Here is a 120,801-nt window from a genome sequence, read left to right as displayed (position 1 = left end):
GACTTTGTTGGTAATATATAGAAACATTGATGAGTTAGGTGGGTTTACTCATTTGTTAAACTCTGAAGCAATATTTGCTCTTGCAAGGTTTTTAAAGGGTCATTGGTTTTCATCTTGGCTTCTTCCCAAGACAAACCTTTTTTTTTTCCAGATGCTTAACTGAGGTCAAATGCAAATCTCAAGTTATTGAACCTTCTGCTCCTAGTTGCTCTTCAGGCCAATGGCCCTCCTCAGCCTTCCCCTGACCATCATAGCCCAGCCCCACTTTTTCTTTTTTTTTTTTGTTCTATTCCCTCCATCTCTGTGGAGCTCAGCTCATGAGATCTCCACTCCTTCTTTGGTACTGCCATACCCTTTATTCTCTGGGTGCCAAACTTGTTTGCTATTTTATACCAAACCCAGAGGGCATGGGTGGGTCTATCCAGCCAATGAAAACACAACTTCCTGTGTGGTATCATTAATCAAGAACTTTCTGCACTTAGTATGAAGCCTACATTAATTCCACAGGTATATTTATATGTGTTCACATTTAATTCACACCTCTCCATAAGTATGGAAGTAGCAGGGCAAGATGCTCTCATGCACTTTTCAATGACTATTCTCAGCTGTTGATGATGAATGGAGTAAGATGCTAGACTGTGAAAACTTCTGGTAAGGGTTTTCATGCCAGGAGTAACACAGGATGATAGCTAGTGGGGAGAGATACATAAAGTGAGGGTTTTTGGAGGATGAAGGAGACATGGGAATGTTTCTATGTGATAAGGAAGCCACCACTTCCTTAGGGAGCAATTAAAGAAAAGTGAGAAGAAGGGGATTTAAGAGGGGGTGGTAGTCTGCTGGAGATGGGATGAATAGGATCTCTTGTGCATATAGAGGGCTTTGTCTTGGTCAGAAGGGCCTGTGAGAAAGGATGAAGTTAGGGATAGTAGTAGAAGGCTGGAGTATCATAGGATGTGTAATACCGGTGTAATTGACAATATTGGGTTAGGGGCTGTCACTGTACCAGGTGACACAGTGGATACTGTCGAATGAGAGTAAGGAAAACCTAAGTTGAAATAATACCTCAGAAACTTTCTACCTGAGGGACCCTGGGCAAACCATTTAACCTTTCACAGAGTCAATTTCTTCATCTGTGTAATGGGGATAATAATAGCACCCACCTCCCAAGATTGCCATGAGAGTAAAACAAGATCATGTTTGTAAAGTGCTTTTCTCACCTTAAAGTTCCATATACATGTTAGCTAATATTACTAGGGTAACTTCAGGAGATGGAATCAACAGTACACTTGCAATTGTGCAAGGAAAACGAAACAGAGAAGGAAGAGAGGATAAAACATAAGTGAAAACACCAAAAGGCTAAGGATTCCTTTAAAAGCTAGGAATTCCTACAGAAGGCAGGCTTAGATGGCCACCACATCCAGGACCAAGAAAGACCTGCCCATCCAAGAGTAGTGGAGAGAGCAGAGTCTAACCCAAGCACAAATTCCCAATCCAGAACCTGAGGCTAGACCTATGAATGAACAGACAATGCTGATCACAATGAAGAACTATTGTGAACTGAGGGAGGCCTGAAAGGTAAATCCAGAAGAAAATTGTAACTTCATCACATGTCCATATAGATGCTGGAAGAAAAGAGTGATGACCCCAAGAATTGTGAGAGTGCCATTGTGAAAGTGCCTAGAATTAATGACGAAGTACTGCAAATACAATATTAAAATGAGAATTATGGAGAAAAGAATGAGAAAGAGAATTAATAGCTTTGACTAGAAGGCAATAAACTTTATCGACGAATTGAATTGTGTGATACCAAGAAATATTAAAACAAAAAAAAGAAGTTGAAAAAGCAGGAGAAAATTCACAGTGTCATATTTCCCCAATGAGATGTGTTCTCTTCTTAGAATAATTTTGATCTTTGACCTTGTATAAGTAAATCAGGTCTTAAAGGAAAAAAAATACTTACTATTGACATTAAGGCAATTTGTTTAGAAATTGTGAAACAGATTTGATGAAAGTATAATTTGATCAATAATATTCTATACTTGTTTTGAATACAGTAGGTATAGAATGCTAAAAGTTATCAAATGGGAGTCATTTTCTTCGTAAGATCATTTGGAGGTTCATTCAACTGAATTGATGTCATTTCACTGGCAATAAGTTTTGTTTCATGTTTTAAATCCATAATGTTGTATATGTTGTTATTCTGTTTTAAAATTTTCTTCTACCATGAATTTTAGAATTTAAGAAATGTTAAGAGAATAATGCAATTGTATCATTGGAAAATTTAACTTATTTTGATGTGATTTTTTGCATGTTATCCTCAAATAATTCCATGCTGAAAACACATTTCAATATTTTCAGTATCATAGAGAATAACCAAATAAAATTTTTATATCCTACTTATGTGGTGGGTGAAAGATGAAATGACTGAGGAAACAAAGGTTCTAGCTTCCAAGCACATTGATTTGTTAAGAAATACATGCCAATTGCCTAACAAATTGGAACCAGGCACCTCAACTTTGACAGTAGCCCGCAGATACAGGGGAAGATAGATTTTTATGCATTAAAAGCAATTAATTAAATAAGACCAGCTAATTGAGAGAAAACAACTAACCAGGATACAAAATTGGGTAATCTGATTTCTAATTGGAGGAAAGATTAGGGACTTTGCAAGTTAGCTAGAGGAGAGCAAATACATGCAATTCCCTGAAATCAGAAAAAGTGTTGTCCTCCTCCCTCCTCCCCAAGTGTGAAATAATCAAGGTACATAGGAATGATAACTGATTGATCAGTATGGGACCAGTTTTCAGATAAGATATGTATTGATATACTTGAGATGTATGATTGTGAGAAAACTCCATGCATCAATCTTTGGATCTGATTGGGTTGCTGGTCAGCATAACCTAGGTCTTTACTTGAGGATATCTAAGCAGCAGGTACAGATAGTCAACCTTCCTAGCCACACAGCGATAGGTTTGAGCAATGCAACAAAACTTTCTCCCAATTCCCACAATTGAATAAAGTTTGCTCATAAAACAGAAATTGGACTAGACCCATAATTGAATAGAAATGGAACTGAGCTAGCTCCAGAATTGAATCATAAGATGGAGTCAGCATGATTCATTCAATTTCCACTACCACTTGCTATTCTATTCACTCTTTCAGTGCAAACTGATGGCAACTTTAAATTCCCACCCATTCTTCTCTCATCTCTACTTGCTTAAACTTACCTCTTCATTTCTTTTTATATCTGTCTCAGTGGACTTAGATTAAATCCTTTCAAAACTTGTCCTTTATGGTTTTCATATTCCAATCAAATATTTCACTGCCTTTACTTTCTTGGTTTCTCTAGTACCTAATTCCCAATCATATCCCATATTATCTAGAAAATTAATCTTCACTCCACTGAATTTCTCCTTCACAATTTAGCTCATTTTTATTATACAATAACAATTAATTGCAATACTGTTATCTTTTAGAGTTGTTAAAAGTTTGCAAATGCATAGTCTTTTCCAAAATCTTTAAATGACTTTGCTTTTAGTTTACCTAAACGATTAAATTCTGTTATATCATTGCCAGAAGAAAATACAGTGGCAAGGTAAAACATTTTCTCAAATTAATTTTACTTACTTTCAAGTAAATTTAAACAAGCCCCTCTCTCTTCATGGTCAAGAGAAGCTAATAATAGGTGGTTCTTAAGCAGCAGATAAATTTAAACTGCAGACTGCAAACCCATCCATTTAAAAAAATTTTTGGACCTCACTGAGAATACGTTCAAATTCACTTCAGTTCCTTTTTTTTTTTCCTTTGTCAGTGAAATAACCTTCTGATGGAATGATGGTGATGGAGGATAGGCCCTGAAAACCCTCCCAGTCCCAAAATTCCTTGAACTTTCCCATATGGTCAAGTCTGTGGCAAATGCATGTGGGAAAGTTCAAGAAAGTTTGCAGGGAGAGAGGAGGGGGTGTTCCCTGGGTCTATACCCTATCAATGGGACCTGAACCCTGAATTTTCCATACATTTCAGTAGAGCAGATCACTGGTGCCTCTGCCCAAGGCATCTGGTCCACCCCAAACCCACCCGGATTACTTAATAAACTCACTTAATCCCATCTAGATCTTTTCACTGTTGCACATGCACCCCCAGGCTATTTACCATTCCTTTATTCCATCCAAATCTCAGAGTCTTTTTTTGTATGTAAGGACCAATCTTACCCCCATTAAATTACTCAGATTTGCTTAGAATCTAGCCTGCTTCTATTGGCCTCACAAATAAACCTCAATACTTTAACTGAAACAAGGCTTGAGTGGTTAAATTCTTTTGAGGCAGACCCCTGTGCCCTTACATTTTGAGCTTCCCAGCACCCTAAACCGCAACACTTCCTCTCTTTCACTAAAACAATAGTTGTCACTTTCCAGGGAAAGAAAGATAAAAGGCCTAAATACTGTTTTTGTGTAACTTTCACTAATTTTTTTTTCCTTAAACCAATTCTAAAGTGATGCCCCAAAACTTATTAAGATATTTCTTTCAAACCACAATTTAGAAATTCACAGTAGAGAAATTACATTTCAGTCACAGTTTATGATGCCTGCCATAAGTTTTGCAGACTGGGGTAAAACGATTACCTTTTTTCTTATCTGTCTTATCTGCCATCCTAAGTTGGCCAGAGTATAAAGGGAGAGAGAGAGATTCTACCTTTTTGGAAGGTTTCAGAAATTCTCTGGGAAAGGTTTCATTCTTTACATCCTTTTCCTTTTGGTTGATCAGGACACAGGAAAACTCAGCTGGACTTACCCACACAAAACACTGACATGCTAACAACATAGTGGATATTACACAAAAAATATGTACTTCTAGCTTCAGGCTACTAATTTTTTACTCTTTCTAGTCCTGCTTAACATGGAGATCTTAAATGTTTACAATAGATGAATATGTCAGAACTGGAACTCTACCCCCTGCATCCTTGCAACAGTCGAGTCCATTTTCTGCCTTGTAGCCATCATGGTCAAAAGTGAAACTGAGGTTAGGGAGCTTATCTCAGTCCCCCTGTAGCTGGCTTGGCTGAGGTCACAAGTACATTATCTTGTCAAGGGAAGCCACTCCTAGGAACTGCTCCAAACACTCCTAAAGTTCCTCTGTGAAGAAGAAGGCATCCTACTCCATGAGGTCTGAACCATTGGACCCTCTATCTTTGAAAGACATGGGGAAACCATGGTCCTGAAACACACGGGACTCCTCTGGAATTTTTCCCTCAGAGATGACTCTTAAAGTTCATTCTAAGTTATGTGTAAGTTCTACAAGTCCTGAAGCACACAGAACTCGGGAATGTCTGCCCTTGAAGGTGACTCTTAATTGTCACCCAAGTCTGCACACTAGGGTCTACCCTAGAACACCAGGACTTGTAAGCTGGAAAGCAGGCCAAAAATCAGGCAAGTACTATGCCTCTCAAACAAAATGAGTCTTCAAAGGTGATTGCCATAACTTTTCAAGTTTCTCTTGGCCTTCCCATGTAATTTTCCTTAATGACTTTAGGTTACTGAGGATTGTTTGTCCAAATGGACTGCTTGCATTGTCCATATTATTCCAGCACCCTGCTGGCTGTCCCAGTTGTTTTGAACCAGTTCTCAGACAGAAGGGAGTCCCTCCCTGGAGGATGTAGGTTTCCCCTATTCACGCTGGCTTTCTACAACTGCCATATGCCTCCTGTCGGTGTGGCTGTAGGTATGTACAAGTACCCAGTTTATGTCTAAGGAAAGACCAGTGTCCAGCTAGAGATGTAGGGACGAACAGCCCCTTAATTACTTCAGGTGATCACAATAACATGTAATACAATGGGACTCATTCAAGCAAAATTTTATTTCAGGCAATGGGGAAGACAGAAAAGGGGAGAGAGAGGAAAAGGGGACCAGATATACAACTCAGGCATACATCCTAACATGCAGTATGTCCCTTAAAGGCATCACTGAGTTGGGACACACAGAGAAACCAGTCCATTCAGCAGAAGGGGAATATTCCAGCAGGAAGGTGTGCACCTGCTAAAGGGGATTTTCTTCCCTGAAGTACCCTGCTGAGAGTAGGTTTCTTACACTATGACTTTGGATGGCTTCCCCAGAGTTGGCCAAATTGCATATCAGAGGACAGGGCAAAATATTCTTTTGGGGGTTTACATATCAAGGAGAAAAAACAAGCTGGTGGCAAACAAAATATAATTTGGAGGGCATAACTGTATCAACCTCCAAAAATGTTACTTTATTTTGCCATGAATGAGTTCTATAAGCTTATAGCCTCCATTAGGGGGACACTGTCAGAGTGGTCTTAAGACCATTAGGCCTAGTATTAAAACAATGGTTTCCATGCATAGACTACCTTAAGGGGAAACTGGTCCAATCTTAGAACAGCATATAATTTTTAAAAGTCCACCGAACAAAACTGACCTGGAAAACAAGACTCAGGATCATCAGACTACCTGAAAATCATAGCCAAAAATTCTGTTTAAACCTGTTTCAAGAATTGATAGATGAAACCTGTTCAAGTCAATTAAAACCAGAGGGCAAAGGGCCAATTGAAATAATCCATTGGCTGCCTCCTGAGGGAAAAATAAATGAAAACTACCAGCAATACCATAGTCAAAATCCCAAACTTCTAGGTCAAAGAAAAAATATTTCAAATAGCCAGAAAGAAAGAGTTCAGGTAGCAAGGAACCATAGTTAAGATATTATAAGACATGGCAGCTTTCAGAGATATCTTGGAATATGAAATTCCAAATGCAATGGATAAAAGCTTGCAACCAATAACTTATTCTGTGAAACAGTGTAATTTTCCTATGGAGGAAAAATGGGCCTTTAATAATGTGCTTGGCTTTCAAGCATTACTGACAAATAAAAAAGATGAAAAAAAAATCTAAAGATTAAAATTTAGATAATTTAAAATTATTAATATGTAAACAGACATTGAGATAACCACAAAGTCAGGGCTGAGGGGGTGGCCATGGCGGCTCAGTACTCGGGTTTGATGCGATGGACTTTCTCGGAGATTACCCTATTGCTCCGGACCTCTTCTAGACTCCTCTGTACAGCAGCAAAACAGAAAAATAATGGCCAAAACTTAGAAGACGACTCGAATCAAAATGAACAGAAGACAGACAGTACCTCTACAGAAAAGACACTAACTGAAGACAAGGTCAGATTAGAAGAATAGCTGCAAGAAACCTGGGAGAAGTACAAGCGAGCCTTAGCCAATTCGAAGAACTTGCAAGAGTGAAGTCAGAAATTAGTAGAAGAGGCAAATTCTATGGCGTTCAAGGTTTCTGTAAAGATTTGTTAGAAGTTGCTGAAATTTTGGAAAAGGCAACAGCAAGTGTCCCAAAAGAGGAAATAAAGGAAGAAAACCCTCATTTGAAGAACCTGTATAAGGGTCTTGTCATGACTGAAGTCCACATTCAAAAAGTGTTCAAAAGGCATGGTTTGCTCGAACTAGATCCTGTTGGTACCAAATTTGATCCCTATGAACATGAAGCCTTGCTCCATACTCCAGTAGAGGGGAAGGAGGCTGGCACCATTGCACTAGTAACCAAAGTTGGGTATAAGCCACATGGGTGAACCTTGAGACCTGCTTTGGTAGGTGTTCTTAAAGAACTGTAGCAGTCTAACTTTCTAACTCTTTCTTCCCCACACTCAAATGTATACAGCTTATTAGATGGATATTTTCTCCTTCAAACACTTCTAACATTTTCTCACTCTTCATGGAAGTAACCAGTGGCTCAACAGAAAATTCACCCAGTCTTGAAATTGCATTGTTTAATGAATTGGATAATTTGGAAAGTTTGCACAATTGATTTAAGTATTGCATATCTAAAGAACAGAGCCTCTGAGGCAATCTTGTAAACTGTACAGTATGTTCAATGATGTTTTTCTGTTAATAACCCTGGCTATTTGAAAGGTATGTTCAATGAATAATATGTCTCCAGGAATTCTACAGTGTGACTGGCCAGACAGATTTATGGGGTTGTTTTTGTTTTTTATTTTATCATTCTGGAGTTTTTTTTCTTTTGTACTATGAAAAGGTTATGAGAAAAGCTCTTTGAAATTGATAAAATGATTAGATCAAACCAACATATTTTCTCTCCGCAACAAATTTTATAATAATCTTTGAGAGAACTGTACTTCAGTTCCTTGTTTATGTTGCTGTCTTGCTGGCAAAAATTTTGGTGGCTTCTAGCTTTTCCTTGGGGTACACTGATATGTATACAGTGCTGTTTATTCTGAACCATTATGTGAACTCCAAAAAAGAAGCTATTTAAATGATATCTAAGTATTACATATTATTCAACTATCACTAATAATTTCTCCAATATTTGGGTTTTGTTTCAGACCTTTAGGTAAATAAACCATTGTTAGTAGTCCTTTTCATGTTTACAGTTATCATTTTGCCAGTTAAGCAATTTGATTTGGCCCTGAAAATCTGGGGAAATGTTTGCAGCCTTTTTGAGTGTTATATTTAAAAGTAGAAATATGTTGAAATCAGTGTCTGAAATAATCTCAACAAATGGATTTAATTTTACATTCCTTGGTAAGTTTTACTGTCCCAGAGTTTAGGAACCAAGTACTGGGTGAGCTTTTTAAAACATAGTTTAAATTTATTATTTAAAAGGATTAAAGCCCTAATTTGCACTAAAAAAAACCAGAGATAACCACAAAGGTAAATAAATCTGAACTTTGGAAGGGGACACACAATGATCAAGTGTTTATATCCTATTAAAGCTGACAGAAAAATATTCTTCCAGGGTTCCAGTATACTCAATGGTTATTGAAGGATTTAAATGAGACAGAAGATCTGGGTGATTTTGTTCTCTTTTGATGGTCTTAGAAGACAGAAAAAGAGAAAAGAATGTCATGGGGAAGAAAGGAAGAGGAAGAGGAAACTTACTATCTCACATAATACGCTGCCTGAAATGAAAAATATATTGAAAGAGAGGGAAGTTGTGTGGATACAGACGACCCATGAACCTCCCTTTCATCTGAACCAGAAAGAAGGATTTTACACACACACACGCACACACACACACCTTACTTGTATTTGTAGCCCCACTGTTTAACACATTGCCTGGCCTATTGTAGGCACTTAAAGCACTTCATAAATGCTTTCGCTATTCATCTCTGTAAAAAAAGAGGCAGGCCTTTGACAGCACTCGTCCTAACTCCAATCACCTTCTCTATCCAGTTAACCATCAAGCTGCCTCTTGAGAAAATAAAAGGCAGTTAAAAATTAAACCACAAAGTAAAATAAACTTTAATCTGGAAGAGGTAAAGCCAAAGTATCTCTAATGAAACTGAAGTTGTTACATGGTGAAAGTTGTTTTCCACCTATATCCTGTATGATGCTGAGAAAATCTCGGTGAGAAAAGAAGGAGCATTTGGTTCTTCCTCAGGTTTGTCCTTAATATTTTCTGATTAAAATGTCCATTTTGGACTAAGGGGACCTGCCCCCATCCTCTTTATCTAAGCAATACCTAATTTACTGAGCCTCTCTGATAAAAACTTTATTCAAAGGTGAGAGGGGAATATTATGCAGCTGTCACACAGATTCCATATATTTTACCCCCTCAAAGTAGATAAGAGGTAAAATAGGACAGGGAGTGAATCATTATTGTCATGGAGGTCAGGGGTTTATAAACCACAGTGATCTCTGGCTTAGAAACATCTCCAGAACACATCATAAAACTTTAAGGTCACTTTTGGCTATTAAGTTCTACTTTCAAAATGCCAGGGTCTCCTGGGATGAATCCTTTAGACACCTAAATGACCCCTGAAAAAGTGTCTTTTTGATTGCCGAGAGAGATTTGGAAGAATAGTTTGGTGGGGGTGTAGGATACCAGACAGCCAAAGTGTGGTATGCGCACAATGAATGTGCTTGAGGTTGCATAATTAATAAAATTGATAATGATAATGATGATGATGATGATGATGATGATGATGATGATGATAAACTATCTTTTACAAAGCACTTCAAGGTCTCAAAGAACATTACAAATGTAATCTCATCTGAACCCAGGGACCTGAGTTCAAATCCTGCCTCAGATATGTATTAATTGTGTGCCTAAGGGCAATGTAGGGAGGGAGGGAGGGAGGGAGAGAGGGAAGTAAGCATTTAAAAATACCAGGCACTGCCCTAAGTGTGCTTTACAAATATTATCTCATTTGCTCCTCATAATAACCCTTCAAACTAGGTGCTATTGTTATTCTCATTTTGTAGCTGTTCATGTGTTTTCAGTTGTGTCTGACTCTCCAATACCCAATTTGGGATTTTCTTGGCAGAGATACTGGAGTGGTTTACAATTTCCTTCTCCAGCTCATTTTACAGATGAGGAAACTGAGGTTAAGCAATTTGAGGTTAAATGACTCTGGTTAAGTGAGGCAAAGAGGACTAAGTGACTTGCCCAGAGTCACACAGCTAGTAAATGTGTAAGACCAAATTTGATCTGTGATCTTCCTGACTCCACGCCTAGTGCCTGCTCTACTGTGCCATCAGCTGCCTCCAAATAACTTAAATTTCAACTTCCTGGATCTTTTAAAAGGTAGAAGAAGCAACACCCAAAAGAGAGTCTACACCTGATCTCACTTATACTGGCCAGCAGGAACTGACCATTGGTGTGATTAGCTGAGGCTGGTGAGGGGATCTGGATAACAAAAGGGGAGTGGGTGCCTATGCTAGGAGAAAAAGGAGGCCACAGAACATAAAAAGCCTCTACCTGCACAATGGGGTAAGAAATGACAACAGAGCGATAGCAGAGGTTCTCAAAGCTTATTTTATATCTGTTTTGGCAGCTGAAAAGTGAATAACTTTTGTACCGGAAATGATTGTGCAAAATTTGTAATACCTAATGAAGGAATCCATCCTACAGCAGCCCTGGGAAGTTCTAGTCCCTACTGTTGTTCAGGAACTTTCTGTACTCTGTTTTAAAAGTCATGATTCTCTGTTTTAAAGTACAATATTGGTATCCCTGTTTATTAAAAGCTGCCAGAATCATTAGTATAAGGTAGAATCTGGTGGTGATCTGGGCACCTCTTACAGGCCTCACGAGGGAAACCAATAAGTGTTTATATGGAAATCTTGCTATTTTAACAATAGCAATAACACAGGTAGTGATTTTAAAATTCTACTGCACTAGCTGGAAAGGGAATCAGAAAATGGACAACTGAGATTGGAAGAGGAACAATAGCCTTGAAAGAAATGAAGAACCAGCACCATCTGGCCATTATGTCATGAAGAGACCCATGATACCATAAATAAGAGGAAAACCACAGAGAGATGCCATCTGACAGTCATAAACCAAAGTCCAAAAATTAGACTGTCTATGTCATTACCTGGAGCATCTATGTGGTGCAGTAGATAGTGTTGGGCTCCAAGCCAGGAACACTCACCTTCCTTGGTTCAAATTGACCTCGGACACTTACCTGCTGTGTGACCCTGGACAAGTCACTTCACCTTGCTTACCTCAGTTTCCTCATCTGCAAAATGAGCTGAACAAGAAAATAGAAAACCACTCTATTTTGTTTGCCAAGAAAACCCCAAATGGGTCATAAAGAGGCAAACAGAACTGAAACAAATGAATAACAAAAACTAGCCTGATCTAAGCAAGCCATGACAAAGAGAAATCCAAAGTTGAAGGGAACCTCCTACAAGTACTTAGGATGCAAAACTGCCCAAGGCTCTTAGAGCTGCTGGCTGTCAGTCACGTTCAATGTCAGGAATTCTACTTGTCTCTTGATTGCCTGGGGCCAAAGGTTTTAACCCTGGAAGTGTGAGAGGATAATCTCATTCAGTCCTTTCATTTTACCCAGAAGGAAGACTAGGACTAGAGAAGAGTAGTGACTCCCGTAAGGTCACATGGCTAGCAGAGCCAAGCCATGTATTAGTGGTTATATGGGCCCCTTGCTGTGCCTTGAGCACAACACTCTATATTCCAACTCCAGGTATTTGTCCTGGCCATCCCTATGTCTGTAATGCTATCCTTCTTACCTCAGTGCACAGGCTTTCCTGGCTTCCTTCAAGTCTCAAGTAAAATCTGAGCTTCCCCATGAAGCCTTTCCTAACCCCTCTTAATTCTAGTGCTCTGTTATCTCCAATTAATCCTGTATATACTCTGCATATAAACTACTGTCTCTCCCATGACATTATAAGTTCCTTGAAAGCTGGGACTATTTGGGGTTGGTTGGTTTATTTGTTTCTTTAGGGACTGGCCTTTCTTTGTGTGTCCCGTCCCTGGAACACAATAAATAAGCATTTAATTAATGATTGTTGACTAACTGACCATTTGCACATTTAGAAATGGCAATTCAAAGAAACATGCCCAAAATAAAACAGCCTCTGGAATGATATTCATACATATTTAAAGAGGTAGAGGACAGCAAACATCACAGAGTTGATTATAATTTACATGATTATCAAAATGCATCTTAAATGTCACAAATATGAATTTTAAAAGGCCAGCATGTGGGCTTTTGTGATGGTGGACAATGATGATGATTTAGAGAAAAGTACCCAAATACCTGACTGAGCCATGAGAAAGTTATATTTCAGAACTGCAGATGTCTGTGGACATTGTTCTTTCAGGAGGTGAAAGTCAACCCCTGGGAAAAGAGCAGCGTGATGGATTCTTCAGACAATGCCAGCTCCTGTGTGAGGGAGAACACCAATCCGCAGGAAGAGGATGGAAGAAAGCAGCAGCACCCAAAAGTGAAAAGTAAGGTCATAAAGTGCCATCCTCCCCACTCAAGCATGTCTCCCTGAAGAGCTCTTGAATTCCATCCAATTCATTTCAACAAATTTGTTGATTATTTCCTGGATGCAAAAAAACTCTGCTAGGAACTATGGAAGATGCAGAGAGGGATAAGAAACACATCTTGTTCTCATGGACTTTTACAATGGAACGAATGAATAAATGAAATCATATTTGTGAAGTGCTTAGTATGTGCCGAGCACTGAGCTGAGTGCTAGGGATACACATACAATGTCAAAGGCAGGCCTTGTCCTCAAGGAACTTGCATATTATCAGACCAAGACAGCATGTTAAGAGGAGTACTGGTCAAAACAGTATTTTGGTTTGGAAATGATCACCACAATGGCTAGCACTTATATAATGCTATAAGTATTATCTCATTTAATCCTCACAACCTTGCCCAGTTCATTATCCCCATCTTAGAGACAAAGGGCTGAAGGGGTTAAGTGACTTGCACAAGGGTCACATAGTTATCTGAGACAAGATTGGAACTCAGGTCTTCCAAGTCTAGCATTCTATCCACTATGCCACCCAACTGTCAAATTTAAAGGGGATAGTTAAATAAATTCATGAGTGTAGATTGCCCCACACACACTTCATAGAAATAATGGCAGTAAGAATTTGACTATGGTTTCCTGAACTAGAAGGCCAGTGGGTTAGAAGGGTAGCAGAGAGAACACTCAAGATTCTGTTCTCTCAGCCATGGTCTCGGGTCTTGGTGGCGAAATAAATGAAAGGAAGACAGAAAGGAGTAAAGTAGGAAGAAAAACTAAGATAGATAACAAATAACCATAACAGATGAGACAAAGTATGGTAAATGGATAAAGTAATGGATCGATAGAGATAAATGCAAATAGTAATAGATAAAACAAAACATGGTCCACCACACCACTTCCCAAATATCTCTATCCTTTCCAGCATCTGCCTCAATCCAGAACTGAAGGTCCCACCCCTGTGGTTCTGGATTCTGATTGGCAAGGTCCTAGCCTGGCCCAGTCTCAGGTTCATGGCCATCTTCATACCTTTTGGTGGTGGATATACTCCCATCACCTTCTCACGAGCCTTTCCACTCTACCTCTAGAACAGCAATTAAATGCACGCTACCATTTCTGGGAAGGACACATCAATCAACCTTCCCCTTACTCCAATCATCATTGTCTCTTGACTTTAACCTCCAGAACACCCATCTCTGCCTATTTCTATGCCTTGTTTCCCATGTTAGAATATAAGTTCCTTCAAAGCAGGGAATGTCTTGTTCTTCTGTATTTAGCCCCAGTACAGAGGCTGGCACAGCAAGAGCTTGATAAATGCTTTTTTCATCCATTTATTTATTCACTCATAAAAACACAATTTATGGTATAGTAAAAGTGTCTGAAGAAAGGTACAAAGAAAATACTTTGGGGATTTCTTAGATCATCCCCAAGTTCTATTTCTATGTTCAGGAATTCCAAAATTCCATTATGTGAAGACTATTATTGGTCATTCTATCCCTCGTGATGCCTTTTGACCTGTAGCCCTATTTTTCCCCAACATTACCTCTAACACTTCCAACCCCAGTTCTTTCCCAGGACATTGCCCTTACACTGGCTATATTGTTCTCCCTTCCCTATATCCACCTCTTGGTGAATCAATTTCCCTTTACTTCAATATCTACACTCAAATCCGTTTCCCTTTATCTGATGAACAGTCACATTGGCCAAACCCCAACTTGGTTACTGACATCATCATCATCATCATCACCTTCTTCTTCTTCTTCTTCTTCTTCTTCTTCTTCTTCATCAACAACAAACTTATAGCTAACATTTATATCATACCTAGTATGATCTAGGCACTGTGCTAAACACTTTACAAGTATTTTCTTATTTGATGCTTACAATAAACTTGCCGACAATCTGAGGTGCTATAATTATCCCCATTTTACAGATGAAGAAATAAGGCAAAGAGGAGTTAAGTGATTTGTCCAGGTCCACACAGCTAATAAGTGTCAGGAAGATATCTTATTGTCTCTCCTATCTTCTTCAACCCCTCCTCAGCACTTATAAAAGCAGGGGCTTGACAGGCAAATGAAGAAAGAGTTCTTTATTCTATCAATCCCAAAGCTCCATCTAGTGTTGAGCATGTATTATGTGCTCAGAGGAGTGGAGTGACAGAAATTGATCTGATTGATGAAGTAAATTACTGACAGGATTAATTAATGATGAAGTTCATTAACAACCCAAGTTTAGTGTTGTTTTTCATTTATCTCCAAGTTATTAGGAATCATCATATAGGCACTTCTGTCTGCTTAGGATTAGTCCTACAGTTTCCAGAAAGAACAGAAGGAAGGACACTCTGAAATCTAGCTCTTACTTGAAATAGTGTGTAAGGAAGGACACATTCAATTCAATAAGCCCAAAAGGAAATCACAGATCCATACAAAATGTTCATTTGTGAGAAGCCCCTATCCCCAAGATTTAATGTGGCCCCTGTAAACTCAGAACTTTGTTTACAGAGAGAATAATTCAGGAAGAATGTATGAACTGTGCTGTTGATGTGTGTGCTTACACCTTCTATCAACATCTTTCGATAAAAGAATAAAGGCCCTTATTTTTTAACATTGAAAACCTTGACCAGCTACCTCATGGTCATCCGCTCTGTATTAGTATAACAAACCACTCATTCCTCCAAATTCTCCAGCTTTGGTGACAGTGTGTAGTCACAATGTAATGTTATTGAGCATCCTCTAATAGTAAGTGCTTGGTGCCTATTTGAAAAAGGAATGGTCACTTTATTAGCAACTAACCACTGTCAATTTTCCAAACCTTTTCATCCCTCCTCAGCCCTCTTCTAGATCTCCTTTACCACATCTTCTGCTGGGAAGCTTGTCTCATATTTAACTGAAAATATTGGGGCCATTTGCTCAGAACTCGTTCTCCCCCTCCTCTTCCTCTCATATCACTCAGATATATTCCCCCTCTATTTCCCCCTCTATCCCTCTTTCACTTGAAAAGGTCATCCTACTCCTTTTCAAAGTAAGACCCTGTAAATGCAAAAGCAATTTCCTTCCACCCCTTCTTCTCTTCCAGATTGCCCTTTCTATCTTCCCCATCCTCTCACTTATCTTTAATATCTCCCAATCTACTAGGTGCTTTCCCATTGCCTAGAAATCACTTTCTTTCTCTTTACTTATCTTGCCTCTCTAATCCTCAAAAAAAAAAGATCCACCTATCCTGTTAAGTCATTTTATCTCTCCTTCCTTTTATAGCTGAACTCCTTTCCTCTCACTCTCAACTACCTGGAGAAAGTCTTCAAACCTCATCATTCAAATAACACTGTTCTTTCCAGAGTTACCAATGATGTCTTTAATTTCCAACTCTAAAGGCCTTTTCACAATCTTCATGCTTTTGGACCCCTCTGCAGCCTCTGACAAAGGCAATAATCTTCTCCTTGATATTCTCTTCTCTCTAGGTTTTTGTGACACTGATGTCTCCCTGTTCTCCTCCTACGTGTCTGACCACTTCTTCTCAGTGTCCTTTACTGGATCTTCATCCAGGTTATGACTGATAACCATGAGTGTCCTCCAAGGCTCTGTCTTGGGTCCTTTTCTTTTCTCTATATATACTATTTCATTTGACTCCCATTTTGTCAACTCCAATGGATGCAATTACTATCTCTATACAGATGATTCTTTGACCTATTTATCCAGTCCTAACCTCCAGTTCTACATATCTAATTGCCTATTGGATGTCTTGATTTGGACATCTTATATTCAAGATGACCAAAACTAAACTCTTCTTTCCCTTAAAGTTGTTTCCTTTCTCTAGCTTACCTATTGATGAAAAGGATGCCAGCAATCTTACAATCTCCTAAACTCATAACTTAGGTATCTCCTTGACTCCCTGCTCTCTCACCACCACCACCCCTGCATATCTCATCATTTGCCAAGGCCTATGAATTTTACCTTTCTAACATCTCTCACATATGTGCTTTTCTCTCCTCTGACACTGATAGTACCCCCTTAGTGGTCCCATCACCTCATTCTTGGTCTATTTGCATAGACTGCTGCTGATCTCCCTGTCTCAGGTCTCCCCACTCTGGTCCATCCTCCCTTCAGCTGTCAAATTCATCTTTCTAAAGTTGAAGCCTGACTGTCTCTCTCTCTCTCTCTCTCTCTCTCTCTCTCTCTCTCTCTCTCTCTCTCTCTCTCTCTCTCTCTCACACACACACACACACACACACACACACACACGGACACACACACACACACACACACACACAGGATGGTTACTTCCTACCCCACCCCACTTTGTGGTTGCTATCATTACCATTACAACAACCAGTTCCTCCTTCTTAGTGAAAATAAAGTCCAGAATGGAATTTCCCTTTATTGGTTCCTCCACATTTTGAAAGCTGAAATTATTATCAAGCCCAGTAAAAAAAAAAAATAGTAATAATGGAACAGCTCTGTTCAGGCAGAGATTTCCATCAAATGTCCAGATAATCAAAGTCTCCCATGAGTACTTATACCTTGCCTGTGGACCAAGATTATGACTTGTTCCTCAAATTCCTTCTTTCTGTCAAGGCAGTGTCTAGAATCTACTAAGATGAGAATATCAGTTCTAGTTCTACCAAATGCCTATGCTGCTTTCTGATCCTGGCACTAGATTTCTTCCCATACATCTCTTTTGTTAAATCCTCTACTTCTTCCTAACCTCTCAATTTGAATTTTCTGCAAAGTTCTTTCCCTCATCCTTCTTGTTTATCTTTTTATACTTTGTCCATTTGCCCAATTTATTTACTTCTTTGGACTTAACAATATCCAAATGACTCCTGACTCAATATTTTCATCATTGACCTTTATCTTGGGCAACACACAAGCATCTCCAACTGTCTATAGGACAGTTCCACCTATTGGAATGTCTCAATATCTTTCCAACTCGAGACATCGAAAGCCAAGCTTATTTTTCTTTTATCCTGACTTCATTATTTGTATCTGTGATTCTACATTCATCTCACAATCTGTGTTACAAAATCAATGTATCCTCTACATTCCAACTCCATTTCTCTTTTCTATAATACTCTTCTGTCCAGACGGCAACCAAAAACTATGTGAACCTAAATAGAAATAGAACAATCTTATGACAGATTTTGTGACATATTTTTTGTTAAAAAGAAAATTACTCTGTTTATACAATTACTGCATGTTTGTTGTCTTGGTCTCTCTCTTGAAGGTTTCTGTTCAGTAAGATATGGCGTGGCCATCATGATACATTTCTGTAATCTAATAATAACAGCCCAATTTGCCAGTCTGAGCATTGCCATCGTTGCCATGGTGAACCACACAGACCAGTCAAATCAATCCAATGTTTCCACAAAGAGACATCCTGGTGCCGCTGCAGATATAGGGGTAAGTCAATGGCAGCTCCAACTTTTTCCATTCATTTAAACAATAGACATTTCTTGTACCTACTATATATGAAACATACATTGGTGTAGAAACTAGACTAATAGTAAATTAGACAAGATGCTTGCCATTTAAGAGTTTTTGATCTAATTGGTAATATATGTATATGTGTACTGTTAGACTAGATGGACACTGAGATCTCTTTATAATCTAAAGTCCTCTGATTCTGGGAGATTAAAAATACATCAATAAATAAGAAATATCAGAATGTAGATATGTAAGCATTCAAAATTCTCCAACATCTGATAGGGGAAAAAATCACATAAGGGATAAGCTTCATGGATGACATGCCTTTTGAGTTGAACCATGAATGTCTTCAGGACTGATATCAGGATGAGTAAGTATTGGTGTAGGGAATATTGTCAACAAAGGGACAAAAACATGAAACATACTACTTTGAGGAGATGGTAGATAGTTCAATTTGGCTAGAGTAAAGAGTGCATAAGGGAATACTGGAGGCAAGTACATAGAATGTAATGAATAGAGCACTAAACATGGAGTGAGGAAGACCTGAATTTAAATCTGACCTCAGACACTATCTGTGTGCCCATAGGCAAGTCACTTAACCTCTTTCAGCCTCAGTTTCCTCATGTATAAAAGGAAGATAACAATAGCACCTATTTCTCAGAGCTGTTGTGAAGATGCAATGAGATAATATTTGGAAAGTGCTTTTCAAACCTTAATCTAGCAATATAAATACCACCTATTGTATAAGTCAGGAAATGTAGTTTGGAACAAGATGCTGGAAGGTCCTGAAAGGCAGGCATATTAGCTATATTCAAAAGAGAATGGGGAGGCATTAAAATATTATTGAGAAATGGAATGACATAATCAGGGTTATGTATTAAGAAGAATAACCTAGATGGAATATATTGGATGAAATGGAAGGAGAAAGGAGAAAAACTAGGGTCAGAGAGAAAAGTCAAGAGGTTATTGTAAGTCCCTGGGAAGAAGTGAGGGCCTAAAGTGGAATGCTGGCAGTACAAATAGAAAAGAGAGGGTAGAGGCAAGAAATAATGTGAGGAGAGAATTTGAAGAAAATAGTACCCAATGGGAACTATGTCTGAAGGACATCAAAGAGTCACAAATGACTACAAAGCTATGAGAATACCTGAATGTTTGTAACTAGGGAAATGATCATGCTGTTGATAGAAACAGGAAAGATAAAGAGGAGCCAGGAGATTTTAAATAGTAAGTTCCATTTAAGAAAAGTTGATCGAGAGCTGCCCCTTTACCAGGGTCAAAGGACACCCAGAAAGTTTTTGTTGTTTGTCTTTCATTCTCTAAGAGGACCATGGCATCAGGAAGACAATGCCATGACTTGCAAGTGAATGGGGGTTAAGTAAGGGAGGGCCGTGCAAGGTCACCAGCAACACTATCTCCTCTGGTGCCATCTGGGTCCAATGGCAAGATGTAGATACAGACAACGGGAGATGGCTCCCCCCCCCGAAAGTAGATGGAAATATCTAGCAGGAGCTGGGCACAATCATGGAAAGAGATGCAAACCATTGCATCACAGAACACAATGTTAACAGGTTCACAGATGAAAAAGACCTTACAGTTCACTTTGCCCAGGGCTTCTTAGACTGAAGTACATGAATTTAGTTTTTGTACAGTATTTTCATGACTGCGTTTCACGATAATTTTTTTTCTTTGCAATCAAGAGCATTTTATTGTATGCATTTAAAAACACAATTTTGAGGAGTATCTAGGTTGCACAGTAGATAGAGCTCCAGCCTTGGAGGCAGGAAGACCTGAGTCCAAATCTGGCCTCAGACACATCACACTTGCTAGCTGTGTGACCCTGGGCAAGTCACTTAGCCCCGATTGCCTCAGAAAAAAATGAAAGCCAAAATAATATAAAACCCAATTATGACAAGGGGTTCCTAGGCATCACTAGATTGCCAAAGGGGTCCATGAAGCAAGAAAAGGTTACAAATTCTGATATATTTTAATCCCTTCTTTTTGTAAGTGAGGAAACCAAAGTCCATACCAGGTAAGTGATTTGCCTGATGGAACAAAGCCAGGATGTGAACCCAGACCCCTTAAGTTCAAAGATGGCACTTTCTTCACCCCAGTGTAGTGTTATTTATTTAGAAGTCGACTTCATAGAAGTGAGAGTAATAAGCAGAAGGAATGGAATGAGCTCACCAGGGGCAAGGGGGAAGGGAGAGAGCAGAAGAGAGCTAAGTACAGACTCATCAGGAATGCCCATATGAGGTGATTAGGAGGATAAAAGAGGATGCAGAGAAAGAGAGCATGACAAGGTGAAAGGACAAGGAGAATAATACCTCATGCTACAAGAACATATGCATTAGGGGAGGGAGACCCTCAAACTCAGCAGTCTGGTTAAAGTATAACAGGTCCAAGAAAAGGTTACTCCATCCAGAACCACAAAGGTAATGGACCGCTGGATACAGATTCACTCAGACCATATATGAAGTATTGTATATACATCAGGAATCTTCATTTTGGACAAGACAGATAAGGTGGAAAATGTCACCAGGAGGGCAACCAGAATGTTGAAGGAGTCAAGGTCATGCCATGTGAAGACCACCTGAAGGAACTAAAGATTTCTAGCTTGGGGAAAGAGAAAACAAGTGAATCATGATAGCCATCATGAATATATGTGAAATCCTTTCATTTTTTTAGAGAGATTACACTTATTCTCTCTGGATTCAGGAAACAGAATTTGAAGCAATTGGTAGAACTTACAAAAAATGCAGATTTAGGTCCAAGATAAGGAAACTTTCCTACTTTTCTAAAATTGTTTTCTAGGGGCAGCTAGGTGGTGCAGTGGGTAGAGCACTGGCCCTAAAGTCAGCAATACCTGAGTTCAAGTCTGACCTCAGACCAAATACTTGACACTTACTAGCTTTGTGACCCTGGGCAAGTCACTTTACCTCAATTGCCAAAAAAAAATAATTGAAAACAAGATTTTTTCCCGTAAATATTTAAGACAAATAAGCTGCCACAGGAGTCTTAAAGGCATATGTGCATGTATCTAAGTAGCATTATTGCTGTTGTTGAGTTGTTTCAGTCATGTCCAACCCTTCATGACACTTGTGTGGTTTTCTTGGAAAAGGTAATGGAGTGGCTTGCCATTTTCTTCTCCAGCTTATGAGGAAGCTGAAGTAAACAAGCTTAAGTGACTTGCCCAGGGTCACACAGCTAGTAAGTGTCTGAGGTGAGATTTGAACTCAGGTCATCCTGACTCTAGGGCAGGCACTTTGTGCACTGTGGTGCCACCTAGTGGCCCAGTAGGTAGTTTTCCACATTACTATTACTATAATTGCAGAAGATTTTTCTATGACATATCCCAAGGATTTCAACAAGTGTCTAAATGTAGCTCAGTCATCTTCTTCCACCATAATATTCCATTCCCCCTACCTTTGAACATTTGTATTGACTAAAATGCATCCATCTTTACCTCTTTGAGTCCTTAATTACTCTCAAGCCACAACGCTAACACCACTTTCTCCATGAGGTTTTTCTTGATGATCTCCTATGTTCTAGAGTCTCCCCCTCAAATTACCTTGTATGTATTTTGTATATGCTTATATACAATATGTACATATTGATTTCCCACTGCTCCTCCCACTCAACCAGGCTTACATTGTCATCCTCAACATCTCACCCAGATTTCCTCCACATGTCCAACTTGCCCCCAAGTTTAATCATTTCGATCTTCACAACATCTACTATACATTACATTCTCCAGACTCATTTGGCCTTGTGCAGGTTTTCATCCCTTACACTGTGAATATTGCTATAGTGTTCTTGTGGATTTCCCTGCCTGAAGCCTTCTTTCTACTTTTCCAATTTTTCTAGAGTTTGCTCACACCCTGACCCCATGCACTCTAATCTACTTCCAATGGCATTCTTGTTCCTCAAACTGGCTCTCTCTCATACCTTAAAAATTCTTCCTCCTAACCTCTGCCTCCTGGATTTCCTGGCTTCCTGCAAGACTCAGTTCAAAACCCAACTTTTCAAAGAGGCCTTTCGTGGCCTCTCCCCATTTCCTTCCATCTATAAGTGAGTCAATAGTCGGTAAGATAAGAAATATGTACTAAGTGCTTACTAGGTGCCACGCACTTTGCTAAGCACCGGGGATACGAAGAAAAGTAAAAGACACTCTTTGATTCTAAGGAGTTCAGAGTCTCCTAAGTGAGACAACATGCACAACTATATACAAACAAGCTATCTCTCTATCTATCTATCTGACAAATCGTAGATAATCAACTCTGCCAAGATGGCAGAGTGAAAGCAGTGACTTGCCTAACCTCTCCCAAAAACCTGTCCAAATACTCATTAAAAATGGCTGTAAACAAATTATGAAGCAGCAGAACCCAGAAAAAGACAGAGTGAAACAAATTTCCAGCCCAAGACAACCTGGATGATTGATCAGAAAGGTATATCGTGCCGGGTTGGGAGCACATCCTGGATGCATAGGCCACAGTGAACCTGAAGCAGGCCTCAGAGGAGTGAATCATCAGCGGATGTGCAGGTTTCTAGACTCCTCAATCCACTAATGCCAAAGATAATTAAGGTCAGTGGGAAAAGTCTGTTTCTATTGGTGCTGAGAAAGGAAGGCGGGGTCTCAGCTCCATTCCCCAAGAGCGTGGCCCTAGGGGGGCAGGGCAGCTGCTTCCCGAGCTTCTGGCTCACAGACTGAGGGGGAATCCAGTGGCTGATCAGAGAGGGATTGTAGGAATCTCTTTGCCAGTGCTGAGGCGGGAATCTCTTCCTTTGCCCGCATTTGGATCTGGGTCACAGTTCTGGGCGGCAGTGCTGGGGTGGAGGGGAACGATTGTGTGGTGGAGCTTGGAGTGGCTGTGGAGAAGAACCCCTCCTTGCAGTTACAGGACAGAAAGGAATACTTCTGGTCACAGGCCAGGAAAGGAGTAAACACCTCGCCCCTTATCATACCACCTTGCAAGAACTGAAAATTTACATGTCCCTACAAGTATCTCTGAAAACAGCTGTACAAAGCCCTGAAGCTTGGGACAGTGCATTCTCCACATTGGAAGCAGACTCTTACCTTAACAAAGAGTTTAAAACTCAAGTAATTGGCCATGATCATGAGCAAGCAGTGCAAAAAGAGTCAGACTATATTATCTTACTTGGTGAAAAAGAAGATCAAAATATACAACCAGAAGAAGACAACAAAGTCAAAGCTCCTACATCCAAAGCCTCCAAGAAAAATATGAATCAGTCCCAGGCCTTGGAAGAGCTCAAAAGGGATTTTTAGAAGTAAGTAATGGAAGCAGAGGAAAAACTGGAAAGAGAAATGAGAGTGGTGCAAGAAAATCATGAAAAACAAGTCAACAGCTTGCTAAAGGAGACCAAAAAAATACTGAAGAAATTAGCACCTTAAAAAATAGCCTAAGCCAAATGGCAAAAGAGGTCTAAAAAGCCAATGAGGAGAAAAATGCCGTAAAAAGGAAAAATTGGACAAATGGAAAAGGAAGTCCAAAAGGTTACTGAAGAAAATATTTCCTTAGAAATTAGAATACAGCAATTAGAAGCTAGTGACTTTATGAGAAATCAAGACACTGTAAAACAAATCCAAAAGAATGGAAAATTAGAAAACAATGTGAAATATCTCATTGGAAAAACAACTGATCTGGAAAATATATCCAGGGGAGAGAATTTAAAAATTATTGGACTATCTGAAAGCCATGACCAAAAAAAGAGCCTAGACATCATCTTTCAAGAAATTATCAAGGAAAAGTGTCCTGATATAGTAGAACCAGAGGGCAAAATAGAAATTGAAAGAATACACTGATCTCCTCCTGAAAGAGATCCCCAAAGGAGAACTCTTAGAAATATTATAGCCAAATTGCAGAGTTCCCAGGTCAAGGAGAAAATATTACAAGCTTCCAGAAGGAAACAATTCAAGTACTGTGGAAACACAATTAGGATAACACAAGATTTAGCAGCTTGTAAATTAAGGCACCACAGGGCATGGAATATAATATTCCGGAGGGCAAAGGAGATGGGATTATAACCAAGAATCACCTACCCAGCAAAACTGAGTATAATCCTTCAGGGGAAAAAATGGTCATTCAATGAAATAGAGGACTTTCAAGCATTCCTGATGGAAAGACCAGAGCTGAATAGAAAATTTGACTTTCAAATACAGGACTCAAGTGGAACATGAAGAGAAAACAGGAAAGAGAAATTATAAGAGACTTATTAAGATTGAACTGTTTACATTCCTGCATGGAAAGATGATATTTATACCTCATGAGACCTTTGTCAGTATTAGGGTACTTGGAGGAAAGAAATTAGATAGATAGATAGATAGATAGATAGATAGATAGATAGATAGATAGATATATGATAGATAGATAGATAGATAGATAGATAGATAGATAGATAGATATAGATAGAAGACACAGGGTGAGTTGAAGATTAAGGGGTCATATCTGGAGAATAAAATTAAGGGATAATGGAGGATTATACTCAGAGAAGAAGAAAGGGAGAGGTAGAATGGGGTAAATTATCTCACAAAAAAAACAGAAAAGAAAAGTCTCTTACAGTGCAGGGCAAACCGGTGAAGGTGAGAGGGAATGAGTGAATCTTATTCTCATAGGATTTGGCTTAAGGAGGAAATAATATACACATTCAGTTGTGCATGGAAATTTGTCTTACCCTATAAGAAAATAGGGGTAGAATGGGACAAGAGAGCAGGGGGATGGTAGAGAGGAGGGCAGATTGGAAAAGGGTGTAATGAGAAGTAAATACTTCTGAGGAGGAACAGGGTCAAAAGAAAGAATAGAATAAATGGTAGGGCAGAATAGGATTAAGTGAAATAGAGTTAGTTTTTCACAACATGTCTATTATGGAAGTGTTTTGCATAACTGCACATGTACAACCTGTATTGAGTTGCTTGCGTTTTCAATGAGGGTGGGTGAGGAGGGAGGAAGAGAGAAAATTTCAAACCTAAAGTTTTAAAAACATATGTTTAAAAAAAGTGTTTTCACATGCTACTGGGAAATAAGAAACACAGGAAATGGCATACAAAGGTCTATCCTGCCCTACAGGAAAATAGAAGGGGAAGGAGATGAGAGAAGGGGGGGAGAAAGAAAAGAGGACAGAAGAGGGGAAGGGATATTTAGAATGCATGCCATCTTGGGTTGTGGGGAGGGGTGAGATGGGGTAAAAATTTGAAACTCAAAAACTTGTGGAAATGAATGTTGAAAACTACAAATAAATTTATATTTAAAAAAAAGAAAATAGAGTCAACCAACTAGAAGAGGACATCCAGAATCTTAAGGAAGAAAATAATTCCTTGAAAACTAGAACTGGGCAAGGGGAAGCCAGGGAAGTTATGAGACCAAGAATTAATGAAACAAAATATAAAGAATGAAAAAACAGAAGAGAAAGTGAAACATCTCACAAGAAATAACAACTAATCTGGAGAACAGATCAAGAAGAGAAAACAACCACAATCAGACTACTTGAAAGTTGCAATCAGAAAAAGAATCTTGATACAATAATACAAGATATTTCTTAAAGAAATATTAAAGAAAATTGTCCTGAAGTGTTAGAACAAGAGGGGAAAGTAGAAATAGGAAAAATCCATCAATCACCATCTGAGAAATCCTATAAGGAAAACCTACAGGAATATCATAGCTAGATTCTAAGACTCCCAGCTCAAGGAGAACATATTATGAGCAACAAGAAAAGAAAACATTCAAGTATGGCAGAGCCACAATTAGAATCACGTAAGACCCAGCAGTGGCTACATTAAAAGACCACAGATCTTGGAACACTACATGTGGAAGAGCAAAAGAACTGGGGCTGAGGCCAAAAACAGAATATCCAGCAAAGTCAAGCATAATCTTGAATGAAAAAAAAGGGTGTGGGCACTCAATGAATTGCCAGACTTTCAGGATTTTGTGGCAAAAAGAGCTTAACTCAGTAGAAAGTTTGACATACAAGATCCAAGAAAAACATAAAGTAAATATCAAAGACTTATTGTAAGGGACTCAATGAGAACAGACTATTTTTTTTTAAGAGAAAATGTAGGGGCATCTAGGTGGTGCAGTGGATAGAGCACTGGCCCTGAAGTCAGGAGGACCTGAGTTCAAATCCGGCCTCAGACCAAACACTTGACACCTACTAGCTGTGTGACCCTGGGCAAGTCACTTAACCCCAATTGCCTAAAAAAATGTACATTGTAGTCTAAGATTATTATTAGTATTTGGGTAGATTGAGAGAAATGAGTAGAGCTGAGCATGATGTGATACTAAAAAGTAAACCGTCTAGGAGAAGATAAAAAGTGTAATTACTTTATGAAAATGAGGTGTGAGATGAAGAACAGAAACAGAATAATTAGATGGGGGAGGAGGGCTGTGAGTTCTGGAACCCTACTCTCATTGGGAATGGGTTAAACAGGGGACATTACATGTATATCTGGAAGGTCATGAAAGTCTTATAAATTCAGGAAGAAATAAGAGGCTAAGGTAATAGGGAGGGGAGAAGATAAGGGAGGGATTTTAGGGTAGGGGAGAGAATAAGGGAAGGATCTTTGTTTGGGGTAGGTTAAATAATAGGAGGTCAAGCTAGCAGGTAGAGGTAAAGTAGAGGAGTCAGGAAGGATAGGAAATAAGAGATACACATAAACAGGAGTAGAATTTACTAGGGAAAAAATGCAGGGATAGTAATCATGATCTCAGACAAAGTTAAAACTCAAATAGAGTTAATCAAAAGGGAAAAATAGGGAAACTATGCCACACTAATCAATATTGTTTTAGGCTATTTAAAATAGCTAGCTAGCATAAGGTTGGAATGTTGATATGGTATAGGAAACAATGAGTTGATGGACTTAGAAAAAATCTAAAGACTTGGACTTGTGAAGGAAGATGTTATTCACCCTCAGAGAAACAAAGGACAAACAAGTATAACACAGTCTTACATAGGTGTATATGAATGTATGTGTCTACATATGAGTACGATTGTAGATATCTAAGTATATGTATGTGAATGTAAGTGTATATGTACATGGATATGTATATATGCATATATATATATATATATTTCTTTATGGGTGCATATGTGCATGTATGTCTATGGGTGCATACACACTCACACACACAAATACACACACAGACACACATGCATATCTCTGCTTAATTGTAGGCTTCTAGGGAGAGGAAGGGGGAAAAAAGAACAAAGTAAAAAAGTACGCAGCAGAAAACAAAAGAAAACTTACAAGAAAGTGAAGAAAAGATGGACAGCTCTCAGCACAATGCATAGTATTTGTTATATAGGCTTTCTTGATATGGAAATTTATTTCTGTATGTACTGAATCCTTTCTTATGTTCTGCTATGCACATTGAAAAAAAAAGTAGGTAGGTGGCATAGTGCATAGAGACCCTGGGCAAGTCACTTAACGTCTGATTGTTTCAGATTCTTCATCTGGAAAACACACACAAAAAGGCACAAAACCTTGTTCAAGAAACAAATGCCTTGAAAATTACAATGAACTAAACAAGAGCTAATGACTCCATGAGACAACTAAAAATATCAAAACAAAGTCAAAACACGGAAAAATGGGGGGGGAGGGGCATGGTGCATATCAGAACAAGGATAACTGAACTGGAAAAGAAATGTAATTTAAGAATTACTAGACTACCATGAAAACCCCAAAAGAGCCTAGATATATCTATTTCATGGAATCATAAAAGAAAACGGCCCAGATCTCTTAGAACAAGAGTGAAAAGTAGGAAGTGAAAGAATTGACCAGTCACCTCCTAAAAGATTCAAAAAGAAAACCCCACACTATATTAAATCTAAAATCCAGAATTTCCAGGTCAATTCATCAATAAGCATTAATTAAGCACCCATTATGTGCTAAGTCATAGGTGTGGTAAAAAAAGTGGCAAAAGACACTCCCTGTTCTCAGGGGCTTACAATCTAACAGGGAAACAACAACAACCAGACAAGAAATCTACAAAGCAAGCTATATACTGGATAAACAGGAAATAATTAACAGAGGTATGGCACTGCAGTGAAAAGAGGTTAAGGAAGGTTTCCAGGGAAAAATGAAGGCCCTTTCTTGAGCTGAATTGTCAAGCATTCAAACTCTACTGCAGAGAGCACAACTCAGATGGGCTGGCTGCATTTTTGAATGCCAAACATACATTTGTCTAAGAGAACTCACACAACGCAAGTGCTCACATAGAGATAAGAAGAAGCAATAGAAGGATATTTTAAAGGTGTTTGAAGAACTTTGGAATTGATTGGAGACTTGGAAGACACTAGCACCAGTCACCCCAGCAGGGCATCCCTACATTGATGAAAGTGCTATGCTCTATGAGCAAAACAGAATTGCAGTAGCTCAAAAGAAACATGAGGTGCACACATTTAGAAACGTCTCTACTCTGAATTTTCATATGAATTATCTGTGGCCAACCTATGGCAGAGACTTCCGAGCTCATATTGTTTTCATCGGCTATAGTCAGACATACCGTACCTTGACCTTAACATAGTGATGTCAGTTTGATCCTTTTTGAGAATTATTGTTCATTCTCAACCAAAGCAAGCCAAGGAAACCAGTAGCTTGACTTCAGGATGCCATGTATTCTAGGAATGGGAGTAAATGCTCAGAGTCAAGATATTCAGGGTTTGTAGAACAGACAGGAGCCCAGTGTCACTGCATCAAACAGTACTTGTCAAGGAGTAAGGTACAAGCAGGCTGGCAGGGTAGGAGCCAGATAAGTGATGAAGGGCTTTGAATGCCAAACAGAGCATTTTGTATTTGATCCTAGATGCCATAGAGAGCTACTAAAGTTTATTGAGAAGAGGAGTGACATGATTGAACCTGAGATTTAGGGAAATCACTTTGATGGCTGAATGAAGAATGTATTGGAGTGGGGAGAGACTTGTTGTAGGCAGATCCATCAGCAGCTATTGTGTGAGGGAATGAGGGTCTGTGGGCAGCTGGGTGGTACACTGGATAGAGCACTGTGCCCTAGTCAGAAAGACTCATTTTGCTCAATTCAAATCTGGCCTCAGACTCTTAGTAGCTGTGTGACCCTGGGCAGGTCACTTCATCCTGTCTGCCATAGTCTCCCCATCTCTCAAATGAATTGAAGAATGAAATGGCAAACCACTCTAGTATCTTTGCAAAGAAAATCCCAAATGGAGTCACAAAGTCAGACACAATTGAACAATAACAACAATGAGGAGGGTCTGCACCAGTGTGAGGGCAGTATCAGAGGAGAGAAGGGGGACTATATTAGAGATGCTTCAAAAGTGAAATCAACAGGCCTTGGTAATAGCTTGGATATGGGAGTGAGGAGTCCAGAAGCCCAAGGGACTAGGAGGATGATATTGCCTTCTACAGTAATGGAGAAGGTGAGGAGGGGAAGATAGTGTTTGGTTTTGGACAGGTTGAGACTAATATTTCTACTAGACATCTCCAGTAGAAGATGTCTATTTTCATCTACTTTCATCCAGACCTTGCTCCTGGCAAAATAAGGCAAAAGACTCACCTATAAGTGCTATGGGTGTGTTAAGCATTGTGCTTGGGGAAGGATCCAAGCTGTGTGACCTTGGACAAACCAATTAACCTTTCTTAGTTGTCATTTCTTTGTCTGTGAAATGAACGTTGGACTTGATGATCTTTCAGGTTCCTTTGAATTCTCAATGTATGATCCTGGTATATCACACACAAACACACACACACACACACACACACACACCCCAATTCCAGAACTATACTCTCAGATGCTAGCTGAACAGTAGACTGTCTTACAAGGTGACCATTTTAAAAAGCCATTTCCCAGAAAAGGGAGGTGGAGTAGAAGGAGGGAAGAAGTAGTAAGGGTAAAGGGGAAGAAAAGGGAGGGGTCTAAAAGAAGAGAGGTGGGACTGAGGGGGTAGTGGTCAAAAACAAAGCGCTAGTGAGCAGGGAAAAAGATAAAGGTGAAACAAAAGCATAAATGGGGGGAAAAGAATGGAGAGAAAGACATAGATAGCAATCAGTCATAATTGTGAATGTGAATGGGATAAACTCTCCCATAAAATGGAAGTGGAGAGCAGAATTGATTAAAATGCCATCCACATCCAAAGAAAGAACTATGGACTTTGAAAGTAGATCGAAGCATACTATTTGCTATTTTTTTCTCTCTCTGTTGTGTTTTGTTTCCTTTTTCTGATGATTCCTCCAATTGGTTCTAATTCTTACTTACAACATCACTAATGTGAAAATCTATTTAATAGAAATGTATATGTGTCACTTATATTAGATTGTACACTGTCTTGGGGATGGAGGTACAAAGGGATAGGTAGAAAAATTTAAAACTCTGAAGCTTATGGAACTGACTGTTGATAAATCAAAATAAATTAATTTTAAAAAAAAGTCATTTCCCTATCTTGCAGGTACCAGTATATGACTGGAACCCAGAAATCCAGGGTCTCCTCCTTAGTGCTATACTCTACGGTTCAGTTATCACAACAATACCAGGTGGTTATTTCTCTGGAGTTCTTGGAGGAAAGAAAATAGCTGGATTATCATTACTTCTCTGCTCAGTTCTCAGCCTCTTGACACCATTAGCAGCAGACTCCGGACTGCCTTACTTGTTTCTTGTAAGGATAGTACAAGGCCTGTCTCAGGTACCAGCACACCTTCAAAGTAGGTGAGTAAGACAGATCATGTCTCAATTTCATTCACAGTTCAAAATGTCTTCTCATCTTGATTTCAGGGGATGAATTTCAGTGCTCTAGCTGCATTTTGGCCAAAATGGGCTCCACCACTGGAACGTACTCAACTAAGTACCATTGGTTTATCTGGTAAAGACCCAATCATAACAGCTGTATTACATTTCTATCCCTCCTTATCTTTCCCACTTCCATCTTGGTGTAATTGGAAAAAGAGTTCTTGAAGGTAGGAACATAAATAAAATGGAATCACAGAAATTAAGAGCTAGAGAGCACATCAATGGTCATCTGGTCCAATTCATGCACAAAACTGGAATGCTAGAGACACAATACTTTGGTTCCCCTTTCTTACTTAATCTTAAATTTTGTGCAGATTGAAAATGCGAGTTATTCACACCCTCCTTAATTCCAATAGTTTAAAGAAAGCCCCAGAAACTTGAACTTCTAATGCTCTGACCCTGAACTTACTCTGAATCTTCAACTCAGGTACAACAATGGGAAATTTCATTGTGGTCATCGCGGGTGGTTTCCTCTGTGAGTCCCCAGGCTGGCCAAGTATCTTCTACATATTTGGTAAGTGACTTCATCTCAAATCCAACTGTTTCCATGTTTCAGGATTTCATTCCTGAAAATCTGCATCCCTTATGATATCCAGGTAGATCCCACATTAAAAGTTCATAAGTAATTAAGTTTAGAAAAGACAAGAAAGAATTTTACTCAAACTTCTAATCCAATGAGGAAAATTAGAGAAAGTTGAAATAATCTTTTCGAGGTCACACAGTAAGTTAGTGGCTGAATCAATATAACTAGTTTGCCTTCATTCTTTGTCCAGTGCTCTGGTTACTAGAGTCCAGCTGCTTCTAAAAAGGATGTTAAAAAAAAAGTTAAAAACATTCTTGGCCTGCCTATTTTGCAAATGTGTATTCAGTCAGTCAAGGAACTAGTATTTAATATCCCAGGCTCTGTGCTAAATGCTTGGAATATAAAGAAAGGCAAAAAAATACTCCTTGCTGTCAAGGCACTCATGGTCTAATGAGGAGATGTAAACAACTACGTAAAAGCAAACTATTGATAGGATGAATTAGAAATAATCTCAGGGGGAAGGCACTAGAATTAAGAGGGATCTAAAACCTTTCCTGTAGAAGGTGGAATTTTTGCTAGGGGTAAAAGGCAGAAGCAGCTATATGGTACAGTGGCTAGAGTGCTGGGCCTGAGGTAGGGAAGACTCACCTTCCTGAGTTCAAATCTGGTCTCAGACACTTACTAGCTCTGTGACTCTCAGCAACAAACTTCACCTTATATGCCTCATTTTCCTCATCTGTAAATGAGTTGGAGAAGGAAATAGCAAACTGCTTCAGTGTCTTTTCCAAGAAAACCCAAAATGGGGTCACAAACAGTTGGACACAATTGAAAAATGACTGAACAACAACAAAAAGAAGAGATGAGGGAAAGTATTCAAAGCATGTGGGACAACCAATGCAAATGCCCAGGGTGAGGAGATGGAGAGTGCTGTGTGTTAGGAACAGCAAAGGAGCCAGTATCATCAGATTACAGAAGATGTGGGATGGGGTGGGCAGAGAGAAGTGATGAAGTGGTACAAGTTGTAAAAAGAGTAGAAAAGTAGGGGAGGATCAGGTTATGAAGGACATTGAAAACCAAACAGAGGATTTTGTATTTGAGCGTGCAAATATGAAACTACTAGAGTTCATTGAGTTGGGGGATAGCATAGTCAGATTTCCATTTTAGGAAGATCAATTTGACAGCTGAGTGGTAGCTGAGCTGGAGTAGGAAAAGACTTGTGAAGAGATGACCAACCGGTAGCCTATTGCAACTCTAGGTATGAGAGTGTAACGGCTTACATCAGACTTGTGTCTGTGTCAGAAGAGAAGGGGGTGTAGGGAACTATTTTATTATGTTGTTCAGAAAACATTAATTATCATATTGTTTGAGTTTAACTTCAGGGGGCTAGAAATTCTCCAGCCCAAAAGCTTGCTCGACAAGTCAGACTGAACTCAGAGACACTCCAGAAAAGTTGGATGGCTTCAGGAAATGCTTAGACACCACTAAGATCTTATTTTGGGTCAACCCAATTCTTGCCTTTTGGGTTCCCAAATTTAGATGTTTATGTTTATTGATATACATCTCAATGGACGTTGCATGGGAACTGTCCTGTCTGCAAAGTCGCACCACTGAATATTAGCAGTTCCTGTGCTGATATTCTTGTCTGAACCCTATAAAACATAAATCTTACAGAGACCCATAAGGGATCCATACCTTCTTCTCACTCTCTGCATGCCAAGCAACCTATTAAAATTCTTTCCAAAACAATTTCAAGCTTTGGGGTTCATTCTCATGAATAACAGGAGCATCAGGAGAGATGTAATGAAGGTAAAATTGACAGGATGTGGTAACAAATTGCATGTAGAAGGTAAGACAGAGTGAAGGATCAAGGATGACACTAGGTCTTGAGGCTGGGGGACTGGAGAGATGGTGGGACTCTCCACAGTAATAGAGAAATTAGGAAGAATGGAAGGTTTGGGGGAAAATATGATGAGTTCAGTTTTGGGTATGTTGAATTTAAAATGTCTGCAGGACTCCCAGTTCAAGATGTCCAATAAGCAGTTACCAATGCAAGAGTGAAAGAGAGCAGAGGGGTCAAGACTAGATAAGGAGATTTGAGTCATTAGCCTAGAGATGATAATTGCATCCATGGAAGCTAATGAGACCACCAAGTGAAATACTATAAAGGGGAAAAGACTAGGGGTCAGAGTTAAAAGGAGGGACCTGGATGAAGATCTAGCAATGGAAACTGAAAAGGAGTGGTCAGATAGGTAAGAGGAGAAACAGAAGAAAGCAGAAGCAGTGTCACCAAAACCTGTGAAGAAAAGAATATCAAAGAAAAGAGGGTGATCACCATTGTCAAGGTCAAAGGCCAAGAAGGATGAGGATCGTAAGAAGGTCATTGTTGTTGAGTCATTTCAATCATGTCTGACTTTTTCTGACCCTATTTTGGGATTTTCTCAGCACAGATACTGGAGTGGTTTGCCATTTCCTTCTTCAGCTCATTGTGTAGATAAAGAACTGAGTTAGACAGGGTTAAGTGACTTGCCCAGGATCACATAGCTAGTAAGTTTGTGAGGCTGGATTTGAATTCGTGAAGATGAGTCTAATTCCAATCCCAGTGCCTTATCCACTGTGCCATGTAGTTTCCCAAAGGGTTATTAGATTTGTCCATTAAGAGATTATTAGGGCACCCAGGTGGCACAGTGGATAGAGCTCCAGCCTTGGACTCAGGAGGACCTGAGTTCACATCCAGCCTCAGACACTTGACACTAGCTGTGTGACCCTAGGCAAGTCAATTAATCCCAATTGCCTCATCAAAGAAAGGCAAAAAAAAGAGATTATTACTAATTTTAGATATAGCAGTTGCATTTGAATGATGAAGTCAGAAGCCAGATTGTAGAGAGTTAAGAATAGAGTGAGAGGAAAAGCAGCTGACACATGTAATATAGACAGTCTTCTTGAGTGTGGATGGAGAGACATGGGCATGTTTGTGGATAGTAAGGAAGCAGCCAGCAGACAGGGGGAGATGGAAGATAAATGAGAGAGTAGGGATGATAGAGAGACAGTGTGCTGGAAAGGACAGGGTGGAACTGGATCACGATGCATGTAGAATGGTTTGCCTTGGCAAGGAGAAGAGCTACTCACGTGAAAGAGGCAAGAAGAAGGAGATAGTGGCTGCAGAAGGCATCTGGGTTTTATGAGATGAAGTGGAGGGAAGAGAGAGCTCTGAGTGAATGGCCTCAATTTTTATGTAAAATATGAGGCAAGATTCTCAGATGAGAGGATGGGAAGTCAGAGAGTCATGGGTTTGAGGAGGAATGAGAGAGCTACTGTGGTAATTAGGATAGTGAGCTGAGTAAAGAAATGTGAAAGAATTACATTGTCATAGGGAACTCCCAGATGAGGTCACATAACACAAATTTATTGATGCTATGGAATATATACATTTTGAGTGTAACCCATCAACATAGTTCCATGATTTTCCCCCCTACCTTCATTCATCGGCATGTATAAGAGTGTAAGCAGGATATGAGTGAAGTGACCAAAGACTAAGGGTTTGCAGGGCAAGGTCAGCAATATGATAAGGGAGTAAGGGACTCAAGAAAAGTATGTCATTGAAGTGGTTCACAATCATTTCAAGATGGGCAAAGGAGGACAGTGTAGTGTAACAATGATGGGCTGGGAAAGAGCCGGTGAGTCAAGATGGGTCAGGGCACATATGAAGACCAGGGTTTCAGATTGCAAAGCAGAGAGAAAGGTAGTATAAGAATAGATTGCAGTCAGGTAAGCAATGGTAGATTTCATCAACATGGAAATGATGCTGATAGCATTTCAATCAGGTCTAGTTTATCTAACTATGAAGAAATCTCTCAAGGAGAGATCACTGGTGCTCCATGTTGCCTCAACTAAATAGATCTTCTTAACACACACTGTTTAAAAAGGTGTCACTAGTGAAGGGAATTCTGAGCAATAGTCAAGAATCATGTAAAGTGATCAATGTAAATTCCAACATCTGCATCAATGGCTTCTGCTCATCAAAATCACTCCAAGATTATCTGTTCTCAGGGGATGAGCTGCCTTCAACAAACCTCTGCTTGAGATTCTAAAGAAGGGGCCACTGATTTTCTGGATAAGGTTCAAGTCTATGGATTTAACAACAGACATGTTTTAAATTTCTTTTCCTCGTAGATTTAACAATCATCAAGAAACACACATTTCAATGTACGAAGAATAAACTGTGACATCTTATTGTTTTCATGTAAAAAGATAACTTATGGACCTCACTACAGATTAATTATCTTCAATGAGGCTTCAGAGCACCCCAGAGTAATCTGTGCTTTTTCTGAGCATATGTTAATAAAGAGTAAAAATAATAAGCCATTATTTTGTTACTGCCTCTTAGCTTTACCAAGCATTACAAGCTGGGGCTATGTCAGGGGCTCAAAATTTGGGTGAAAAGAAACCTCAGTTCCCTAAGTCTGAAAGCCCAAGATCTGCCCCATGTAACAAATTCAATAAAAAGGAGTGACTCTAAGCAATTAAAAAAAAAACCTTTGACTAATATTTCCTACAGATCATTTCTTAAACATTTCTAAACCTGGCAACAGTTCTCAGAACGATCTATGCTAAGCTTCACTCATAGGAAAGAAGACATTACTCTAATTTCTGTTGCCACCTGTGATACTTAACACGTTGCTTGATAATAAAAGTCTGCCACTTTGGAGGTGCTCCTAGAGTCAAACTTAGAGAATTAGATAAGTGGAGAATAATGATGTGAGTTGGAAAGCTGAGTGAGCTGGGGTAAAATCAAAAACTAAAAGGGCAATATTGGCTCATCAAGAAATGAATAGAATTCTGTGTGTGATGGCTTTTACAAGATGGGAGTGGGAGCATGTCAACTTGGGGCAGAGTCCTATCAAATAAGACACAACTGGAAAAGCATTAACTTGGTCCTCTTTTCCCTAGGAGGCATTGGCTGCATCTTCTCTATTATCTGGTTTTCTCTTGTTTACGATGACCCTAGGGAACACCCATTTGTAAGTGACAGTGAAAGAGAATACATTATTTCTTCATTGGCTGAACAGGTGTGTTAAAAATAACAGCTGGCTTGGGAAAAAGGCATTGTATAAAATTTCTTAGATAATGATTTCGTGTCCAAGACATGTGAACAACTAACAAATATGTAAAATACCAAAAGTCATTTCCCAATAGATAAGTGGTCCAGGGATATAAAGAAATGGTACTCAAAAGACAAATTGCAAATTACTAATAGCCTTGTAAAGAATGCTGTACATTACTAATAATGAGAAAAATACAAAATCAAAATAATGCTGAAGTCTTGCCACACACCCAGAAATTTCCATAAATGACAAAAGATGGGAATAGTTAGTTTTGAACAAGTTGTGAAATGATAAGCACCTTGTGAGAGAACTGTGAATTAGTACAACCATTTTGGTCAGCAATTTAGAATTATGTGAATTAAGTGACTAAACTGTCAATACCACTTGACCTAGAGATTCCACTATTAGGCATATACCTCAAGGAAGATGATGATGACCATTAAAGGGGCACGTACACCAAAGCATTTATGGGATTGCTTTTTGCAAAGAACTGGAAACAACAAAAAGGTCCATGAATTGAGGAATAGCTAAACAAACCGTGACACAGGAATGTAAAGGCATAGGACAGAGCTGTAAGAAACGACATGTGTGATAAGTACAGAGAAGCATGAAAACAGCTACATGAACTGATTAGAGAGAAGTCAGCCGAGCCAAGAAAACAATATACAAAATGAATACAACAATGGAAATGGAAAAAACAACCACCACAAAACTACTGAATGTTGGAAAGAGAGCTAACAGCTTGGAAAAAGAGGTACAAAACTTTACCTGAACAACGAACTCAGTGAAAATTAAAATGGGCCCCAAATGGAAGATATGACTACACGAGACAACAAAAATGTTTGAAACAAAGCCAAAGGACCACGAAACTTGAAGAAATGTGAAATACAGCAAAACAAATGACCAAAAACCAGAGGAGACAGAATTTAAGAAATGGCAAGACTACCTGAACATCACACCCAAGGTGCTAGCAATGAAAAGGTTTTCATAAGAAAACATTAGGATAGGTTTTCATATGGAAAACTGAGAAAGCTCAATGCTTTAACACACCGAACTCCAAAATGCTGAGGATTTGGCCTAAGTCAAACATAGAGTTGTTCTTAAGAGGTACTACAATATTTTTCAAAGTTTCAGCATATGAGAAGTTTCTATATAGATATTCTATATAGATGTTTTTTTATTTTTTTACTCCCTATCATTTTCTCTTCAGTAAATGAATATAAGCAGTACTGTTAGAACTGGTATAACAACACATAATAAAAATACAAACTGATATTGTAAACAGAGAAGAGGGCAGGGAAGTAAAAAACTTAGAATAAATACCTGGGACTTTCTTTTCCTCTAACATATTACTTAATCTAAAGGGAGCACAAAATTAATATTAGAGACATCCACAGCATGATTTTCCACTGAAAATATGCCTTTGCTTTTATAACCTTGTAGTCTTTGAAATATTCTGCACCTCAATACATTCTTTCTTTTCTAGCTATTTTATTGAAAGCTACTAGCAAAGCAAATAAATAAGACCTGCTTTAATTTGATGAAAAGAAAAGAGAAAAGTAAATGCTTCAGAATAACAAAAACCAAGTTTGGCCAAAGAAAAGATATTGAGAAGACAACTCCCTCAACCCCACTGCAGAGATGAGAGGTGTACAACATGGCATTTTCAGACTTTTGCCATATACAGATCAGTTTTACTGATTTCTTTTTCTCATCTTCCTATTGTTTTTAAATTTTTTTTTTGTTATACAAGAGGGTTCTCTGAAAAAGAAGAGGAGGAGAGATATGGGAGAAATTTGGGCAATGTAAAAATAAAAAATATTGGCAAAAATTATTTTTAAAAATAATGATTACTTTTCCATAGTTTTTAATGCTTTACAAAGTAAATTTATATATCTTTATCTGTCTATCATCTATCTATCTATCTATCTATCTATCTATCTATCTATCTATCTATGTATATCCTTATAACAACAGGTAATGGTAGTAACAACATTACTATCCCTATTTAACAGGTGAAAAAAAGACTATAGCCCAATAAAATAAAGAGACTTATCTCAGGTCACACAGCTAATAAAGGACTGAGCTGTCTGGATCCAAGTCTCCTGTAGCCACCTTCAATGTTATTTCCTCGACATCATGCAATCAGAATTGAATGGCTCTGAGGGCTGTTCCTTAAGTTGCACCTATATTGGTCACAAGTGGTCAACACATCAGAAGCCATGAGAAAAATGCTCCAAATCACTAATAACAGAAAGGCAAATGAACACAATTAGAAGGATTGGACTTTACACCCATAAAATTCACTAAATAAATAAGGGATGAAAATAGTATCTGTTGGAGGGACTGCAAAAAGACAAACCCACAGGTGCACCATGTATTAGTTGAGCTCTGAATTGGCCCAACTGTTGTTGAAAATAATTTGGAATTATGTGAAAAAAAGTGATGAAAATATACAGAACTATTGAACTAATATTACTACAGCAAGGCATACATTCCAAAGGTCAAGGGAAGATGGAAAGCTTGGAATAGCGAAATATTGACAGTGCCATTTTTTCATAGTAACAAAGGCCTAGAAACAAAGTTGCCTACTGATTGGAGAATGGCTAGACAATTATAAAAATGAACAAAATGGAATATCTTATTGTCATAAGTATTTCAAACTATGCAGAATTCTAAAAGAAAAAAATACTCCAGAAGACTTGCTATCACCTGATGCAGAGCAAGCAGAGCAGAACAGAGAACAGTGAACACACTGGCCACGATAATGTAAACAATCCAAGAGAGTATTGCAATTGGAATTAGGGTGAAGATCAGCCTTGACTCCAGAGCTGTAAGGATGAAACAAGATAAAGAAACAAATAAACAATAAATGGTGAAGTCTGGAAATAGTATCAAGGTGCTTTACTTTTCTCCTCTCTGCTACAAGGGAGGAATCCATGGAGTCAGGAAAGTCATGTGAAGAGGTGACACAGGTGTTTGGGGGAAGGTAGAGGGAGATGAAAATTATCAAAACAATTTTTAAAAACTAAAAATGTTTGTGACAGCCTGACCAAAGTATTGATAATTTGATTTTCCTTCTAGGCCAGTTCCCCTAATTGGTCTTTGCCTTTCAAAGCTATGATGAAGACTCTGGCAATCTGGGCCATTATAATACCTAACATTTGTCGATTCTGGTTAACTAGCAACTTAACAACATCGCTGCCAACACTACTAGACAATATGTTTGATTTAAACTTTGAAAAGGTAAGTTCATAATTCCTGCCTACTGTTCATTTATCTAATGGATTTTTTAATCAAGCAAGCACTTCTGATGTTCCAGGCACTGGTTAGGAACTGGGCATTCAAAGGAAAAAAAAGACACAGTCCTTGTTGTCAAGCAACTTGCATTGTATTGGAGGAGACAATTATAAATAAATAAGAATATATGAAATAAATACTGGAGAAATTAGGAGGAAGGGGACAAGTGGATCAGGAAAGGCCTCATATAGAAAATATCACATAACCAGAGGTTTAAAAGAAATGAGGGATTCTAAGAGGCAGAGATGGGGTGAAGAGAGTATGTTTCAGGGATGAAGGAGACAGCCAGTGAAAAGGTACAGAGATGGTAGATTGAATGTTTGTACCATTCTTACAATTCTTACATTTCTAGCATTAACAACATTCTTATTTTTAAAGGAAAAATATCTTGTTTTGTAAGAAAACCAGGGAGGATCAAAGATGGTAATCCCAGAGACAAAAGGGTCACATTCTCTGTGTTTTGTTTCCATGGCAGTAACCCAGAAGAGAGGAGAGTAGTGCTTGAACTATGGTTGTGGCAATGTTGAGTAGGGAGAAATGAATGTATACAAGATACACACCAGGGGTAGAAATGATGAAATTGGAAGCAATTGACTGTATATGTAAAGTTCCTGATCCAGGTCACTGGGATGATGTAACAATGGGAACATGTCAGAGAGGGATAGGTTTAAGGGAAAGGTGAGGACTTCTTTGGATGTGTTGAATTTGAGATGCCTAAGTTAGATGTGTCCAATAGTCAGTTTAAGATGCATAGCCAGAAAAAATAACTAAATAAATGAATAAATGAGTGAATGAATAAATAAAGTAGAAAAGCAAATAAATGAACAAACAAATACATAAATACATAAATGAATACATAAATGAATGAATGAATGAATAGATAGATAGATAGATAGATAGATAGATAGATAGATAGATCCATGCCCAGAGCTTCTGAGAAAGACTCAAATTGGATTATAGATCTGGGAGCTATTGGTATCAAGATGTAATTAAAGCCATGAGAGCCAAATCAGTCACCAGACGACTGAGTGTAAAGAGAGAAGAGAGCCCAGGACAAAGCTTTGGGTCACACCTACAGTTATAAGGTGTGATGTAGAAGATGAAACAGCACCTGAGACTGAGAAGAAACAGTTCTACAAGTGGGAGGAAAGAGAGTACTGGTGCCATGAAAAGCCAAAGAGGAGCTAGGATCAGGTGGTTACTTGTCAAATTCTGAAGAGGTCAAGGATTATTTCAATTCTCAATAGATTCCCACACAAGCAACACACCTGACCTCTCTGAAACCACAAATCATTGAAAGGTAGTTAGACAAGGCTCTTAAACCTGCACAGGGGTTCTTAAACCTTTCTGTGTCATGGACCCTTTGGGCAATTGGTCTGGTGAAACCTAAGGGCCCCTTCTCGGAATAACATTTTACAATGTATGCATTTTGGCACTCCTGGCACATAGTAGGTTCTCAATAAATGTTGATTGATTTACATTGGATCATAAACGGAACCAATATTATTGACATAGTTATCACAATACTTTTTAAAAGTCCACCAATCTTAAATCTATAAATCTGATTTGGTCCAAAATCCCCACTTAAAAAGAAAAAGAACATGAGCCCCAGAGGGGTAAAATTATGTATCCATGATTCCATAGTGATGGCAGAGTCAGGAACTAAATGAACCCAGTGTTTTTGGCTCCCAGTCCAATGTTATCTTTACTACTTCAAGTTATCTGTATGACACTTCTTATAGCTCTCGCGCTCCTCTCTCTCTCTCTCTCTCTCTCTCTCTCTCTCTCTCTCTCTCTCTCTCTTTTTGAGGCAACGGGTAAGTAACTTGCTCAGGGTCACACAGCTAGTGAGTGTTATGTGTCTGAGATCAGATTGGAACTCAGGTCCTCCTCACTCCAAGGCCAGAGTTCTATCCACTCTGCCACCTAGCTGCCCCCTTATATCTCTCTTGGAATACAATGGTTGAAGTATAACCAAGGAGAACATACGTGGACTCTATAACATTTCAATTAAGGATTTTAGAGTATAGTCAGCAACATGTCTAAAAGCAGCCTCTATCTGAAACTATCTCCTCTGCTTACTGTGGGAGTGCCTGTGATTTAGGAATCACTCCTTTAGATTTTTTCCTAACATAAGCATCTGTAATTTCTTTAAATGCAAATTTCTTTGGGAAGGGTGAGATACTAACTTGGTTACCAGTCATTGGAACCTTAGTGTGACTTGGTATTACAAATTAGCAATGGACAAAGTTCATGGGGTCCTTTTGGCAAAAATACTGGAGTGGTTTACCATTTCCTTCTCAGCCTTATTTTATACATGATGAACTGAGGCAAATGAGGTGAAGTGACTTGCCCAGGGTCACACAGCTAGTAGGTGTCTGAGGCCACATTTAAACTCAAGAAGATGAATCTTCCTGACTCCAGACCCAGCACTCTATCCTCTTTGCCACCTAGGTGCCGCAGGTTACCACTCAATTAGTTTAAGCACCATAACATAATGCTCTAACTCAAAAATAAGTGCTCTATTCCAACCTCCTGTGCTGCTTTGCAACAGTTAGCTGAGAAGACAGACCTGAAGAAATTGGAATTTCGATGGAAGGAGCTAAAAGGAATAATTGCAGGTTTTATAGTACTGATGCCATTTACTACCAATGTGGGATGCATGGGATGTTAAAGGAGGACCAGCACCTCTAGTGTGAGGTCTTGCTAAGCCTTCTTCAGGGCTGATCATCCACCTCAGGTACCCACTTGTCATCCAACTCTTCTCTGCAACATGTACAGTGGTCACCCCCTGGTAAAACCATCTTGTCAGATAGGCTAAACCAGGTTGAGGGTAACTGACAAGCCTCAAACACATTGGTGGTAGGGGGATGTCTGCCCCAAGTATGTGAAGACCTCCCCCAGTGGCATAGGCAGATGAGAACAATTTGTCCCGATGTCCATGAAGGCCGCTGAAGCAGGCACTGTGGAGTACTTACAGCTTGATCAGATATCAAAGGTTCCAAGGTCATTCATTGCACCCAGACCATTGCAAGTCATCTTGACTTTCATCCTGCCACTGGACTTCAACAACCCAGGAAGAGAGAGTGAGACTGATGGCCTTTCCCAACTCTGCCTCACTTAAGTCCAATTTACACACAAGTCAAGACATCACCCATCATCCACTATTTTACCCCAATATCATGATGTCATTGGTCCTCTTTGAAAATGATAGATGAACTACCTATGGGCTCTTGGGCCAGTCCCTTAAACCAATCTGGGCCTCAGTTTTTGCATCTATAAAAAGAGGGAGTTGAATTAGATGAATGGTAATGTCCCTTCTGACCCTAAGTCTATAAACCTAAGGTAAGGGTAGGTTTCCCTGCACTCTGAGTGCATGAGGGGATCTGTGTTTTCTCTGCACCAACAAGCAAAGATGTACACTTAAAAGGGAGACTGAATGAACCAAAGACAAATCTCATCTACTACTTTTGCCCAGCAGCCTGTCTCTGTGACCAGTTTAGATAACAGTGCAGGTTGCTGCTATGAATGAATTAATGAATGAATGAAAGAATGAATGAATGAATAGATTGCATGTCCACCTTACTCCATTGTGCACAATTTCTTCTCCATAGAATGGGTTTCTGAGTGCACTGCCTCTGATTACATCATGGATCAGTATGACTGTGGGAAGTAAAATAGCTGATTTCCTCCTGTCCAAGAAGATTCTCAGACTCATCACAGTTCGGAAACTCTTCACATTCCTGGGTAAGGACAGTGTCATATATTCCACCATTTCAAGAGATTTCTTGCCATTTATTTCAAAAACATGTTGAGTAAATAATCATTTAATAAGCACCCACTATGCACAATGTCCCATGTACTCAAGATACAAAGACAAAGAGGGCAGCTAGGTAGCACAGTGGATAAATCAGTGACCCTAGAGTTAGGAGGACCTGAGTTCAAATGTGGCCTCAGACACATATCACTCACTATGTGTGTGACTCTGGACAAGTCACTCAACCCTAACTGCCTCAGCAAAAAAAAAAAATCACAAAAACAAGCAAAAAGATAGTCCCTGTCCTCTAAGATTATTTTCTAATGGGAAAGACAACATATGTATGCATTTTTGTGTGCTTTTGCTCCCCAGGAATGTTTTTCCCATCTTTATTCACCGTAGCTATCCCATATGTTGGCTCCACTACTGCTATAACCTTCATGATACTGGCTAGCTCAGCAAGCACCCTGTGTTTCTCTGGATTCATCGTTAATCCCCTAGACTTTGCTCCCAGGTAAGATGCTCTGCCTTCTTTCTTCTTCCTCTGGCAGTGTGCAATTGTGGAAAAGAGGCTGGATGCAAATCCCAACTCAACACCCACTGTGTGATATTGGGGGAAAAGGAGGGGAAAACCAATAAGATATGGCAGCTTGGGGTGTAAGAGAGTAAGGAGTGAGTTAGATGTCCAAACCTGGAAGGATGATGACATGCTTACAAAAATAGGGAAAAACTAAGTTGGACAGTGTTAACAATAGAGATAATTGAACCCATGGGAGCTCGTCTGTTAAGACAGGGAGCAGAGAGGGAAAAGGAAAGGAGATTGAGAAGGAGTGGTCAGAAAGGAGAAGGAGAGAGTAACCAGGAATAGGAAGTGGTCAAGAGTAGTCCAAAGCTACAAATAAATCAAGTTAAGTTTAAAGAATAAGTTAAAGATTCAGAAAAATACTCCAGATTTGCAATTGAAAAATTGTTAATTACCTTGAGAAGACTTGTGGCCATTATGAGTGGTATTGGAAACCGGACTAGAATTCATGTAGATGGGAGTTAGAAGTAAGAAAAAGGAGAGCAATGAGTGCAGTTGACCCTTTCTAGACAGTTGGGTGCAGAACAGAAGGGGAGAAACAAGAAAGAGTTTGAGGAAATGGCAGAATAATAGGAAAGACTTTTAAAGATGGGCGGGGGGGAGGGAAGGGAACCTAGGTATGTTTCTAGGCAGAAGGGAAGAACCTGTAGAGATGGCAAGACTGATCATTAGATATAGTTCCCAAGGGAAATGGGAGAGACAGCATCAAGGTCACAAGTAGAGGGGTTGGCTTTGGTGAGGAGAAGGTGTGGTTCATTATCAGAGATTTGAGCAAAGGAGGAGAAGACAATCAGTGATATGGATGGGAAATGAAAAATAGGAAAGGAAAGTGAGTGAATAGTGTGTGACAGCCAGTTAGGAAGAATCAAAGGTGTGTTACATAATGAAATAATTATGAAGATAATCCAGCATTGGGCTTTGGCAGAGTACTAGCAGCTGTAGAACAAGGGAAGAAGTCAACAAGCATTTACTAAGCGCCTCCTATGTTTCAGACACAGGGATAGGAGCTGGCCTTTCAAAGAAGAGCAAAAGCAGTCCCTGCCCTCAGAGACAACATGAGAACAACTATTACACTATATATATATATGACAAATTAGAGATTAATCTCAGAGAGAAAACAGTAGCACCAAAGAGGAAGCAGAAAAAGTTTCTTGCAGAAGGTAGGATTCTAGGTGGAGTACAGTGTGTAGCTTCATATCAGTTTGAGATACAAAGATGCTTGTTGAAATGCACTGAATTGAAGACAGTATTCATAATGCGTGGGCATGAAGTTTCTTTACAATCAACAAGCCTTTCATTTCTCTCATTCCATTTTCCTTATCAATGTTTCTCAATATACTTTTAACCGTTGTCTTCTGGTCCCATCTTTTCATTAACGTCTTGAAGTAGTGATATCTATGTTGATTTAATTTGGAAGGTCTTATAAAGTCCTTTATAGAATTGCTCTTCCATTTCATCCTTTGAACACAAGTTGGTATGGAAACTACATTTTTTTTTCATGGCACTCTCTCTTTTTTTTTTATAGACACTTAAATGTTCATGGAATGTGAGATTACTAGATGTCCCATGAAAACCTGTTTCTTGTAGCCATTAGATGTAAGATAAAATCAGCTCCACTGTCCCCTTCATTTGTTTATCCCAGGAGACCTTTGAAACCATCTTTCAGTTCAACTGCAACTTCCTTCTGTCTTCTGCCTTCATTTACAGCGAGGATGACAAGACTGATACAATCCAATTCCTCCAACAGTATACCTATTTGGTTGGCTAGTGGACAAGGTTCTTACACGTAAGGCAGCAAAGGCTAAATTCGTAGTTGATATACAAGGTCTATGATTCTTAGCCCCTTGATTCCCTTTTCTGCTACCCTATCCCTGCCATTGTAGAAACCAAAAATGGCTACACTAAAGTAAGGACTATTTCCTATTTTTCTTTGTTTCTTGGGTTGCTATTACCAAATATCCCCATGCAAATAGCTCAATAAAGAAGAGCCACTCGGTATTTCTGTCACATTTGCTCTCTAGGAAGAAAACTCGATTTATTTCCAGAATTTGAAAAACCCAGAGCCTTTCCATTATAGCAGAACCAGACAAACCACTCTCTTTTAGGATAGCCTTCAAAAACCCGGGGTCCCTCGTGTGTTGCAATCAGTCTACAGAATATGACTTGGATGAGGCTTTTTAATACTTTCCTTATACAGGTTCCTATGTATTCTTTTGTATCTTAACCCCCTAATTGTGACATTATGAACAGTGCACAATATAGTAGGATTATCATTTCATTTCTGCCACCTTTTAACATAGGGCAAAGTCACCATTATATTTGGTTTCACAGGGGGAGGTCTAAATAAATAAGTTTTATAGCTTAAATATGGACCTAGTTGATAATGGATAATCACACCACATGTAGTGAGAAATACTCCAAGTCATGTACCAAAGCCAGACTTGGGTAGAGTGAGTTTCTAAATCAGAAATTGGGGAAGCACTTGAGTTGGTCATCAGAGACCCAGGAATAGAAGTGGTTCTGCAGTCGACCTTGGAGTCTCATGAATGAGGACTTGTGATTAACTGCTTGACATAGGATCAGAATAAGTCAGTGGAAAATTAGAAGTTCTTGTTATTGCTTATGTGTTTATGGTTATTAGAACCACTCAGCCTAAATGACTCCTTATTGGAGTTGTATCATTTATAACTACAACATCAGATAAACATCACAGTTATCACAGTCTTATTAGCTTTCATGATTGCTTGATAATGAGGATAGCATGTAGATGGCTCTTTAAGGTTTGTGAAGCACTTTACAAATATTATTTCTCCTTATCCTCATGACAGCCCTGGGAGGTAGGTGCTATCATTATCCCCATTTACAGATGAGAAAACTGAGGCAGATAAAGGGTAAGTGATTTGCCCAAGATTGCACAGCTAATAAGTGTGTGGGGCCAGATCAGTTCAGGTCTACTTTTTTTTTAAATGAGGCAATTGGGGTTAAGTGTCTTGCCCAGACTCACACAGCTAGGAAGTATTATGTTTCTGAGGCTGGATTTGAACTCAGGTCCTCCAGAATCCAGGGCCAGTGCTCTATCCACTGTGCCACCTAGCTGCCCCCAGTTCAGGTCTTCTTTACTGTAGGTCCAGAATGCTATCCACTGTGCCTTCCAGCTGCCTAATATCGTATTGGTGATAATATGGAGACTATGGGTCACTAAAACCACCAGATCTTTTTCAGACAAACTTATAACCACATCCACCCCTTGTGTTCCTATAAAGTTCGTATTTCATATGCACATATAACACTTTACATTTATCTCCTTTAATGTTCATATTATTTGATTTGGCCCAATAATACTATCTTTCAAGATTATCTTTCTTTAATTTCCTAACTCTTGCATCCAGGCCCCCAGGTTTTATTTTGATTTTTGGGTTTGGTTTTTTTTGGGGAGGTAATTTTTAAAAATTTTAAATTAAATACAAAACAAGAAAAGAAAAAGGAACAAAATTAAAACAGACTTAAATAAAACTAAAATGCAAAATAAGAAAAGAAAAAAAAAGCCAGGTGCACAGCAGAACATAAGAAAGAATTCAAAATTTAAAATAATAAATTTCCATTTTAAGAAATTATACAATAAATATTTTGCATTATGTTCAGAGCTGTCTATCTCTTCTTTACTTCCACGTAGATTTTATTTTGTTCTCTGCCGTGAACTTTTTACTTTATTCTTTTTCCCCCTTCCTTTCCACCTTCCCCAAGAAGGCTACAATTAAGCATGTATGTGTGTTTGTATATACACATACACATATACACATCTACACATGTACACATACACATATACATAAACATATCCATACATATACACATACGTACACTTCCACATACATATACATAGATATCTATAATATCAGAAAAATATACACATACGTATTCATATGCAGCTATGTAAGATTGCACTATACTTGCTTGTCCTCTCTTTCTCTAAAGGTGGTTAACATCTTCCTTCATAAGTCCAAGTCTTTCCAAATTTTTCTAAATCTGCCAACTCATCATTTCCTCCACCACAACAATATTCTGACCTTATACTATCTAATTATTTTAAATAGTCTAACAGAGCTGTGGAACCCACAGCCTTAAGGCCATATGTGACCTTCTAGGTCCTTAAGTGCATCCTTTGGGCTAAGCCCAAATTTTACTTCCTTTTAATAAAAGGATTTGTTCTGTAAAATTTGGATTCACCCACCCCTGGACCAATATTGATTAATATGGCTGTCATACAGTGTAGTTTCCTTATTTTTCTCTTTTGATTAAGTCTATCTTAGCTTTGACTTTGTCTGAGATTGTGATTATGACCCTTACTTTTTTAACTAATAAATTCTATTTCTGAATTTTATTTTACTTTATGCTTGTGTGTGTCTCTTATTTCCTATAACTCCTAACTTCTCTGCTTTTCTTCTACCTGCTGTCTTGCCCTGCTATTACTTAACCTATCCCCTCCTCCACAGCACGGATCCCACCCTTATGCTTTCCTCCCCTTTATAATTTCCCCCACACTTTCCCCTTGACCTCTCATTTCTATCTGAATTTTGAAGACTTTTATAGCCTTCCAAAATATGTTATTCCCCTTCAATCCCATTTCCATTCATGTAGGCACCCTTCTATATCCCCCTTATCCTATTCACTCACCTTCTTATTTCTTTATAAATGTAGAAGACATTTATTCCCTTCTAAATGAATATATTATTCTCTCTTTAACCCAGATCTGATGTGAGTAGGGTTCCCTTCAAAAATCACCCCTTATCTTCTCTCCCTGCATCCCCTTAGCCTGTTATTTCTTTCTGAATTTTATACCCTTCTAGATACATATGTAGAATTCCCTCTTTACCCCATTCCCAACGAAAGTAGGGTTCCAAAACTACCAGCCCTCCTCCATCATCTAATTCCTCTGTGTCAGTTCTTCCTCTCACACTTCATTTCTATAAGATAATTACGTTTTTACCTTTTCCTAGATGGTATTACTTTTTAGAATCATATCATACTCAGCTCTGCCCCAATCTTTTCTTTCAAACTCCCAGTTACTAATTAAAGTCTTAGAATACAGTTTATTTCCTAGTATAAAAGTAAAGTCTGTCCTTATTGAGTCCCTTGTAATTACTCTTTGATGTCTACCTTATATTTCTCTTGAATCTTGTGTGTCAAATATTCTATTGAGTTCAGGTCATTTTTGCAATAAATCTTGAAAGTCTGGCAATTCATTGAATGCCACCCCCTTTTTTCCATTCAATATTATGCTTGACTTTCCTGGGTATGATATTTTTGGCCACAACTCCAGTTCTTTTGCTCTTCCATATACACTGTTCCACGAACACTTTTGGTACAGCCACTGCTAGGTCTTGTGTGATTCTAATTGTGGCTCTGCCTATATTGAATGTTGTTTTATTTTTCTTGTTGCCCATATTTTCTCCTTCAGCTGGGAGTCTCAGAATCTAGCTATGATATTCCTGTAGGTCTTCCTCATAGAATCTCTTTCAGGAGGTGATTGGTGGATTTTTCCTATTTTTACTTTCACCTCTTGTTTTAACACTTCAGGAAAATTTAACTACTTCTTGTATTACCATATCAAGATTCTTTTTTCTGATTGCAGCTTTCAGTTAGTCTGATCATTGTTATGTTTTATCTTCTTGATCTGTTCTCCACATCAGTTTTTTTTCCTTGTGAGATGTTTCACTTTCTCTTCTATTTCTTCATTCTTTCTATTTTGTTTTGTTATTTCTTGTTCTAACTTCCCTGGCTACCCCTTACCCAGTTCTAATTTTCAAGGAGTTATTTTCTTCCTTTTTCTTTTCTTTTTTTTCTTTTGCCAAGACAATTGGGGTTAAGTGACTTGCCCAGGGTCACACAGCTAGTAAGGGTCAAGTGTCTCCTCTGACATTGAGTTTAACTCAGGTCCTCCTGACTCCAAGGCTGATGCTCTATACCCACTGTACCACCTAGCTGCCTCTATTTTCTTCCTTAAGATTTGGGATCTCCATATCTAGTTGGTTGACTCTTTTCAAATCCTCTTGGTTTTTTTTGGATTGTTCTTTTTTTTAATTTTTCCTCAATCTCTCTCATTTTAATTTTTAAAGTCATTTTTTAAGTTCTTCTATGAATTCTTTTTTAGGACAGGTGATTATTTGATATTACTTTTGCGAGTAGGAAAGAATTTTTTTTTAACAATTCAATATCCTTCTCTGCAGATGGACCCTAGTCTTCTCAATTCACATAGTAACTTTCTATAGTTGTGTTATTCTTTTTTACCTACTCATTTTTAAAAAAAAATATGCAGCAATTTGTTGTTGTAATCAGCTGTAGCCTTTGGATATGGGGGATGGTGCCTCTGGCCTCAGGTTCTCCTTTGGTTCTCCTCTCTGGCCTGGAACAGAAACCAAGACCTTTGCCCTCCTGTAACTGTCCACAGCGAGGGTTGTCCCTGAAGTCCCAGAAGTGCACTGCTTCTGCACTTACCAGACATGTGCTGGCTCCTTCTCACCCAGGGCTGTGTCTCAATAGCACAGCTCGGCCTGACATCCCTTATCAGCAGAGGTTCCCTCAATCTTTCCCACTCAGATGCCCAACTCCCCACATTGTCCAGGAGGTGAAAATTCCTGTGGCTAAGGCCAATGCTGCCTCCCAAGGCAGCTAGCCCCAGGGCTTGCTGCTTGTTATTTCAGCAGAACTAGCCTGTAGGTATTTACACTTAATAGATTTTCTTCCAATCTTTTTTAGGTGTCTCAGGAGGACGACTGTTCTGTCCCAACTCTTGTTTATTTTTATCATGCTACATTCACCCTGAGGCACTATTTCCTCTTGTTTGTGGAGGAAATATGGAGAGTTTAGAATTTTCTGACCTACTCCACCTTCTTCCCAGAATCTTCCCCTCCCTGGTTTTTCATCATCTGTAAATTTGATTAAGATGCTATGTATGAGACATAAACAGACACAGATCTCTTAGGCATTCCACCAAAGACCTCTTGACAAGTTGATGTCCAACCAGTAATTACTATTCTTTCTGTCTAATCATTCAACCGGTTTTAAATTCATCTCCCTGTTCTATCACCTAGCCCAGGTCTTACCATCTTTTCTACAAGAATAGCATGCAAGATTTTGCAAAGTGCTTGTATAAAACCTTGACAAATTTTTATCTTCATAATATTTCCCTGACCTTCATGTCTAGTAATCCCACCAAAAAGAGGAATGAGATCAGTTTGGCATGACCTGTTATTGCTGAGGCCATGTTGGATCTCTGTCATGACTACTTCCTTTTCTTTGATGCTTATCAGCAATCTCCTTAATAATGCATTCCAGATTTAGGTCAGGAATTAGAATCCATCTCACTGACCTATAGTTTGCAGCCCTCATTCTGTTCCTTTTTTTTAATAATTGGGAAAACATTCATGGCTCTTCTTAACATTCTTTCAAAGATCAACCAAAGTATCTCAGGAAACACATCTACCTGGCTTTTTCTGTGCTCAAGGATATGATTTATCTACTCCTGATGACTTGAACTCCTTAAAGCTAGATAACTCAGTGGATAGCATGGAATTAGTCAGGAAGACATGAATTCAAATCTTGCCTCACAAACTCACCAACTGTGGCCCTAAGCAAGTCAATTAACTTTTCTCTGTCTCAGTTCTTTCATCTGTAAAATTAGAATAAGAATATATAGCTCACTAGGCTGTTGTGAAGCTGAAATGAGTTAACATATGTAAAGAACAGCTTTGCACCTTTTGAAGCACTATATAAATATTAGCTATTATTATATACTAGGTGCTCTTATCATTTATTTACTTATCTTGTGTATCATCTCCCAATGAGTTATTCTTTTCTGTCCTTTCCAGTACAAAGATAATTCTCTTTGGCAAACAGGTGAAAAAAAAGTTGAGCAGCTCTGCCTTCTCTCCACTCTTAATCATCTTCTCACCCACCCCAAGCAGTAATCACCTCCCTTCCTTGAACATTCTCTCCTCTCTAATACAGCTGCAAAACAACTCAAACTTCATTCTCCTGAACTATCTCACCAGCTCATATACAAAGGTTTATTATGTGCTGTTCATTCCATCTTTGCAATCTCTCTCAAATTTAGTCTCTGCTCTATTCTCACTAAAACCACCTTAATAGTGATTAGTATGGTCACCTTCCTGGATTATTGCATTATTATTCTAACATGTCTTATTGCTTCAATTCTGACAAGCAGTGTGGTATAATGAATGGTGTATTTGATGTGGGATTTAAAAAACCAAGGTTCAAATCCTGCCTCTGATATTTTATAACCCTTCAGTCATTGGAAAACCAGTTCAGTGGGCTTCAGGTTTTTTCATTTATTAGATGGGCACATGAGTATCTACCTTGAGACTCAAATGAGAAAATGTGTGTAAAAGTTTGAGTAATTTTTAAAATGTTGTATAGTGATGAACTCTAAAGGCAGTTTGAAGTATACTTTTTTTAAACTTTATTTTTATTGATTTACTTTGTGTTTTCTTTTGCAACATGACTTATATGGAAATATGTTCTGCATGATGTCATATGCATAGTTAAAATAAAATTGCTTATCTTCTCAAGGGAGGAGGAGAGGTGGGAAGGGGAGCATTTGGAACACAAAATTTTCTTAAAATGAGTGTTAATTTTTTCTACATGCAATTGGGAAAATTCAATGAAATAAAAAATTTTAAAATAAAATAATGCTATCTAAACATAAGCTAGCATTAATTCTTTCCCTCCCAACTCACTTGGAATCCATCCTTTGCATGGTTCCCAAAGTAATCTTTCCCTATGCACAGACTTGGTTTGGTTATTTTTCTTCTCAAAAAAAGAAAATCTTCTGTGACCCTCTACTGATGACCAAAGAAAATTTCAGTTTGGTTCAATAAATCCTTATTATTCACCTATTGCATGCAAGTTACTGTACTAAGACAAAAATGAAAATCCCTGCTGTCCAAGTATTTGAATTCTACTGGAGGAAGATGACACAATCTCAAATAAGAAAGCTTAAGCTTGTATAAAGTAATAAAAATAACTTCAAGGGCAAGATAGAAATAAAGATCCAACCTCCCTCTCCCCTTTTAAAGCATGGTAGGCTTTTCATAATGCTTATATTTTAGGCCTTATATCTTAGAAGATGCTTTTCTTATGCTCTAGTAAAATTGGGCTATTATTCACCCTGGTACATACCCAGTACTTTCCAGTCTTCCTGCTTTTGCTTAATTGTTCCCTATGACTAGGCTATCCTTCCATCCCCTTGATACTGATTGAATTCCTATCCATCCTTTAACAACTCAAATGTCACTTTCTTCATAAAGCCTTCTGGGAGCTCCAATTTGTAACAGCATCTTCTCCTTCCTCCCAATACTCATTAGGACTAGCTCTGTTTGGCCACAGAAATCAGAATTAAAAGCAATGGAGAAGGGAAAGGAGGAGAAAAAAATGGAGAGAAGTTGCCAAGAAGCTGATTTGACTTGATCCAGTGAAAAAAATGTGTGAGATTAGAGCTACTCAACAGTGGACAAAAGCTCCTCCATTGGGAACTCATTTTCCTTCATAGATGGCTTCTAAGGAAGCCTGGATAACAATTTGTCAGGGATTTTAATAGAATTCTATATCAGGAACTGGAAGGGACCACAAAGTCCACTTCATTTAACCCCTCATTTCACAGATAAGGAAACCTGGGCACAGGAGGGTTGTCTAAGGTCTCCCAGGTAAAGTCAGTGCACTACTGCTCAAGTGGCACTTGTAAGGTCCTTTCCAACTCTGATACACTGTTCCCTAGGAGTGAGAAATACATAGCATATGAAAGGAAGGAAAGAAGGAAGAGAGAGACGGAGCGAGAGAGAGATTGAGAGAGAAAAAGAGAGAGAGAGAGAGAGAGAGAGAGAGAGAGAGAGAAAGACTGAAAGAGCAAAATTAAGAGAAAGAGAGAGAGAGAATCAGTGCTCTGTTTTACTGAAAAATCTATCTTCCTACAGATATGCTAGCTTTATCATATCACTGGGAACTACTGCCATGTCGATTTCAGGGATCGTTTCTCCCTTCATTACTGGATACTTCATCAACCAGGTAAAGCATCTATGCTCAAAAATGATTTGAACATACTCACCTGAAGCAATAGGAGGGGCTGCAGTCTATTTCCAGGAATCCTAAAAGTTCACATTAAAATTCCTCAATAAGAACAATTCATCTTTGTACAATGATGTGTGTGAATATGTATCAACCTGTAATGTCATGGACTTAGGCAACTCCCTGAGAGGACATTCCCTGGCTCTGCAGCTAGAGTCTCAGAGTTACCTGAGTCACTGAGGACCTAAGTGATTTCACCAGGGTCCCAAACCTTAGTATGAGGCTGAAGAGAGACTTGAACCCAAACCAGTGCTTCACTACTGCTTCTCCAATGGAGGATTAAAGTTTACAAATCACTCTCCTCACAACCAGCCTATGAAGCAAGTTGTGCAAGGTTGTTATCTCTATATTGTTATAGACAAGGAAATGGAGGCTTTGACCAAACAGGTGCTCCATGGCTACAAGATGAGTGTCACAGTCAGCATGTATATGACATTTCCTCACCCCAAATCCAAGACTCTGTCCACTGCATCTCAGTGCTTCCCGAACCCTTTGCTTCATCATGTTTTGAAGCTTCATTTAATTGACACTAGCTCAATGAAGGGCACTTTAATTAAAACCAAAAATGATAATCTCATAGAAGGCCCTCCCTGACATGAATAATTTCATGTGTTTTCTGAGAAGATTTAGGAAGGTAGAACCTTTTTTTGGACCAACATTAAATCTTGAACTGACAATTTTTGCACCTACAGGACAATGCGACAGGCTGGAAGAATGTTTTCTTTCTATCATCTGGCATTAATCTATTAGGAATGATTTTCTACCTCATATTTGGCCAGACAGATATCCAGGATTGGGCCAAAGAGCAGAGACTCACCGCTTCTGAGGGGCCAGGGAAATGAAATGAAAATTAGTTCTACCAAAAACATCCTTAAGGATTTTTAAGATCATCCTTGACTTCTCAACTCTCAGGCAATATATACCAATGTCAAGCTTGTCTTTTTAATATCCACAACATCTCTTATGTGTGTCTCCTCTTCTCCACTCACTTAGTCACCAACCTACTTCAGGCCCTCATCACCTCTTGCTTAATCTATTGGAATGACATTTTGCATCTCCCTGCCTCATCTCTTCACCATTCTCATGCATCCTCCACACAGCTGACAAAATTATTTTCCCAAAGCACAAGACAGATCATGTCACTCCCCTCTATTCAACAAATTCCACTATCTCCCAATTGCCTCTAGAATAAAATACAAACTACTGTATTTGGAATTTAAAGCACTTCACAGCATAGGCCCTTCCTACCTTTGTGATCTCCTTATATTTTATGTCTTTCCTCACATGTCGCATTCTGGACCTGCTGCATTGCCTTCTCATTTTTCTGAACATATAATATTTTCATCTCCAGTCTCCATGACTGCGCACTCACTGGCATCCATACCTGGAATATATTCTCTCTACTCCTCTGCCTCTTGGAATCTTACATTTTCTTCAAGATTCAGCTCAAGTGCCATGAATTTTTACTGGTCCCCACCCTAGCTGCTAGGGGACACTCTCCCAAAACATACCAATAAAATATTCATTTTGTATTGAGGAAATCAAAATTATTTTGCGCCATTTCATAATTAATTCTATTCTGTAACTGACCCTCTTTTATATTACTGCCCCATTTTGTATAATTGCTCCAGCCACATTTCTCCATCCTTGAGTTAAGCTCAGGAATACAGTTTTCTCTCTGAGTCAATTTAAAGGTATAATTAAAAGGGAATGTTGTTATCACTCTGACCATTACCTCCTGGAACATCTGCTTCTTGTCTATATCTTCCAACCCCTTAACCTGCTGCCATCCCCAAAAGTGATTTCATGCTTGCCTGCAGTTAGAGGTGGTTAGATATCCTCCAATACGACATTGAGGCCAGTGGTACTGATGCCCTAGCAAAGATTACAAAAGGCAGGTGAGTCCCATAAAACAATTAACATTCCATAATTGTCAGAGAGGGCCAAAGCACTTTTCTTTGTATAGCCAATCATAATCTTCCCCAACTAACCTGACCCCTCTTCTCCTGTGTTTCAATAAAAAAAAGATCTCTTCCTTCTCACTGGGGTCACTGGCCTTGCTAAGGTTGCCAGGCTGACCCACTTTGTTAACAGTTATAGACATCATTGTTAATAAATTGATTCTGCTCAAAGTCTGCACTCAGTTTTCAGTTCAGCTATTTCAGTCATGTCAGACTCTTTGTGACTGTCTTTGGAGCTTCTTTGGCAAAGTTACTGGAGTGGATTGTCCTTTCCTTCTCCAGCTTACTTTACATATGAGGAAAATGTGGCAAACAAGACTAGGTGACTTGCCCAGGGTCATGCAGCTACTAAGTGCCTGAAGCCAGATTTGCACTCAGGAAGATGAGTCTTCCTGATGTCAGGCCCAGTACTCTATCCACTGTGCTGCATAGCCTGCCTGTTCCTCAGTTGATCTTTATTGAATTTACTCTAAACAGTACACATTCTGTATATAATCATGAGTACATGGCATCTCACTCATTAGGGTGTAAGTTCCATGAGGGCAGGCAGTGTTTCACTCCTGTCTTCGTTTCCTCAGCATGTGGTCTAGTGCCTCCCACAGAGCAGACACTTAATCCACGCTTGTTCATTGGTTTTAATCTTTTCTTCCCTGACCTGCTGGCTCCTTAGCTATGAGTCTTGGTTCTGGATCTAGCCCTGTTCTTTAGAGATGTGGTCAACCTAAGCAGAGGATGCTCTGATGATTCTATACACGTTTTACTATGGCCTGATGTCCCAACAATATGAACAAACATGTATCACCAAATTACAAAATATTGTACAAGGGACCCTGGTGATCATCTAGTGCAACCGTTCCATGAATAGGAATACCCGAGGAATCCGGTTGGCAGAGGAGCAGAAAACAGTGTAAAGAGGAGCTTTCTCCCCCACTCTCAAACAGATCTAGAAAACACATGAGACATCATACTGATGGGGAAATCCAAGAAAAAGTGACAGTACATAATTTTTCCAGCCCAGCTTAGCACAGGGGGATGAGCAGGTCTGTGGACACCAGACATGAAGTCAGGACCAGCACCTTTCTGGATCATATGCCAGCACCCAGAGCAAAGTGAAGAACTGGGGCAAGAAGAGGTCCTAGACCAATACAAGGTATCCCCAGACATATACTAAAGCACCAAAATGCTAGGACAGATGAAAAGTGGCAGCTTTGTTGCCCACTACCTAATTCCCAGCAACAGATGCCCAGTAGACTAGGAGAGGACCTGCCTCAACCAACAAACGCCAAGTAGTCTCCAGCCCTAGGGGTATACTAAGAAGGAAGCAAGTTCAGAAGCAAGCAAAAGCAGTGTGTCTCAGACACCAGGAGCAGAACAGATTATCAGTTCCCAATTCCAGTGTAGTCTGAAGAATGCAGAAGATTAACCAGGCCATTCCAGACCAAAGGGAAACCTGCAATTCTGTCCTTCTGAACCAGCAGAGCTTCCCAGGTAGCTAACAGTAGCTGAGTCCAGCACCAGTCTCCTCTTTCTCAGACCTGAACCTAGGTCAGAAGCTTGCAGACCTCAGAGCAGAGGGGTAGAAATCTGGCTTTGCACTGAATCAGACCAATATGGAAGTGCTGAAAGCTTGCTGTCCCCAGCCTGAGCTATCCCTGAGATCCTAGAAAAATACAGCACATGACCCCGAAGAAAGCAGCAAGAGAGCCAGCCAGACACTCCTTACAGAGACTACCAATAATATGAAGTCTGAAGTCAGAAGTAGGCCGGAGGGCAGCTGCTTCCCGATCTTCCACCAACAGACCGAGGGGGAATCCAGTGGCTGATCAGAGAGGAACTGCAGGGATCTCTTTGCCAGTGCTGAGGCAGGAATCTCTTACTTTGCCCCTATTTGGATCTGGGTCACTGTTCTGGGCCACAGTGCTGGGTGAGGAGGAACGCTGGCATGGTAGACCTTGGAGTGACTGTGGAGAGGCACCCTTCCTCACAGTTACAGGACAGAAAGGAATACTTGTGGTGACAGTCCAGGGAAAAAGTAAACACCTTGCCCCTTATCATACCACCTTGGAAGAACTGAAAATTTAGAGGTCGCTACAAGTATCTCTGAAAACGGCTACACAAACCCCTGAAGCTTGGGACAATACCTTTGCCACATTGGAAGCAGACTCTTACCTTAACAAAGAGTTTAAAACTCAAGTAATTGGCTGGGATCATGAGCAAGCAGTGCAAAAAGAGTCAGACTATATTATCTTACTTTGGTGAAAAATAAGATCAAAATATACAACCAGAAGAAGACAACAAAGTCAAAGCTCGACATCCAAAGCCTGCAAGAAAAATACGAATCAGTCCCAGGCCTTGGAAGAGCTCAAAAGGGATTTTGAGAAGCAAGTAAGAGAAGTACAGGAAAAACTGAGAGTGATGCAAGAAAATCATTAAAAATGAGTTAACAGCCTGCTAAAGGAGACCCAAAAAAATACTGAAGAAAATAACACCTTAAAAAATATCCTAACCCAACTGGCAAAAGAAGTCCAAAAAGCCAATGAGGAGGAAAATGCCCTAAAAAGAAAAATTGGCCAAATTGAAAAGGAAGTCCAAAAGATTACTGAAGAAAATACTTCCTTAAAAATTAGAATAGAACACAATTGGAAGATAGTGACTTCATCAGAAATCAAGACACAGTAGACCAAATCCAAAAGAATGAAAAAATAGAAGACAATGTGAAATATCTCATTGGAAAAACAATTGACCTGGAAAACAGATCCAAGAGAGAGAATTTAAAAATTATTGGACAATCAGAAAGCCATGATCAAAGAAAGAGCCTAGACATCATCTTTCAAGAAATTATCAAGGAAAACTGCCTTGATATATTAGAACCAGAGGGCAAAATAGAAATTGAAAGAATCAACCGATCTCCTCCTGAAAGAGATCCCCAAAGGAAAACTCCTAGGAATATTGATTCCAGAGTTCCCAGGTCAAGGAAAAAATATTACAAGCTGTCAGAAAAGAAACAATTCAAGTACTGTGGAAACAGAAACACAAGATTTAGCAGCTTCTACATTAAAGGACCGCAGGGCATGGAATATGATATTCCAGAGGGCAAAGGAGGTAGGATTACAACCAAGAATCACCTACCCAGAAAAACTGAGTATAATCCTTCAGGGGAAAAAATGGTCATTCAGTGAAATAGGGGACTTTCAAGCATTCATTATGAAAAGACCAGAGCTGAATAGAAAATTTGACTTTCAAATACAGGACTCAAGTGGAACATGAAGAGGTAAACAGGAAAGAGAAATCATGAAAGACTTATTAAAATTGAGCTGTTTACATTCCTGCATGGAAAGATGATATTTATAACTCATGAGACCTTTGTCAGTATTAGAGTAATTTGAGGGAAAAAAATTATATGTATGCATATGTAGATAAAGAGATAGATAGAAGACACAGGGTGAGTTGAAGATTAAGGGGTCATATCTGGAGAATAAAATTAAGGGATGAGAGAGGATTATAGTCGGAGAAGAAAGGGAGAGGTAGAATGGGGTAAACTATCTCACAAAAAAAAGTCTCTTACAGTGGAGGGGAAACGGGGGAAGGTGAGAGAGCATGAGTGAATCTTACTCTTATAGGATTTGGCTTAAGGAGGGAATAACATACACATTCAATTGGGTATGGAAATCTGTCTTACCCTACAGGAAAATAGGGGGAGAAGGGGACAAGAGAGCAGGGGGATGATAGAGAGGAGAGCAGATTGGGAAAGGGAGTAATCAGAAGTAAATACTTTTGAGGAGGGACAGGGTCAAAAGAAAGAATAGAATAGATGGAAAGGGCAAGATAGGATTAAGGGAAGTAGAGTTAGTTTTTCACAACATGTCTACTATGGACGTGTTTTGCATAACTGTACATGTACAACCTATATTGAGTTGCTTGCTTTCTCAATGAGGGTGGGTGGGGAGGGAGGAAGAGAGAAAATTTGAAACCTAAAGTTTTAAAAACATGTGTTTCAAAAAATGTTTTCACATGATACTGGGAAATAAGAAATACAGGAAATGGGGTACAGAAGTCTATCCTGCCCTACAGGAAAATAGAAGGGGAAGGGGATAAGAGAAGGGGAGAGAGATAGAAGACAGGACAGACTAGGGGAAGGGATATTCAGAATGCATGCCATCTTGGGGTGGGAGGAGGGGTGAGATGGGATGAAAATTGGGAATTCAAAAATTTGTGGGACAGAATGTTGAAAGCTAAAAATAAATAAAGTTGTATTAAAAAAATAAAAACAAAAATTAAAATTAAAATTAAAAAAAAAAAGAAAAAGAAAAGAAGTAGGCTGGAAGAATGAGCCAACAAACAAAAAAGAATTCCACCATATAAAGTGTTTATGGTGACAAGAATGGTCAAGATGCAAATGAAAAGAATGATATCAAAACATCTACAAGCAAAAGGTTCTGTGAAAAATACTGCTTGAATAGAGTCTATACCAGATTACACTCTGTCTTGGGGAAGGGGGAAGAGAGAGAAGGGGAGTAAATTTAAAAATCAAAATCTTATGTAAATGAATGTTGAAAACTAAAAATAAATTTATTGTTCAAAGAAAAGAAGAGAATAAAAATACAGCATGTGCATAAATTCAGCTAGAACTTCTGAAAGACATAAATGTTTGTTTTATTTTTTAAGCATTGAGGGCAGCTAGGTGGCACATTAGGTAAAGCACTGGCCTTGGAGTCAGGAGGACCTGACTTCAAATCCAGCATATGACAATTGACACTACCTGTGGTGTGTGACCCTGGCCAAGTCACTTAACCCCAATTGCCTCACAAAAAAAGTCTTAGAATCCAGACTTCTTTCATGAGGCAGCTAGGTGGCACAGTAGATAGAGCTCTGGCCTTGGAGTTAAGAGGACCTAAGTTCAAATCTGGCCTCAGACACTTGAAACTGACTGGCTGTGTGACTCTGGGAGAGTCACTTAACCACATTTGCCTTACCAAAAAGAAAAAAAAATTTAAAATATTCTTGCCAATGACATAAGCATGTTAGAGGAGAAAATGGGGAAGAAATGAAAGCTATGGAAGAAAGAATTGCAAAGGGAAGTAACAGCTTGATATAGGAGGTGCAAAACTTTGCCCAAGCAACAAACACCCTGAAAATTAAAAGGAAACAAATAGAAGTCAATGACTCCATAAGACAACAAGAAACATTAAAACCTTAAAGTGCTAAATAAATGCTGATTATCATCATCATTATTATTATTGATTATTCCTGGAAATGTTGTTTCTCTAATGGAGCCCAAGGTTCTATTTGCCTTTTGGGATTCCCTTAAACACTGTTCACTCATATGGAGTTTTGCAGTCCCTATAATCCTATTCACATACAATATTAAGCCCTAAATATGACTCTCGAGATTCTTCCTACAATGCACTACCTGGGCAGCTGCTCCTGAACTCTAACCATTAGAGACAGTAATGAATTCAATGCATCTTGTGCTTCTTCCAGATTTATGATTAATGAAAATGACTTCCCATTTCAAGCTTTTAAAAGGAGGAATTCAGTTCTCATCAAAACTCCTTAAGTAGGCTGATATACTTTGTATTCACTTTCTAGTGTTGTTGCTCTAATCTGCCTCTTCTAAGTTTTTGAAACTGTGAGAAAAAATTGTAGGTGACCCATATAAGTAAAAAGAAAATGTTGATAACTTTAGAGAGGGCACCTTCAGTTCAGTGGTAGCATTAGGAATCAGATTTAAAGGAGTGGAGAAGAGAGTAGGAAAAGAAGAAATAGATACAGTGAGTATAAATAACTTTCCCTGGGATTTTGCAAAGAAAGACACATAGAATGACAGCTTGAGGGGATATTAAGATAAAGTGAAGAATGGGGGAGAAGGAAGGACTTTAAAAGGTGGCAAAGCAGTCAATGAATAATAATTTTTAAAAAGGTGATGATTAGATAGTAAGAATGACTGATGAGGCAAAGTCCTGAAGAAAATAGTACAGAATGGATGAATGTCAGCTTGGGGGTTTATTGGTCTTACCTCCCACTTAGCAGTAAATGGTCTCTAAATGTGATCAGTAAGGAGTCACTCAAGGAATCAACCCAACCCGTTTACACAATTCACATTCTGCTATGGTGGTGGTGGCTAAGTCATATTCAACTCTTTGTGACCCATTTGGGGTTTTCTTGGCAGATACTAGAATGGCTTTCCATTTTCTTCTCCAGCTCATTTTACAGATGAGTAAATTGAAGCAGAGTTAAATGACTTGCTCCGGGTCACACAGCTAATGACTGAGGCTGGATTTGAACTCAAGTCATTCTGACTCCAGACCTTGTGCTCTATCCACTGTGCCACCTAGTTGCCCAGAAATATAATAGATAACAGTAATAATAATTTTACATAAATCTAATATAGCGAAGATGTCTTAAGATGCCTTTATCTGTGAAAAGCAGAGTTCTGAGATGTTGCCACCCATGGTAATTGTTTAAAGTGATTAAGTTAAAGTGATTAATAGTGTTGGACTCTTACAATATACTGACAATGGGGCAAAACTTCAATACTTTTCCATCAATTCCCAGAACTAATCAGTTGCCAACAATTGTTGACTCTGCTTCTGTATCATTCATATCATACTGAGGTGCTATTCCATAGGATTGACATTCTCATCTGTAATTTCAATACAACAAGCAAACAAAAATCTGTTTAATTCTCAGTAGACACACACACACACACACACACACACACACACACACACACACACACAAACCAATCTACTTGTAATCTTCTGAATAATCCACAATATACTTGAAAATTATTGCCAATGGGGCAGCTAGGTGGTGCAGTGGATAGAGCACTGGTCCTAAACTCTGGAGGACCTGAGTTCAAACCAAGCCTCAGACCAAACACTTGACACTTACTAGCTGTGTGACCCTGGGAAAGTAACTGAACCCCAATTACCTAAAATCAAAAAAAAGAAAAGAAAAAAAATCATTGCCAATATTAACATCTCTCTACTAGTCTTCTCCACCAAACAAAACTGACCTGGAAAACAAGACTCAAGATCACTGGACTACCTGAAAATCACTGGCAAAAATTCTGTTCAAACCTGTTTCCAGAATTGATAAATGAAACCTGTTCAGATCAATTAAAACCAGAGGGCAAAGGGCAAAAAGAAATAATCCATTGGCCACCTCCTGAGAAAAAAGAAATGAAAACTTCCAGCAATACCATAGGCAAAATCCTAAACTTCTAGATGAAAAAAAAGATATTTCAAATAGCCAGAAAGAAAGAGTTCAGGTAGCAAGGAACCATAGTTAATATAATATAAGACATGCCAGCTTTCAGAGATATCTTGGAATACGAAATTCCAAATGCAATGGATAAAAGCTTGCAACCAATAACTTATTATGTGAAACAGCGTAAATTTCCTGTGGAGGAAAAATTGGCCTTTAATAATGTAGTTGGCTTTAAAGCATTGCTGATGAATAAAAAATCAAAAAATTAAATTTTAGATAATTTAAAATTATTAATATGTAAAAAGACATCAAGAGATAACCATAAAGGTAAATAACTCTGAACGTTAGAAGGAGACACACAATGATGAAGTGTTTATATCCTATTAAAGTTGACAAAAAAATTTTCTTCCAGCATCCGAATATACTCGAGAGTTATAGAAGGAGTTAAATGAGACAGAAAGTCTGGGTGATTTTGTTCTATGTTGATGGTCTTAGAAGAGAGAAAAGGGAAAGAATGTCTTTGGGAAGAAAGGAAGAGGAAGAGTAAACTTACTATCTCACGTAATAGGCTGCGTGAAATGAAAAATATATTAAAAGACAGGAGTGTTGAACTTATATGGGTGACCCATGAACCTCCCTCTCATCTGAACCAGAAACAAGGATTTTACACACACACACACACACACACACACACACACACACACACACACACACCTTACTTGTATTTGTAGCCCCACAGTTTAGCACAGTGTGTACCATATTGTAAGCACTTAAAGCACTTCATAAATGCTTTCGCTATTCATCTCTGTGAAAAAAAAAGAGGGAGGCCTTTGACAGCACTTGTCTTAACTCCAATCATCTTCTGTATCCAGTTAACCATCAAGCTGCCTCTTGAGAAAATAAAAGGCAGTTAAAAATTAAACTGCAAAATAAAATAAACTTTAATCTGGAAGAGGTAAAGTCAAAGTATCTCTAATGAAACTGAAGGTGTTACCTGATGAAAGTTGTTTTCCACCTAAATCCTGTATGATGCTGAGAAAATCTCGTTGAGGAGAGAAGGAGCATTTGGTTCTTCCTCAGGTTTGTCCTTAATATTTTCTGATTAAAATGTCCATTTTGGACTAAGGGGACCTTCCCCCATCCTCTTTATCTAAGCAATACCTAATTTACTGAGCCTCTCTGGTAAAGAACTTTATCCAAAGGTGAGAGGGGAATATTATGCAGCTGTGACACTGATTCCTTACATTTTACCCCCTCAAAAGTAGGTAAAGAGGTAAAATAGGAGAAGAAGTGAATGATTATTCTAGTGGAGGTCAGTGGTTTATAAACCACAGTGACCACTGGCTTAGAAACACCTCCAGAACACATCATAAGACTTGAAGGTCACTTTTGGCTATTAAGTTCTACTTTCAAAACGCCAGGGTCTCCCGGGATGAATTCTTTAGACACCTAAATGACCCCTGAAAAAATGTCTTTTTGATTGCCAAGAGAGATTTGGAAGAAACAGTTTGGTGGGGCTGTAGGATACCAGACAGCCAAAGTATGGTATGCGGACAATGAATGTGCATGAAGTTGAATACTTAATAAAATTGATAATAATGATGATGATGATGATGATAAACTAACTTCTACATAGCACTTCAAGGTCTCCAAGAACTTTACAAAATATAATCTTATGTGAACCCAGGGATCTTGGTTCAAATCCTGGCTCAGATACTTATTAATTGTGTGCCAAAGGGCAATATAGGGAGGGAGAGAGGGAAGTAAACATTTAAAAATGCCAGGCACTGCTCTAAGAGCGCTTTACAAATATTATCTCATTTCCTCCTCATAATAACCCTTCAAGTTAGGTGCTATTATTATTCTCATTTTGTAGCTGTTCATGTGTTTTCAGTTGCGTCTGACTCTCCATGACCCAATTTGGGATTTTCTTGGCAAAGATACTGGAGTGGTTTGCCATTTCCTTCTCCAGATCATTTTATACATGAGGAACCTGAGGTTCAGTGACTTGAGGTTAAATGACTGAGGTTAACTGAGGCAAAGAGGGCTAAGTGACTTGCCCAGAGTCACACAGCTGGTAAATGTGTGAGACCAAATTTGAACTGTGATCTTCCTGACTCCACGCCTAGTGCTCGATCTACTGTGACAACAGCTGTCTCTAATTAACTTAAATTTTAGATTCCTGAATCTTTTAAAAGGTAGAAGAAGCAACACCCAAAAGAGAGTCTACACCTGATCTGACTTCCACTGGCCAGGAGCAACTGACCACTGGGGTGATGAGCTGAGGCTGGTGAGGGGATCTGGATAACAAAAGGGGAGTGGGTACCTATGTTAGGAGAAAAAGGAGGCCCAAAGAACATGAAAACCCTGTACCTGCACGATGGGGTAAGAAATGACAACAAAGAGGTAGCAGAGCTGCTCAAAGCTTATTTTATGTCTATTTGGTCTGCTGAAAAGTGAATGACTTTTGTACCGGAAATGATGGTGCAAAATTTGTAATACCTAACAAAGGAATCCCTCTCATGGAAGCCCTGGGAAGTTCTAGTCCCTATCATTGTTCAGGAACTTTCTGTACTCTGTTTTAAAGGTCACGATTCTCTGTTTTAAGGTAAAATATTAGTTTCCCTGTCTTTTTATTAAAAGTTGCTGGAATCATTAGTATAAGGTAGAACCTGGTGGTGATCTGGGCATCTCTTAAAGGACCCACAAGGGAAACCAATGAAGTGTTGAATATGGAAACCTTGCTATTTTAACAATAGAAATAACACAGGTAGTGATTTTAAAATTCTACTGCACTAGCTGGAAAGGGAATCAGAAAATGGACAACTGAGATTAGAAGAGGAACAATAGCCTTGAAAGAACTGAAGAACCAGCACCGTCTGGCCGTTATGTAATGCAGAGACCCATGATACCAAAAATAAGAGGAAAACCGCCGAGAAATGCCATCTGAGAGTCACAAACCAAAGTCCAAAAATGAAACTCTCTCTGTCATTACCTGGAACATCTAGGCATTGCAGTAGGTAGTGTCAGGCTCCAAGCCGGGACCACTCACCTTCTTCAGTCCAAATTCAGACACTTACTTGCTGTGTGACCCTGGACACGTCACTTCACCCTCTTTGCCTCGGTTTCCTCACCTGCAAAATGAGTTGAACAAGAAAATAGAAAACCACTCCATTATGTTTGCTAAGAAAACCCCAAATGGGGTCATGGAAAGTCAAACTCAACTGAAACAAATGAATAACAAAAACTAGCCTGATCAGAGCAAGGCATGACAAAGAGAAATCCAAAGTTGAAGGGAACCTCCTACAAGTACTTAGGATGCAAAACTGCCCAAGGCTCTTAGAGCTGCTGGCTGTCAGTCAGGTTCAATGTCAGGGAATTCTACTTGTCTCTTGATTGCCTGGGGCCATAGGTTTTAACCCTGGAAGTGCCACAGGATAATCTGGTTCAATCCTTTCATTTTACCCAGAAGGAAGATGAGGACTACAGAAGAGTAGTGACACCTCTAAGGTCACACAGCCAATACAGAGCCAGGCCAAGGTCCTCTCACTCCAGATCCAATGCCCTTTCCCACTCTACTGTTCTGCCATTCTAAATACATTTAAATTTAAATAAATACATTGATGGGGTAGCCTCAGGCCAAACACTTGACAGGTACTAGCTCTGTGACCCTGGGCAAGTCACTTAACTCCAATTCCCTAAAATAAACAAATAAAAAAATAAATAAATAAATACATTAGTAAATAACTAAATAAATATTTATAACTGAATCCATAAATAAATAAATAAATGAATGAATGTATCAATAAAGAAATAAGTAGATAGATAGATAGATAAGTGAATCAAATAAATTGTTACATAAATAAATAGATGAATAAATAGATAAGCAACAAACAAATAAATAACTTGATACAGTGAGATTTCAACTGACAATAGTTCAATGTTAGTGAGGAAGGCAGCTACTTTTACTTTGTGTTTCTTTTCATTCACACTCCAATTTACTGTGATATACCATTTATGCTAATGATACCTAATGTTTATGCACAACTATATTTACAACTTGTTTATCTTATGTCAAAAGTGTAATTGCTAGTTTCTTTCTTGATTAATTACCTGCACAGAGGAAAAGCTTCCTGGGCCACAGGGCAATGCCCAAAGTATCAGGGGTCATATGGGCCCCTTGCTGTCCCTTGAGCACAACTCTCTGTATTCCAACTCCAGGTATTTGTTCTGGCCATCCCCTATGTCTGTAATGCTATCCTTTCTTACCTCAGTGCACAGGCTTTCCTGGCTTCCTTCAATCCCAAGTAAAATCAGCTTCCCCATGAAGCCTTTCCTAACCCCTCTTAATTCTAGTGCTCTGTTATGTCCATTAATCCTGTATATACTCAACATATACACTACTGTCTTTCCCATGAGATTGTGAATTCCTTGAAAGCTGGGACTATTTTGGGTTGACTTGTTTATTTGTTTCTTTGGGGACTGGCCTTTCTTTGCATGTCCAGTGCCTGGAACACAATAAATAAGCATTTAGTTAATGATTGTTGACTAACTGACCATTTGCACATTTACAAATGGCAACTTATGACAGTTCAAAAAACATGCCCAAGATATAACAGCCTCTGGAATGATATTCATACATATTTAAACATGTAGAGGACAACAAACATCACAGAGTTGATTATAATTTACACGATTATCAAAATGCATCTTAACTGTCAAAAATATGAATTTTAAAAGGCCAGCATGTGGGCTTTTGTGATGGTGGACAATGAGGATGATTGAGACAAAAGTACCCAGATGCCTGAGTCATGAGAAAGTTTTATTTCAGAACTGCAGATGGCTGTGGACATTGTTCTTTCAGGAGGTGAAAGTCAACCCCTGGGAAAAGAGCAGCGTGATGGATTCTTTGGACAATGCCAGCTCCTATGTGAGGGAGAACACCAATCCGCAGGAAGAGGATGGAAGAAAGCAGCAGCACCCAAAAGTGAAAAGTAAGGTCATAAAGTGCCATCCTCCCCACTCAAGCATGACTGCCTGAAGAGCTCTTGAATTCAGCCCAATTCATTTCAACAAATTTATTGGTTATGTCCTGGATGCAAAAAACTCTGCTAGGAACTATGGAAGATGCAGAGAGGGATAAGAAACATTTCTTGTTCTCATGGAATTTTACAATTCAGCAATGAATGAATGAAATCATATTTATTGAGTGTTTACTATGTACCAAGAAGTGAGCTGAGTGCTAGGGATACACATACAATGTCAAAGACAGTCCTTGTCCTCAAGGAACTTATGTATTATTAGACCAAGACAACACAATAAGAGGAATGCTGGTCAAAAGGGTATTTTGGTTTGGAAATGATTGTCACAATAGCTAGTACTTATATAATGCTGTAAGTATTATCTCATTTAATCCTCACAACCTTGCAAATTTATTATCCCCATCTTATAGATGAAGGGCTGAAGGGGTTAAGTGACTTGCCAAGGACTCACATAGTTGTCTGAGGCAAGAGTGGAACTCAGGTCTTCCAAGTTCAGCATTCTATCCACTATGCCACCTAACTGTCAAATTTAAAGGGGGTATTTACATAAATTCATGAGTGTAGATTGACACACACTTCACAGAAATAATGACAGAATTTGACTATGGTTTCCTGAACTAGAAGGCCAGTGGGTTAGAAAGGTAGCAGAGGGAACACTCAAGATTACGTTCTCTCAGCCGTGGTCTCAGGTCTTGGTGGTGAAATAAATGAAAGGATGACAGGAGTAAAGTAGGAAGAAAAACTAAGATAGATAACAAATTACCATAACAGATGAGACAAAGTATGGTAAATAGGTATAGTAATGGATAGATATAGATAAATAGAAATAGTAATAGATAAAACAAAACATAGTCCATCAAACCACTTCCCAGATATCTCTATCCTTTCCAGGATCTGCTTCAATCCAGAACTGAAGGTCCCACCCCTGTGGTTCTGGATTCTGATTGGCAAGGTCCTAGCCTGGCGCAGTCTCAGGTTCATGGCCATCTTCATACCTTTTGGTGGTGGATATACTCCCATCCCCTTCTCACGAGCATATCCGCTCTACCTGTAGAACAGAAATTAAATGGATGCTACCATTTCTGGGAAATACACATCAATCAACCTTCCCCTCACTCCAATAATCATTCTCTCTTGACTTCTTGCTGCAAAACACTCCTCTCTGGCTCTTTCTATACCTTGTCTTTCCACATTTGAATATAAGTTCCTTCAAAGCAGGGACTGTCTTGTTCTTGTGTATTTAGCCCCAGTACAAAGCCTGGCACAGCAAGAGCTTCATAAATGCTTTTTTCATGCATTTATTCATTCCCTTATAAAAACACAATTTATGGCATACTGTAAGTGTTTGAAGAGAGGTACAAAGAAAGTACTTTGGGAATTTCTTAGATCATCCCCAAGTTTTATTTCTGTGGTTCAGGAATTCCAAAATTCCATTATCTCAGCACTGTTATTGGTCATGCTATCTCTCCTGATGTCTTATGACCTGTAACCCTAATTTTCCCCACCATAACTTCAAACACTTCCAGCCCTAGTTCTTTCCCAGGACATTGCCCTTACATTGGCCATACTGTTCTCCCTTCCCTATATCCACCTCTTGGTGAATCAATTTACCTCTGCTTCAATATCAACACTCAATCCTTTCCCCTTTATCTGATCAAGAGTCACATTTGCCGAACACCAACTTGGTTACTGACATCATCATCATCATCATCACCTTCTTCTTCTTCTTCTTCATCAGCAACAAAATTATAGCTAACATTTATATCATGCCTAGTATGAGCTAGGCACTGTGCTAAACACTTTACAAGTATTTTCTTATTTGATGCTTACAATAAACTTGCCGACAATCTGAGGTGCTATAATTATCCCCATTTTACAGATGAAGAAATAAGGCAAAGAGGAGTTCAGTGATTTGTCCAGGTCCACACAGCTAATAAGTGTCAGGAAGGTATCTTACTTCTTTCATATCTTCTTCAACCCCTCCTCAGCACTTATAAAAGCAGGGGCTTGACAGGCAAATGAAGAAAGAGTTCTTTATTCTATCAACCCCAATGCTCCATCTAGTGTTGAGCACGTATTATGTGCTCAGAGGAATGGAGTGACAGAAATTGATCTGATTGATGAAGTAAATTAGTGACAAGGTTAATTAATGATGAAGTTCATTAACAACCCAAGCTCAGTGTTGTTTTTCATTCATCTCCAAGTTATTAGGAATCATCATATAGGCACTTCTGTCTGCTTAGGATTAGTCCTACAGTTTCCAGAAAGAACAGAAGGAAGGACACTCTGAAATCTAGCTCTTACTTGAAATAGTGTGTAAGGAAGGACACATTCAATTCAATAAGCCCAAAAGGAAATCACAGATCCATACAAAATGTTCATTTGTGAGAAGCCCCTATCCCAAGATTTAATGTGGCCCTGTAAACTCAAAACTTTGTGGAGAGAGAGAATAATTCAGGAAGAATGTATGAACTGTGCTGTTGATGTGTGTGCTTACACCTTCTATCAACATCTTTTGATGAAAGAATAAAGGCTTTATCTTTTAACATTGAAAACCTTGACCAGCTACCTCATGGTCATCCGCTCTGTATTAGTATAACAAACCGCTCATTCCTCCAAATTCTCCAGCTCTGGTGACAGTGTGTAGTCACAATGTAATGTTATTGAGCATCCTCTAATAGTAAGTGCTTGGTGCCTATTTGAAAAAGGAATGATCAGTTTATTAGCCAACTAACCACCGTCGGCTTTCCAAACCTTTTCATCCCTCCTCAGCCCTCTTCTAGCTCTCCTTTACCTCATCCTCAGCTGGGAAGCTTGTCTCATATTTAAGTGAAAAAATTGGGACCACTTGCTCAGAACTCATTCTCCCCTCCTCTTCCTCTCATATCACTCAGATATATTCCCCTCTATTTCCCCCTCTATCCCTCTTTCACTTGAAAAGGTCATCCTACTCCTTTTCAAAGTAAGACCCTGTAAATGCAAAAGCAATTTCCTTCCATCCCTTCTTCTCTACCAGATTGCCCTTTCTATCTTCCCCATCCTCTCACTTATCTTTAATATCTCCCAATCTACTAGGTGCTTTCCCATTGCCTAGAAATCACTTTCCTTCTCTTTACTTATCTTGCCTCTCTAATCCTCAAAAAAAAAAAAAAAGATCCACCTATCCCTGTTAAGTCATTTTATCTCTCCTTCCTTTTATAGCTGAACTCCTTTCCTCTCACTCTCAACTATCTGGACAATGTCTTCAAGCCTCATCATTCAACTAACATTGTTCTTTCCAGAGTTACCAATGATGTCCTTAATTTCCAACTCTAATGGCCTTTTCACAATCTTCATCCTTTTGGACCCCTCCACATCCTGTGACAAAGGCAATAGTCTTCTCCTTGATATTCTCTTCTCTCTAGGTTTTTGTGACAGTGATGTCTCCCTGTTCTCCTCCTACGTGTCTGACCACTCCTTCTCAGTGTCCTTTACTGGATCTTCATCCAAGTCATGACCACTAACCATGAGTGTCCTCCAAGGCTCTGTCTTGGGTCCTCTTATCTCTATATACTATTTCATTTGACTTCCATTTCATCAGCTCCCATGGATGCAATTACTCTCTCTATAAAGATGATTCTTAGATCTATTTATACAGTCTCAACCTCAAGTTTTACATCCTCAACTGCCTTTTGGACATCTTATACCCAAAATGACCAAAACAAAACTCATTATCTTTCCCTTAAAGTTGTTTTCCTCTGTCTAGCTTACCTATTAATGAAAAGGATGCCACTAATCTTCTACTCTCCTAAACTCAAACATGTAGGGAGTCCTTGACTCCCTACTCTCTCACCACCACCACCCCTGCATATCTCATCAGTTGCCAAGGCCTATGAATTTTACCTTTCTAACGTCTCTCACATATGTGCCTTTCTCTCCTCTGACACTGATAGTACCCCCTTAGTGGCCCCATCACCTCATGCTTGGTCTATTTGCATAGACTGCTGCTTGATCTCCCTGTCTCAGGTCTCCCCACTCTGGCCCATCCTCTCCTCAGCTGTCAAATTCATCTTTCTAAAGTTGAAGCCTGACTGTCTCTCTTTCTCTCCCTCTCTCTCTTCCTCTCTCTTTCACTCTCCCTCTCTCTCTCTCTCTCTCTCTCTCTCTCTTCTCTCTCTCTCTCTCTCTCTCACACACACACACACACACACACACACACACACACACACACACACCCCATTCAATAAACTAGAGTATCTCCCTATAACCTCAAGGATCAGGTATGAAACCCTCTGTTTGTCTTTTAAAGCTCTCGATAATCTGGCCAATTTGTACCTTTCCTTTCTTCTTAAACCTTTCTCTTGCCTTCTTCTCTACAAACTCTGTGATCGAATAACTCACTGGGCTCCTTGCTATTCCTGCAACATAACAGTACATTTCCCATCTCTGAGCATTTTCATTGACTCTCCCCCATATCTGGAATGTTCTCCTTCCTGATCTCTACTTCCTAGTTTCCCTGGCTTGCTTTGAATCTCATCTACTCTCACCTTCTGTAAGGAGACTTTCCTGGCTCTCCCTTAATCTTAGTGTCTTCAATCTGAGATCCTCTCTAGCTTTTTCTCTCTTTATCCTGTTTGCACATAGTTTTTGCATGTTGTCCCCTCCCCTCATTAGACTATGTGCTCCTTGAAAGCAGAAACTGACTTTCTATCTTTCATAGTATCCCCTAAGTTTACACAGTGCCTGGCACAGAGCAGGTGCTTAATAAATGTTTGTTGATTTGGCCTAACTAGACTTGAATAGTTTCTTCTATATCCACCACAAATACTCAGTATAGTTCCAGGCACATGGTAGTTGTTTTGTTAAATCCAGCCTCACTCCCTCCTGAGCTTCAGTCCCACATCTCAAGTGCCTACTGAACATTTCAGACTGGTTTCTCCAGTAAAATTTTGAAAAGTAGCATCTCTTAAAACTGAATCCATTATCTTTCCCTCAAAGGTCTCTACTTCCAAACTTCTTTCTGTTGAAGGAGCTGCCAATTCCTTCAAGTCTGCCAAGTTTGTGACTTCAGCGTAACCTTTTAATGTCTCACTCCACATATTCAATCAGTTGCCAAATTTTTACCTTTTCCTCCTTCATATTTCTCACATATGGCTCCTTTTTATTCCTCCTCACACAGCTAACAACTTAGTTCAGGCCCTCGTCATCACTCGCCTATGTTAGACAAAATCCTAACAAAAGACCTATCTCCTCACTTCAATTTTCTCACTACTCCAGTCCATCCTACACATTGCTCTCAAAATAATGCTCCTTAAATACAACTGGACATCATGTATCACTCTGCCCCCTGCACTACAGTGGCCTTTTATTGCCTTTAGGATAAAATATAAACTTCTCTATTTAGCAGTGAAACTCCTTCATAACTTAGTCCTTTGAGACTAATTAGATGATTACTTCCCCTCACACATTCTGTGATCCAAGATACAACTACATTGGATTTCTCTGTGTTCTTCACACAAGATACTCCTCCCATCCCTGTGCCTTTGCAGTGTCAGTCCCACATTCCTGAAATTCTTTGCATCCTTACTACCACCTCTTGGAGTCACTCACTTCCTTTAACACACACCTCAAGCATCATCTTCTTTATGAAGTCTTTTCTAATCCCCCCAAGGTTAGTATCCTCCTTCCAAATCTATCTTGGGTTTATCTAATTTTACTGATTTTTATTTATTCACTTTATATTTTTGCAGTGTATATTTTTGTATGTACTTTTTTGTTTTCCTCATTAGGATATAAGTTCTTTGTGAGTAAAGATTATTTCATTCTTTAGACTTGTATCCCTACCACAGTGCCTAGCACATGGTGGACACAGTATTTGTTGATGGAATGATTGATTAAAAAATATAACACTAGAAAGTTCATCTTATAAAATCATTATAGTCTTTGTGGGGTCCACCTCTAATTTTTTTTGGTGCGTCAGTCAGGGTTAAGTGACTTCCCCAGGGTCACAGAACTAGTAAGTGTCAAATATCTGAAGCCAGATTTGAACTCAGATTCTACTGACTCCAAGGCCAGAGCTCTATCCCTTGTACCACCTAGCTGCCCCCATCTCTAATTTTTTTAATAAAATATTTGTGAAGAAATAAGCTGCATTTTTCTCAAAGCACATGTATTCATTAAAGTTTATCTATAGAGGATAAAGTTATTATGTCTTGGGAAGAATGTTGCTGGCTTTCATCCATTACTGGCATGCCTATCATAGGAAGCAGAGTTATGGGATCTTCCAACATGCTCCATCCATTATTGACCACAGGTACATATAATTAGCTGTTTCAGTTGGAGTGTATTATTATAAATAAAAGTTCATTTAGGTTTTCGTTGTCAAAACCCTACTGCCAATTACCTATTAGTCATTCTTGGTCTGTCCCTTCTGGTCCCAAGATCTTTCTCCTTGGTATCTCTGCTTTTTTTCTACTACAAGTTAAAATCATCCAATCAATCCCGAGCTGCAGTCCTATCCCCTTAATTTTTTTTTCTTTTTCCCTATTTATCTGTCCAAATCTTTTAAAAAATCCAAGTCACGTGATAAGTTCCTTTTGCAGCCATATCAATATTCAAATCAGGCTTCTTAATCTGGAGTCCATGAACATATTTTTTTAATATCTCGGTAACTATATTTCAATATGATTACTTTCCTTGGTAATCCTATGGATTTTATTTTACACATTTAAAAAATTCCTGAGAAGATATCTGTTCATGCCACCAGGATGACAAAGGAATTCATGGTATGAAAAAGGTGAGAAGCCACAAATCTAGATAATTCCCCCTTTGCCTCCTCATTTGAAAACACTGTGAATCTTCAGAATTTTATTCTTGACAGTTTTGCATCTGCCCCTAGGCTAACTTCCCACTTTAAAATCTTTGTTCATGAACCCCTACATGTCCCTTCTCTTCTCTTTTTGAAAATCTTCTATCCCTAAATCTAGAGTGCCTCCTAGATTATGCCTAGGTTTCATTCTCTCTCTCTCTCTCTCTCTCTCTCCCTCTCTCTCTCTCTCTCTCTCTCTCTCTCTCTCCTCCCTCTCTCTCTCTCTCTCTCTCTCTCTCTCCTCTCTTCTCTCTTCTCTCTCTCTCTCTCCTCTCTCTCTCTCTCTCTCTCTCTCTCCTCTCCTCTCTCTCTCCTCCTCTCTCTCTCTCTCTCTCTCCCTCTCCTCTCTCTCTCTCTCTCTCTCTCTCCTCTCTCTCCTCTCCTTCTTCTTCTCTCTCCCTCTCTCTCTCTCTCTCTCTCTCTCTCTCCTCTCTCTCTCTCTCTCTCTCTCTCTCTCCCTCTCTCTTCTCTCTCTCTCTCCTCTCTCTCTCTCTCTCTCTCTCTCTCTCTCTCTCTCTCACACACACACACACACACACACACACACACTTGATGGTTACTTTCTACCCCACCCCACTTTTGAGGTTCCTATCATTACCACTACAGCAACCACTTCCTCCTTCTTACCGAAAATAAAGCCCAGAATGGAATTTCCCTTTATTGGTTCCTCCACATTTTGAAAGATGAAATTAATATCAAGCCTAACAAAAAAAAATAATGATAATGGAACTGCTCTGTTCAGGCAGAGATTTCCATCAAATGTCCAGATAATCAAAGTCTCCCATGACTACTTATACTTCCCTGTAGACCAAGCTTCTGACTTGTTCCTCAAATTCCTTCTTTCCGTCAAGGCAGTTTCTCGAATCTACTCAGATGACAACATCAGTTCTAGTTCTACCAAATGCCTATGCTGCTTTCTGATCCTGGTACTAGATTTCTCCCCATACATCTCTTTTGTTGAATCCTCCACTTCTTCCTAACCTCTCAATTTGAATTTTCTGCAAAGTTCTTTCCCTCATCCTCCTTGTTTATCTTTCTATACTTTGTCCCTTTGCCAAATTCACTTACTTCTTTGGACTTAACCATATCCAAATGATTCCCAGTCCTATATTGTCATCATTAACCTTTATCTTCAGCAGCAGACATACATCTTCAACTGTCTATAGGATAGCTCCACCTATAGGACACTTCCACCTATTGGAATGTCTCAATAGCATCTAAAACTCAACATGTCCAAAGCCAAGCTTATTCTTGTTTCATCCTGACTTCATTATTTGTATCAGTGATTTTACATTCATCTGACATTCTGTGTTTCAAAATCAATATGTCATCTACCACCTAACTCCACTTCTCTTTTCTATGATACTCATTTGTCTAGATGGCAACCAAAAACTATGTAAATCTAAATAGAAATGGAACAATCCTATGACAGATTTTGTGACATATTTTGTTAAAAAGAAAATTAATCTGTTTATACAATTACTACATGATTGTTGTCTTGGTCTCTCTCGAAGGTTTCTGTTCAGTAAGATATGGCGTGGCCATCATGATACATTTCTGTAATCTAATAATAACCGCACAATTTGCCAGTCTGAGTATTGCCATTGTTGCCATGGTGAACCACACAGACCAGTCAAATCAATCCAATGTTTCCACAAAGAGACATCCTGGTGCCGCTGCAGATATAGGGGTAAGTCAATGGCAGCTCCAACTTTTTCCATTCATTTAAACAATAGACATTTCTTGTACCTACTATATATGAAACATACATTGGTGTAGACACTAGACTAATAATAAATTAGACAAGATCCTTGCCATTTAAGAGTTTTTGATCTAATTGGTAATATATATGTGTACTGTTAGACTAGATGGACACTGAGATCTCTTTATAATCTAAAGTTCTCTGATTCTGGGACATTAAAAATACATCAATAAATAAGGAATGTCAGAATGTAAGTATGTAAGAATTCAAAATGCTCCAACATCTGATCAGGGAAAAAATCACATGAGGGATAAGCTTCATGGATGCCATGCCTTTTGAGTTGAACCATGAATGTCTTAAGGACTGATATCAGGATGAGTAAGTATTGGTGAAGGGAATATTGTCAACGAAGGGATGAAAACATGAAACATGCTATTTTGAGGAGATGACAGATAGTTCAATTTGACTAGAGTAAAGAGTGCATAAGGGAATAGTGGAGGCAGCTACATAGAATGTAATGAATAGAGCACTAAACATGGAGTCAGGAAGACCTGAATTTAAATCTGACCTCAGACACTATCTGTGTGCCCATAGGCCAGTCACTTAACCTCTTTCAGCCTCAGTTTCCTCATCTATAAAATGAAGATAACAATAGCACCTACTTCTCAGGGCTGTTGTGAAGATCAAATGAGACAATATTTTGGAAAGTGCTTTCCAAATCTTAATCTACCTATATAAATACCACCTATTGTATAAGGCAGGAAATGTAATTTGGAACACGATGCTGGAGGGTCCTGAAAGCCAGGCACATTAACTATATTCAGAATAGAATGGAGAGCCATTAAATGTTTCTGAGAAATGGAATGACATAATCAGTGTTGTGTATTAGGAAGAATAACCTAGATGGAACATATTGGATGAAATGGAAGGAGAAAGTAGAAAAACAAAGGTCAGTGAGAAGAGTTAAGAGGATATTGTAAGTCCCTGGGAAGAAATGACGGCCTAAAGTGGAATGCTGGCAGTACAAACAGAAAATAGGGGGTAGAGGTAAGAAATAATGTAAGGAGAGAATTGGAAGAAAATGATACCCAATGGGAACTATGTCTGAAGGACATCAAAGAATCACAAATGCCTACAAAGCTATGAGAATGCCTAACTGTTTGTAATTAGGGAAATGATCATGCTGTTGATAGAAACAGGAAAGACAAAGAGGAGCCAGGAGATTGTAAATGGTGAGTTCCATTTAAGAAAAGTTGATCTTGAGCTGCCCCTTTACCAGGGACAAAAGACACCCAAAAAGTTGTTGTTCTTTGTGTTTCATTCTCTAAGAGGACCATGACATCAGGAGGACAATGCCATGACTTGTAAGTGAATGGGGGTTAAGTAAGGGAGGGCTGTGCAAGGTCACCAGCCTCACTTTCTCCTCTGGTGCCATCTGGGTCCAGGGGCAAAATAGAAAGACAATTGTACAGTAGAAAGACTATTGTACCACAGAACCCTATGATCATAGGTTCAGAGCTGGAAAAGACTTTAAGTTCACTTTGCCCAGGGCTTCTTAACCTGAAGTACATGAATTTAGTTTTTCAGAAGTATTTTGATGACTGTATCTCACCATAATTTGTTTCCTTTGCAATTATAAGCATTTTATTGTGTGCACTTAAAAACACAATTTTGAGGGGCATCTAGGTTGCATTGGAGTCAGGAGGACATGAGTTCAAATCTGGCCTCAGACACATCACATTTACTAGCTGTGTGACCCTTGGCAAGTCACTTAACCCCAATTGCCTCACTAAAAAAAGAAAAGCCAAAAAACAATACAAAGACACAATTTTTAGAGGGGGTTCGAAGGTATCACTGGACTGCCAAAGGAGTCCATGAAACAAGAAGAGGTCAGGAATTCCTAATCTAGTTTAATCCCTTCCTTTTGTAAGTGAGGAAACCTAAGCCTAGACAAGGTAAGTGATTTGCCTGATGGAACAAAGCCAGGATTTAAACCCAGGCACTTTCTTCACCCCAGTGTAGTGTTATTTATTTAGGAGTCAACTTCATAGAAGTGAGAGTAATAAGCAGCAAGAATGGAATGAGCTCACCAGGGGCAAAGGGCAAGGGAGAGAACAGAAGAGAGCTAAATACAGACTCATCAGGAATGCCCATATGAGGTGATCAGCAGGAGAAAAGAGGATGCAGAGAAACAGAGCACGAGAAGGTGAAAGGGCAAGGAGAATAATACCTCATGCTACAAGAACATTAGGGGAGGGGCCCTCAGACACAGCAGTCAGGTTAAAGTATAATAGGTCCAAGAAAAGGTTACTGCATCCAGAACCACAAAGGTAATGCCCCGTGGGTTCAGATTCACTCAGACCACATCTGAAGTATTGCATATAGATCAGGAAGCTACATTTTGGACAAGACAGATAAGTTGGAAAATGTCACCAGGAGGGCAGCCAAAATGTTGAAGGAGTCAAGATCGTGTTGTGTGAAGACCACCTGAAGGAACTGAAGATTTCTAGCATGGGGAAAGAGAAGACAACTGAAATCGTGATAGCCATCATGAATATATGTGAAATCCTTTCATTTTTTAGAGAGATTAGACTTATTCTCTCTGGATCCAGGAAACAGAACTTAAAGCAATAGATAGAACTCACAAAAAAAAAATGCAGATTTAGGCTCAAGATAAAGAAACCTTTCCTACTTTCCTAAATCTGTTTTCTAGGGGCAGCTAGGGGGTGCAGTGATAGAGCACTGGCCCTGAAGTGAGGAATACCTCAGTTCAAATCCGACCTCAGACCAAACACTTCACATTTACTACCTTTGTGACCCTGGAAAAGTCGCTTTACCTCAATTACCTAAAAAAAAAAATTCAAAAGAATATTTTTCCCCTAAAAAATTTAAGACTAATACGCTGCCACAGGAGTCTTGAAGGTGTATGTGCATGTATCTAAGTAGCATTATTGCTGTTGTTGAGTTCTTTCAGTCATGTCCAACCCTTCATGACCCCTTGTGGGGTTTTCTTGGAAAAGATACTGGAGTGGCTTGCCATTTCCTTCTCCAGCTTATGAGGAAACTGAAGTAAACAAGCTTAAGTGACTTGCTCAGGATCACACAGCTAGTAAGTGTCTGAGGTGAGATTTGAACTCAGGTCATCCTGACTCTAGGGCAGGTATTCTGTGCACTGTGGTGCCACCTCGTGGCCCAGTATGTAGTTTTCTACATTACTATTACTATAATTGCAGAAGGTTTTTCTATGACTTATCCCAAAGATTTCAACAAGTGTCTAAAAGTAGCTCAGTCATCTTCTTCCACCATAATATTCCATTCCCCCTACCTTTGAACATTTGTATTGACTGAAATACATCTTTACCTCTTTGAGTCCTTAATTACTCTCAAGCCCCAACTATAACACCACTTTCTCTATGAAGCCTTTCCTGATGATCTCCTATGTTCTAGAGTCTCCCCCTCAAATTACTTTGTATGTATTTTGTATATGCTTATATACAATATCCATATATTGATCTCCCACTGCTCCTCCCACTCAACCAGGCTTACATTGTCACCCTCAACATCTCACCCAGATTTCCTCCACATGTCCAACTTGCCCCCAAGTTTAATCATTTCGATCTTCACAACATCTATTATATACATCCGTTCTCCAGACTCATTTAGCCTTGTGAAGGTTTTCATCCCTTACACTATGAATATTGCAATAGTGTTTTTGTGGATTTCCCTGCCTGAAGCCTTCTTTCTACTTTTCCAATTTTTCTAGAGTTTACTCACACCCTGACCGCCATGCACTCTAAATCAAGTTACAATGGCATTCTTGCTCCTCAAACTGGCTCTCATACCTTAAATATTCTTCCTCCTAATCTCTGCCTCCTGGATTTCCTGGCTTCCTCCAAGACTCAGCTCAAAACCCAACTTTTCAAAGAGGCCTTTCCTGCCCTTTCCCCATTTCCTTACATCTATAAGTAAGTCAATAGTCGGTAAGATAATAAATATGTACTAAGTGCTTACTATGTGCCACACACTCTGCTAAGCACTGGGGATACAAAGAAAAATAAAGACACTCTTTGATTCTAAGGAGTTCAGAGTCTAATAAGTGAGACAACATGCATGACTATATACAACCAAGCTATACATATCTAGCTACCTATCTGACAAATCAGAGATAATCAACACCAGGGAGGCATTAGACTTGAAAGGAACTGGGAAAGGCTCCCTCTAGGTGAGATTTTAGTTACAACTTGAAGGAAGTCAGGAAAGCCAGAAGGTAGAGATGAGGAAGGAAGAAATTTCAGGTTGTGGAAAGCCAGTGAAAATACTCAGGGTAAAGACATAGAGTGTTTTGTTCAAGGAACACCAAGGAAGTCAGTATAACTTGATCGCAAATTACAAGGGGGAGTGTAAGGTATAAAAAGAGTAGAAAAGTGGGAAGTGGGCATGTTATTAAACCCGCCAAGATGTCACTTCCAGATTCCAGCCCAGACTAAAGCCTGCAGGGAAATAATCAGGGCAGGATTTTCCAGAGCAAAGGGGAGGCTGCAGTTCTGTTCCTCTGAACCTGCAGAACTCTCCAACTAATTGATAGTGGCTGAGTACAGTAGCAGTCTTATGAAACTCCAACAAAAGGCAAATCCAAAGGTGTGTTGCTTGGACTCAAACCCAGGTTAGAAACATGCAGTGCTCATCAGGAGGTCAGAGATCAGATTTTGGTACACTGGAAGCTCTAAAAGTTTATGGGTCCTCAGACTATACTGTACCCAAGAGATTGGAAAAACACAATACTCAATACACCCCAAGAAAGTAGCAACAGAAGGAGTCCAGACATTCTCTACAGATGTGTGTAGAGCCCAGCCCTAATATCAGTTCTAAAGTCAGAAAATAGAGGAGTATAATGAGCAAACAAAGAAACCATATCCTACTATTAAAAGGTATTCTGTTGACAAGGACAAGACACAAACTGAGGAAAGAAAGACTCCAAAACTTTGGCAAGCAAAGTCTCAAGGACTGATGCAAATTCAGTTAGAATTCTTAGAAGAGATGAAGTAAAAGTTTTTATGTTATTTTATTTTATTTTTTGATAAAAGCAGGTAAGTGGAGAGAGGATTCTGGGAAGATGGTGAAGTAGGTCAGAAAATTTCAAGCTTTCCAGATTTCTTCCACAAAGAAGACAAAATAGTGCCTCAGGAAGAATGTAGAGCAGTAAAAATAATCAAGAGTTGGAACAGAACAGTGGTCCTCCTTGGACCATTGGAGAAGATCCAAGGTTTGGTCCCTGTGAAGTAAATACCTCCAGGCTACTTCCACTGAAACAGCAAGCAACAATCCCTGGGGCCACCTGTGTTGGGAGGTAGCCTTGGCTCCAGCCACAGGAATTTTCACCTCCCAGACAGTGTGAGGAGTTGGGTATCTGAGCAAGGGGAAGATTGAGGGAACCTCTGCTGATAAGGGACACCAGGCCCAGCTATGCTGCTGAGATACACACTGGGTGAGAAGGAACCCGAACACGCACTGGTGAGTGCAGGGATGCCCCCTGGCTGTGGACACTTGCAGGAGAGAGAAGTTCTTGATTTCTGTTCCAGGCCAGAGGGGAGAACTGAAGGAGGACCTGAGGACAGAGACACCATCCCCCATATCCCAGGACTGGAGGTAATCATAATAACAAGATGCTATAAATTAAAAAAAAAAATAAGCAAAGGAGAATGAACTCCACCATAGAAAGTTGCTATATGAGTAGAGAAGACCAGGGTTCATCTTCAGAGGAGGATAGTGAAGAAAAAGTAATCCTCTCCTACCCCAAACAATAATGTGAAATGGTCACTTGCCCAAAAATAATTCAATGAAGAATTTTAAAAAAACTGTAAAAAATAAAATATGAGAGAATGAGGAAAAATTTTAAAAAATAAGAACAATCCAAGAAAAAACAAGATTGTGAAAAGAAAGTCAACCAACTACAAAAGGAGATCCAGAATCTTAAGAAAGAAAATAATTCCTTGAAAATTAGAATTGGGCAAGAGGAAGCCAGGGAAGTTAAGAGACCAAGAAATAACAAAACAAAATATAAAGAATGAAAAAATACAAGAGAAACGGAAACATCTCATAAGAAAAAACAATCTAATCTGGAGAACAGTTCAAGAAGAGAAAACATAACCGTAATCAGACTACCTGAAAACTGCAATGAGAAAAAGAATCTTGATACAATAATACAAGATATTTCTTAAAGAAATATTAAAGAAAATTGTCCTGAAGTGTTAGAACAAGAGGGGAAAGTAGAAATAGGAAAAATCCACCAAACACCATCTGAAACAGATCCTATGAGGAAAATCCACAGGAATATCATAGCTAAATTCTGAGACTCCCAGCTCAAGGAGAAAATATTATGAGCAACAAAAAAAAAACATTCAAATATGGCAGAGCCACAATTAGAATCACATAACACCTAGCAGTGGCTACATTAAAAGACCACAGATCTTGGAATACTGTATATGGAGGAGCAAAAGAACTGGGGTTGAGGCTGAAAATAGAATATCCAGCAAAGTCAAGCATAATCTTGAATGAAAAGGGGGGGGGCATTCAATGAATTGCCAGACTTTCAGGATTTTGTTGCAAAAAGACCTCAACTCAATAGAAAGTTTGACATACAAGATCCAAGAGAAACATAAAGTAAATATCAAAGACTTATTATAAGGGATTCAATAAGAACAGAGTATTTACTTTTTGTATGAGAAAATGTAGGGGCAGCTAGGTGGCACAGTGGATAGAGCAGTGGCCCTGAAGTCAGGAGGACCTGAATTCAAATCTGGCCTCAGACCAAACACTTGACACTTACCAGCTGTGTGACCCTGGGCAAGTCACTTAACCCGAATTCCCTAAAAAAAATGTACATTATATTCTAAGATTATTATTAGTATTTGTGTAGATCGAAAGAAATGAGGTACAGCTGAGCATGATTTGATACTAAAAAGTAAACCGTCTAGGAGAAGATAAAAAGTGTAATTACTTTATAAAAATGAGGTGTGAGATGAAGAACTGAAACAGAATAATTAGATGGGGGAGGAGGGCTGTGAGTTCTGGAACCCTATTCTCATTGCGAATGGGTTAAAGAGGGAACAATACATATACATCTAGAAGGTCATAAAAGTTTATAAATTCAGGAAGAAATAAGAGGCTAAGGTAATAGGGAGGGGAGAAGATAAGGGAGGGATTTTAGGGTAGGGGAGAGAATAAGGGAAGGATCTTTGTTTGGGGTAGGTTAAAATAGGAGGTCAAGCTAGCAGGTAGAGGTAAAGTAGAGGAGTCAGGAAGGATAGGAAATAAGAGATACACATAAACAGGAGTAGAATTTACTAGGGAAAAAATGTACATTGTAGTCTAAGATTATTATTAGTATTTGGGTAGATTGAGAGAAATGAGTAGAGCTGAGCATGATGTGATACTAAAAAGTAAACCGTCTAGGAGAAGATAAAAAGTGTAATTACTTTATGAAAATGAGGTGTGAGATGAAGAACCGAAACAGAAGAATTAGATAGGGGAGGAGGGCTGGGAGTTCTGGGACCCTACTGTCATTGGGAATGGGTTAAACAGGGAACAATACATATATATCTAGAAGGTCATGAAAGTCTTATAAATTCAGGAGGAAATAAGAGGCTAAGGGGATAGGGAGGGGAGAAGATAAGGGAGGGATTTTAGGGTAGGGGAGAGAATAAGGGAAGGATCTTTGTGAGGTGTAGGTTAAGTAAAAGGAGGTCAATCTAGCAGGCAGAAACAAAATAGAGGATCAGGAAGGATAGGAAATAAGAGACACACATAAACATAAAATAAAGATCAGGAGTAGAATTTATTAGGGAAAAAAGCAGGGATAGTAATCATTATCTCAGACAAAGTTAAAACTAAAATAGACTTAATCAAAGACAAAAATAGGGAAACTATGCCATACTAATAAATATTGTTTTAGGCTACTTAAAATAACTAGATAGCATAAGGTTGGAATATTGATATGGTATAGGAAAAATGAGTTGATGGACTTAGAAAAACATGGAAAGACTTGGACTTATGAAGGAAGATGTCCTCCACCCTCAGAGAAACAAAGGACAAAAACGTATAATGTAGTCTCACATGAACATATATGAATGTATATGTCTACATACAAGTATGATTATAGGTATCTAAGTATATGTATGTGAATATAAGTATATATACATATGTATATATATGTATATATATTTGTGTATGTGTGTATATATGTTTATGTATATATATATATATATATATACATATACATACATGCACAGATACACACACATATCTGTGCGTAATTGTAGCCTTCTAAGCGGAGGAAGGGGGGAAAAAAGAACAAAGTAAAAAAGTACACAGCAGAAAACAAAAGAAAACTTACAAGGAAGCAAAGAAAAGATGGACAGCTTTCAGCTCATGGCCTAGTATTTATTATATAGGCTTTCTTGAAATGGAAATTTATTGCTCTATATTTTGAATCCTCTCTTATGTTCTACTAAGCACATTAAAAAAAATAAGGTAGGTGGCATAGTGGATAGAGTCCTGGGACTGGAGTCAGGAAGACCTGAGTTTAAAAATAGAACCAGACACATACTAGCTGTGTGATCCTGGGCAAGTCACTTAACCTCTGATTGTTTCTGATTCTTCATCTGTAAAACACACACAAAAAGGCACAAAACCTTGTTGAGAAACAAATGCCTTGAAAATTACAATGAGACAAACAGGAGATAATGACTCCATGAGACAACTAAAAATATTAAAACGAAGTCAAAACATTGAAAAATGGGGGGTAGTGGTGAAATAATGCATATCATAACAAGGATAAGTGAACTGGAAAAGAAATATAATTTAAGAATTACTAGACTACCATGAAAACCCAAAAAGAGTCTAGATATATCTGTTTCATGAAATCATAAAAGAAAACTGCCCAGATCTCTTAGAACAAGAGTAAAAAGTAGAAATTGAAAGAAATCACCAGTCACCTCCTAAAAGATCCATAAAGAAAACTCTCCAATACATTAAATCCAAAATCCAGAATTTCCGGGTCAATTGATCAATAAACATTAATTAAGCACTCATTACATGCTAAGTCCTAGGTGTGTAAAAAAAAAAAAGGCAAAAGACACTCCCTGATCTCAAGGGGCTTACAATTTAATGGGGAGACAACAACAACAACCAAAAAAGAAATCTACAAAGCAAGCTATTTACTGGACAAACAGGAAGTAATTAACAGGGGTATGGCACTGGAGTGAAAAGAGGTTAAGGAAGGCTTCCAGGAAAAGATGGAGGTCCTTTCTTGAGCTGAATTGTCAAGCATTCAAACTCTACTGCAGAGAGCGCAACTCAGATTTGCTGGCTGCATTGTTTCAATGCCAAACATGCATTTGTCTAAAAGAACTCACACAAGGCAAGTGCTCACATGGAGGTCAGAAGGAGCAACAGAAGGACATTTTAAAGGTGTTTTAAGAACTTTGTAATTGACTGTGAGACTTGGAAGACACTAGCACAGGTCCCCCCAGCAAGGCATCCCTGCATCAAAGAAAGTGCTATGCTTTGTGAGCAAAAGAGAATTGCAGTAGCTCAAAAGAAACATGAGATGCACACATTTAGAAACATCTCCACTCCAAATGTTCATATGAATCATCTGTGCCCAACCTATGGCAGAGACTTCCAAGCTCACATTGGATTCATCGGCTATAGTCAGACATACCGTACCTTGACCTTAACATAGTGATGTCAGTTTGATCCTTTTTGAAAATTATTGTTCGTTCTCAACCAAAGGAAGCCAAGGAAACCAGTAGCTTGACTTCAGGATGCCACATATTCCAGGAGTGGGAGTAAATGCCCAGAGTCAAGAGATGGAGGGTTTGTAGAACAGCCAGGAGGCCAGTGTCACTCCATCAAACAGTATTTGTCAAGGAGTAAGGTACAAGCAGGCTGGCAGGATAGGAGCCAGACAAGTGATGAAGGGCTTTGAATGCCAAACAGAGCATTTTGTATTTGATCCTAGATGCAATAGAGAGCTACTAAAGTTTATTGAGAAGAGGAGTGACATGATTGAACCTGAGATTTAGGGAAATCATTTTGATGGCTGAATGGGGAATGGATTGGAGTGGGGAGAGACTTGTTGTAGGCAGATCCACCAGCAGCTATTATGTGAGGGAATGAGGGTGGTACAGTGGAGAGAGCACTGTGCCCTAGTCAGAAAGACTCATTTTCCTCAATTCAAATCTGGCCTCAGACATTTACTAGCTGTGTGACCCTGCGCAGGTCACTTCACCCCATCTGCCTCAGTTTCCCCATCTCTAAAATGAATTGAAGAATGAAATGGCAAACCACTCTAGTATCTTTGCCAAGAAAATCCCAAATGGGGTCACAAAGAGTCAGACACAATTGAACAATAGCAACAATGAGGAGGGTCTGCACCAGTGTGAGGGTAGTGTTGGAGGAAAGAAGGAGGACTATATTAGAGACGCTTCACAAGTGAAATCAACAGGCCTTGGTAACAGCTTGGATATGGGAGTGAGGAGCCCAGAAGCCCAAGGGACTAGGAGGATGGTGTTCCTATGTTGTGTTTTGTTTCCTCTTTCTGGTGATTCCTCCAATTGGTTCTAATTCTTACTTGCAACATCACTAATGTGAAAATCTGTTTCATAGGAATGTATATGCATAGCCTATATGAGATTGTACACCATGGGGGTATGGAGGGAGTGGGAGAAAATTTTAAAATGCAGAAGTTTATGGAACTGATTGTTGATAAATCAAAATTAATTAATTTTTCAAAGAGTCATTTTCCTATTTTTCAGGTACCAGTATATGACTGGAACCCAGAAATCCAGGGTCTCCTCCTCAGTGCTATGCTCTATGGCTCATTTATTGCAACAATCCCAAGTGGTTATTTCTCTGGAGTTCTTGGAGGAAAGAAAATAGCTGGATTATCATTGCTTCTCTCCTCAGTTCTCAGCCTCTTGACACCATTAGCAGCAAACTTGGGACTGCCTTACTTGTTTCTAGTAAGGATAGTACAAGGCCTGTCTCAGGTACCAGCTCACCTTCAAAATAGGTGAGTAAGACAGATCATGCCTCAATTTCATTCACAGTTCAAAATGTCTTCTCATCTTGATTTCAGGGGATGAACTTCAGTGCTCTAGCTGCATTTTGGCCAAAATGGGCTCCACCACTGGAACGTACTCAACTAAGTACCATTGGTTTGTCTGGTAAAGACCCAATTATAACAGCTGTATTACATTTCTATCCCTCCGTATCTTTCCCACATCCATCTTGGTGTAAGAAAAAGAATTCTTGAAGGTAGGAACATAAATAAAATAGAATCACAGAAATTAAGACATAGAGAGCACATCAATGGTCATCTGGTCCAATTCATGCACAAAATTGGAATGCTAGAGACACAATACTTTGGTCCCCTTTCTTATTAATCTTAAATTTTGTGCAGATTGAAAATGCGAGTTATTCACACCCTCCTTAATTCCAATAGTTTGAAGAAAGCCCCAGAAACTTGAACTTCTAATGCTCTGACCCTGAACTTACTCTGAATCTTCAACTCAGGTACAACAATGGGAAATTTCATTGTGGTCATCGGGGGTGGTTTCCTCTGTAAGTCCCCAGGCTGGCCAAGTATCTTCTACATATTTGGTAAGTGACTTCATCTCAAATCCAACTGTTTCCATTTTTCAGGGTTTTACTCCTGGAAATCTGCATCCCTTATGATATCCATGTAGATTCCACATTAAAAGTTCATAAGTAATTAGGTTTGAAAAAGACAAGAAAGAATTTTACTCAAACTTCTAATCCAATGAGGAAAATTGGAGAAACTTAAAATAATCTTTTCGAGGTCACACAGTAAGTTAGTGGCTGAATCAATATAACTAGGTTGCCTTCATTCTTTGTCCAGTCCTCTGGCTACTAGAGCCCAGCTGATTCTAAAAGCAATATTAAAAAAAAAGTTAAAAACATTCTTGACCTGCCTATTTTGCGAACGTGCATTCAGTTGCTCAAGTAACTAATATTTATTAATTACCCACTATATGCCAGGCTCTGTGCTGAATGTTTCGAATATAAAGAAAGGCAAAAAGTAATCCTTGCTGTCAAGGCACTCATTGTCTAGTGAGAAGATGTAAGCAACTATGTATAAGCAAACTATTGATAGGATAAATTAGAAATAATCTCAGGGAGAAGTCACTAGAATTAAGAGGGATCTAAACCCTTTCCTGTAGAAGGTGGAATTTTTGCTAGGGGTAAGAGGCAGAAGCAGCTACATGGTACAGTGGCTAGAGTGCTGGGCCTGAGGTCAGGGACACTCACCTTCCTGAGTTCAAATCTGGCCTCAGACACTCACTAGCTGTGCGACTCTGGGCAACTCAATCCACCCTATGTGCCTCAGTTTCCTCATCTGTAAATAAACTGGAGAAGGAAAGAGCAAACTACTTCAGTATCTTTGCCAAGAAAACCCAAAATGGGGTCACAAACAGTTGGACACAATTGAAAAATACTGAACAACAAGAAGAAGAGATGAGGGAAAGTATTCAAAGCATGTGGGACAACCAATGCAAATGCCCAGGGTGAGGAGATGGAGTGCTGTGTGTTAGGAACAGCAAAGGAGCCAGGATAATCAGATCACAGAGGATACAGGGTGGGGTGGGCAGAGAGAAGTGATGAAGTGGTACAAGTTGTAAAAAGAGTAGAAAAGTAGGGGAGGATCAGGTTATGAAGGACATTGAAAACCAAACAGAGGATTTTGTATTTGAGCGTGCAAATATGAAACTACTAGAGTTCATTGAGTTGGGGGATAGCATAGTCAGATTTTCATTTTAGGAAGATCAATTTGACAGCTGAGTGGTAGAGGGGCTGCAGCAGGAAAAGACTTGTGAGGAGATGCCTATTACAAGTCTAGCTGTTAGAGGCTAATGGCTTACATCAGACTGGTGACCGTGTCAGAAGAGAGTAGGGTGTAGGGAACTATTTTATCATGTTGTTCAGAAAATATTAATTATTATATTGTGTGAACCTAACTTTAGGGGACTATAAATTGTCTAGCCCAAAAGTTTACTCTACAGGTCAGACTGAATTCAGAGACACTCCAGAAAAGCTGGATGGCTTCAGGAAAGTCTTAGATACCACTCAGATCTTATTTTGGATCAACCCAATTCTTGCCTTTTGGGTTCCCCAAATTTAGATGTTTATGTTTATTTGATATACATCTCAATGGACCTTCCTTGGGAACTGTCCTCTCTGCAAAGTCGCACCGCTGAATATTAGCAGTTCCTGTGCTGATATTCTTGTCTGAACCCTATAAAACATAAATCTTACAGAGACCCATAAGGGATCCACACCTTCTTCTCACTGTCTGCGTGCCAAACAACCTATTAAAATTCTTTCTAAAACAATTTCAGGCTTTGGGGTTCATTCTCATGAATAACAGGAGCATCAGGAGAGTTGTAATAAAGGTAAAATTGACAGGATGTGGTAACAAATTTGATGTAGAAGGTAAGACAGAGTGAAGGATCAAGGATACACTAGTCTTGAGGCTGGGACTGGAAAGGTAGTGGGACTCTCCACAGTAATAGAGAAGTTGGGAAGAAAGGAAGGTTTGGGGGGAAATATGATGAGTTCAGTTTTGGGTATGTTGAATTTAAAACTTCTACAGATCACCCAGTTCAAGATGTCTGATAGGCAGTTACCAATGCAAGAATGAAAGAGAACAGAGAGGTCAAGATTACATAAGTAGATTTGAGAGTCATTAGCCTAGAGATGATAATTGCATCCATGGAAGCTAATGAGACCACCAAGTGAAATAGTATAAAGGGAAAAGACTAGGGGTCAGGGTTAAAAGGAGGACCTGGATGAAGATCTAGCAATGGAACTGAAAAGGAGTGGTCAGATAGGTAAGAGGAGAAACAGAAGAAAGCAGAAGCAGAATATCAAAGAAAAGAGGGTGATCATCATTGTCAAGGTCAAAGGTCAAGAAGGATGAGGATTGTTAGAAGGTCATTGTTGTTCAGTCATTTCATCATGTCTGACTTTGTGACCCCATTTTGGGATTTTCTCAGCAAAGATACTGGACTGGTTTGCCATTCCTTCTTCAGCTCATTTGATAGATGAAGAACTGGGTTTAACAGGGTTAAGTGACTTGCCCAGGATCACATAGCAAGTAAGTTTCTGAGGCTGGATTTGAATTCATGAAGTTGAGTCTTTCTAATTCCAAGCCCAGTGCTTTATCCACTGTACTATGTAGTTTCCCAAAAGGTCATTAGATTTGTCCATTAAGAGATTATTGGGGCAGCTAGGTGGCTCAGTGGATAGAGTCCAGCCTCGAACTCAGGGGAACCTAAGTTCAACTCCAGCCTCACGCACTTGACACCAGCTGTGTGACCCTGGGAGAGTCACTTAATCCCAATTGCCTCATCAAAGAAAGGCAAAAAAAAAGAGATTATTAGTAATTTTAGAGATAGCAGCTGCATTTGAATGATGAAGTCAGAAGCCAGATTGTAGAGAGTTAAGAAGAGAGTGAGAGGAAAAGGAGCTGACACATCTAATGTAGACAGTCTTCTTGAGTGTGGATGGAGAGACATGGGCATGTTTGTGGATAGTAAGGAAGCAGCTAGTAGACAGGGGGAGACTGAAGATAAATGATAGAGTAAGGATGATAGGGAGACAGTGTGCTACAGAGGACAGGATGGAATGGGATCATCACACGTGTGGAGTGGTTTGCCTTGGCAAGGAGAAGAGCTACTCATGTGAAACAGGCAAGAAGAAGGAGATAGTGGAAGAAGGCATCTGGGTTATATGCAATGAAATGAAGGGAAGAGAGAGCTCTCAGTGAATGGCCTCAATTTTTAAGTAAAATGTGAGGCAAGGTTCTCAGATGAGAGGATGGAAAGTCAGAGACTCATGGGTTTGAGGAGTGATGAAAGAGCTACTGTGGTAAATAGGATAGTGAGTTGAGTAGAGAAATGTGAAAGAATTGCATTGTCATAGGGAAGTCCCAGTTGAGGTCATATAACATAAATTTATTGATGCTATGGGATATATGAATTTGTAGTGTAACCCATCAACACAATTCCATGATTTTTCCCCCTACCTTCATTCATCGGCATGTATAAGAGTGTAAGCAGGATATGGATGAAGTGACCAAAGACTAAGGCTTTGCAGGGCAAGGTCAGCAATATGATAAGGGAGCAAGGGACTCAAGAGAAGTATGCCATTGAAGTGGTTCACAATCATTTCAAGATGGGCAAAGGAGGAGAGTGTAGTGTAAGGGTGATGGGCTGGGAAAGAGCTGGTGAGCCAAGGTGGGTCAGAGCATGGATGAAGAACAGGGTTTGGGATTGCAAGGCAGAGAGAGAGGTAGAATGAAAAGAGATTGCAGTCAGCTAAGACAATGTAGATTTCATCAACAGGGAAATAATGCTGATAGCTTTTGAATCAGGTCTAGTTTACCTAACTGTAAAGAAATCCTCTCAAGGAGAGATCACTGGTGCTCCATATTGCCTCAATTAAATAGATCTTCTTAACACACACTGTTTAAAAAGGTGTCACTAGTGAAGGGAATTCTGAGCAATAGTCAAGAATCATGTAAAGTGATCAATGTAAATGCCAACATCTGTATCAATGGCTTCTACTCCATCAAAATCACTCCAAGATTGTCTGTTCTCAGGGGATGAGCTTCCTTCAACAAACCTCTACTTGAGATTCTAAAGAAGGGGCCACTGATTTTCTGGTTAAGGTTCAAGTCTATGGATTTAACAGTAGACATGTTTTTAATTTCTTTTCCTCATAAATATAACAATCACCAAGAAACACACATTTCAATGTACAAAAGAAGAATAAACTGTGACATCTTATTGTTCTCATGTAAAAAGATAACTTATGGACCTCAATACAGATTAATCATCTTCAGTGAGGCTTCAGAGCACCCCAGAGTAGTCTGTGCTTTTTCTGAGCATATGTGGTTGATATAAAGAGTAAAAATAATAAGCCATTGTTTTGTTACTGCCTCTTAGCTTTACCAAGCATTACAGCTGAGGCTATGTCAGGAGCCCAAAATTTGGGTGAAAAGAATCCTCAGTTCCCTAATTCTGAAAGCCCAAGATCTGCCCCATGTGACAAAATTCCAATATAAAAGAGTGACTCTAAGCAGTTTAAAAAAAACCTTAGAATGATATTTCCTACAGGTCATTTCTTAAACATTTCTAAACCTGGCACATCCTCAGAATTATCTATGCTAAGCTTCACATGTGAAGAATACACATAGGAAAGAAGACATTACTCTAATATCTGTTGCCACCTGTGATACGTAAAAAGTTGCTTGATAATAAAAGTCTGCCAATTTGGAGGCTGTCCTAGACACGACCTTAGAGAATTAGACAAGTGCAGAATAATGATGTGAGTTGGAAAGCTGAATGAGTTGGGTAAAATGAAAAACTAAAAGGGCAATATTGGCTCATCAAGAAATGAATAGAATTCTGTGTGTGATGGCTTTTACAAGATGGGGGTGGGAGCATGTCAACTTGGGGCAGAGTCCTATCAAATAAGACACAACTGGAAAAGCATTAACTTGGTCCTCTTTTCCCTAGGAGGCATTGGCTGCATCTTCTCTATTATCTGGTTTTCTCTTGTTTACGATGACCCTAGGGAACACCCATTTGTAAGTGACAGTGAAAGAGAATACATTATTTCTTCATTGGCTGAACAGGTGTGTTAAAAATAACAGCTGACTTGGGAAAACATCTTTGTATAAAATTTCTTAGATAATGATTTGGTATCCAAGACATATAAACAACTAGCAAATATAAAAACCAAAAGTAATTTCCCAATAGATAAGTGGTCCAAGGATATAAACAAATGGTACTCAAAAGACAAATTGCAAACAATTTATAGCCTTGTAAAGAATGTTCTAAATTACTAATAATGAGAAAAATGTAAATCAAAACAATGCTGAAGTTTTACTTCACACCCAGAAATTGCCATAGATGACAAAAGAGGGGAATAGTTAGGGTTGAAGGAGGTGTGAAATGATAAGCACATTGGTGCATTGGTGGTAGAGCTGTGAATTAGTACAACCACTTTGGCCAGCAATTTAGAATTATGTGAATAAAGTAACCTAGAGATTCCACTATTAGGCATATACCTCAAGGAAAATAATGATAAAAATAAAACAGGCATGTACATCAAAGCATTTATACAATTCCTTTTTGCAAAGAGCTGGAAACAACAAAAATGTCCATGAATTGAGGAATAGCTAAACAAACCGTAACACATAAATGTAATGGAGTATGACAGAGGTGTAAGAAATGACATGTGTGATAAGTACAGAGAAGCATGAAAACAGCTACATGAACGGATTAGAGAGAAGTCAGTGGAGCCAAGAAAACAACATACAAAAGGAATACAACAATGGAGAAGGAACGAACAACCATGACAAAACTACTGAAAGTTGGAAAGAGAACTAACAGCGTGGAACAAGAGGAACAAAACTTTACCTGAACAACGAACTCACTGAAAATTAAAATGGGCCCAAATGGAAGATAATGACTACATGAGACAACAAAAATGTTTGAAACAAAGCCAAAGGACCAAGAAACTAGAAGAAATATGAAATATAGCAAAAACAAATGACCTAAAAAACAGAGGAGACATAATTTAAGAAATTCGGGACTACCTGAGCACCATAACCAAGGTACTAACAATGAAAAGGTTTTCATATGGAAACCTGAGGAAGCTCAGGGTTTAAACACACTAAACTCTAAAATTCTGAGTATTCGGCTTAAGTCAAATCTAGAGTTGTTTTTAAGAGGTGCTACAATATTTTTCAAAGTTTCAGCAGATGAAAAGTTTCTATATAGATGTTGTCTTATTTTTTATTTTTTTTTAACCCCTATCATTTCCTCTTTCAATGAATGAATATGAGCAGTAGAGTTAGAACTGGTATAACAACACATGATAAAAATACCAACTACTACTGTAAACAATGGGGGGAAAGAGAAATATATATACATAGAGAAGAGTGCTGGCAAATAAAACACTAAGAATAAATCTCTGGGACTTTCTTTTCCTCCAACATATTACTTAATCTAAATGAAGCACAAAAGTAATATTAGAGACATCCATACCATGATTTTCCACTGAAAATATGCCTTTGATTTTGTAACCCTGTAGTCTTTTAAATATTCTGTACCTTAATACATTCTTTATTTTCTAACACTTTTATTGAAAGCTGCTAGCAAAGCAAATAAATGAGACCCTCTTTAATTTTATGAAAAGAAAAGAAAAGTGAATGTTTCAGAATTACAAAAACCAAGTATTACCAAAGAAAAGATATTGAGAAGACATCACCCTCAACCCCACTGCAGAGATGAGAGGTTAATAGGTGTAGAACATGGCATTTTCAGACTTTTGCAATATATTGATCAGTTTTACTGATTTTATTTTCTCATCTTCTTATTTTTCTTTTTAAAAATATTCTTTCTTTTATAAGATGGCTCTCTGAAAAAGAAGAAGAGGAGAGATATGGGAGAAATTTAGGCAATGTGAAAATAAAAGATGTTGGCAAAAGTTATTTTTAAAAAGAATGAGAGCTTTTCCATAGTATTTAATGCTTTAGAAAGTAAATTTACATATACGTACTTACAACAACCGGTAAGGGTAGTAACAAAATATTACTATCCCTTTTTTACAGGTGAAGAAAAGGCTATAGCCAAATAAAATGAAGTGACTTATCTCAGGTCACACAGCTAGTAAATGACTGAGCTGTCTTGAACTCGTTTCCTGTAGCCACCTACGAAGTTCTTTCATGGACATCATGTAATCAGAATTGAATGGCTGTGAGGGCTCTTCCTTAAGTTGCACCTATATTGCTCACAAGTGGTCAACATTTCAGAAGTGATAAGAAAAATGCTACAAATCACTAATAACAGAAATGCAAATGAACACAATTAGAAGGTTTGGACCTTACACCTATAAAATTCACTAAATAAATAAGGTATGAAAATAGTATATGTTGGAGGGACTGCAAAAAGACAAACCCACAGATGCACCATGTGTTAGTTGAGCTCTGAATTGGCCCAACTCTTCTTGAAAATAATTTGAAATTATGTGAAAAAAAAAGTGATGGAAATATACAGAACTATCGAACTACTATTACTACAGCAAGGCATACACTCCACAGGTCAAGGGGAGAGGGAAAGTTTTGAATAGTGAAATATTCACAGTGCCACTTTTTCATGGTAACAAAAGCCTAGAAACAAAGTTGCCTACTGGTTGGAAAATGGCTAGATAATTATAACAATGAACAAAATGGAATATTTTATTGTCATAAGTATTTGAAACTATGCAGAACTCTAAAAAAACAGCACTCCAGAAGACTTGTCATCTGATGCAGAACAAACAAAGCAGAACAGAGAGAACAATGTGTGCACTGGACACGATAATGCAAACAATCCAAAAGAGTACTGGATTGGAATTAGGGCAAAGATCACTCTTGACTCCAGAGCTTTAAGGATGAAACAGGATAAAGAAACAAATGAACAATAAATGGTGAAGTCTGGAAACAGTATCAGGGTGCTTTACTTTTCTCCTCTCTGCTACAAGGGAGGAGTCCATTGAGCCAGGAAAGTCATGTCAAGAGGGGACAGTGGTGTTTGGGGGAAGGTAGAGGGGGAGGAAAAGTTTCAAAACAATTTTTTGAAAATAAAACTGTTTGTGACTGCCTGACCAAAGTATTGACAATTTTATTTTCCTTCTAGGCTAGTTCCCCTAATTGGTCTTTGCCTTTCAAAGCTATGATCAAGACACTGGCAATCTGGGCCATTATAATTCCTAGCATTTGTCGATTCTGGTTAACTAGCAACTTAACAACATCCCTGCCAACACTATTAGACAATATGTTTGATTTAAACTTTGAAGAGGTAAGTTCATAATTCCACCCTACTGTTCATTTATCTAATGGACTTTTTAATCAAGCAAGCACTTCTGATGTTCCAGGCACTGGTTAGGAACTGGGCATTCGAAGGAAAAAAAAAACAGTCCTTGCTCTCAAGCAACTTGCATTCTATTCGAGGAGACAATTATAAAGAAATAAGAATATACAAAATAAATCCAAAATACATATCGGGGAAATTGGGAAGAAGGGGACTAGTAGATGGAGGATCAGGAATGGCTTCATGTAGAAAATATCACATAATCAGAGGTTTAAAGGAAATTAGGGATTCTAAGAGCACAGATGAGGTGAAGAAGAGTATGTTTCAGGGATGAAGGAGACAGCCAGTGAAAAGGTACAGAGATGGTAGATTGAATTTTTGTACCATTCTTACAATTCTTACATTTCTAACCTTAACAACATTCCTATTTTTAAGGGGTAAAATCTTGTTTTCTAAGAAAACCAGGGAAGATCCGAGATGGTAGTCCCAGAGACAAAAGTGTCAAATTGTCTGTGTTTTGTTTCCATGGCAGTAACCCAGAAGAGAGGAGATTAGGGCTTGAACTATGGTGGTGGCAATGTTTAATAGGGAGAAATGAATGGATGTAAGATACACAGAAGAGGTAGAAATGATAAGATTCAGTGAGTGACTGTATATGTAAAGTTGCTGATCCTGGTCACTGGGAAAATGGTGGTTCCCTAGACAGAAATGGGACCATTCAGGAGTGGGATGGGTTGAAGGGACAGAAAGTAGAGTACTGTTTTGGATGTGTTGACTTTTAGATGCTTAAGTTAGATATGTCCAACAGTCAGTTTAAGATGCATGGCCAGAAAATAAAAGAACAAACAGAGAGAAGGGAAATAGAGAGATAAATAAATGAAAGAATAAATGAATGAATACGTAAGTAAATGAGTGAATGAGCAAATAATTAAATAAATAAATGAATGAATGAATGAATAATAAATAAATAAATAAATAAATGAGTGAATGGGTGAATAAATAAATATGTAAAAGAACAAATAAATGAATAAGTGAATGAATGAATGAATGAATGCAAAGATGCATGGCCAGAGCTTGAAAGACTCAAGTTGGATTATGGATCTGGGAGCTATTGGTACAAAGATGCTAATTAAATCCATGAGAACCAATGCGGTCACCAGATGACTGAGTGTAAAGAGAGAAGAGAGCCCAGGACAAAGCTTTGGGTCACACTTACAGTTATAAGGTGTGATGTAGAGGATGAAACACCACCTGAGACTGAGAAGAAACAATTCTACAAGTGAGAGGAAAGAGAGTACTGGTGCCAGAAAAGCCAAAGAGGAGCTAGGATCAGGTGGTTAATTGTCAAATGCTGAAGAGGTCAAGGATTATTTCATTCTCAATAGATTCAAACACAGGAAACACACCTGTTCTCTCTGGAACCATAAATCATTGAATGGTAGAGTTAGACGGGACTCTTAAACTTGCACAGAGGCTCTTAAACCTTTCTGTGTCATGGACCCTTTGGGCAATTGGTCTGGTGAAACCTAAGGGCCCCTTCCTGGAATAATGTTTTAAAATGTATGCATTTTGGCACTCCTGGCACATGGCAAGTTCTCAATAAATGTTCATTAATTTACATAGGATCATAAATGAAACCAATTCTATTGACAAAGTTATCAAAATTTTTTTTTAATTTTAAATCTATAAATTTGATTTAATCCAAAATCCCCACTTAAAAAGGAAAAGAACATGAGCCCCAGAGGGGTAAAATTATGTATCCATGATTCCATAGTGATGGCAGAGGCAGGAACTAAATGAACCCAGTGTTTTTGGCTCCCAGTCCAATGTTATCTTTATTATTTCAAGTTATCTGTATGACACTTCTTATAGCTCTCTCTCTCTCTCTCTCTCTCTCTCTCTCTCTCTGCCTTTTTTTTTTGAGGCAACGGGATTAGATGAGTTACTCAGGGTCACACAGCTACTGAGTGTTATGGGTCTGAGACCACATTTGAACTCAGGTCCTCCTGACTCCAAGGCCAGAGTTCTATCCACTGTGCCACCTAGCTGCCCCCTTACAGCTTTCTTGAAATTCAATGGTTGAACTATAACCAAGGAGAATATACATGGACCCCATAACGTTTGAATTAAGGATTTTAGAGTATAGTCAGCAACATGGCTAAAAGTGTCCTCTATATGAAACTATCTCTTCTGCATACTATTGGAGTCCCTGTGATTTAGGAATCACTCCTTTAGATTTTTTCCTAACATAAGCATCTGTAATTTCTTTAAATGCAAATTTCTTTGGGAAGGGTGAGATACTAACTTGGGTACCAGTCATTGGAACCTTAGTGTGACTTGGTACTACAAATTAACCATGGACAAAGTGCATGGGGTCCTCTTGGCAAAAATACTGGAGTGGTTTACCATTTCCTTCTGAGGCTTGTTTTATAGATGAGGACTGAGGCAAACGAGTTTAAGTGACTTGCCCAGCGTCACACAGCTAGTAGGTGTCTGAGGCCACATTTAAACTCAGGAAGATGAATCTTCCTGACTCCAGACCCAGCGCTCTATCCTCTTTGCCACCTAGCTGCCCCAGGTTCCACTCAATTAGTTTAAGCACCATAACATAATGCTCTAAGTCAAAAATAAGTGCTCTATTCCAACCTCCTGTGCTGCTTTGCAACAGTTAGCTGAGAAGAGAGAGCTGAAAAAATTGGAGTTTTGATGGAAGGAGCTGAAAGAAATAATTTCAGGTTGTATAGTACTGATGCCATTTACTACCAATGTGGGATGTATGGGATGTTAAAGGAGGACCAGCACCTCTGGTGTGAGGTCTTGCTGAGCCTTCTTCAGGGCTGCTCATCCACCTTTGGTATGCACTTCTCATCCAACTCTTTTCTGTAACATATACAGTGGTCACCCCCTGGTAAAACCATCTTGTCAGATAGGCTAAACCAGGTTGAGGGTAACTGACAAGCCTCAAACACATTGGTGGTAGGGGGAGGTCTGCCCAAAGTATGTGAAGACTTCCCTCAGTGGCATGGGCAGATGAGAACAATTTATTCCAATGGCCATGAAGTCAGCTGAAGCAGGCACTGTGGAGTACTTAGAGCGTGGTCAGACATCAAAGGTGCCAAGGTCATTCACTGCATCCCTGACCGTTGCCAGTCATCTTGACTTTTGTCTGACTCTGGACTTCAATGACTTGGGAATAGAGAGTGAGACTGATGACTTTTTCCCAACTCTGCCTCACTTAAGTCCATATTTACACAACTCATGACATCACTCATCATCCACTATTTTACCCCAATATCACGATGTCATTGGTCCTTTTAGAAAATGATATATGAACTACCTATGGGCTCTTGGGCCAGTCCCTTAAACCAATCTGAGCCTCAGTTTTTGCATCTATAAAAAGAGGGAGTTGAATTAGATGAATGTTAATGTCCCTTCTGGCCCTAAATCTATAAACCTAAGGTAAAGGTAGGTTTGTCTGCACTCTGAGTGCATGAGGGGATCTGTGTTTTCTCTGCACCAACAAGCAAAGATGTACACTTAAGAGGGAGACTGAATAAACCAAAGACAAATCTTGTCTACTACCTTTTCCCAGCAGCCTGTCTCTGTGACCAGTTTAGATAAGAGTGCAGCTTGCTGCTATGAATGAATGAATGAATGAATGAATGAATGAATGAATGAATGGAATGCATGTCCACCTTACTCCATTCTGCACAATTTTTTCTCCATAGAATGGGTTTCTGAGTGCACTGCCTCTTATTATTTCATGGATCAGTATGACTCTGGGAAGTAAAATAGCTGATTTCCTCCTGTCCAAGAAGATTCTCAGACTCATCACAGTTCGGAAACTCTTCACATTCCTGGGTAAGGACAGTGTCATATATTCCACCATTGCAAGAGATTTCTTGCCATTCATTTCAAAAATGCGTTGAGTAAATAATCATTTGTTAAGTACACACTACCCACAATGTACCATGTACTCAAGATACGAAAACAAAGGGGGCAGCTATGTGGCACTGACCCTGGAGTTAGGAGGACCTGAGTTCTAATCTGGCCTCAGATGCAAAACACTCAATAGCTGCATGACTCTGGACAAGTCACTCAACCCTGATTGAAAAAAAAAAAGAAATACAAAAAGAAGCAAAAAGATAGTCCCTGTCCTCAAAGATTATTTTCTAATGGGAAATACAACATATGTATGCCTTTTGTTGTGCTTTTCTCTCCAGGAATGTTTTTCCCATCTTTATTCACTGTACTTATCCCATATGTTGGCTCCACTACTACTGTAACCTTTATAATACTGGCTAGCTCAGCAAGCACCCTGTGTTTCTCTGGATTCATTGTTAATCCCCTAGACTTTGCTCCCAGGTAAGATGCTCTGCCTTCTCTCTTCTTCCTTGGTAGTGTGGAATCGTGGAAAGAGGCTAGATGCAAATTCCAACTCCAACACCTACTGTGTGATATTGGGGGGGAAAGGAGGGGGAAACCAGTAAGATATGGCAGCTTAGGGTGTAAGAGAATGAGGAGTGAGTTAGATGTCCAAACCTGGAAGAATGATGATATGCTTACAAAAATAGGGAAAAACAAAGTTGGACAGTGCTAAAAATAGAGGTGATTGAACCTATGGGGGCTCATCTGGTAAGACAGGGAGCAGAGAGGGAAAAGGAAAGGAGATTGAGAAGGAGTTGTCAGAAAGGAGAAGGAGACAGTAACCAGGAATAGGAAGTGGTTAAGAGTGTCCAAAGCTACAAAGAAACCAAATTAAGGTTAAATAATAAGTTAAAGATGCAGAAAAATACCCTAGATTTGCAATTGAGAAATTGTTGACAACCTCGAGAAGACTTGTGGCCATTGTGAATGGTATTGGAAACCAGACTGGAATTAATTTAGATGGGAGTGAGAAGTAAGAAAAGGAGAGCAATGAGTGCAGTTGACCCTATCTAGACATTTGGGTGCAAAAGAGAAGGGGAGAAACAAGAAAGAGTTTGAGGGAATGGCAGGATAATGGGAAAGACTTTTAAAGATAGGGGAGAAGGGAACCTAGGTATGTTTCTAGGCAGAAGGGAAGAACCAATACAGACGGCAAGACTGATCACTAGATATACTTCCCAAGGGAAGTGGGAGAGAGAGCATCAAGGTCACAAGTAGAGGGGTTGGCTTTGGTGAGGAGAAGATATGGTTCATTATCAGAGATGTGAGCAAAGGAGGAGAAGACAGTCAGTGATGTGGAGGTGGACTGAAAAATAGGAAAGGAAAGTGAGTGAATGTGTGTGACAGCCAATTGGGAAGAATCAAAGGTGCATTAGGTAATGAAATAATTCTGAAGATAATCCAGCATTGGGATTTGGCAGAGTACAAGTAGCTACAGAAAAAGGGAACAAGTCAACAAACATTTACTAAGCCATTCCTACATTTCAGGCACAGCGATAAGAGCTGGACATACAAAGAAAAGCAAAAACAGCCCCTGCCCTCAAAGACAACATGAAAACAACTATTACACATTATATATATACGTGTGTGTGTGTGTATATATATATACATATATATATATATATATATATGTATATATATATACATAATCTCAGAAGGAAAACAGTAGCATCAGGGAGGAATCAGAAGAAGTTTCTTGCAGAAGGTAGGCTTCTAGGTGGAGTACAGTGTGTAGCTTCATATCAGTTCGAGATACAAAGATGCTTGTTGAAATGCACTGAATTGAAGACAGTATTCATAATGCCTGAGCATAAAGTTTCTTTACAATCAACAAGCCTTTCATTTCTCTCATTCCATTTTCCTTATCAATGTTTCTCAATATACTTTTAACCGTTGTCTTCTGGTCCATCTTTGCATTAGTCTTGAAGTAATAATATCTATGTTAATGTAATTTGGAAGGTCTTATAAAGTCCTTTATACAATTGCTCTTCCATTTCACCCTTTGAACAAAAGTTGGTATGGAACCTACATTTTTTTTCATGGCACTCTCTTTTTTTTTTTTTATAAATACTTAAATGGGCATGCAATATGAGATTACTAAATATCCCATGAAAACCTGTTTCTTGTAGCCATTAGATGTAAAATAAAATAAGCTCCACTGTCTCCATTTGTTTATCCCAGGAGACTTTTTAAACCATCTTTCAGTTCAACTTCAACTTCCTTCTGTCTTCTTCCTTTATTTACAGAGAGGATGACAAGACTGATACCATCCAATTCCTCCAACAGTATGCCTATTTGGTTGGCTAGTGGACCAGGTTCTTACATGTAAGGCAGCAAAGGCTAAATTCGTAGTTGATATACAAGTGCTATGATTCTTAGCCCCTCAATTCCCTTTTCTGCTATTCTGTCCCTGTCATTGTAGAAACCAAAAATGGCTACACTAAAGTGAGGACTATTTCCTATTTTTCTTTGTTTCTTAGGTTGCTATTACCAAATATCCCCATGCAAATAGCTCGATAAAGAAGAGCCACTCCGTATTTATGTCACATTTGCACTTTAGGAAGGAAACTCCATTTAGTGCCAGGATTTTACCCAGAGCCTTGCCAGCACAGAAAAACCAGACAAACCACTCTCTGCTAGGATAGCCTTCAAAAATCCAGGCTTGTTGCAAGCAGTCTACAGAATATGGCTTGGATGAGGCTTTTTAAGCCTTTCCTTACATGGACTCCTATGTATTCTTTTCTATCTTCACCCACTAATTGTGACATTATGAATGGGGCACAATATAGTAGGATTATCATTTCATTTCTGCCAGCTTTTAATGTAGGGCAAAGTCATCATTACATTTGGTTTCACAGGGGGAGGTCTAAATAAATAAGTTTTATAGCTTAAAAATGGGCTTAGCTGAGAATAGATAATCACACCACATGTGGTGGGAAATTCTCCAGGTCATTTCTCAAAGCCATCCTTGGATAAGTGAGTTTCTAAATCAGAAATTGGGCAAGTGTTTGAGTTGGTCATCAGAGACCCAGGAATAGAAGTGGTTCTGCAGTCGACCTTGGAGTCTCATGAATTAGGACTTGTGATTAACTGCTTGACATAGGGTGAGAATAAGTCAGGGAAAAAGTAGAAGCTCTTGTCATTGTTTATATGTTTATGGTTATTAGAACCACTCAGCCTAAGTGACTCCTTATTGGAGTTCTATCATTTATAACTACAACATCAAATAAACATTACAGTTATCACAATTGTATTAGCTTTCATGATTGCTTACTTTTTGGGGGGTTTTTTTTTGTTATTTTTTTTACATGTGTTTTTAAAACTTTAGGTTTCAAATTTTCTCCCTTCCTCCCTCCGCATTGAAAAGGTAAACAACTCAATATAGGTTATACATGTGCAGTTTTGCAAAACACTTCCATAGTAGACATGTTGTGAAAAACTAACTCTATTTCCCTTAATCCTATCCTGCCTCCCCCATTTATTCTATTCTTTCTTTTGACCCTATTTCACTTCAGAAGTACTTTCTTCTGATTACCCCCTTTCCCAATCTGCCCTCCTTTCTATCATCGCCCTGTTCTGTTGTCCCCTTTCCCCCCTAATTTCCTGAAGGTAAGACTGATTTCCATACCCAATTGACTGTGTATGTTATTCCCTCCTTAAGCTAAATCCTATGAGAATAAGATTCACTCATTCCCTCTCACCTTCCCCCATTTCCCTACCACTATAAGAGCCTTTTCTTTTTGTTTTATTGTGAGATAATTTACCCTGTTCTACCTCTCCCTTTCTTCTTCTCCTACTATAATCTTCTCTCATCCCTTAATTTTATTCTCCAGATATGACCCCTCAATCTTCAACTCACCCTGTGCCCTCTACCTACCTACCTATCTACCTATCTATTTATCTATCTATCTATCTATCTATCTATCTATCTATCTATCTATTTACATACATATAATTTTTCCCCTCCAACTACCCTAATACTGACAAAGGTCTCACGAGTTATAAATATCATCTTTCCATGCAGGAATGTGAACAGTTCAACCTTAATAAGTCTCTTATGATTTCTCTTTCCTGTTTACCTCTTCATGTTCCACTTGAGTCTTGTGTTTGAAAGTCAAATTTTCTATTCAGCTCTGGTTTTTTCATCAAGAATTCTTGAAAGTCCTCTATTTCACTGAATGAACATTTTTTCCCCTGAAGGATTATACTCAGTTTTGCTGGGTAGGTTTTTCATGGTTGTAATCCTATCTCCTTTGCCCTCTGGAATGTTATATTCCATGCCCTGCAGTCCTTAATGTAGAAGGTGCTAAATCTTGTGTTATCCTGATTCTGTTTCCTCAGTACTTGAATTGTTTCTTTCTGGCAGCTTGTAATATTTTCTCCTTGACCTGGGAACTCTGTAATTTGGCTACAATATTCCTGGGAGTTTTCCTTTGGGGATCTCTTTCAGGAGGAGATTGGTGGACTCTTTCCATTTCTATTTTGCCCTCTGGTTCTAAAATATCAGGGCAGTTTTCCTTGATAATTTCTTGAAAGATGATGTCTAGGCTTTTTTTTTTTGATCATGGCTTTCAGATAGTCCAATAATTTTTAAATTCTCTCTCCTGGATCTACTTTCCAGGTCAGTTGTTTTTCCAATGAGATATTTCACATTATCTTCTATTTTTTCATTCTTTTGGATTTGTTTTACAATGTCTTGATTTCTCATAAAGTCACTAGCTTCCAATTGCTCCATTCTGATTTTTAAGGAAGTACTTTCTTCCGTAATCTTTTGGACTTCCTTTTCCATTCGGCCAGTTTTGCTTTTTAGGGCATTCTTCTCCTCATTGGCTTTTTGGACCTCTTTGCCATTTGGGTTAGGCTATTTTTCAAGGTGTTGTTTTCTTCAGTATTTTTTGTTCTCCTTTAGCAAGCTGTGGACTTGTTTTTCATGATTTTCTTGCATCACTCTCATTTTTCTTTCCAGTTTTTCCTCTACTTCTCTTACTTGCTTCTCAAAATCCCTTTTGAGCTCTTCCAAGGCCTGGGACTGATTCATATTTTTCTTGGAGGCTTTGGATGTAGGAGCTCTGACTTTGTTGTATTCTTCTCGTTGTATGTTTTGATCTTCTTTGTCACCAAGTAAGATAATATAGTCTGACTCTTTTTGCACTGCTTGCTCATGATCATGGCCAATTACTTGAGTTTTAAACTCTTTGTTAAGGTAAGAGTCTGCTTCCAATGTGGAGAATGTACTGTCCCAAGATTCTGGTGTTTATGCAGCTGTTTTCAGACATACTTGTAGGGACCTGTAAATTTTCAGTTCTTGCAAGGTGTTATGATAAGAGGCAAGGTGTTTACTCCTTTCCTGGCCTGTGCTTTGGCCTCTTAGAGACCACAAGCACTCCTTTCTGTCCTGGAACTGTGAAGAAAGTTTCCTCTCCACTGCACCAGCACTCCTCCTCACCCCAGGACCACAGCCCTGAACTGTGACCCAGATCCAAGCATGGGCAGAGCAAGAGATTCTTGCCTCAGCACTGGCAAAGAGATCCCTGCAATCCCCCTCTGATGAGCCACTCAATTCCCCCTCAGTGTGCGGGCCAGAAGCTCAGGATGCAGCCACTGCTCCAGTGCCCACGCAGTTCGCTCTGCACTCTGGAGCTGGCTCTGACCTATCCCCTCTCTCACCGCAGAAACAGACTTTTCCCATGACCTTCTAAGTTATCTTTGGTGTTTGTGGGTTAAGAGGTCTGGAAGCCACCACAGGTGCCCGAGATTCAGTCTTCTGAGGCCTGCTCCAGGTTCGCTGTGGCCTGCACACCCATGTCACACTGCACTCCTCTATCTGCCTAGCACAATATACCTTTCTGATCAACCATCCAGGTTGCCTCGGGCTGGAAATTTGCTTCACTCTGTCTTTTTGTGGGTTCTGCTGCTTTAGAATTTATTTAGAGCCATTTTTTACAGGTATTTGGAGGGGTTTGGGGAAAAGCTCAAGCGAGTCACTGTTTCCACTCCACTGTCTTGGCTCTGCCTCCTTGTGATTGCTTGTTAATGAGGATAGCATGTAGATGGCTCTTTAAGGTTTGTGAAGCACCTTACAAATACTATTTTAGCCTGGGAGATAGGTGCTATCATTATCCCCATTTACAGATGAGAAAAATAAGGCAGATAAAGGGTAAGTGATTTGCCCAGGATCAGACAGCTAATAAGTGTGTGGGGCCAGATCAGTTCAGGTATTCTTGACTCTAAGTCCAGAATGCTATCCACTGTGCCTTCTAGCTGCCTAATATCATACTGGTGAAAATATGGAGACTATGGTTCAGTAAAACCAACAGATCTTTTTCAGTCAAACTTCTAACCACATCCACAACTTGTGTTCTTATAAAGTTGGTATTTCATAATCACATATAAGACTTTGCATTTATCCCCTTTAATTTTCATAGTATTTGATATGGCCCAACAACACTATCTTTGAAGATTATCTTTCTTTAATTTCCTAACTCTTGCATCCAGGCCCCCAGGTTTTGTGTTGGTTTTTGGGTGGTTTTGGGGTTTTGGGGGGGGGGTTTTGGTGATTTTAAAAATTTTTAAATTAAATACAAAACAAGAAAAGTGAAAAGAAACAAATTTAAATAAAACTAAAATGCAAAATAAGATAAGAAAAAAATGCCAGGTGCACAGCAAAATGTAAGAAAGGATTCAAAATGTAAAGCAAAAAATTTCTGTTTTAAGAAAGCCTATACATTAAATATTGTGCATTGTGTTCAGAGCTGTCCATCTCTTCTTTACTTCCGTGTAGATTTTATTTTCTTCTCTGCTGTGAAATCTTTACTTTGTTCTTTTTTCCCCCCCCTTCCTCTCCCCTTCCCCAAGAAGGCTAAAATTAAGCGTGTATGTGTATGTGTATACACACACATATATACATATCTACACATGTACACATACACATATGCACAGACATATCCATTCATATACACATATGTACACTTCCACATACATAGACATAGATATACATATATAATCTCACACAAATATACACATATATATTCATATGTGTCTATGTAAGATTGTACTATACTTGTTTCTCCTCTGTTTCTCTGAAGGTGAATAACATCTTCCTTCGTAAGTCCAAGTCTTTCCAAATTTTTCTAAATACACCAACTCATCATTTCCTATACCACAACAATATTCTAACCTTATACTGTCTAGTTATTTTAAATAGTCTAAAAGAACTGGGGAACCCACAGCCTTAAGGCCATATGTGGCCTTCTAAGTCCTTAATTATGGCCTTTGGGCCAAACCCAAATTTTACTTCCTTTTAATAAAAGGATTTGTTCCATAAAATTTGGATTCACTCACCCCCTGGACCAATATTGATTAATATGGCTGACATATAGTGTAGTTTCCCTATTTTTTCTCTTTTGATAAAGTCTATTTTACCTTTAAGTTTGTCGAGATTGTGATTATTACCCTTGCTTTTTTTCCCTAATAAATTGTATTCCTCAATTTAATTTTATTTTATGCTTGTGTGTATCTCTTATTTCCTACCCCTCCTAACTTCTCTGCTTTTCTTCTACCTGCTCTCTTGCCCTGCTATGACTTAACCTATCCCTCCCTCCATAGCAGAGATTCCTCCCCTTATGCTTTCCTCCCCTTAATACTTTCCCCCAACTTTTCCCATTGACCTCTTATTTCTATCTGAATTTTGAAGAGTTTTATAGCTTCCCAAAATATATGTTATTCCCTTTCTATCGCATTTTCATCAATGTAGGTACCTTCTATATCCCTGTTATCCTATTCCCTCATCTTCTTATTTCTTTATAAATGTAGAAGACTTTTATTCCTCTCTAAATCAATATATTATTCTCTCTTTAACCCAGATGTGAGTAGGGTTCCCTCCAAAAATGATCCCTTATCTTCTCCCCCCCAACCCCTTAGCCTTTTATTTCTTTCTGAATTTAGAAAACTTTTATACACTTCTAGATATGTATGTAATACTCCCTCTCTAACCCATTCCCAATGAGAGTAGTGTTCCAAAACTACCAGTCCTCCTTCATCTAATTCCTCTCTCTCACTTCTTCCTCTCACACTTTTTTACCTTTTCTTAGATGGTATTACTTTTTAGAATCACATCATACTCAGCTCTACCCCAATCTTTTCTTTCAACCTCCCAGTCACTAACTTAAAATCTTAGAATACAGTTTACACTTCCTAGTATAAAAAGTAAAGTCTGTCATTGAGTCCCTGTAATTAGTCTTTGATGTTTACCTTATATTGCTCTTCAATCTTGTATGTCAAATATTCTGTTCAGTTCACGTGTTTTTGCAATAAATCTTGAAAGTCTGGGAATTCATTGAATGCCCCCCTTTTTTTCCATTCAACATTATGCTTGACTTTGCTGGGTATGATATTATAATTTTGGCCACAACTCCAGTTCTTTTGCTCTTCCATACACACTGTTCCAAGAATACTTTAAGTACAGCCACTGCTAGGTCGTGTGTGATTCTAATTGTGGCTCTGCCTATATTGAATGTTGTTTTTTTTTCTTGTTGACCATATTTTCTCCCTTCAGCTGGGAGTCTCAGAATCTAGCTATGATATTCCTGTAGGTCTTCCTCATAGAATCTCTTTCAGGAGGTGATTGGTGGATTTTTCCTATTTTTACTTTCCCCTCTTGTTTTAACGCTTCAGGACAATTTAACTATTTCTTGTATTATAGTATCAAGGTTCTTTTTCTGATTGTAGCTTTCAGGTAGTCTGATCATTGTTATGTTTTATCTTCTTGATCTGTTCTCCAGATCAGCTTTTTTTCCTTGTGAGATGTTTCACTTTCTCTTCTACTTTTTCATTATTGTTTTCTTTTGTTATTTCTTGCTCTCTTATAACTTCCCTGGCTTCCCCTTGCCCAGTTTTAATTTTCAAGCAGTTATTTTCTTCTTTTTTTCTTTTCTTTTTTTTTTAAGCAAGGCAATTGGGGTTAAATTGACTTGCCCAAGGTCACACAGCTAGAGTAAGTGTCAAGTGTCTGGTCTGACATCTGATTTAACTAGGTCCTCCTGACTCCAAGGCTGATGGCTCTATAGCCACTGCACCACCTAGCTGCCCCTATTTTCTTCCTTAAGATTTGGGATCTCCATATATAGTTGGTTGACTCTTTTTATAATCTTCTTGGGTTCTTTTGGATTGTTCTTTTCTTATTTTTCCTCAATCTCTCTCATTTTAATTTTTAAAGTCTTTTTTTAAGTTCTTCTATGAATTCTTTTTTTTTTGGCAGGTGATTATTTGACATTACTTTTTAGAGTAGGAAAGGCTTTTTTTAAAAGTTCAATATCCTTCTCTGCAGATGGACCCTGGTCTTCTCTACTCACATAATAACTTTCTATGGTTGGTTCTTTTTGCTGCTCATTTTTTTAAAAATATATAGCAAATTCTTGTTGTAATCACCTCTAGGCCTTGGATAAGGGGATGGTGCCTCTGGCCTCAAGTCCTCCTGCAGTTCTCCCCTCTGGCCTGGAACTGAAACCAAGATCTCTGCCCTCCTGTAAGTGTCCACAGACAGGGAGTCCCTAAAGTCCCAGAAGTGCAATGCTTCTGCACTTACCACACATGTGCTGGTTCCTTCTCACCCAGGGCTGTGTCTCATAGCACAGCTGGGCCTGACATCCCTTATCAGCAGAGTTCCCTCAATCTTCCCCACTCAGATGCCCAACTCCCCACATTGTCCAGAGGTGAAAATTCCTGGGGTGAGGCCAAGGCTGCCTCCCAACACAGCTAGCAGCAGGCTTGCTGCTTGCTATTTCAGCAGAACTAGCCTGTAGGTATTTACACTTCACAGATTTTCTTCCAATCTTCTTTGTTGTCTCAGGAAGGACTACTGTTCTGTCCCAACTGTTGTTTATTTTTACCACTCTAAGTTCACTCTGAGGACACTATTTTGTCTTTTTGTGGGGAAATCTGGAGAGCTTTTGAATTTTCTAACCTACTCTACCTTCTTCCAGAATCTTCCCCTCCCTGGTTTTTAATCATCTGTAAATTTGATTTAGATACTATGTATGAATCATAACCAGATACAGACCTCTTAGGCATTCCACCAAAGACCTCTTGACAAGTTGATGTCCAACCAGTAATTACTATTCTTTCTGTCTAATCACTCAACCGGTTTTAAATTCATCTTCCTGTTCTATCACCTACCCAGGTCTTAACCATCTTTTCTACAAGAATAGCATGCAAGATTTTCCAAAGCACTTTTATACAATCTTGACAAAGTTTTACCTTTATAATAGTTCCCTGATCTACATGTCTAGTAATCCTGCCAAAAAGGGGAATGAAATCAGTTTGCCATGACCTGTTCTTGATGGGGCCATGCTGGCTCTCTGTCATGACTACTTCCTTTTCTTTGGTGCTTATCAGCAATTTCCTTAATAATGCATTCCAGATTTAGGGTCAGAAATTAGAATCAACCTCCCTGACCTATACTTTGCAGTCCTCATTCTCTTCCCTTTTTTAATAATTGGGAAAACATGTATAGCTCTCCTTAACATTCTTCCAAAGATCAACCACAGTATTTCAGCAAAAAACATCTACCTGTTCTTTCTGTGCTCAAGGCATGATTTATTTGCACCACATGACCTGAACTTTTTAGAGCTAGATAACTCAGTGGATAACATGGAAATTAGTCAGGAAGATATGAATTCAAATCTTGCCTTACAAACTCACTTGCTGTGGCCCTAAGCCAGTCAATTAACTTTCTCTGTCTCAGTTCTTTCATCTGTAAAACTAGAATATGAATATATAGCTCACTAGGTTGTTGTGAAGCTCAAAGGAGTTAACATGTATAAAGAAGAGCTTTGCAAATCTTAAAGCACTATATAAAATTAGCTATTATTTACTAGGTGCTCTTATCATTTATTTACTTATCTTGGGTATCATCTCCCAATAAGCTATTCTTTTCTGTCCTTTACAGCACAAAAATAATTCTCTTTGGCAAACAGGCAAAAGAAAAAGTTGAGCAGCTCTGCCTTCTCTCCACTCTTAATCATATTCTCATCCACCCCAAGCAGTAATCACCTCCCTTCCTTGAACATTCTCCTCCCTATTACAACTGCAGAACAACTCAAACTTTATTAACCTAAACTATCTCACCATCTCATACACAAACATTTATTATGTACTGTCCATTCCATCTTTGCAATCTCCCTCAAATTCAATCTGTGCTCTATTCTCACTAAAACCACCTTAGCAGTGGTTAGCATTGCCACCTTCCTGGATTACTGCATTATTATTCTAATGTGTCTTATTGCTTCAACTCTGACAGCCACTGTGGTATAATGAATGGTTTATTTGATGTGGGATGCAAAAAACCAAGATTCAAATCTTGCTGATATTTTATAGCGCTTCAATAATGGGAAAACCAACTCAGTGGGCTTCAAGTTTTCTAATCTATTATATGGGCACATGAGTATCTATCTTGAGACTCAAATGAGAAAATGTGTGTAAAAGTTTGGGCAACTTTTAAAATATTGTATAGTGGTGAAATCTGAATGCATTTTGAAGGATTTTTTTTGCTTTATTTTTATTGATTTAATTTGTGTTTTCTTTTGCAACATGGCTAATATAGAAATATGTTTTCCATAATCTCACATGTATAATTAAAACAAAATTGATTACCTTCTCAAGGAAGGGAAAGGGGTGGGAAGGAGACCATTTAAAACTCATTTTTATTTTAAATTCAGTCTTAATTTTTTCTACATGCAATTGGGAAAATTTAATGAAATAAAAAAATTTAAATTAAAATAATGCTATCTAAACATAAGCTAGCATTGATTCTTTCCCTCCCAACTCACTTCGAATCCATCCTTTGCATGGTTCTCAAAATAATCTTTCCTTATGCACAGACCTGGCTGGGTTATTTTTCTTCTAAATAAAAAAAAATCTTCAGTGACCCTCTACTGCTGACCAAAGAAAATTTCAGTTTGGTTCAACAAATCCTTATTATTCACTTATTGCATGCAAGTTACTGTATTAGGACAAAAAATGAAAATCCCTGCACTCCAGGTATTTGAATTCTACTGGAGGAAGATGACACAATCTCAAATAAGAAAGCTGAAGATTATATAAACTAATTTTAAAAATAACTTCAAGAGGAAGAGAGAAATAAAGATCTAACCTCCCTCTCCCCTTTTAAAGCATGGTAGGCTTTTCATAGTGCTTTGTATTTTCAGCCTTATATCATAGAAGATGCTTTTCTTATGCTCTAGTGAAACTGGATTATTCTTTTACCCTGGTATCTGCCCTGTACTTTCCAGCCTTCCTGCTTTTGCTTAATTGTTCCCTATGACTAAATGATCCTTCCATCTCCTTGTTACTTATTGAATTCCTACCCATCCTTTAACAACTCAGATGTCACTTTCTTCATGAAGCCTTCTGGGAGCTCCAATTTGTAACATCTTCCCCTTTTTCCCAATGATCATAAGGACTAGCTGTGTTTGGCCACAGAAATCAAAATAAAAGCAACAGAGAAGGGAAAGGAGGAGGAAAAAAATGGAGAGAAGTTGCCAAGAAGCTGCCTTGTCTTAATCCACTGAAAAAAATGTATAAGAGATTAGAGCTCCTCAAAAGTGGACAAAAGCTCCTCCCTTGGGAACTCATTTTCCTTCACAGGTGGACTTCTAAGGAAGCATGGATAACCACTTGTCAGAGATATTAATAGGATTATATATCAAGAACTGGAAGGGACCACAGAGTCCACTTCATTTAACCCCTCACTTTACAGATAAGGAAACTTAGGCCCAGGAGGGTTGTCTAAGGTCTCCCAGGTAAAGTCAGTGGACTCCTGCTCAAGTAGCATTTGTAATGTCCTTTCCAAATTTGATACACTGCTCCCTAGGATTGAGAAATACATAGCATATGGAAGGAAGGAAAGAAGGAAGAGAGAGACAGAAAGAGAGAAACACAGAGAGAGAAAGAGACAGAGAGACACAGAGAGAGAGAGAGAGACAGAGAGACAGAAAGAGACAGAGAGACAGAGAGGGACAGAGAGACAGACAGAGAGAGAGAGAGAGAGAGAAATTGAGAGAAAGGAAGAGACTCAGAAAAAGACAGAGAGAGAGAATCAGTGCTCCACTTGACCTAAAAATCTTTCTTCCAACAGATATGCTAGCTTTATCATGTCACTGGGAACTGCTGCTATGTTGATCTCAGGGCTCGTTTCTACCTTCGTTACTGGGTACTTCATCAACCAGGTAAAGCACCTACACTTAAAAAGGATTTGAACTCTGTGTAGAATAAGCACTGGATGCAGATAAACACAGAGGAGGAAGACATAATGAACCCAAAGGGCTATAGAGTGTGAAGCAGGAACAAACCTTAGAGATTAGCTATTTTAACCCCTTTATTAACACAGGAAGAAAGTGAGATTCCATGTGTTTAAGTGACCCACACAAGTAATAAGCAGTGGAGTCCAAACTTCAGGCCCTTCCCACCAGCCATGCTGTGATCTGGGATTGAGGATGGAAGGCCACAGTTTAGGAGAAAACTCTCAGGGGGAGTCCCAGAAACAGGAAAGTGAAGAGGTCATTCCTTAGGCCAGGACTCCAAGTTAGATTTCAGTGAGGAGGGAGAATAGGAACCACACAGCCATAGGTCTCTTTATTGGGTGCCCAGGAATGGATACTCTGCTTTCTGAGCCTATATCTCCCTGTTACAATCTATATAGACAGTTCTCACTAGGTGCCAACAGGCTCGGTTCTGTGGAGGACTTCTGCTCTATCTCTTACCTCATATTAAAGGTAGAAGGCTCAAAACTCCTACAGCCTGACACCACTCAACTGGGCAACTTGTAGGAAGGAAAGCCAAGTGACAGGAGGCCACATGGAGGGGAGTGGATTCAGGCAAGTACAGAAAGAGTAGGAGAGACCATAGCTAAAAAAACAAGAGAACCAGGACCCACCACCTTCTCCAGCCCCACCTCCCCCCAACACAAACACACTCATATGTATTCACCTGAAGCAATATGAGGGGCTGCAGTCTATTTCCAGGAATCCTGAAAGTTCATATTAAAATTCCTCAATAAGAACAATTTATCTTTGTACAATGATGTTTATGAGTATGTATGAACCTGTAATGTCATCAATGTAGGGAAATCCTTGTGAAGACACTCCCTGCTCTGCAGCTACAGTCTCAGAGTTACCTCAGTCACTGAGGACTTAAGTGATTTCACCAGGGTCCCACACCTTAGTATGAGGCCAAAGAGAGACCTGAACCCAAACCAGTGCTTCACCACTGCTTCTCCAATGGAGGATTAAAGTTTACAAATCACTCTCCTCACAACCAGCCTATGAAGCAAGTTATGCAAAGCTATTATTGCCATATCTTTATAGATAAGGACATGCAGGCTTTGACCAAACAGGTGCTCCATGGTTACAAGATGAGTGTCAGAGTCAGCATGTATACAACATTTCCTCATTCCAAATCCAAGACTCTGTCCACTGCATCTCAGTGCTTCCCGAACCCTTTGCTTCATCATGTTTTGAAGCTTCATTTAATTGACACTAACTCAATGAAAAGCACTTTAATTAAAACCAAAAATGATAATCTCATAGAAGGCCCTCCCTGACATGAAGAATTTCATGTGTTTTCTGAGAAGATTGAGGAAAGTAGAAACTTTTTTGGACCAATATTAAATCTTGAACTGACAATTTTTGTGCCCATAGGATAATACTACTGGCTGGAAGAATGTTTTCTTTCTATCATCTGCTATTAACGTATTAGGAATGATTTTCTACCTCGTCTTTGGCCAGACAGACATCCAGGATTGGGCCAAAGAGCAGAGACTCACCCGCTTCTGAGGGGCCACGGGAAATGAACTGAAAATTAGTTCTACTGAAAACATCCTTAAAGATTTTTAAGGTCATCCTTGACTTCTCAACTCTCAGGCAATATACACCATTGTCAAGCTTGTCTTTTTAATATACACAACATCTCTTATGTGTGTCTGCTCTTCTCCACTCAGCCACCACCCTAGTTGAGGCCCTCATCACCCTTGCTTAATCTATTGGAATGACCTTTTGCATCTCCCTGTTTCAACTCTTCCCCACTCTGATGCATTCTCCACACAGCTGACAAAATTATTTTCCCAAAGCCCAAAGCGGATCATGGCACTCACCTCTAATCAACAAATTCCACTGTCTCCCAATTGCCTCTAGAATAAAATACAAATGACTATATTTGAAATTTAAAGCATTTCAAAGCATACCCCTTCCTACCTTTGTGGTCTTCTTATATTTTATGCCTTTCCTCACATTCCACATTCTGGACCTGCTGCTTTGCCTTCTCATTATTCTGCACATATAACATTTTCATCTCTACTCTCCATGACTGCGCACTCACTCGCATCCTTACCTGGAATATATTCCCTGCACACCTCTGCCTCTTGGAATCTTATATTTTCTTCAAGATTAAGCTCAAGTGCCATGAATATTTTACTGGTCCCCACCCCAGCTGCTAGGGGACACCCTTCCAAAACATACCAATAACATATTCATTTTGTATTGAGAAAATTAAAATTATTTTGTGTCACTTAATAACTAATTCTCTTCTCTAACTGACCCTATTTTATATTTCTTCCCCATTTTGTATAATTGTTCCAGTCACATTTCTCCATCCTTGAGTTAAGCTCAGGAATACAGTTTTCTCTCTGAGTCAATTTAAAGGTATAGTTAAAAGGCAATGTTGTTATCACTCTGACCATTACCTCCTGGAACATCTGCTTGTCATCTATAAGTCCCAACCAGCTCAACCTGGTACCATCCCCAAAAATGTTTTCATCCTTGCCTGCAGTTAGAGGTGATTGGATATCCTCCAATAGGACCCCAAGGCCAGTGGTGCTGAACCCCTAGCAAATATTACAAAAGGTAGATGAGTGGCATGAAACAATTATCAGAGAGGGCCAAAGCACTTTTCTTAGTATAGCCAATTGTGGTCTTCCTCAAATAACCTGACCCCTCTTTTCCTGTATTTCAATAAAGAGGATCTCTTCTTCTCATTGGGGTCACTGGCCTTGCTAAGGTTGCCAGTCTGACCCACTTTGTTAACAATTATACACATCACTGTTAATAAATTGATTCTGCTCAAAATCTGCACCTCAGTTTTCAGTTCAGTTATTTCAATCATGTCAGACTCGTTGTAACCATATTTGGAGGTTCCTTGGCAAAGATATTGGAGTGGATTGTCCTTTCCTTCTCCAGCTTATTTTACAGATGAGGAAATTGAGGCAAACAGGGTTAGGTGACTTGCCCAGGATCATACAGCTGCTTGCTACCTAGCTGCCAGTTCCTCACTTGATCTTTATTGAATTTACTCTAAACAGTATACATTCTGTATATAATCATGAGTATATGGTATCTCATTCATTAGGATATAAGTTCCTTGAGGGCAGGCAGTGTCTCATTCTTGTCTTCATATCCTCACCATTTAGTCTAGTGCATCCCACAGAGTAGCACAATTAATCCACGCTTGTTCATTGGTTTTAATCTTTTATTCCCTGACCTGCTGGCACCTTAGCTATGAGTCTTGGTTCTGGATCCAGCCCTTTTCTTTACAGATGTGGTCAACCTAAGCAGAGGGTACTCTGATGATTCTGTACATGTTTTACTATAGCCAGATGTCCCAACGAGATGAACAAACAAGTATCACCAAATTGCAAAATATTATACAATGAACCATGGTGATCATTTAGTCCAACCCTTGCATGCAATGGAATACCCAAGGAATCAGGTCGACAGAGTAGCAGAAAACAATGTAAAGAGGAGCTTTCTCCCCCACTCCCAAACAGATCTAGAAAACACATCAGACATCATACTGATGGAGAAATCAAAAAAAGAAAAAAAAGAAAGAAAGTCACAGTACACCATTTTTCCAGCCCAGTTCATCACGGGGAGAAAAGGAGTTCTTTGGACACTGGAGGTGAACTCAGGATCAGCACCTTTCTGGACAGTATGCCAGCACCCAGAGCAAAGTGAAGAACTGGGACAAGAAGATACAAGGTATCCCCAGACCTATACAAAAGCACCAAGATGCTAGGACAGTTGAAAAGTGGCAGCTTTCTTGCCCACTACCTAGTTCCCAGTGACAGTTGCAGAGCAGACTAGGAGAGGACCTGCCCCAACCCACCCCACCCAAAGTAGTCTGAAGGATGCAGAAGAGTAACCAGGCCATTCCAGACTAAAGGGAAACCTGCAATTCTGTCCTTCTGAACCAGCAGAGATTCCCAGGTGGCTGACAGTAGCTGAGTCCAGCACCAGCCTCCTTTTTCTCAGACCCGAACCTAGGTCAGAAGTTTGCAGAGCTCAGAGCAGAGCAGTAGAAATCAGGCTTTGTCCTGAATCAGACCAATATGGAAGCTCTGAAAGCTTGCTGGTCCCCAGCCTGAGCTATCCCTGAGATCCTAGAACAATGCAACACATGACCCCCAAGAAAGCAGCAAAAGAACCAGCCAGACATTACTTACAGAGACTACCCATAATATGAAGTCTGAAGTCAGAAGTAGGCTGGAAGAATGAGCAAACAAACAAAAAAGAATTCCACCACATACAGTGTTTATGGTGATAAGAATGCTCAAGATACAAATGCAAAGAATGATATCAAAACATCTACAAGCAAAGGTTCTGTGAAAAATAGAGCTTGAATAGAGTCTATACCAGATTTCACTCTTTCTTGGGGAGAGGGGAGGAGAAAGAGGGCAAGGAAATTTAAAACTCAAAATCTTATATAAGTGAATGCTGAAAACTAAAAATAAATCAATTGTTACAAGAAAACAATAGAATAAAAGTACAGCAGGGGCATAAATTCAGCTAGAACTCCTGAAAGAGATAAGTAAGAGTTTGTTTTATTTTTCAAGAGTTGAGGGAACTTAGGTGGTGCCATAGATAAAGCACTGGCCCTGGAGTCAGGAGAGCCTGAGTTCAAATCCAGCATCAGACAGTTGACCGTAGCTGTGTTGCATGACCCTGGCCAAGTCACTTAACCCCAATTGCCTCATAAAAAAAACCTTAGAATCCAGACTTCTTTTATGGGGCAGCTAGGTGACACAGTAGATAGATCTCTGGCCTTGGAGTTAGGAGGACCTGAGTTCAAATCTGGCCTTAGACACTTGAAACTGACTAGCTGTGTGACCCTGGGAGAGTTACTTAACCCTCATTGCCTCACCAAAAAGCAAAAAAAAAAAAAGACTTGAAAATGTTCTTGCCAATGAAATAAGTATGTTAGAGAGGAAAATGGGGGAAGAAATGAAAGCTATGGAAGAAAGAATTGCAAAGGGAAGTAAGAGCTTGACACAAGAGGTGCACAACTTTACCCAAGCAACAAACTCCCTGCAAATTAGAATGGAACAAATAGAAGTCAATGACACCATAAGACAACAAGAAACATTAAAACCTTAAAGTGCTAAATAAATGCTGATTATCATCATTATTATTATTATTGATTATTCCTGGAAATGTTGTTTCTCTAATGGAGCCCAAGGTTCTATTTGCCTTTTGGGATTCCCTTAAACACTGTTCACTCATATGGAGTTTTGCAGTCCCTTTGATCTTATTCACATACGATATTAAGCCCTAAATATGACTCTCAAGATTCTTCCTACAATGCACTAACTGGGCAGCTGCTCCTGAAATCTAACCATTAGAGACAGTAATGAATTCATGCATCTTGTGCTTCTTCCAGATTTATGATTAATGAAAATGCTTTCCCATTTTAAGCTTTTAAAAGGAGAAATTCAGTTCTCACCAAAACTTCTTAAATAGGCTGATATATTTGTATTCACTTTCTAGTGATGTTGCTCTAATCTGCCTCTTCTAAGTTTTTGAAACTGTGAGAAAAAATTGTAGGTGACCCATATAAGTAAAAGGAAAATGTTGATAACTTTAGAGAGGGAACCTTCAGTTCAGTGGTAGCATTAGGAATCAGATTCAAAGGAGTGGAGAAGAGAGTAGGAAAAGAGGGAATAGATACAGTGAGTATAAATAACTTTCTCTGGTAGTTTTGCAAAAAAAGACATACAGAATGATAGCTTGGGGGGATGGTAAGATAAAGTGAATGAAGGGGGAGGGGGAGGACTTTAACAGGTGGCAAAGGAGTCAATGAATAATAATTTTTAAAAAAAGATTGATGGTTAGATAGTAGGAATGACTGATGGGGCAAAGTCCTGGAAGAAATAGTACAGAATGGATGAATGTCACCTTGGGGTTTTATTAGTCTTCTCTCCCACTGAGCAGTAAATGATCTCTAAATGTGATAAGTAAGGAGTCACTCAAGGGAATAAAAGACAACCCATTTACAAAATTCACATTCTGCTATGGTGGTGGTGCCTGAGTCACATTCAACTCTGTGACTCATTTGTGGTTTTCTTGGCACATGCTAGAGTGGTTTTCCATTTTCTTCTCCAGTTCATTTTACAAATCAGGACACTGAAGCAGAGTTAAATGACTAGTTCAGGGTCACACAGCTAATGACTAAGGCTGGATTTCAACTCAAGTCGTTCTCACTCCAGACTTTGTGCTCCATCCACTGTGCTGCCTAGTTGCCCAGAAATGTAATGGAAAATAGTAGTACTAATTTTACATAAATTTGATATAGCAAAGATGTCTTAAGATGCCGTCATCTGTGAAAAGCAGAGTTCTGAGATCTTGCTACCCATGCTAATAGTTTAAAGTGATTAAGTTAAAGTGATTAATACTATTGGAATCTTGCAATATACTGACAATGGGGCAAAACTTCAATATTTCTCCATCAATTTCCAGATCTAATCAGTTGCCAACAGTTATTGACTCTA

At 38.9% G+C, this 120,801-nt stretch overlaps 1 protein-coding gene and 1 pseudogene across 3 annotated transcripts; both read left to right on the top strand.

Moving 5' to 3' along the window:
- The first annotated feature begins 6,984 nt into the window (after positions 1-6,984).
- Positions 6,985-7,637, top strand: LOC110219881 (grpE protein homolog 1, mitochondrial pseudogene; annotated as a pseudogene).
- Positions 7,638-9,289: 1,652 nt separating this feature from the next.
- LOC110219743 (putative small intestine urate exporter) lies at positions 9,290-117,112 on the top strand. Of its 3 annotated transcripts, XM_021003356.2 has the most exons (22): positions 9,290-9,424; positions 12,610-12,739; positions 17,986-18,161; positions 30,615-30,848; positions 30,938-31,025; positions 31,380-31,466; positions 36,423-36,541; positions 39,662-39,823; positions 43,492-43,624; positions 44,007-44,148; positions 54,204-54,294; positions 68,392-68,521; positions 76,931-77,106; positions 87,936-88,169; positions 88,259-88,346; positions 88,696-88,782; positions 93,723-93,841; positions 96,891-97,052; positions 100,793-100,925; positions 101,288-101,429; positions 114,124-114,214; positions 115,685-117,112. In XM_021003356.2, the coding sequence occupies exons 2-22, from the start codon at positions 12,646-12,648 to the stop codon at positions 115,817-115,819; spliced, it is 2,823 nt and encodes a 940-aa protein (XP_020859015.1). In that variant the 5' UTR covers positions 9,290-9,424; positions 12,610-12,645; the 3' UTR covers positions 115,820-117,112. The 3 variants fall into 3 exon arrangements, with proteins under 3 accessions (XP_020859015.1, XP_020859018.1, XP_020859019.1); XM_021003359.2 differs by lacking the exon at positions 87,936-88,169; XM_021003360.2 differs by lacking the exon at positions 101,288-101,429 and having other exon boundaries at positions 115,685-115,773.
- Positions 117,113-120,801: the final 3,689 nt, after the last annotated feature.

This window comes from Phascolarctos cinereus, unplaced genomic scaffold, assembly GCF_003287225.1.
Source record: "Phascolarctos cinereus isolate Bilbo 61053 unplaced genomic scaffold, phaCin_HiC Scaffold_726;HRSCAF=1367, whole genome shotgun sequence".
Lineage (NCBI taxonomy): Eukaryota > Metazoa > Chordata > Mammalia > Diprotodontia > Phascolarctidae > Phascolarctos > Phascolarctos cinereus.
The sequence above is the reverse complement of the archived record's forward strand: the minus strand, read 5'-3'. Positions and strand labels throughout refer to the sequence as shown.

Excerpts from the sequence above, each read along its gene's own strand:
- LOC110219743 (XM_021003356.2), top strand. The coding sequence starts at position 12,646 with ATGGATTCTTCAGACAATGCCAGCTCCTGTGTGAGGGAGAACACCAAT. Across the intron at positions 18,162-30,614 it reads GTGCCGCTGCAGATATAGGG|GTACCAGTATATGACTGGAA; the intron begins GTAAGTCAATGG and ends CCTATCTTGCAG. Across the intron at positions 114,215-115,684 it reads CTGGGTACTTCATCAACCAG|GATAATACTACTGGCTGGAA; the intron begins GTAAAGCACCTA and ends TTGTGCCCATAG.